The sequence below is a fragment of the Vipera ursinii genome, assembly GCF_947247035.1.
Source record: "Vipera ursinii genome assembly, chromosome: 3".
In the NCBI taxonomy this organism is placed as follows: domain Eukaryota; kingdom Metazoa; phylum Chordata; class Lepidosauria; order Squamata; family Viperidae; genus Vipera; species Vipera ursinii.
The window spans coordinates 42,660,938-42,805,116 of NC_139516.1; the positions used below are offsets into that span (position 1 = coordinate 42,660,938).

The 144,179-nt window shown below is 37.5% G+C and overlaps 2 protein-coding genes across 2 annotated transcripts; one reads left to right on the plus strand and one right to left on the minus strand.

The window, feature by feature from the left end:
* Window positions 1–1,443: 1,443 nt before the first annotated feature.
* On the plus strand, window positions 1,444–9,644 carry IL10 (interleukin 10). Its single transcript, XM_083358564.1, has 5 exons — window positions 1,444–1,706; window positions 2,554–2,616; window positions 3,613–3,762; window positions 6,761–6,826; window positions 9,042–9,644. Exons 1-5 carry the CDS (start codon window positions 1,560–1,562, stop codon window positions 9,132–9,134), a joined length of 519 nt encoding a protein of 172 aa, XP_083214690.1. The 5' UTR covers window positions 1,444–1,559; the 3' UTR covers window positions 9,135–9,644.
* A 16,695-nt stretch (window positions 9,645–26,339) lies between these two features.
* Window positions 26,340–95,284, minus strand: MAPKAPK2 (MAPK activated protein kinase 2). The gene is made up of 10 exons (XM_083358444.1): window positions 94,637–95,284; window positions 43,110–43,249; window positions 41,085–41,149; window positions 36,996–37,075; window positions 36,013–36,139; window positions 33,328–33,403; window positions 30,206–30,330; window positions 28,973–29,058; window positions 28,797–28,877; window positions 26,340–28,254 (listed from the first exon to the last, which is right to left on the minus strand). Exons 1-10 carry the CDS (start codon window positions 94,925–94,927, stop codon window positions 28,111–28,113), a joined length of 1,215 nt encoding a protein of 404 aa, XP_083214570.1. The 5' UTR covers window positions 94,928–95,284; the 3' UTR covers window positions 26,340–28,110.
* Between the last annotated feature and the right edge of the window lie 48,895 nt (window positions 95,285–144,179).

Below are 144,179 nucleotides of genomic sequence, written 5' to 3' on the forward strand. Positions count from 1 at the left end.
AATAGAAGGCATTATGTTTCACCTCCAAAGGAAATAATGAACCAATGTAATAAAACATTATTCTCGATTATACAGAAAACAAACGTGGTCTTGAGAAGGTGAAAGACTATTTAGATATAACACTGATCATGAAATTTACAACTCAACAAAAAGGAAGCCATCAATAAGCCAATCACAGAGAAGAAAAGAAACAAGATAGAAAATGAATTTGAAGGCCCATATTGTTTTTCTGAAACATAAGACTTTTAAAGAAATATTGATGAAATCTTTAACACGGGTAATGAATGAGATACAGTGGTAAAAATGTCAAGAGGTTTGTATTCCTTTTATTTGCAAAGAGGGAAGCATCCATCTTATTATACAAGCCTATCACTGTATTGAATGTAGATTATAAGCATTTTATGGCTATGCTTATAAAGTGGTTGAATGATCTCTTAACTGATCTACAGTTCAACCAAATCAGGCTGCATTTGTTCTGAAGAGATATCAGAGAGATAGCATCAAATATATTCTGAATGCAATGGATAATATGAACAAAAGAAAAAAACAATAATATGGGTCTCCACATGGAGACACAACATTTACAATAAACAAAAAGCCAAGAAAAAGGTAAATTTCTTTTTAATCACAAAAATTCATTACTGTGAAAAGGACATTTATTGGTAGTAGAGCATTGGCAAGGAAGTTATAGCAAGAGAATAAAATTTCAGAAATCAAATTGGCAACTCAAAAGCTAAATTAATTACAATAGAAACTATTTGGCAGGTCTTAACAAGATGACAAATCTACGCTTGCCAAGTGTGAGTATATTTCAGCTTTTTAGGGAAGGTGGTTGAGAAGGTAGTGACACTGCATCTTCAGAGGATCCTGGATGAAACAAGTCTAAAGATCTCTAAGAAAGACTATTACAGACTTGATGCAGGCTTACTGGTCTCAGTTTGAGGGAAGTAATAGTACAGATAGAATACTCAGTTGTTTCCAAGCCCACAAAAGGTACCCATATGCAGTCAATTGCTTTATCATTAACTTATTTTATTCAAATAAAACTTTGTTTATATTTAAATATATTTGGGGATTTTATGATGTTTGGGAAAATATTGGCTTTTTCCCAAAAATGCAGCCTGAGATTGATTTGCTTACCATTACTGGTAGGTTAGTAGGGGGGAAATAATTCACTTAGGTTTATAGAGTTAGCAGAGATTTTTCTCATTACAATGACATTTACCTAAAGGAATAATAACACAACGGAAAGCGTATTTCCACCAAAGCCAAGATAGCATAAGCATTACCACAGATTTACAAGAAGCAAAATATGTTTTTTTTTAAAAGTGGGGGGAGGTGGGAAATTTCTACTCCAATAAGCACTTTTAAAGGGAGTGGGGAAGGCTCAAAAATTTCTGATGGGAAGAAGCTGACATTTGGGGTTTAAGCACCATTATCCTGATGAAATCAGGAAGGAAACTACTGCTGCGCTGAGGTATAAATCAGGGGCCGATCAAGGTGATGGCAATCTAATTTTCAAAATCAAGTGAGTCTAGAAAGGAAGGGTCAGAAGAGAGATGAACTCATTGGTAGCATATATGCTGCTTTTGCTGGTTCTCAAGAATGCACATTCCCAGCTCATCAACTGTGGACACTTTTCAGACAACCTCCCTCTTAGACTCAGAGAGTTAAGAACCATATTTAACAAGATCAAGGATTATTTTGTGAGTATATTCATCTTTTGTTCTAGCTCTTTTCATCTAGAAATTTAGCAAGGGGGAAATGTAAAAGGGCTGGGTTTCTTTGTATAATGCTACAAAGCAAAAGATGGTTGTGTTCTTTGTTGCTAACTACAAGTAATAAGTAGTCTGGCACATAATCCACCAAGAAATTTTATGCAGGCTCCAAGGAAGAAAATGACAAATGGACAACTTTCTAATATGTTTAATTTTTCATAATAAACAAATATGCATAGTATAATTGTATCTCAGATAAAATTGCTGCAATGACTAACAATGTATATTTGAGGACTGGAATTGCTTATTGAAAGTATTGGAATAACATTTATTGTTTAATGTTACATTCATGCCAAAGTATGAAAAACATTTACCTTTGAAAATTAACTTTCAGTGTAGCTAGAAATATAGTACTATTTCTCTATTCTTCAGATGTTCATGAATGAAAATAAATAATAATATTTAATATTGTACTGGTAATATTAAAAAAGGTAAAAACCTTTGAAGGTAACTGAAATATATTAAATATACAAGAATTTTGAGCATCGTCTGTTAAATATCTTGCAATTTTAGCTACTATGCACAAAATGATGCAGTTTTAATGATAGCTTAGAGGAAAACAAAGAGATGAAAGATTGAAAATAGTGCCTAGTGTGTTTTAGCCAAATTTATTGAATAAGCCACATTTTACAATTTGAGGATTGATGGTATATAAATCACAAAATGGGTAAAGAAAAGACTTGGCTGTTAGGTGTTAGTAGCACATTCTTTTCTAAATTAAATTTAAGTTCAGTTTTTCTTCATTAATGTTTTCTTTTATTGCTTATTTTTATAGCAAGATAGAGATTCTGTGCTGGACACCATGCTATTAAAAGAGGATCTGCTAGAAGATTTCAAGGTAAGATTTTAATTGCCTTCACCAGATTACTTGGAAAGAAGTGTAGGGGATCTGAAAAAAAAGTCTGGGATCATTGGAACTATATTCTTGGCAGACTTAATTCTTTTTAGTGCACCTATCAAATGTCATAATGGAGGATTTTATATGAATCCGTAATAAAGTGAATTGAAAATAGTAAATGACATACAAATTGTATTTATTTATTTATTTATTTATTTCCTTATTTCCTTTTTCGCTTATTTATAGTACAGGGAAAAAATCATGCATTTATAAACTATTGTAGAAAAGTCAGTATTCACTCTACAGATGTCTGATAAACAATATTGAATAACATATCCAGAGTAACTCTTCGACACCTTGATACTCAATATGTTTTATTTATTTCATGAATGGTAAAATTTGAAGGGAAGGATGGCCAAGCTTAACTTGTACATTCTTGCTCCTTAAAATCAGAAAAAGGATTGCTGCTGCTTTGGATAATTTGTTCTTAGGAGGTTCACACAATGTAGATCAAAGAAAGATTTTCTCATGAATTATAAAATAAAAGTCTATAATTAAACTTTTAAAATAATTTTATATTTATTGAGATAGGAGAGAGAGAGAGAGAGAGAGAGAGAGAGAGAGAGAGAGAGAGAGAGAGAGAGAGAGAGATGATTTTGTGCCAGTTTGATGATGGAAACTCAATACAAAAAACTAATAAATTACCTGAAGGTTTCTTCAGTCTTTAGGGAGGAGGAGCTGTAAAAAGTTTGCTCCCCTTTTACAAGTCACATGAAAACTTTTTTTTCTGGTATCAGTTTCCAGTTCTGATTTATAAAGTGGCAAAAAAAACCTGTTTAAATATAACTTTAACATTTTCACTTGATCTTTTCCATCCATGGATTAGAGTCAAAGGATAGAGCAGTACGTTATATTGCTAAACTAGAATAGAGTCAACAGGATATATGCAATTTCATCTTCATCTCATACTATTATTGTTCTCTCCGATTCTTTTAGGGTTACTTCGGCTGCCAGTCAGTGGGAGAAATGATCCATTTTTATTTGGAAGATGTCTTACCCAAAGTAACTACAGACAACCCAGTAAAGCAGGATGTAGACTTCCTTGGAAATATGTTGCTAGATCTCAGAAAATTAATCAAACGCTGTGTAAGTATTTGTGGTTTCTTTCCTTGGTCACTCATTGTTTGGTTTGCTTTGTCTGCTTGCAGGGGGAAATCCTTGCAGAGCTAGAAACAAAGAATAAGATAGGTAAAACATGAGGCAGGGACTTGGGTATTAACACCAGTTTTGTGGTAAGCTATGTTTCGTTGTTTGGTTGCAGCTTTTTATACCATAGAGCAAAGATTTGATCTAGTTTCTAAATCAAAGATAACTGCAGAAATCTGGTGACACTGGGACTATGATAAATTTCTGGTCACTTTGAAAGACTACTTCTTCATGCAGAAATAGTGCATTTTATATAATTTTTTAAAAATCTGCACTACATCAGTCCACATTTTGTGCCAAGAAAATCTAAATTAGAGAAATGCCAAAATTATATACCTAAGTCACATTCTGTGAATAGACTGCTTCTACTATTTAAGCAAAAAAATTCTAGAAAGCTTTGATATTTTAGTGGCATTAATCCCAGAGCTCACATTAAAAACATTAAATTTTCTCAGCGCTGTGCCTAGCAATCTCTTCTGTACAGTGTTCTAGGCTACCCAAATTACGCTTGGCTATAGATATTAGGGGGAAGAAGGGATAAGGCTACTTTTAGAATATTTTGTTTAAAGCAGTAGAGACATAAAGCAGAGAAAGTAAATATTATGCTATTATATGTGAAATAATAGCTATTTCGTCATCAGAGAATCTGTGGATTATACAATATTAAGAACTGATATTCCCCTTAAATAACTATATATAAAATGCTTACCTAAAAGCCAGCTGCTTCTACAGATTGTAAATGCAGAACTACATCTGGTGGAAATACTAGAATTGTTTTATGGCACTCTCCTTCCTACTGTGTCATCATGTCACAGAATGACTCAGAATGTAAATGCAATTCTGTAAAGGAAGCCTTTGCTTAGCAGAATAGATGGGAAATACTTCTTTCTAGTCTTCAATTGAGGAAAAGGCATATTCATCAGCTTACACATGACAATAAGTCATTTCTAAGAACACAATGTTACAAATCGCCCTGGAGAGTCTCAGCACTTTCTGAGCTTGGTTGTTCGCTTTTAGATGTTTCATTACCTGACTAGGTAACAACAACCAAGCTCAGAAAGTATCAAGGACTCCACAGTTCAACCCTGAACCACAGTACATATATTCTCTTCTATTAGAACAATAGCCCTGCTGGATCACATGAAGATCAGGATTTTGTTTATCACAATGGCCAGTTGATTGTCTTTGGGGTGCTCAAAGGAGAAAAAAAAAGTATCTTCACTACTGTTCACCTCCAACTGATATTTAAAGGTTGGAGGTAACAGTGGGTCTTCAAGACCAATAGCCCTTAGTAAGCCTTTGCCTGGGATGAAGGAAACAAAAAGGCCAAACAAAGCATTTATCCTATGAAACTAATTTAAGAGAAATGAAGTTAAAAGAGATAAATAATCAGATAAATGTTCATGCAAAATTAGGACATGCTTTGAAGATTGGGTTGCACTGGTAGATGCATGACTTTGGTATTTTGTTGTGTTGCATTATGATGCTATTAAGGTTTTCACACATTTCTATTAAGTTTTTAATGATGTTTCTAATTGTTGCTATCCAGTTAAGCATTCCAAGCCAGCAGCACGCAGATACAGTAAATAAAAAATAATCTATAAGATCCCTTCACATTTATTTATTCGGTAATTCTATCTTCAATGGAGGGTATGTTACTTTGAATATACATACCCCAGGAGTATCTTGAATAAAACAAATACAAAGGAACTAAGATTGTTGGTACATCCAGTGTTCAGTTCATGTAAAATCATATTTACTCAAGTCTTTGCCTGTTGTTTGAATTTACTACATATACTCATGAAGCCCCCGTTCACACATACTTGAAGCAATTTGTATTCTACATAAATTTTATAATACTATGACACATTATTATGGCACATAATGTGTCATCTTTTTCTATGTGACAAGTGCACATACTGCTTTAACAGCTCTGTGGTAACAAGATCTTTTTTCAGTCATAGTGACCCAATTAGTGCTGCCCAATCTATTCTGCAGCATTTATTCTATGATAGGCAAAAAAGAGCCATTGAAATAGAAAAAAATATAAGAGGTGGCCCAAAGCTGGTAAAAAGAATATAAATAATTTTCTTAACTTAAATACTGTATTTAGTGAGAAAGTTCCAAAAAAGACCCATACTCAATGCAATCAAGAAATATATGTTCCTTGACAGGAGAAATAGAGTCTTCTTTTGTTTATCTCTGATTTTAAGGTCTTGAACTGGTTGGTTTTGGCGTTGGGCTACCTATTCGTGAAATAAAAATATTTCAAGGACAAATATGTGTAACATGTAATTAGTCCTTAATCTGATTTAATTCTTATTTCCACTTCCCAGCAATGCTCAGGAAGAACTAGCTCAATTATGCACCAAGATAGAGTTGGCTGGTTCAGACAGTGGAATTAGGCAGAAATTTTTGTTAATGTGTTAAACTAAAACTTTATTATACTTAAAAGTGAAAAGATATTCTTTATATTTAAAGGAGAAAAATAAAAAGGAACAAGCATGGGATTGTAAAAGTGGGTAAAATAGTGAAATATTGTTTATTACTATATTTTAGTATAGTATAACCATACTATGTTATACTATGATACTATAGTATATTATTTCTATAACCTCTGGGTATTAAATGATATAAAGTGCAATTATTAATAACATGAAAAAGGAATGCATATATTTCCATGTTAAATAGTTGTGCATAACTGATTACATATAAATTCTGGAGTTTTACATATAACCTCAGCATCAAAGGAGGCATCTATCCTGGTTTATGGACCCTAGATGAGCACCACAGTGTGTATATGCAATATTCATTAATTATATATTTGTGTTCAAAGAACCTGCTTTCACCTGTACATCTTCCTTGCTCAACTGAGGCATGTAGCTGTGTCCTTTAGAGGTTTTGAAAGCGCTAATATTCATTTCTTTCCTTCTCACAGCACAGGTTTTTCATCTGTGAAAGGAAGAATAAAACAGTAAAGGCTATCAAAGATACATATGAAAAGGTATATTCCTGAATTATTACTTAACTTGCCTTATGAATCTCTGCAGTTCTAAGAAAACTTGTCTCTATCTTTGAGAATCTTTGTTTGATGATGTGGTAAAGCCAAAGAAGAAGCTTGTTTGAACCCAAGTTTTGCATGAGAAGCCATCCTTAATATGGATCCTTTAGACCATTTTGGTGATAAATCAAAGAGAGGAATAAATAAGTTGCGCTCTCTCTCTCTCTCTCTCTCTCTCTCTCTCTCTCTCTCTCTCTCTCTCTCTCTCTCCCTCCCTCCCTCCCTCCCTCCCTCCCACCCCCCCCCCCTCTCTCTCTCTCTCTCTCTCTCTCTCTCACACACACACACACACACACAGTACACATTGTGCTAGTGGTTTCAGAATTAAAATCTGAATCAAATAGCCCAAAGAGAAATTTCAAAACATTTAACAAAATATTCAGTTTATAAAGAATGCAGCTAAAAAGTGTTCTATAACCAGTCCACAAGTTTGAGGTTTAGAATTCTTTTCACCTATTGTATCTCATTCCAGTTCTTTACTGTCTGCTGGACAGAGGCACTATACGCATGATCCTTCTTACTCCAGCAGTTTGTGCTGAATATCTCAAATGATGTGCTCTGAACCCTTTTTCTTTTAATCACTTGTTCACTTTGTACATGCGGTATCTCCCACACTTGTGGGCTGCATAATGGTTGTTGTTTGAGGATCTATTTCTCTCTTTAAAACTTTCTCCTTTTTTAAAAAAAGTTCAAATCAAATATATGCAATTCTTTCCTTGAAAAATTAAAATAAGCTTTGGTCAACATTGCCAGATAATATGAGAAGTAGAAGTAGTGTCTGGTGTTCTTGATGCCACTGCTTTTTGTGTTTCCAGTCTTGTTCCCCTTCTTTACTGCCTTCTTCTCATCCTGTTGCTCATTTTACCAGTAATAGTCAACATTGTTTTCAAAAGCAAATATTCCAAGTATAATAACAGCAATGAACATTTTTACAATATTTATTAATTATATTTATAGACCGCCATTTTCACATTAACTCCAAACTGTTTACAATTATAAAAATGCATAAAATCTAAATTAAAACAATAGTTAACAAATGTCTATGGATTTTTTTCAGTCATCCAGGCCATAGTTGTCCCAAAGGAACATGAGGAAAGTGGACTTTCTTGTCTTCTTTCTTTGAAAACATTTTGCTTCTCAACCAAGCATTCTTCAAAGAAAAACAAGAAAGCCCAGTTGCCTTGTGAAAAAGCATCTTTGGGACAATAGTTAACAAAGTGACATAAAAATGAGAAACCACAAATACAACCCTAGCAGATTCCTAGCTTCAAAGCAACAACAATTAGACCTCAAAAGATCTATGAACGTTCCTGTTCTGTACCAGCCTGCTACCGGCCCTGCAGAAAAGGCAGGGACAACCCCTTTTACAAGAAGGCAAGAGGCTGGAATTACGCCTGCCAAATTTATTGCTACAAAAACAAATAGAACAAGACACAAACCAAGAAACAGGAGCTTTTCAAGTGGTTGCCTTCAGCAAACCAGCCCTCCCACGCATTCCCCCTTAAATACAGTTCAGGGCGTGGCTTCTCTCTGCCTCCTTCCGAGGAGCCCCATTGCCTTCCTCTGTTTACTCCTGATTGACTGCCTCCTGCATCGGGCGTCCTTGAACAGGGCCAGCTGTGGGTCATCTTCATCCACGCTGTCAGGCTCACACAGCTGGGTCTGCGTCGTGACCAGATGAGAGGGGCCTGGCTGAGGACTCTCATCAAGCTCTTCAACACCCCCCTCCTCCTCCTCCTCTGAGTCATCCGACCCAACTGCCGAACCCACAGGCTGACCCTGAATCACAACAATTCCATCTTCACAGCTTTATGATATGATTAAAGAATAGGGCTGAACAAATATCTGTTGGGGTGGACTGTTTCACAAGGGGGAACCAGAAACAACATTTCTCCTAAGCCCCTATTCCCTTTACTTCCATTATCTGGGCTACATAATTATTCTTACCCAGAACAAAAAATGGGGTACATCAGTGCTACATGTAGCAGGTGCTCTTGAAATTATCAGGAACCCAATAATTGTAAGAGTTTAAAGATTAAAACTAGTACATATACTGAATTGTATGCAGAAAGCTAGGCAATGCAACTCCTACAACAAATTATATTAATAATACTATGGTATTAGCAATAATATTGTAATTATTTTTCTTTCTCATCAGCTGCAAGACAAAGGGATCTACAAGGCAATAGGAGAATTTGATATTTTTGTTGACTACATTGAACAATATCTTATCACAAAGTTGAAAAACTGAATATTTTTCATAGCTGGGAAACTTACTTTATAAATGAAAAATGGAAATTTGTCTTTTGCAAACAGTGCTCTGGAAAAATCAATGAAAATGCATGATAGTATACTAAATTTTTAACTTAAAATGTATTTATTAATTCATATACCTCAGTTTTATCTATGTTTTAAATGAAAATTTATCACATAATTTATTGATTGATATGTTTACATAGGACATTATTTGCCTTTTGTTTTCCTTATGGCTAGAATGTTTAAAACTAAATTGTTCTAAAAAAATAAGTAGAAATAAGAACTTCTACTATTTTCTTATACTTTAATTCAGTGTTTTCATTTAAATCTCAGCTTTGTGATCTGCAGCTTAGAAAAAACTGTACAGCTTTAAACATGAGTTGTTTGTCAGACCACTATTTAAAAAAACAAACACAAATGGATATGCTGGCATATCCGTAGGATTGTATCCAACAGTGCCTTCGCCTGCTGGAAGATTTGTATCAGTAGAATGAAGAAAAGGACTATTTACAATTCCCACCTTCTCAGTTGTGCTCCAGAGTTTTGACATACTTTTCAAAAGCATACGAGATATTTCACAGGGGACTACAGAAAGTGGAGCAAGTTAAACAAAATTTGCATTTCCTCCAGTTCTGCTAAAAAGCCTTTATAGAATCAATCAGTTTTGCTTCTTTGATTTCTGAGAGTTCATTGTTCCACTGCTATGCACTGAAATCTGCTTTGCAAACACTTCTGTACCTATCCTTACTAAATGAATTTTAAATTCTACTTACAAAATTATTTTCTCAAGCATAAGATTTGCCTTTAGATTTTGTCAGGCTCTTTCAAGCCTTTTGATTTACTTATAATGCAAAGTTTAACAGATATATTACCTTCACTGTGTAAGAATTGTGAACTGCTTTTTTAATTGAAGGAAAAATAACATTCTTATAAGCCATGAATGAAAATAAAATTCATTATGTTAAAATTCAGGACCTCCAACTAGCTATGCTAAAATTACACATGCAAGTTAGCAGGCTTTAATGAATGGCTGGTTATAGAGAAGGTTATTCCTCCAATATCAGAACATCAGCTCATCATATATTAAGTGTTTCTTGAGGACCATGATTACAGGTAGTTCTCGACTTATGACCACAAGTAAGCCCAGAATTTCTGTTGCTAAGTGAAAAAATAAATGAATCTGGCTTCCCCATTGACTTTGCTTGTCAGAAAGTACAAAAGATGATCACATGAACCTGGGACACTGCAAATGTGATAAATATGAATCAGTTGTCAAATGTGTGAATGTAAATTATGTGATCATGGGAATGCTGCAATGTTCATAAGTGTGAAAAATGGTCATAAGTCATTTTTTTCAGTGCCATTGTAACTTCAAACAGTCACTAAATGAACTGTTGTGAATCGAGGACTGCCTTTACTGTAATTTGGTAATCAAGAGCTTTCTAGCTCTTTTTTGAGAAAAAAAAATCAAATATTCATCCCTCATCACAATACTTCCTTGGTCTTAAATTAGTCATTTAAACATATCACTAACCAAAGTCTTTTTCCCTCCTAAAATAATTCTTATTACCCGTGGCTAAAAGGAAATGTGCACATTTTTGCTTATATTCAAAACATTCTGAAGTGATGAATAGAGAGAAATTGTCTCAGTTCCTGGATCCTACTGGTGCAATTGAGAAAAATGCAAATTGTTATAAAAAAAAATTTGCTAAATAATCTGTGATCTTTGACATGGTATATAAAAGAATACGCACTTTGTATATTTTAGCACAGAAGATACAATATTTGTATCTTGAGTAGATGAATCTTTTACTATTTTTGTCATTTTTTAAAAAAAATAAAATTGCACTGCTCTTATTTCTTTGCCAACTGTTGTATTCATCAGCTACACTACGGGATATTGCCAGGATAAAATAGAGAAATCAAGAAAGATTAAAAAAAAATAGATGTTTAAAAAACTATTGATATGGGTGATTTAACATAAAGGAAAAATTCTTCTCAATATTTTTAAGTTCTGATAGTAAGGACAATTTGATAGTGAAACCAATTATTAGCGAAATTATTTCTTCTATTAGATGTGACCCCATAGAAATTATATTTGTCTGGAATACTTTAGATTGGATTTCTGCATTAAGCAAAGCATGGGACTACATCAGTGGTTCTTAAACTGTTTGACCCAATCACTTTTTCCCATTTCAAATAATGTCACTATCCCAACAGAAACAAAAAAAAATCAAAGACTGTTGTTTTCTGCGTCATCAGCAACCATCTTAGGAAACAAGAGAAGAGGAGAAAAGACATGATCATAGGACCAGAGTGGCTGATAATTGTTGAGTTACCGTAATCAATTATGGAAAAGGGTACCTCTCTGTCAGAAAAAGCTAATCTTCATTTATCATATTTCTAGTGATTTATGATTTATCTAAAAAAAACACACCTTCCCTAGAACATTTCACTATTGGGAAGTAGCCAGTACATAGAAACATTGTGTTTATGATTTGAAAGTTGGGTTATTCTTTCCTTAGTCAGCCTTCCTTGTGTTTGAAAAAAACCTACCTATTGACACTGGGAAGCTTTACAGTGTCCCAGTCTTGAGAGAGATGGCATGACTAAATTTAAAGTAAAATTGATTATATTGTACATCCTACAATTCATAAAAGAATGTGAGTCAAAAACCACAATATAGTGTGAGCTTCAGAAGGGAGGATATAACTATGACTCTGATGATCATAATCAAAATCCAAAATTGCATAACTCAGGAGACTAAAAGTTTGTGATTGTGAACCATGGTGATGCCTAATATGAATCATTTCACTATAATTTGTCAGTGTTTGTGTTATTTCTGGGATAAAATCCAGGCCCAAAGGCCATAGATGAAGCAGACACATTATTCTCTGAAAAGATATACAGCTTTTTCTCTGTTACGTTAAATAGACACAAATTTCTAAATTTTTTCATAAGGAATAAAGACAAATAGTAAGTAATAAGAATCATTTGAGTAGACTGTCAAAGATATCTGAGAAAAAGAACATTGCGTAAGAATATACAAAGATTTCACAGGGCCTATTTTTCCACAGCACAATAATTTTATTTCAATAACTTATTTACAGTATCTGTGAGAAATCTGGTATCCAAATCTTAGATTAATCCAGACTATTCATGGATCTCCTTATTCAGGTTTAGCAGTAGACATGCATATTAGCTGTAAGATGGCATGGAAGGCTATTTTCTTTCATCTTGCTGAATTGGCCACTCCAAAATATGTTTGTTGTTTCTATTATTAGTAGCAGTCTAGCAATGTACTCTTTTTTTACTTCCAGGGAACACAAAAGAATAAATGAAGAAAAAAAAGCACAAAAAGAATGAAAACAATCTCCAGTTTAAAAAAATGAATAAAATAGGTGCTAATAAAACCATCATCAGAATAATATAATCAAATCAGTAAACATGTGTAGATAGATTAGATAGATCGGCAATCCCCAATCTTGCTGGCTCCACAGACTGGCAACTGGGGAGGGCGAGTGGGGGGAGGGGCTCAGGGTGGTAGTGGTTTTGTGCACCCAACCTAGATCCTGTACATGTGCAAATGAAGTTTTGCACGCTCACCCACCGCTTGCATGGCCCAGTTCCCAACAGGCCATGGACCGGTTGGAGATCCCTGAGATACATGATTAGATAGATAGATAGATAGATAGATAGATAGATAGATAGATAGATAGATAGATAGATAGATAGATAGATAGATAGACAGACAGACAGACAGACAGACAGACAGACAGACAGACAGACAGACAGACAGACAGACAGACAGGTCTTAAGTAGAGTAAATGTCTAAGTTAAATATGCATTCCATTATTTAAACAAAACAGGATTTGTGGAGAAATTTCCCTAATTGCAGCCCTGCAACTGAGAATGCTACATTATTTCTGAATAATGGAAATGGCTAGGAAGGGCTGCCGTTTTGTTAGAGCTCAATGAAGCCAAACTTGTATGAACCAATTCAAAGCAATGTTTTTGAAACACAACATTTTGTGACTCTTTGTACCAGACTACACTAGCACTGGGCAAAGGGGATGGAATATTTTCTATTAGGAGGGCTCTGGGCAGACTTCCAATCTTAATGCAATTTCAGTCTGCATTAATAGAAACATATTGTGTCATTGTAAATCCTACTTCAATGTTATTCTGCTTCCATCTATTTTTTTTATCTGAACAGTTTTCAGTTCTGGATTCTGCATTATAAGAAAGAGAATCAGATCAAATGGCTTGATAGGATGGCAGCAAAGAGATAGGAAAACAGGTCTTATGAGGAAAGGCTAAAGAAATGGTATGTTCAATGCTGAGAAACCTGAGCATGGGATAATTAAATACTATTATGAGTTCTAGATATATGTATAAATATTCTATCTACAGATTCAGTTAAAAAAATTGCTGAACTGAGTTGTTCACAACTGAACCATCAATTTGAACTGGATGCCTAGTAATCATGTTGGATAATTTGGATGCAAATATATTTTTTCCAAATGGATTGGGACAATCCAAATCAAATTTCCCTCTTCAATCTAATGTGGTCATATTTTTTAATCAGTTCAAATGCTTAACTAAAAAAAACCAGGTTTTTCAAACCACATTGATTTAAACTGGATTTTGCACAGACCCATAGAATTCAAAGGTCCCACTGTGACACATTTCAAATGCCTGAAATGCTGTCATACATTAAAATTCTATTTTCTGCTGACCTACATGTCCTCTGTTGCTCTTGGTTTACTCAAATTAACCATATTTTCAACTGTGTGGGTTTAAAAGACATGGCCTGATAATGACATGACTGCTCACTGTGAAAAGAGGAGGACAGCTGGTTTCCTACTAAGTGAGAAGAAGCTAGTTCAGATAATCTAGAAGGCAGAAAAAACTCATCATGTTATATATGATCGTGCAGCCTACTTCTAGGCTATTGCAAATGTTTACCAATGCTTTTACAATCCCATTGCTATGGAGAAATTTCAGAGGTTGCCTCTATGTTAGAGGCACCTTCAAGGCTTCAAGATGATTGTGGCTCCCCAAAAGTGTTAGCTCTTGTCTCAAAGCCCTTCCTAAACTTCTTACTGCACTGAAATGTTAACGTGGCAGTTTATGTAATAGACACTTGACATTTGAAAATTACATAAGGAATTGGCACTTTTAAAAATTAATTAACTAATTCATTATGGCTCCTTTGAATCAGTATTGACCCTTTGGTGACTGCCCGGACAAGTCCCTGCAGTTTTCTTGGCAAGTTTTCAGAAGTCATTTTCCACTGTATCTTTTCATGGGCTGAGAGAGATTGACCAGCCCAAGGTCACCCAGCTGGCTTTGTGCCTAAAATGGGACTAGAGCTCACAGTCTCCCAGTTTCCAGCCTGATGCTTTAACCACTACAACAAACAGGCTTCCAAATTAGAATTAGAATTAATTTTAATTAAATTACAGAAAATTAGAAATACTGCTAGCTGTGCCTTCTTGCAGCTCTGCAGCTCTTTTCACTGCTCCAAACTGTGCACTCCTACAGCATGCAGTTGTTTGAGAATTTGTTGAGATGGAGGGAGAGTTTATGCCTCATTCAACCATATTTCTATGCATCGTGTTTCATTTCTTTGCGTTTCTTTGCATACTGCAAATATTATTAGGGATTGGCTCTCAAATCTCTGTAGTGGTATTACAACTGCATGGTAAGACACAAAAGAAAAAAAACCAATAGTACTTCCTTACACAACCATGATTTTGTTAACAAGTATGTTAAATAAAAAGGAGCTGGGTGGGTCAGTGGCTGGCTGGTTTGGAGGTTGTTTGAGGGGGTACTTCATTTGTTGGAACTTCGACTGAGTGACCTGTCATTTGCAAATTTGATGAGTACCCATTCTATCTCCTCATCTAAATCATTTATGAAGATGTTGAATAGTACTGGGCCATGACTGAACCTTGAGGTACCCTGCTACATGCTTCCCTCCATGCACGGAATACAGAATACAGAATAACAAAATTGGAGGTCTTCTATCTAGTCCAATCTCTGCTCAACCATTCTGGACAAATGGCTATCTAGTCTCTTGTTTGGACTAGCCAGTGAGTGTGGTTGATCAGCTAATTGCGAATCAACTGGTGGTGGTACTTACCTATCCCACATTGTTATATCTTACCAAGAAGTAATTTGTACTCTGCTTTGTTAAGTGCCTAATTGAAGTCCAGGTATATTATGTCCACAGTATTTCATTGATCAACTAATTTAGTTACTTTATCAAAAAAAGGCAATAAACTTTGTTTGGCATGATCTGTTTTTAACAAACCCATACTGATAATTACCTTGTTTCTTTCTAGGTGCTCACAAACCATCAGCTTGATTATCTTTTCCAGGATATTCTCAGGTATTGATGCCAAGCTAATTGGCCTATAATTTTCTGGATCCATTTTCCCCCTTTTTGTACACTGAAACCACATCAGTCTTTTCCAGTCCTATTGCTAATGCTTTGCATAGTCTTCCTTAACTTGGTGTCCTCTAGATTCATTGAGTTATAGTTTCCATAACTGCTAATTAACATTACTATTTTGATTGCAGATTGTGTGGGTTGTTAGTTTAGGTAGCTTATTTTCTAATGAGTGTGTAGACAAATCCTTTAGTACTTTCAAGAACATTCCAGTAATCCACCTGGTCCCTTGTCTTTTGCTCCATCTTGCCATGCTTACTCATTTTTTTAAAGCCCATTATCTTTTTGCATGTAATGCTCAAAGTATGTGACTATCTGCTTGATGAGGGTCATCCCAGATTTTTTTTTAATTTGATCCAGGATAGCTTGACTGATCTGTCTTGCTAATGGTATTCTCACTAACCATATCCAAATCTTTAATTTAAAAGTATCTTTTTTCTCTCCCTCTGTCTTCATTATTCAGTTTTCAATGCTGTACATTATCAATACAGTTACATTATTGGAAACAACATTGCTTTAACAGTTCTGATCTGAAAATAACCTTATTCTTTTTTATTTTGTCATTCCCTTTCTCTTTAGAATTAACCTCTTCTTAACTTAACCATATTTAACTTCTCCATCCTTGTGGAGAAACTAACTAAACTTCTCCATCCTTGTGGAGAAACTAAACTAAACTAAAATTAACCTTGAGTTCTTCAGCCCCAACTTTATTAAGCATGAAAGTTGGCATTACTCTTATATATTGCTCAATCTGCAAAGTTATTGTTCTTGGAATTATTGAGCATTTCTACCATATCAAGGCAGCAAACTTTATGATAGTTACAATCTAACAGCTATGAAAGGACTTATAAACACCATATAAAGTAAATAAAATAAAATTAAAGTTTGATTTGTTCAGTTCATGAAACATAGTTTTGGTGGGCAATAATTTGTATTAAAACAAGTGTGAGATAATAAAAAACTTATGTAACTCAGAATGTATTAACTAGATTTAACTAAACATGTTAGATAAATAGGACATGTGCAAACTGCTAACCACAAAATATTTTTATCCGTGTTCCAGGTTTCAAAGCCCTACTGAAAGTCTAAAAAAAGCTTCCAGTCAAGATTCAACCTGGCAAATTGGTTTGATCACACCACCTTGATATAGGTTATCTTATCAGAAATCATGATGAAAGGATGCCTTGGTTTGTGATTGTACAGCTCTGTATTATTGCTTTCTTACTCTCCCCCAAGTTCAGAGTCACCATTTCAACTGATTACAATAAATTAGGACTGCCCAAAATATAGCCAAAATGATGGATTTTTGTTTTATTATTGCAGTGCTAGTCATCAAGGCTTGTAGTTATTGATAAATTTGGTAGAAACAATCTTCAGTTGAATGATAGGTACAAAGTAAAAAATGTTTTCAAAATATATGCCATGGACTGAGACTGGCCCAAAGTCACCCATATAAGCTTTACTGTCTAAGACAAGACTACAACTCACAGTCTCTTGGTTTCAAGCTTTAGCACTAGATCAAACTGGCTCTTGTTACATAAACTCAGATCAAATATTTCTCTTTTCCAAGAGCATATGCAGAGTGCTCAATTCTGACTATGTGCTTCAATACAGGCCTTCCATAACATTTCTAGAGTAATTATGTTTCCCCCCTGGGCAGGCATGACAGCTGGTTTGAAATGTTTTAAGATCTAAGACCTGGCTAGATCCAGCATTCCTACAGGTGCTCAGGGGCACCTACAAGAAAGGAGCATCAAAAAATAATGAAGATGGCAGGTGATATAGCCCTCTTTTAACATGCATTCCATATATATGGGGAAGAAATTCACTTGTGCAGTCAGCCCTGCTTTCACTAGATTCGTGCCCCTTTTTCTCCTTGACCAATATATGCCACCTCACCAACCAGTCACCACTGGTGAGTTTCCCCTTCCCTCTTGCTCCACAACCATGTCAGATTAATGAACAGTAAAGAGTGGAAACACTTAAATTGCAAAAGCCACCAGTCATAAGTTATCCTACGAGCTATCAAGAATGAACAGTTTATTATATATTTTAGATTTTTTTTATTCCGCCTTTATTATTTTATAATTATGTTGGTGGACGTACCTAATATTCCTTCCATCTCCTATTTTCCCCAGAACAATAACCCTGTGAGGTGAATTGGACTGAGAGACAATGACTGGCCCAAAGTCATCCAGACAGCTTTCATGCCCAAGGCAGGATTAGAACTGTCACTAAGGATCAAAAAAAAGGTAATCCAAAAGGAGAAAAGCTGTATTTTGGTCCATAGAAAAAGTTTAGCCATGTTCAAATGTTGTGGATACTAACACATCACAAGGCACTTTTTTCCTGGCAAAATAGTGGATGTATAGTTGGCAAACAAAACAATTCTTAGGAATTGGAGATAGAATTTTCCATTCCTCTTTGCTGCAAGAGAATGTTCCATATCAGTATGCACAACTCATAGAGTCTGTAGGCAAAAGGGGTAAAAATATAATCAGTTTGCATATTGGTAGTAATATTGCAGGAAATCAACTTAAGTGACTGCATATGATAATTCTAATCTTTATGACCTACATTTACAAATACATAAAAGGCTAGAGGAAGCTAGTCACTTGCTTTCAAGCACATTTGATATGACATCTTAACTGATTTGTGGACATGTGTTAGACTTTTCAGCGTTACCACAAGACAAAAGAATTTGCTATCAATAATTTTTCCTCAAAATTCTGTTTGAATATTCCTTAATAATCACGTTTGCTAATATTCACTAAATAATTGTATTACAAATACCTGCTTAAAGACTTAATATTAACATTAGACAAGTGTTTGCTTTGTGTTGAATTAGCCAACATGCTTTCATTCTAGATTGCATCTACAATAAAGTAATATGAAAAATCTTTTGTATTCAACTGCATGTATTTATTGACATAGATGTGTAATGAGAGTGATTTTTGTGACTAAAAAGCAGCAGATGAAATGTCAAAGGATCCAATTTTAATGTTTTTAAATTTAATTATTTATTTTTTTTAAAAAATGCATTTTGAATATAAAGTGACCCATCCCAAAATGTACTGGATGGGTTGAAAATTTACACTCAGACTATTTCACCACTCATTAGACATCAACATTGTCAAAGAAATCAATGTCCAACAAGTTTTTAAAAAGGTGAATATTACTTTGTATAATAATTCTGTGAATCATAACAAATCATAACAAGGTTCAATGTGCTTTAAAATGCCAAATAACCATAGAATCATAGGCAGGATTCTGCAGCCCAAGGCAGAGATTCCTTCTGCCATCTTAGACATTCCATTGATTAACTGTTTTCACTGTCAGGAAATTCTTCATTAGTTCCAGGTTGGAATTCCTTCTGACAAGCTTCCAACCATTGCTATTTGTCCTGTACTCAGGTGCTATGGTGAATAAATCAATTCTTTCTTCCTGTGACAGCCCTTCAAATATTGTCACTCCTAAGCCTTTTCTTTGTTAGGCTCCACGTATCTAGTTCAGTAATGGATAGAACTATATCAAAGAGAGATCCTTAAGGAGAAATTTCCTGACAGAATAGTCAGTGGAATGGTTGGTCTCCAGAAGTTGTGGATGCTCCATCTCTGGAGGTTTTAAATAAGAGATTGGACAGCCATTTGTCTGGAATGGTATGGGGCACAGGTCTGCAACCCGCGGCTCCGGAGCCACATGCGGCTCTTTCAGCCGTCTCCTGCGGCTCCCAGTCCTCTGCCATGTGCAGTCCAAAAAAAAAAAGTGGGACTAAAAAATTTCAACCAATCAATTCAAATATGCAGGGTAGGTGCATATCTCACCTTGGCTCCACTCTTCAGTCAAACCCTGTTCTGCGCATGCGCACATGTACGTGCATGCACACACATTTTTTGCGGCTCCCAGTTTTTCCTTTTGTGAGGGAACCGGTTCCGAGTGGCTCTTTTACTGTTTCAGGTTGCTGACCCCTGGTATAGGGTCTCCTGCATGAACAGGGAGATTGCTAGAAGATCTTCAAATCCCTTCCAATTCTATTACTCTGTTATTTTGTTATTCCTTTAGCTGTTTATTGTATGATTTAGCCTCCAGATCCCTTATCATCTTTGTTGCTCTTCTATGAACTCTTTTTGTATCATGGTGACCAGAACTGGATGCAGTATTCCAAGTATGGCATTGCTAATGCAGTATAGTGTAGAGTGGTTCTATCATCTCCCGTGAACTTAATGCTATCCTTCTATTGATGCAGCCTATAACTTCATTGGCTTTTTTGGCAGCTGCTGCACACTGCTGATTCATACTTAAGCCAGATCCCTCTCTTAGGCATGACTGTTGAGCTAGATATTGCCTGTTCTGTACCTGTGCATTTGGTTTTTCCTGCCTAAGTGCAGGACCTTATTTTTCTTACCACTGAACTGTATCTCATTGGATAGGGCCCAATGCTCGTCTGTCCTTCTGAATCTTGAGTCTACCTTCCAAAGTATGAGCCATTCCCCCCAGCTTGGTGACAGCTGCAAATTTGACAAGTGATCCATCAATAAACTTCATTTAAATCACTGGTGAAAATGTTGAAGAGCACTGGGTCCAAGGCAGAACCCTGAGGTACCTGTAAAATCGTAAAATCAAGTCCATTCATGTAGTGACTTGACTTACAACTGCAACAAGTTATGACCAATATTCCAAATTCAATTGTGGTCATAAGCTGAGAACTACCTATACCTATTTTGGATGTTTCTCTTACAGAAAAGTAATTGATATTAAAATGAATAGATGAAGACCTAGAATCCTCAATATGGTGCCCATCATTCCACTCTTGGACATCTTCCTTCCCTTTCTGACCCTCTTGACTTTTTACCTAGGAAGTGGTTATGCCACCACTGTAGCCATACTGTGAAGAGGCCAGCCTACGCTCTCAAAGTTCCAAATGTATCACTGTCCAAACAGATTAGTGACACTTCTGAATTCTATCAAGTATTTCAATTATACGTTTTTCATTCCTGATTATTTGGTATTAGTCAGAGGCAATGACAATATTTAATTTTACTTCTTGCTGGCAAAAGCCTCAAGATCACATGTTTATCCTAGATTGGAAATCAAAACATAATTTGACCTGAATGAGTCAGCACAATTGCATAAATGAAAATTATGTAACATAATATATAAACAACAATGGAGAAGTTCAGATTTCTCCAGTTACTATTTCTATCTCCTAGTGAAATATTAAAATATCTTCCAGTGCTATTGTTACAATAGGATGAAATGAAGAGGAAGAGGAAGAACTTTCAGTCACAGCCTCAAGCTGTTTGAATTACCCTGCCAGGGTTATTTTAATGTCAAAATGCCTGCACCTTAATCATTTCATAACAGGCACCAATTCAGGAGACAATATCCCAAGTGCCATTTTTCATGATGGGAGAAAATGTGTAAATGTTGAACTTTTATATACTATATTATACAGCACTGAGATTAGTTATATCCTTTGCAATGTTCTTTAAATTACAATCAACAGTCTACAATTAAAAGACAAATGTAATGTACTTAACTGTCACCCTGAATACAACACTGGATTTTAAATATTGGGCAATGGGCAAAATATCTAAACATAGTAAGAAAATGTTGTTCTGTAAAATTATAAATAGTGAGTATGACAATGGAAGATGGAGGTTTTGAAAAGGTGGGAATTCCCTTCTATCCTCCAATTTAACCCAAGTTCCTCTCTCCTGATTTCAAATTACCTCTCTTGCATGCCTGGGTTTTTTGGAAAGCTAGCACAGAACCTGTCATCTAGTTATCTCATAATAGGTCTTATCTTTTAGCCGTGGCTCAGATAAGCAGATAATCAAAAGAGGGTGATGGGAGTGGGAAAACATGAGGCAGGATGAGCTTGGGTGGGAAATAGGAAGTCAATTCATTAGTGAAGGTAGAAGAGGCAGACACGAGATAAGGGGGAGGAGAAAGACTATGGTGCACAACTGAAATTCATCTCCACAATTTGTTGAATTTCAGCAATGTCTTAGGTTTGGCTTATAGCATTTCATTTGCAAGATTTGAGGTGCTTACAAATTCATTTATGGGCCAAAGAACAGAAGTAGTTCATTGAAATAAATATATTATTTAATTTCATATTCCAAAACTGACTCAGAGGAGGGCAACCACAACAGCGAGATGATTGGAAACCATCAGTTATGTATATCCTGGAAACAGAAGCAGAGGGAATGGGGAGGGGGAACAATGACAAGTGTAACCATACAACTGAAGCCCCACTGCTTTCTATATGCAGTGATGTCATGCACATGTACAAAGACACAGGGGTTTGATTGCATCTACCATCTTATCCTTCTCCTCCCACCCCACAGCAGACAATATGCCTGCAGAATAGAAACTGAGGTAGACACATACTTTTACTGTAGAGAGCCAGCCAAGTGAGAATTCCCGTGTTGGGTCAGCCATGGTGGAGTGCCTGAGAAGAAGTGGGTGTGTTAAGGCAGCCATGTTCAATTGTCCTAGACCCAAGCTACAAAAACCTATATGATATAAGATTTGGCTATGTGAGGAAGCGTTTCCAGTGGTATCTAGTTTGATACACAGGGTTTGCACACTCCAGATTCCTTCAATTCCACAGTACCATCTGTTGGGATGCCTAAAGCGTACTTCTGTTTTGTGGCAATTACCTTTTGGAATGAGATTCACCCTGAAATACATGTTGCTTCCACCTTGATGACATTTCGTATGTTCTTAAAAAGCTAACTCTTTTCTCAAGTTCTGACCTAGGGAAGTTGGAGCCCCTTACTGGACTGTTATATATGTTTTGGAGTTGCTGGCCAAATTTATCATCTTGTTTAATATTTTTTATTTTGTGTGTGTGTGTGTGTGTGTGTGTGTGTGTGTGTGTGTGTGTGTGTGTTATAAGTACCTAACCTGGAGTCAAGTAGTACCTAACAATAACCTGCAACACAATTAAATACCACCTGCTTGTCCTTGGGAAGGACTCAATAGGTGGATCAAAATGCCAAATGTGGTCCAAACATCAGACTGACTGTGCAACAAACATAAATAATAATAAGCATTTCCTTATATTTGTCAAACAATAGAGTATGTTACCCTATAAAATGGTGTGCAATTTCTATGCACTGGGATTCTCTAGGCTAGAAGTCAGGAATCTGTGAGCACTAGTCCCACCTTAATCATGAAAGTTAGCTGGGTGTTATCAACCTAAAGGCCTTAAGCATATTGATCTTGAACCAAATGCAAACCAACAGAGTAATCAGAATATCACATTTGTTTCCTCCAGTAAATTCATTAATTACTTTGAAATAGGCAATCCCTATCTACCTGTGCTATTTATGCCTATACACACACACACACACACACACACACACACACGTATGCATGTAGGTATACCATGTGTATGTATGTGGGTATACACAAACACACAGACACCAACTATCTCACAAAGCCTGATATTCAGAAAGGACATCATTTCGACATAAAATTGAATAATTTCCCATTATGTTTCCAAAAACACCTACTTAAGAACTGTATCACACTTAAATCTCTTAGATGGAGCTCTCTTGCACTTATCACCTCCCACTGATTGACAAAAAAATTCCTTTTCACAATGAGGCCTTCAGAGAAATAGATTCTATTTCACATGTATTACATTATCACTTCAGAGCAAAGTGTAAAAAAAAAGGGGTGTGTTACTCTTTCCAATACAAGATCGCAAACCGAACTGTTCTGACTCAGAATTCCCCCTCCAGGCAAACCCATTGTGACATACAGCAGAAGCTAAAAAATCAAGATAACAGAAGTATGGCTTTTGTAGACACAACTGAAATCCTAAGTACTTTGTTTAGTATCTTCTGCCCTAGCTGACTTGGCAAATTTTAGGAGGGTTTTTTTTAAAAAAAATTTGGTAATGGCAAGACAGAATACAAAAAAATAAAAGCAATGGATCACTACTATACAATGAGTATATGGGGGAAAATGTTGGTAGGGAGCACTCAACAGTAGGCTAAATGAGATGACAAAGACCTTATCTTCTAGCAAATTTCTGTTATGTGATTTGATTGACACACTTTAATAACAATTTGTGAACAAAACAGCCTTTCTCCAATAGCAGATATTTTGTATTCTCAATAAACTCTTAAATGTGCTCAGCATCTTAAAAAGTTCACTCACTCTTGCAGTGAACATTGTATATTCATTCTCACTGTAGCTTTGTCTATCTAGAAATCACAAAAATCATGCTGTCTCTTTTTCTTTCTTAAACTTGCATTTTTCCCTTCAGATCTTTAGTTTTATTCTCTCGGATTCCCCAAATAGGAAAACATTTCTTCACCTTCATATTTTGAGGAAAAGTTTTGCAAAAGGATATGTCCCATGGAACCATCATTTAGTGAAAAGTCTGTAAAATGTATTCAAAATTCCAAATGTGCTCATCAGACCCAAATGGTTACAAGATTCCCGCTTGAAGGGTTAAGGGGGGTGGAAACTAGCTATAGTGACATTTAGGTAAGATAGCACTGGGAGACCAGTATGGGATCTCGCTCTACAGATTTTGCAAACAAGTAGTTAAAAAGATAAAGAAGACAAGAACACTATTTCAATATACAGTCATCCATGTATTCTGCAGTCAGAGACTCAATAACCAGTCTGAATAATGCCTAAAGTAATTGCATTTCTTTTATGAAATTGCATTTCATTGAAAAAAAATACTGTCTTCCTATAACAGATAAATATTTTAGCTTCCCTTGGGCAGATTTTTTATTCTAAAATAGAGCATATGTACAGAATCCTTGGGCAGTATTCCCTTTAACTTCTGGATAGAAGGATGACATTTTTCCCAATATAATGAAAAATTGAAATGCCTCTTAACATAAGAACCCAACCATTCAAAAACTATATACTAGAGAACAGAGATGCAAGCAGGAAGGAGCAAAGCCCAGGTGGATGAGATTAAATCTCATCAAACTAGAAAAAAAATCAAAAGCACTGGCCAATTATTTTTTTAAAAAAACAATTCTCAAAAAATACAGGTCATAAATTTGTGTGAATGGATCTGGATTGTTTTTTATGTTCCTTATATTACTATTGTTCCCAACAATGACTATATGAAGTTTTGCACATTCGGCAAACTGCCAAAAGTTTACAAGCATCACTAAGAGGAACAAATGTTTAAAAATGCTCCTATAGTTTTTTGGATCTCACATTTTTCTACAAAGCAAGGAAACCACTAAAACATCTTGCATGACTGAAATAATGAATTTTCTCTGGTTCTCTGGGATATGCTGAGATCCACGTTTTCACATCCTTTTTATTTAACCCAGGGCTTCTTAAATGACAATTCATTCCAAATGTCAAATTCTTATTTGAAACATTGACTCAACAGCAAAGAAGACATGTTGTGTTTCCACCATTGTTAACTTTCACATAATTTTGTGCTCATACAAATAGCAATGTTGCCAAAGCCAACAGTTCAGTTCACAGAACTTAGTCAAAATGAAAGATATCTGACACCTTCCCATTCTGTTTCTCACCCTGCCCCACCACAATCAAAACCTATTAGCCAAAAACACTGGAAATAAAAATGCTGCATGTGATATCACACAGAAACTGCCCAGCCTAACCCAGAAATTAAGATGCTCATTTGAAAAGGTCCAACATTCATTCGCTTCTGAACAGTGATAACTCCAAATTTAAACAATTGGCTCCGTCTAGAGGAAACTAGAAGAAACATATCTCCAGAAATTAAGACACTCATTTGAAAAAGTCCAACATTCATTCGCTTCTGAACAGTGATAACTCCAAATTTAAACAATTGGCTCCGTCTAGAGGAAACTAGAAGAAACATATTTCCAGAAATTAAGACACTCATTTGAAAAAGTCCAACATTCATTCGCTTCTGAACAGTGATAACTCCAAATTTAAACAATTGGCTCCGTCTAGAGGAAACTAGAAGAAACATATTTCCAGAAATTAAGACACTCATTTTAAAAGGTCCAACATTCATTCGCTTTCTGAACAGTAATAGCTCCAAATTTAAACAATTGGCTCCATCTAGAGGAAACATTCAGCCAAACTGAAGAGCTGCTTCCTACAGAGAATTGTATTTCCAATATTTTGTCAAACTCTAGTTATCAGACGTGCTGTTAGGATTCCAGCTGAATATAGCAATCAAATGTTAATATTTCATGTGGGTTACCCCAAAATTAAGTTTCTTAGATACCGTAGGCTAATTTGGAGCACTGTATTGAAATTAGATAAAACTTAAAAACAGGACGTGGATAAGTATCTGTGAAAATGTATTGATAATTGTTCTAACTGACTCTGTTACAACCAGAAATGTATTAATTTGATTTTGATATTATGATTAAGGGAATTGGAGAGGGAATCTTTATTGATCTATCCTGACCTATGTACAAAAAGATTTTGTTATTGTTCAAGCTTTGTGTGTGTGTGTGTATCAGTGTATTACTTGGCAGATTAAGGGATTTTATTTTTTGCATCACCAAAACCAACAATGAATGTGTCTGTGACTACTGAAGGACAGGCCACCAAAATCCTTTCCTATTCTGTCCAATGAGACACAGGCTCTTATCTGGGAAACTCACAAGAGATGATAGGATTTTCTTTTAAATAGGCTTGGCCGGAACTAGAGATACAGGAGCTGTGCTGGAAATTTTTATATGTGCAAAAGCATGCAAATATGTTGATAACAATAAAGCTTCTTCGCAGGTAGCATGTAATTCTCATAGCAGAAACTGTCCAGTCAGTCTGGTGTGCAAGGCAACAATTAACACACATAAACACAAAAGCAAACACTGATGTATTAGGTGTCTTTAATCCAAAATGAGGGAAAGCAGGAAAGCAGACCAAATCCTCTTGTTAGCAATAAGACACCAAAAAAACTGAACATTTTTTTTTACAAATTAAAGTTCCTTACAGTATCTAAAATGTCACTAAAAACTAAAGGTTTCTTTTCAAATGTAAAGGAAAGCAAGTATGTGTGCTTAAAAAATAAAATAAAATACCAATAAAACAAATGTGGTAAAAGATATCCATTCATGGTAGGATATATGGGGGGGGGGACAGAAAAATTGACCATCAGGAAAATGAGGCAAACTTGTATACAAAGATTTTCCCCTCCATGAAATATTCGTAAGAATCAGAAGAACTCTCAATTTTAAATAAATGTGCCCAAGAAAAAAAAAGATAATACCAGATGAAGTTTGCAAACCTTGTAGATATATCCCGTCTTATTCAAAATAAAATTGTGGCCCTTTGGTTTTCTAAACAGAACTCACACCATCATCATCACATATTTGTGCCATGTGGCCAACTACTAACTACAAAAGTTCAGGTATTCATCCAACAAAAAAGCTAATTTTTGTTGTATCTCTCTTTTTACATCATTATGGCAGGGGCAGACTCCACCCTACGTGAACCTATCTGAAGCTTCCATGCGGTCCCTTTCTCAAATGTAAGCAGACAGTCCCAAGAGTTGTGGGTTCCTAGTAATTTTATCTTTTTTGTGTTCCTGAAAAAAGGGACCACCATGAGCAGCTATAAAATGCAACAGCATGAGATCTTTTAAAATAGATTCAGTTGTAACACTGAATGAGATGATGGTGGAAAGTGGGCAACAAGACATATTTTGGTATACGTGCTCCAGGATCAGCTAATGAAAGAGATCAGTTAACCAGCAAGCATCTTCTTTCTGTCATGCCACCTAAATACCCTGAGATCATAATTGATTTCTGAGTGCATCATGGATCCCACCATTATCCCTCAGAAATTCAAGTTAAATTACAAAAAGTGGGGACTTCCTCCTTCTACTAACCATCCTACTACAGCATTATATTTGATCTACTAAATCACAAGCAAAGGGGAAATAATCCTGTGCATACCAGTGAGTGACAGAAAGAGAGAAGGCTTCCAGTTTAAGAGGGTATCTTACACTGGGACATTTGATGAATAACTTTTAAGATTACAAACTGAAGTCTTTACAAGGTGAAAGAACAACAGAACAGTTCTTGTTAAATGAAGACAAAAAATCAACAATGCCTGTTTCAGATGGCATTTCTTCAATGGCCCAGAAGCTCTTTTGAAACAAACCAAAAGCCTTTATCTTTAAACAAAACAAAACACCATAATACTTTGCACAAGACTCTGTTGGGATTTCAACTCTACAGTAATTTTAAATATATATATAAATTTCAGTGTTTCTGGGGGACAGGGGATTACCAGGGCAGATTTTACCAATAAAAATCCAATTATCAGAATATTTTTCCTATTGGACCATAAAAAAATTAAAAATAATAGCAGGTTGCATTCGTACAGCAGCTGTCTCCTGCCTCATCCTAGAAATGTCAGAAACATGAAGGGCAAGTAATTAGTCTGATATAAAGAACTGAATTCCACATGTTTGATAAGACAATCTTGTTTCCAATTTGTTTAAAAAATATATAGGTATCATTATTGCTTTCACAACCATGAGCTTGGCTCTACTGAATTCTCAATGAGGGAGATCCGGAGTTTCAGAAGTGTTTGCTTTCTTCCGCCTCTTCATGAGCAATGGGTTAGAGGAGTCTTCAATTTTCTTTATTTTAATCTGTTCATAATCTACCCTCATAGTGGCCAAGGCACTTGTCATCTCCTCCTAAATTGGGGGTAGACAGGAAACAAAATTGCAGTAGATTAACAACAGATAAATGAAGCCACAGCAAATTTAGAAAAGGTGCTAGAGGTCTCATAAAAATAAATCAGCATGCATTCACCTCTCTAGAAATCCCCACTCTTTATCTTTTGGGGCCACACATGGAAAACTGCAATTTTCAGTGTTGGCTTTTTAGAATATTATTGCCTCTATTTCAAATTAAATATCTTCAAATAACTTTTACCTGCCTTTCCCTGCTATATTTTATTCTAACTGTACAGCAAGACATAGGTTAAATTCTCAATAATAGCTGGTACCAAACATTTATAAAAATGTGGGTCTTCTGCAGATTCAGTCTGGACCTCTTTGATCAATCTTTTAACAGATTATAATTTTTCTAGTATAAGACTGAAATACACGGGGGAGGGAGGTATCCTTCATTTTGTACTTTGTCTATGCATACTCTTTATCATTACAGCATATAGATATAAATAAATTTAATAATAATAAATAAAATATATGACATGTAGAATGTAGGAACTTACCTTGACATCCTCCCAAAGGTCTTTCTCTTCTTTCAAAACTCTACTAGTATGCAGAGGTGTCTGTGGCACTTGCATTGATTGCTATGGAGAGAAAAGAAAGAGAAAATTAGTATATTCTCAAATGTTCCTAGATTAGACAGCAAATATCTACCTCTAATAAACAACTGAGCCCTTACCATGATCCATGGATGATTCATGAATTCTGTTATAGTCATCCGCTGGGTAGGATCTGTTTTCAGCAAATTTCGAATCAATTGTTTAACTGAAGGAAGAGAACACCAGATATATCAACACAATGTGCATTATGTTTTCTCATACGCATGATGTGATGATGGTGAGGGCAAAATTTTCTCCTTTAGTCCAAGAGATATAGTGCTGCAACTTCATCTTCCACTGCTCTCAAGCTGGTCTAACTATCTAAGCATATCAGCACAGTAAATCTAGTACAAGCCAATTCCCCCAAGTGTGGCACCTTCCAGATATGATGGATTTGAACTTCCGTTATCTTTTCCAAATCGCTGGCCAAAAATAATGAGAAGTACAATCTAATACATCTGGAAAGGCCATGACAGTATATTTCGTCAACATGTGAAATGACTTTCATTAAAGAAAGTATTGGAAACACTATAGTGAGTGCTGAAAATTACAGATACATGAAAAAAAGATAGTGAAACTTTTAAAGTCTGCTTTCTTAAAAACTCATACTCCTTATGAACTCTCATTCAAAATGCTTCTAGTAATACGTTCTTCTTCAGATGATTCTACATAGCAGAAGCTGAAGAGAAATCTACCAACATCTCTTCTTCATTTAAGAACAGAGTATAAGAATGAATACAAAACTCACAAAACAGTTCTCTGGCCAGGTTGTGGAATAACTTTTAAGTTTTCAAACATAGAAAACTATACAATTTCTCCTAAGACCCTTTATTCTTGTCTTATTCATATTTAAGCATGGGTTTGAAACCCATTAGGGACGCGGTGGCTAAGTGGGTTAGGACACTGAGCTAGTCGATCAGAAGGTCGGCAGTTTGGTGGGTCGAATCCCAAGTGCCGTGTAACAGAGTGAGCACCTGTTACTCATCCCAGTTTCTGCCACCCTAGCAGTTCAAAAGCACGTAGAAATGCAAGTAGAAAAATAGGGACCACTACGGTAGGAAGGTAACAGCGTTCCATGTGCCTTTGGCGTCTAGTCATGCCGGCCACATGACCACGGAGACGTCCTCGGACAAGTGCTGGCTCTTCGGCTTTGAAACGGAGATGAGCACCGGCCACTAGAGTCAGACATGACTAGCACGCATGTGCAGGGGAACCTTTACCTTTTTTACCTTGAAACCCATTAATCTCACTCATTTCTTTTTCTGTTTGTTTTCCAAAACCAAACAATAGTTGAAGTTCATAATAACATTTACCTTCTTCTGATACTTCAGACCATTCTGGGTTTGGAAATTCATATTGACCCATCCTGATCCTTTTCTTCATCCCTGGAGAAATTGCCAAACCATGGTTCGAATAAAAAGGAGGGTAGCCACACAGTCTACACAAAATTGAGAAAGAAATTATTTTGCATTAGTCACTTTCTAAGGCAGTCCCACATAATATCTGTGAAATCAGTAGAGTGTGAATTACTATTGTCCAGTCATCCCTTCCAAGGGTTACTCATATAATGTTTGATGATAGAAGGTGTATACACTGAGTTCTCATGAAAGAAAAGAGTAAAGTGTCCTACCCCTCATGACCTCAAGACTACACTTAGAATGAGAGAGGCAGTGATATTAATCACTAGAGGAGCAGGAATAAGCTTTAATAATATACCGCTCCTTAATTTAGTAATCCTAATAAAGATTGTGCTGGGAAGATTAAATTCAAGAATAAATTCCCATAGGCACTCTCTTTACCAGCACTATCATGTTTCCAGTAGCTTGACAGTGTTTTTTCAGTTACCTCCCTTCTGAGACTGGACTCTCAACTGTTAACCAAACAGTGGATTAGTGAGCCAGAAGTAGCCTAATTGACCGTAATGGCAGCTATTTGCTATGGTAGGCTGCAGACAGTAGCCATCACTTCCTATTATCATTTTTTTAAGTATTCACAGGAATATGTGTGTCCTTACCTGCCATACTGGCCCTTTACTTTTGTTTTGTTTGGGAAATACATTAATTCTGGAAAATTTACATGATGAGAAGGGATACCCATTCTGGAATGAATGGCTTAGGTTGTTGAAAGAAAGGGTCTTTTTTCGGGGGGGGGAGGAGAAAAAATAGTTAAATAATCTTGAGTTCTCATAGCATGTCCCCAGATTTATTTGTCCAGATGTGTGGCACAAGAAAGCAATAATTTGTATGACAGCATTAGCAATAACATGGTTTAGCAATAACCTGGTTTAGATATTTTCAGTGTCCAAATAATCCCTTATATTCTAATGAATTATGGGGCAGAATTTTATCACAGTCCTTGGCTATTAGAGTCAAGGGTCCATCAATATTGGCTCATCTATCAAACGTAGAGACACCAGGACCCAATATCTCTTTCTTTGTTTTTGATCTTCTGTTCCTCAAAATCCAAGGGCAATTAACTGCTCTTTGCTCCTGCTATATTTCTAGCTCTTAAGGAGAAAGTATGGATTGTCCTCATTGCTCTCAGTTATAGAAACTTGGCACAACTGGGAAAGAATTCCTGCCCCCCTCTCTGGCCCCAAAGGTGAATTATGTTTTTTATAATAGTAATACTCAAATGACAAGACAAGGTATCTCTCTTCAGAGCTGACAGAGAAGTTTATGCTGGCTATTGGTTGCTAAGATATTTAGAAAACCTTTACAGCCCAGTATGGAAATCGTAAACTCTACCTCCACTTCCTCTTCACTTATTTGAAACTGGAGAGTAAAGCTGTATTTATTTTTATCTGTCTGTCTATAGGTAGTCCTTGAGTTACGAGTGTAATGGAACCCGCCATTCCACTCGTAACTCGAAAACTCATAGAGTGAATCTTGTATCTCAAACAAGATCACTTCCTTGCTCATTAAAACGCATACGGCTCGTTAAGTGAACATGAGGTATCTCAGGATGGGGAAGGCCATGGAGGGCCTAGTGATGGAACAGGTCCCCAAGGCCTCCCTGACCCAGTAATATACTGCATGCTTCCCCCTCCTTTCCTGCCACTCCAGACTCACCTGGAAAAGATCCGTCTCCTCTCTACCGTGGTTCCTGCTGCCACCCGGATCTGAGGCCGGGGAAGCTTATGCGCCCTCCCCCCCGGTGGCCTGATCCAGGCTCCGGAGGCCTTTTCCAGCCGCTGCCACTCAGATTTGAAGCCAGCAGCAGCCTGAAAAAGGCCTCTACAGCCCGGATTGGGCCAAGGGGGGGGCGCGGAAGCGTTCCCCAGCCTCAGATCTGGGGGCAGCGGCCTGGAAAAGGCCTCTGGAACCTGGATCGGGCTGAGGGGGGTGCAGAAGCATTCCTCAGCCTTAGATCCAGGAGGCTGCAGCCTGGAAAAGGCCTCTGGAGCCTGGATCGGGCCATGGGGGGTGTGCAGAAGCATTCCCTGGCCTCGGATCTGGGGCCAGTGGCCTGGAAAATGCCTCCAGAGCCCCAATCCAGCCTCCAGAGGCACGTGGAAGCATCCCCCAGCTTCAGTTCTGTTCTCTGTTGTAGAGAATAGAGGCCTAAACTACTATGAGATCATGTAACATGAGATCTCACCCCACTGATCTTGCGTGATCTTGTATTACTTTAGGCCTCTATTCCCTGTGAACACACTGAAGGCTTGGAGCAGCCAAGAAAGTGAAGAATCTCAATCTTTGCAGGGTGAGTATTGAAGGCCTGATGCCTAGGGAGACCCAGGGTGGGAGTGGGGAGGGAGGGAATAACCAGGGTGAATATTGCAGAACCACTACGGTTGCTCATAAGGGCGAACAACTACCGTGGTGCTGCAATATTCGTAACTTTGGGACTTGCTCGTAAGCACTAGGGGGTGCTCATCATGTAACTTTGAACAAGCATTAAGTGAATGCTCATAACTCTGGGATTACCTATATTTTAGCATTTTCATATATGAACAAGTCCCAAAGTTACGAATATTGCAGCACCACGGTGCCTTGGTGACTAGGGGTAAAATATCAACTAATATGATATAAAACTGCTTAGAGATTTAAATGTCAAGATTAGCTTTTGGAATAAAGCTTATAAACATTGCTGATACCCTTGTACCCATGAATCACTGTTTTCGAGAATGGAACGTATAAGCAACAATACCAAGACATGCAATCTTTCCATTCTATCTTATAATTAGGCTCTATCACTATTTCCATTTTGACAGCCTGCTCACCCTCTTCCCGCCCGCAGATAAGCTGAACTTGTAAGCATATTCTGTGCATCACCTTTAGTGCTTACTGAAAATTATCTTGAACCGTATAACCGATTTTAAAAAGTTGATATACTGAAGGGCCTGTTTATAGATTCAATAAAATCAAGAATATGGAGAACAGAAAATTCAAAGTAATTCCCAAGCAGAGTGCAAACAAGCCAAGCTACTTACAAGATATACATGATGACACCAAGGGACCACATATCACAGGATTTGTCATATTTCTCTGGACCTAGTACTTCTGGAGCTAAAGGGGAAGAGAAACAGAGATTTAACTGAATGTGAGTCTCTATTCTGCTGTGCCTCCAAGCTCTGAGGCAACATATGAGAAGCAGAGAAGACAAAGATCAGAGAGATTATCACAAGGAAGCAGCCGCTATACTGCATGGGTGGTAATTATTTTTTCATCTACCAAATGTGAACAAGCATTTCTGCTTTGGTAGCTTAAAACAGTTCCCTGGCATGATGAGTAAATTCCTCCTCACAATCGAGAAGAGGGATGAGGTAGAAAGTCAAATACCAAAGGAGAAGGGATGGAAGGCTTGCAAGAACTTCTATAACCAGAGTTTCTGAGTATCTTTCACCATCTTACTATAGCTGACGCTAAAGAATAAGAAAGGAGGTGGGAATATTGGAGAAAGGAATGTGTCAGTCCTTTACTTCCTCATGTGAGAAGATTTTTTTCCCTTGCCATCCATAGCTCTGAAAACTAGACACAAGCTCAAAACATCCATATTGTTGAGACAATCAATGGTCAGCAGAAAATTACTACTTAACACAGCAATAGAGAACCAGGCTATGTTTTAAGAAGAAAAGGAGTATGCTAATTCTGAAGAAAAGGCTGATGTTATTAGGCCATTATGGCAGGTAAAAAGAGCAAAGTATGACATGGCAGGAAACTTAATGAAAGACATCTTTTATTTTAACAAGAGTATAGTATTCAGGCTATTACAAAAGAACAAATTGTCCCTTCATTTAGGAACTTATTACCCCTGGCACTGTGCCTGGAAAACCCTTGCTTCAGTATTTGCAATTTGGACACAATTTATCGGCACAAACTATGGTATCTGTTCAGTTCTCAGTTCCTGGGAAAGCTGACCTCACTGAGAGTGACTGATAAATACAATTTTAAAGTGTGACAGCAAAAGATCATTAAGGTCACAAAAAAGATTTAAAAGTTGCATAAGTCATTTTGAAACTGAGTTGGATGTCACTTTGCATACATTGTTTTAAAACTAAATCAACAAGATGATTAAGATATTTCACATAATTTGTATATACAGGCATTGTCGGGTTTTTTTATATAGATTTAGAAACTTAACTCTTTTTTTTCCTTAAGAAAGCAAGCTTGTTTTAATTGGAGATTGTGAAGTAGGATTTCTACATACTACTCTTATTGGGAGGCAAAAATTTAAAAAATAATTAAATAGTCTTCCTAGGTGGAATAAATCTTTTGGATATGCCAGCAAATCTGCTTCAAATCTGCACAAACAATTCATGTTGAAAACAGAAATGCAAACATCATAAGTATACTTGTTCACCCAATCAACTATCGGCAAAACTAAATAGATTAAATCTACTGATGGATTGTTTTTCCCATTTTTGCAGGAAAAAGGAAATATTTGGGTTTTGATTAGCACACTGGCAATCTCATTCCAAAATTAAGATGTACCCAGAATAAATAAGTAAGTGAAACATGGCAATAGTCAGATTTGATTTCATTCTGCTCACATTTAGATATGCTGAAATTAAAACTAAAGAGTATTACTTAACTTTTACTAATATTAATACATTCCATATATTTAATATGTTTATGTTTATAATGCCCTGGCAACTTTTGAAGCAACTACTTCCACAATTTTCAAGGCATGCAGAGATTTCTCACTGCCACCCAATGATTGTCTGGAGATTTACAATCCCAAATTTAGTAACCTCAGAAATAATGCATCAGATCCTATGAAGTGCTGCCTACCATTCTTGAACATTTTGATTCTTGTTCCATCCCAGCTATTTTCAGCATTCAAGAGCAATGTGCATGTCCTTCACTTGAACTTTACCATCATTTTCTCTCTAAAGCTACAAGATAGTCCTCGACTTCTAACCATTCATTTAGTGAATGACCCTCTTATGACCCTCTTTTATCGGTCTACTATAGAGAGCGTCCTCTCGTATGGTATTGTGGTTTGGTATGCTGGTCTGACAGCCGCGGACAGGAAAGTATTACAGAGGGTAGTGAGCATAGCACAAGACATTTTGGGCTGTCCCCTGACACCACTGGATAACATCGCCAGGGCTCGTTGCCTTGGAAGAGTGAGGAAGATTCTCAGGGATGACTCACACCCTGGACGGTATCTGTTTACTTTCCTACCATCCGGTAGGAGATATAGGAGTATAGCCAGCCGTACCAACAGGCTAAAAAATAGTTTATCCGTAGGCTGTTAGGCTTTTAAATGGGATATAATCTCTGTGAACTTATGCAGAATTGACTTGGGAGGCCGGTGTGTGGTGTAGTTGGTTCACATGGTGTGGTAGGATGGAGGGTTTGTTGTCACTGTGTGTTGGGGGCATAGAGCAAAGGGGGAGGCTCAGCTAATCTCAATGTACACATGTTGTACTTTGACAATAAAGGTTTATTTATTTTATTTACCTTCCCACTGTAGTGGTCCCTATTTTTCTACTTGCATTTTTTACGTGCTTTCGAACTGCTAGCTTGGCAGAAGCTGGGACAAGTAACAGGTGCTCACTCTGTTACACGGCACTCAGGATTCGACCCGCCAGACTGCCGACCATTTGATCAACAAGCTCAGCGTCCAAACCCACTGAGCCACCGCGTCCCTATATAGTACGGTTACTTACCTACATAGTATGGTGTGTAGCATGGTGTAGCTAGAGAGTTATGTGTTGTGGTTTCTTTAGCAAAACCAAAGTCTGTAAGTTTTAATACAGCATTAGGCCTTTTTGAGGTATATAGAAGGTTTTCTGGCTACAAGACATAAAAAGATAAAGTCCTTAATCAAAAGCTATCTTCTATATCAACTTCTAAAACTTGCTCCAATCCTAGATTAAAAAAAGCCCACCACATAAAAACATGCAATGCTATTTTCCTCTGTAATTTCATTCAAAATAATACCTATGATTTATTTATGTAATAATTTTATAGATCACCTCATATGCATGACTAAATCTGTAGTTGATTTCAGATCCTCTAAATCAACCCTTAAATTGTTCTTACTGTTTTACTCTGTTTATAACTGTTAGCCAACCTGCTAACATTATAAATAGAGTAAAATAAAGAACAACCATTTTTAAAAGAAACTAGAACATTAATTGCTTGACTTCATTTATATACTGTACACTCACAGTGAAGTGTACACTTCATCAGCTATCTAGCCACAACTAAAAAACCATTTAAATTAAAAAAATAAGAACAATCAGTAAATGAAAACAGCAAGATTATAAATGAAAAACAGAAGACTATAACACAATAGCAAGCAAAAATATTGGGAGCAAGCTAAAATAGTTCAATGGATATGTTAAGAAAGGATTTTGCCTGATCCTACAAAGACATGAAATTAAATTAAATATGTCTTTCAAAAGACAATGCTGTATAAGCAAAATGTCGCTGATAAAAAAAGCCCCAACCATGGTTGTAACCTGTTCATCATGCAAAGAGCCCCTTATCAGATGCCACTAATTATTCAGTTTAAAACAAAAAAAAATCACACAGTTGAAGCATACTGCATTAGATAAAGCCTCCTTTTGCTTGTGGGGATAAATAAATTTAAGAAAAAGCTTTCGAAATTATCAGTTATATTGCATATGTCCAAGATAATACATACCTTAACATCCCGGTGTGCAATGTTGATAGAGTGTAAATACTGGATGGCTTCTCCAATACTTTTCATTATTTCAGAAGCCTCTGAAGGAGATGAAAGAGAGGGAGGGGAGGGGAGGGAGGGAGGGAGGGAGAGAGAGACGGACCATTATTCTCAGGAACTAAACATGCAAAAAATTCATATCCCAATTAAAGATCACAAGGACATTACATTTCTGTATTAGGTTAAGATTTAGAGCATAATCAAATGTAACAAGGCTACAACTTGCAAACTGTGCATTTATATTATATTTCTCTCTTCCCTTTTATAACATGGTTCTTCTTTCCTAATATTTTAAAATTACTTGTTTCCTAACTGTTGTTCACATCATAGGGTAGGATAGACTGCTTCTACCCAGTCTATGGGATTTGACCATGTCAAATTTAAACGGACTAATTTAGAGGATCTGAAATCAACTAGACATTTATATCTCATATAATACCATCCCACAGCTTATGTCTTCAATTCTATTTTAGGATACAAACCATGGTGTTCAGGCTAGAAAACTACTGTATGTTCAGCATTTGTCCAGAATCTCAATAATAATAGTAATTTTTTAAAAATCTAGTTTGAAATTGTTAAGCTGAAAGCTCTTCCATCCCATAGGTGAAGATGATGTTAAGGGAGACTTTGATGGACATTACTGGAGGAATGGAGCTGTTTTTTAAAAAGTCACTGCTATCTGTAAATAAAAAGGTAAGGTAAAGGTTCCCCCGCACATGTGTGCTAGTTGTTTCCAACTCTAGGGGCCGGTGCTCATCTCCGTTTCAAAGCTGAAGAGCCAGCGCTTGTCCAAGGACGTCTCCGTGGTCATGTGGCCAGCATGACTAGATGCCAAAGGCGCAGGGAACACTGTTACCTTCCCACCGTAGTGGTGCCTATTTTTCTACTTGCATTTTTACGTGCTTTCGAATTGCTAGGTTGGCAGAAGCTGGGACAAGTAACAGGCGCTCACTGTTATGTGGCACTCAGGATTCGAGCCGCCAAACTGCCAACCTTCTGATCGACAAGCTCAGCGTCCTAACCCACTGAGCCACCGCATCCCTATCTGTAAATAGGAGGGCACAATTCAAGACTAATGAAGGAGGGAATCCGAGGGAAATGGACTTTTAAGAAATATGAAGAAATATGTAATATAAATATAAATACAGTTCTGTAAGGAAAGTGCTGGCATAGTAATTAGAATGCAGTATTGCAGGCTAATTCTGCTGACTGCCAGAGTTCGATTCTCACCGACTCAAAGTTGATCCAGCCTTCCATCCTTCCAAGGACCCAGATTGTTGGGGGCAATATGCTGACTCTGTAAACTGCTTAGAAAGGGCTGTAAAGCACTGAAAAGCGGTATATAAGTCTAAGTCCTATTGGTATTGCTATTGCTATTCAAGCAACAGAATGACAAACTTTACCTCAAGCACCACCAAAAAGACTACATCAAATATATTATATAACAGGAAATCTAGATACAGATTATCAAAAAGACCACTGATTACTGATGTAATTATTGATGTAGATAGCTGCCCTGGTAAGATGTCACCTGAAGAATATACAAGACAATATTTATATAAGAAGCAGGTACTTAACTAATACGAAAAAATATCTGAGGAAATGTAAGAATAGATAAAAGATATAGTACTGTAAAAAAAATCTGAAAAATATTCATACAATTTCAAAGAGAAAATAATCTAAGTAGCTTTTAGATCAACAGATCAAGACAGAAGATTAAAGCCAGAAACCAAAGGAACACACAATAGTTGAAAGCAGAACTTTAACATCAAGCAAGAAAAGCCAAGCAAAAAAAATCCACTTATGAATGTCAAAATAAATAAATATATATATTTCTTAATGGGAAGTATATATACTTAAAGTAGGATTTTCAAGACTGATGACAGATGAGAAGCCAGAGAAAAAGACTATAGGGAAATATTTTGTGGATGAGATTATAGAATAACAAAAATGAGCCTCTCTCTGAGGGAGATGGGTGGTTAAGAAATATGAAATTAAGAAAGAAAGAAAGAAAGAAAGAAAGAAAGAAAGAAAGAAAGAAAGAAAGAAAGAAAGAAAGAAAGAAAGAAAGAAAGAAAGACTTATGGAGAGAGGAGATTTCAGTACACTCCCAACCAGAAAACAATGAATGGACTGTCAAATATGAAAACATCAGGTGCAAATGAAACCTACTGGAAAAATAACAGTTAAACTCTATGCCAATAAATGTGGAACAAAATTGTGTGGCCCTGAGATTGGGAAAAAAGTGTTTGTGTGTGTGTCTGTGTAGAGAGAGAAAGAGAGAGAGAAAGAGAGAGAGAGAGAGAAAGAGAACAGAGACAAGTCAAATGAAGAGAAGTTTCACACAAGGCAATGGGAAAGATAATTTAAAATAATTGATAATGAAAAATAATTTGAAGAGATTTCCTTCTTCTTTAATGATGCAACCTTTGGTTGTCTTTATCATGCCAGAATGTGGAATATACTAAAGCTGCTGGGTGAGTCCAAACACCTGATTATTACAATAAATGGAAAGCTGATTACAGGAACTGAATCTGTACTTCAGAGTAAAAACGATATGAAACAAGGATCTATATTGTCACCATGTATTTTTAAGTTCTACACTTTGGGAAAGGGTAATTGCTGGAATCAAACTGGAGGCTAAAACTCTAACAGTCTGAGATGTGCAGAAAATATTTTATTAGCAGAAATTTAAAGACCAAAAAGACCTCATTATGAAAGTAAAAGTGTACAGTAAAAACAGATCAATGTTAAGTATTTAAAAATGCTGTCAACAGGCATGCTCAATGAACTTACAGTTGGTGGTCAAGAAGTGAAGTAGATAGTTTTGTTTTCTTGGACTTAGATAAAGATGGGCAGAGCACTGGAGAGGTAAAGAGGAGATTAGTGCTATGGAGGAGGGACATAATAAACAGACAAAAACATGAAGGATTAGAATATGTCCATGATAATAAAGATCAGAATAATTAATGTTCCAATGATAATGGAAACCTGGGACACTGAAAAAGAGCAAGAAAAAGAAGATTGTGAAATTAGGAAAGTTACAAAAGAGTGCCATGGACAGCAGAAAGAATCAATCAACCAACCAACCTAGAACAGTTACAGACTGACCACGCCTTTGAAAAGGTTATTATTATTATTAGTAGTAGTAGTATATGGATGGCATTGTTACATTAGCCAGGAGATTACAATGCTAATGCGGAATAGTAGTTTGGCTGCCAATTTACTAACTCTGCTGGGGTACATGCTTATGCGCTTCCCAAGATGCGCCACAGGAGGGCTTTGCACCCGAAAGAAAGACAAGCGGCTCTTCCTGCAATGTCATGCAAATCTCCTTCCCTCCATAAAGGCCGTCGCAACCAGGAAGGTTCAGAGCTGGCAAGAATCTGAATCCCTTTACAAAGCACCATCTCATTTCCTCAGCCAAGTGGTTCCTATTTATCTATTCACTCTGAACATGCTTTCGAACTACAGGTAGGCAGAAGTTGAGGCAAGTGATGGGAGTTCAACCCGGCACACAGTGCTAAGTCTCGAACCCCTTGAGCAAAGACCAACTCCAGGATCATTAAGCCACTGAGCCACTGTGCCTCCTTTGAAAAGATGATTAGCGACCAAAAAGTCTTATATTTTAGGCTAGAAAAAGCAACTAGGCTGGCAAAGTTTAGGGAACTAGAAAAAGGGAAAGACTATGGGTAAGGTGGATAGACAGGATCAAAGACATTGCGGGAAAGTTACTGGAAAAGCTATGGTGTTATCTCTGGAGACAAACTGAAATAGTGGACATTTGTCATCCTATCACCTAGACTCTGGGCTGGATTCAGTAGCTAGCTAGCTATTGATGCATTACAAGATTGAGAAAAATAAAGAACCCAGTAGATTTAGTTTAACCAAGCCTTTTTGAGATAATTGTTTAGAAACCCCTTAAAAGAATTAGATTAGGTACATTTTGCAAGAAGTCTTAGGACCTTTTCAATAGTAACCTATGCTAAAGGGTAGCAGAGTATGAACATTTCTATTAAGCTTGAAGAAATCTACTCTATCCCTTCATACCTCTTTCTGTGAAAGCTTGGTCTCCTCTATCTTGAATTCGACTGAAGAGTTCCCCTCCATCCAAGCTGAAATTCATAAACAAATGTAGTTATAATAACAATTGCTATCTCAACCCAAAACTATAAACACATTTCTATCAACTCTGGGCCTCAAGTACTCAGATCTTCAGAGTATTGTCCTTTCTAAGTAAATTAGGGGTTATAGTAGATTGGCTGAGTACACTGATGCACTGATGCACTAAACCAGCAATGTCCAATGTGGCAAATTTAAGACTTATGGACTTCAACTTCCAGAATTCTCCAGCCACAATGTGAATCAGCCACAAATATGAATAGTAAAATATACTTATCAAACTATAGTGGCTGAAATCAGGCATTCCTACTAAGCAAAATCAAACTATAAAATCTTGCAGTTACATAAATATGTGAACTCAGTTACTGTCTCAATATTCAGATAATTGTGTTCATTAGTTAAAGAAAAAACAACAGTTATATATCAAGTTAGACTAACATATCACCCAGCAGGTGTGTTGCAGTCCACCGAAAAAAATAAAAAATAAAAAAATAACACCCCACTATAATAAATAGGGGGTATTAAAGGTGGCACAAGACCATTATTGTCTCAACAGTAAATATGTTAATTTTCCTGAACAAATCAAAGCATATATAATAAGGAATGGATCAGATTAAAACATGTAACACCTATTTGCAGGTTGACAATTCCCTAAAAATCTCCCACACCCGTGCACAGAAATTATTATTTTTTTTTACAAAAAAACTTTCACTGAAATGGATGGATGCTTTAAAACCTAACTGCCCTTCAAGAGAGATATTTGAGAAATTATAGTGGTATAGAAAAAAGGGAGTAAAAGACTACTTTCCCAACTGTGATTTCCCTGCTCAAAAGTGATTACTAGCCCTTTAAAAAAAAGCTACACTGGAAGCACATTTTTTTGCTGTGTATTTTAAAGTCTAACTGACGCAGGGTGGGCAAGAAAAGTGATGGGGGGCCACAATTTCTCCTTGTACCAAACCTTCCCCACTTTTGCTTTAGAGAAAAATTCCTGGGAAAAAAATCCTATAGCTCTCTCTACAAAGTCTGCATATTTCAGTGATGCACTTGTGTCAACCATTCCATTTGCATGGAGGGACTTAAGTCTCTCTTCCATTGCTTAAAAACTGGGCAGAAGCATTTCTCACCAACTGAGAGGGGATGGCGGTCAAAATTCTCTCTCTCTCTCTCTTCAGCCCACACTTGCTCTCATACTCTCTTGCACAAACCTGTCTGCCTTCCCCGCTTTGCCCAATGACCAGATGAGGCTAGGCACAGAGGAAAAGATACAAGACCCACAATCTGGGTGGAGCTATGTAGAACAGAGTTAGCACTTCACTGCAGCCAGCACGAGCAAGTAGAAAACGAAAGAAGAAAATCCTACTAAATCATTCCACATCCTCTTACCCCTGTCCTCCTCTTCTAGGTCTTACTATACCACCCATTCCCTCTTCCTCTTTCAGCTACAGGCTGCTTATTTGCCTGAACTACAATATGCTGAAGTTTAAAATAACATGGCCTGTTTCAAAAAATAATTCTTACTTTTAGATTTCAGTAATGAGTTAAATTAGATTGGATCATTTATTTTACCTTGAGTATGAGATGGAACGACCTTTAGAAATTGCCCAAAAAATTCAACTGGTCCAAAAAGTTGCAAAAGTGCTAACATGGTCACTTAGCAATGAATATGTTATCTGGCCCTCGAAAGATAGAATTTGACTTCTGTTATCTTTATGAGCCTGATTCAACAAGTTGAGTTTGGCTGTGTAGCCCTGAATAGTCAAGGCTAAATAATAAGAAAAAAAACATATTCTTCCTATTGAGCCATGCTGTTTACAAAGCCATTATCTTACATGCTTTGTTTTGGCATAAGGCAAATGGAATTAAAAAGAAGAACATCTCCATGGGGGGAGGGGGCAGCACTATGACTCTAGATTTCCACTCCCACCACCACCACTAATAAATGACACTCACCATTCCATAACTATCAGGAGACATTTTCGACCCTGGTAAAGATTTTCATAGACATCCATGATCTTCACAATATGGGAGCACTGAGATGCTCTCCAGTGGAGTTCAACTTCTCTTCGAGCTTTTGGACAGTCTTGCAACATCTAGAAAGGACAACAGAAGAAAGAATGATTTCTCCCTTAATTTGGGAAACACACTTGAGAGCATCTTTGGTCAACATTGATCACTAGCCATAGGATACTGCAGATTAGAATCTCAATTCCTTTACCCATTGGGAGCTAGATTTCACATAGTCTACCCATAATAACACATTCGTTAAAAATGAATGATTTACTATTTTATATATCTGCCACTTCCAAGTACTTCCTTTGGACTCCTGGGATAGCGTGATTATTTTTTTTAGTTTGTTCTTTGGTTTGGGGGTATTACAGATTTTAAGGACCTTTCCTAAATCCATATCCTGGATAGATATTTCTCATTTTGTGGTAAATTGACACAAACCCTTCAAAATCACTTTAAGGGCTTCACAAAAAGAAACTAACTTAGGAAACATTTTGAGCCCTTTAAAAACCTCTCAGTTCAAAATAAAGCAATCACATGTGCCCTCTAGTGGTAGACAATTATAGCCTATAGACTCTGGGTATGTTGTAATAGTAAAGAAACGATTGTGTTAAGATTTCCTAGTTGGCAGCAAAGAGCTGGAGTATTCTGAACGTCTTTGCTGCCATCTAGTGTTGCCCAGATTTCTGCAGTTCATGCCATTTTCATAACTAAAACAACAGAAAATAAAATCCGCTTAACAAGAATAAACATGGCCAGATATGGAAAGAGGTCAGGCTCCTGCAGCTTTGTCATAGAAATTAATCCTGGTGAAATTCCTAATGGTAATTCTAAATCAGAGTCTTCTGTGATTAGTTTAATTTGTACCAAGCACAGAAAAATTAAGGCTCTCTCTGCATGCATTCCTCTAAGACAGGCATGTCAAACATGCGATGTCACATGACGTTGCATAATATATCGTGGCTTTTTCCCCATTGCCAGTAATTGGGTGGGCGCAGTTTCACATCCAGCCCACGGGGCAGCAGTTTGACATGCCTGCTCTAAGAAGAAAGTGGGGAGGAGGAAACCAGAGTGCAAGGGATGACTTTATAGCTTGATACTAGATCATCAGTGTGAGTTTGGTGTAGTGACTAAAACATCAGCCTAGAGGTCAGCTAGGTGACCTTGGGCCAATCACTTTCTCTCAGCTCTACGAAAGAAGCAAAGACAAACCATTTCCGAAAAACCTTGCCAAGAAAACTGCAGGGACTTGTCCAGGCAGTCTCTGAGAATCAGACCACAATTGATCAGAAGGGGGTGGTGGAAATCAGCAGTAACTAAATATTGGAAGAGAGATTCCACTTTTCAGATTTCACTTGTTATGCCATTAGTAAATATTGCTTCCAGAATTTTAAAATAAAAGCCTTCTGCTCTACAGAGAAATGAAGAATCTTGTAACCTCAAAAGATACACATGTAAACAAAGGGAAGCTGTAATGGTTTCATTTAATCATAAGTGAAAAACTTCTTTAATTGGCCCAATTGTTCCCATGTAGTGCTACTTCTTTAAAATTAGCCATCAGTATTTAAAGGGAAGTTGTGGATAGTTCCAACTCTTTACACGTTGCTTTTAAAAGTTATCAAATGCATATCACAAGAGTAGGCTTAAAGTGGAGAAAACTGGATGCAGGCTTCATAATCTTCCTCCGTAAATTTAAATATGGTTACACTGCTTGTTGCAGGCAATGAAACCTGTACAATTCTCTCTGCCCATTTGCTCAGAAATCAAGTATGCAAAGCATGAAAAGAATAATCCTGACTGAACCAATACAATAATTCAGATCCTGGACATTTATAATCAATCTCTTACAAAGCTCTCTGTGCATACTTCAAAAATGATTTGGAAGAACTACTTTAGACCTTTTTCTGGTTTTTAAATGAGCATATTCCTTGAAGCAATAGTATCTTTTTTCATGCTTGTGAGGAAGACTGAAAAATTGTGTGGGATACTTTCTTTAATAAACACTGGAGAGATGTTGTGCTCATACTGACATAAGCTCCACAGAACTTCTGAATTTGTTTGAAGCATGCATAGCTACACATTTACAAACTCCTTCCTAAATATAACACAGAGACAGAGCAAATAAAAATGAATGATAAAATGATGCAAAACTTTAATGATGCAAAATAGAAACAGTCACAACACAACAATGGGAAGAATTATGGACCAAATCCATAACATTCACTCCAAGCCTAAAGAAAATTGATACATAATATTTTACTGATAGTCTACAGCAGGGGTGTCAAACTCAATTTCATTGAGGGCTGTACCAGCATTGCGGTTGCCCTCAAGGGGCTGGGTGGGTGTGGCCAGGGTGGGCGTGGCCTACTGGGTGGGCATGGCTAGAGTGCTATGGCCTACTGGGTGGGCGTGGCCAGCTCTACATCGTTCGCATCAAGGGTACCTATGGGGGCCTGGGCAGGAGTGGGACAGATCTGAGGGTCTCTGGCAGAAGGAGGGTCTCTGGGCCAGGACCAAGGCAGTGGGGGCCGTTCCCTCACTGTTTCCAGGATGGCTTCACGGGCCGCATGAAACCACTTCACGGGCCGGATCTGGCCCCCGGGCCTTGTGTTTGACATGTCTGGTCTACAGCTCCAAGATAGATGAATCATACAATAATAATGTTGAAAATGTCATGGAGCAGAAGAAACATTTTATCACATGTAATAGACACATATCCAAATTCAAGCAACAATGGTTACTATATATACAATATATTATACATAAAGCAAATACAAACATTTACAATGTGGTTTCTAAGGGGGGGCTACGTGTTTATAAATACCATAAACTGATCAAGATACAAAAAACAACAAAATACTTATCTATTTTTTATCAACTTTTTTGAATGGCTTCTTTTTGTTTATATTTTTTTCTCTTTTAATATGCATAAACAACAAGAAGTAACTATAGAGTGGAGACCTTAAATATTAAGTGTTAAATATTAAGCTTAAGACAAAAACCTTTATTAAATAACAAAAAATTAATGGGTTTTGCAGCTGTTTTTCAATATCACACTAGTTGTGGGTATACAATTTTTAAAACCTCATATTTATTAATATTAGCATTTTAGAAATCATAATAATGATTCATTTTCCTTATCTTTAAAGATTTATATTACATAAATTGCCATAGTACTAATCTCTATTTAATACTGTACAAATGCCACTGTACAATACCCTAATATGTGCTGCTTGCCTTTCATAACAATACTTACATTTAAACATTTAACTCAAGAAAATCACACACACTCTTAGATTGTAATGAATATAATTGACAAGCAGGAAATCACCGCAATACAAAGCCAATTGTGCCACCTGGTGGCAAAAGTTCATCCAATCTTAATTATCCCACTTTTCTTATATAAGTAGCAAATCTCCTCTTCAAAATGGTATCACTGAAGGAGTCCAGACTAAATAGCTTTCCCAAGATTCATTTGGTAATCCTGAGTTTCCATTATTTCTCAAGTCTGAGTGATCATTAATTTAAAAAGCAATTAAATGTGAAAACTGCCATGAGTCACTCAGGGATAAAGAAAAGATTTATTTTAAAAAACCAATTGTCAAAAAAAAACTATATTCAAAATTAAAACTTTAGTTTGTAGTTTCTATAGAAAAATGATAATGAAAATTCTTGCTGGATCAGACAAAAATCCTACTCAGTGTAGCATCCTTTTTCTATGCTGGCCATTTCACTGATAAGAGCACATGAGGGCAACTTCAGCCTCCTGAACCTGTTCTCCAACCAAATGCTTCCCTGGTAAGTGGCCCCTGGGAGTTTTAGTTATCATAACCTTGCCTAGCCCCATAATCCCCATATACAGGCAACCAAATTGGCAGCCATCATGACATCTGGTGGGTACAAAAGCTGTAATTCCAACTAGATCCTGCCCAGGGTATTTTTCTTGGTCCCAAATCTTCTAACTTTCTATAATGGTATGTGGGAATGACTTTGGAAAACAAAAAGATGAGCTGCAAACTATGCGCCCATACTGTGAGCTGACAGAAGAAAAGGGGCATGGGAAGGCACTATTGAAGGGACCATCCCTAGTTTCCTGGAAAGTACGGTAATTCAAACTTGGAAGATTGTCTTATTGTAACCCTACAATAAAGTTGGTGCTATTACTCATGGTTTGTGCTTCTTATCTGGACTACCTTGAAGTGGCTTCACTTCACACTTTCAGCATCTTTGACTGATGCTCAGTTGTTGCTATGAGAGGAGAATGTTTTCTCCTCATATCTTCTCTTCCTAGCTAAATCATTCTATAAACCTGGAGCATATTCCTTGCTGGTCACTCAATCCCTTCCCCCAGATTATAACTTTTCCTCAAAAAGGGATTCTTCTATCCCCCTGAAATCTTTTAGCTAATTTTTTCATTGGGATTCTTTTGGCCATCGTGGAATGCAAGTGCCCAAAGAGCACAAAAGCCACATTCCGTCTGTGAACATTTCACTTGAAAGAAATAACCTCTCCTCAGACTATGATGAGAATTGTAATCCTATATAACTGGGGTGGCACCAGATGACAAAAATTAAACGTTAAATATATGCCTCTTTGTGACACAGACCTTTTCATATTGTTTACAAGAAATATCCTACTGCTTGATTCTAAACTGTGGCTTTTCTTTTTTTCCTAAGGAATGTTTATCAACCTAGCAAATCCTCCACCATTTATCTATGTGCAGCTAACAGTTACCACCTTTGGGAATAAAACTGTAAATTTTTAATTTACTTACTGTAAACTGTGCCTGCTTGTAAATACATAACTTTGGGATGTTTGATGGAAGCTAGATTAGATGACAACTATAATTTGGAATCAAAATTTCGCTTTTTTTCCTAATCCCATTTATATCCCGCCCTTCTCCAAAGACTCAGGGCGGCTTACAATCTAAGAAGCACAAATCAATGTGCTTAGCAATAGCCTTCATTCTATGTATATGCCTGTTTATTAGGGCTTTCGGGGGGGCCCAAGCGGCTTTCCCCCCCAGTTTTTTAGCAGAAATTAAGGCACAACACATTCTACCCCACCCCTTCAGAAAATATAAGCCAATACATGCTTGTATTGCTGGCTAAATCTAATGTATTCCTGGATGACTGTTTTCAAGAGGAACTTTCAATCATGTGATAGTTTCTCCTTCTGCATGGAATTTGTGTTATATTCAGGCAGGCAGCTATGGTTTAGTGCTACAATGCATCCCTGGCAAAGAAAAACCACTATGTTAACTTAGAAAACTACTGCCTTCTAGACTCTGGGGTATCTGGGGTCTAATTCATTTAATTATATGTGAAGTATACATTCTTTTTAGATTTTGATGTTAACAAGAATAAACTTCTCTAACAAGGAACAACAGCTTAAATGAGAAGAGAGAGGAGAGAGACAGAAAGAGAAATAAGGCCTTACAGAGAAACATGATAGCCAGCATTTGACTTAGGTTCTCAGGTCACACAGATAGTTCTCAAAGTAAGTCCTGTCTTTCAAGTTGTTGTTGTTGTTAGCTGCGAAGTCGTGTCCGACCCATCGCGACCCTATGGACAACATTCCTCCAGGCCTTCCTGTCCTCTACCATCTTCTGGAGTCCATTTAAGCTCACGCCTACTGCTTCAGTGACTCCATCCAGCCACCTCATTCTCTGTCGTCCCCTTCTTCTCTTGCCCTCGATCTTTCCCAGCATTAGGCTCTTCTCCAGTGAGTCCTTCCTTCTCATTAGGTGGCCAAAGTACTTGAGTTTTAGCTTCAGGATCTGGCCTTCTAAAGAGCAGTCAGGATTGATCTCCTCTAGGACTGACCGGTTTGATCGCCTTGCGGTCCAAGGGACTCGCAGGAGTCTTCTCCAGCACCACAGTTCAAAGGCCTCAATTCTTTGGCGCTCAGCCTTTCTTATGGTCCAACTTTCACTGCCATACGTTGCAACTGGGAAGACCATAGCCTTGACTATACGCACTTTTGTTGACAGGGTGATGTCTCTGCTTTTTAGTGTGCTGTCTAGATTTGCCATGGCTTTCCTCCCCAGGAGCAAGCGTCTTTTAATTTCTTGGCTACAGTCCCCATCTGCAGTGATCTTGGAGCCCAGGAAAATAAAATCTGTCACTACCTCCATTTCTTCCCCATCTATTTGCCAGGAATTGAGAGGGCCAGATGCCATGATCTTGGTCTTCTTAATGTTAAGTTTCAACCCAAGTTTTGCACTCTCCTTCTTCACCTGCAACAAGAGGCTCTTTAGTTCTTCTTCACTTTCTGCCATTAGAGTGGTATCATCTGCGTATCTTAGGTTGTTGATATTTCTTCCGGCAATCTTAATTCCAACTTTTGATTCATCTAGCCCTGCCTTTCTCATGATGTGCTCTGCATATAAGTTAAATAGGCAGGGCGACAGTATACAGCCTTGCCGGACTCCTTTCCCAATTTTGAACCAATCAGTGGTTCCGTGTCCAGTTCTCACTGTTGCTTCTTGACCCGCATATAGGTTTCTCAAGAGACAAATAAGATGGTCTGGTACTCCCATCTCTTTAAGAACTTGCCACAGTTTGTTATGATCCACACAATCAAAGGCTTTAGCATAGTCAATGAAGCAGAAGTAGATGTTTTTCTGGAACTCCCTAGCTTTCTCCATGATCCAGCGTATGTTGGCAATTTGATCTCTAGTTCCTCTGCCTCTTCGAAATCCTGCCTGCACTTCTGGTAGTTCTCGATCCACATACTGCTGAAGTCTAGCTTGTAGGATTTTAAGCATGACTTTACTAGCATGAGAAATGAGTGCAATGGTGCGATAGTTTGAACATTCTTTGGCACTGCCTTTCTTTGGAATTGGAATGTAAACTGATCTTTTCCAATCCTGTGGCCATTGTTGAGTTTTCCAAATTTGCTGGCAAATTGAGTGTAGCACTTTTACTGCATTGTCTTTTAAGATTTTGAATAGCTCAGCTGGAATACTGTCACTTCCACTAGCTTTGTTGTTGCTCAGCTTTTCTAAGGCCCACTTCACTTCACATTCTAGGATGTCTGGCTCGAGGTCAGTGACCACCTCATTGTGATTATCAGGGACGTTAAGCTCATTCTTGTATAGTTCTTCTGTGTAATTTTGCCACCTCTTCTTAATCTCTTCTGCCTCTGTTAGGTCCCTGCCATTTTGGTCCTTTATCATGCCCATTTTTGCATTAAACGTTCCCTTCATTTCTCCAATTTTCTTGAAAAGATCTCTGGTCCTCCCTATTCTATTATTTTCTTCTATTTCTTTGCACTGTTCATTGAAGAAGGCATTCTTATCTCTTCTAGCTATTCTCTGGAATTCTGCATTCAATTGGGTGTATCTTTCTTTTTCTCCCTTGCCTTTCGCTTCCCTCCTTTCCTCAGCTATTTGCAAAGCTTCCTCAGACAGCCATTTTGCTTTCTTGCATTTCTTTTTCTTTGGGATGGTTTTGGTTGCTACCTGTTGTACAATGTCGCGAACCTCTGTCCATAGTTCTTCAGGCACTCTGTCTATCAGATCTAATTCCTTAAATCTATTTGTCACCTCTACTGTATATTCAACAGGGATATGATTTAATTCATACCTGAGTGGCCTAGTGCTTTTCCCTACTTTCTTCAGTTTAAGCCTAAACTTTGCAAGGAGAAGCTCATGGTCTGAGCCACAGTCAGCTCCTGGTCTTGTTTTTACTGACTGTATAGAGCTTCTCCATCTTTGGCTGCAGAGCATATAGTCAATCTGATTTCTGTGTTGACCATCTGGTGATGTCCATGTGTAGAGCCGTCTCTTGGGTTGTTGGAAAAGAGTGTTTGCTATGACCATTGTATTCTCTTGACAGAATTCTATCAGCCTGTGCCCTGCTTCATTTTGCACTCCAAGGCCAAACTTGCCTGTTATTCCAGTTATCTTTTGGCTTCCTACTTTAGCATTCCAATCCCCCATGATGATAAGAACATCATTTTTTGGTGTTAGTTCTATAAGGTGCTGTAGTGCTTCATAGAACTGGTCAATTTCATCCTCTTCAGCACTGGTGGTTGGGGCATAGACCTGGACTACTGTGATATTGAATGGTTTGCCTTGGATTCGAACTGAGATCATTCTGTCATTTTGAGGATTGTATCCCAGTATTGCTTTTCCTACTCTTTTATTGACTATGAAGGCTACTCCATTTCTTCTGAAGGATTCTTGCCCACAGTAGTATACCTGATGGTCATCTGAATTAAATTCACCCATTCCTGTCCATTTTAGTTCGCTGATACCTAAGATGTCAATGTTCAGTCTTGTCATCTCTTGTTTGACCACGTCCAGTTTTCCTTGATTCATGGATCTTACATTCCAGGTTCCTATGGAGAAAAAATCTTTACAGCATCGGACTTTCCTTTCACCACCAGACATATCCACAGCTGAGCGTCCTTTCGGCTTTGGCCCAGTCGCTTCATTCTTTCTGGCGCTACTAGTACTAGCCCTCTGCTCTTCCCCAGTAGCATATTGGACACCTTTCAAGTAGACAACATCAAAAGAACTACATAACCTCAAACTTGAAGGGGAGGATCAGCTTAACATTACCGCAACATTTGTCACAAGCCCACATGGATAGTTAAAAAATCTATCATACATGCAGCTTCTTTCGACGGTCAGAGGTATTTTCAGGGAATTTCATCTTCTCTAGCACCTGGACTTACGGTAAGTATTTTCTATTAATGTCAACCTTTCCTGACCCTTAGCCAGAAAACTGTCAAGGAGTATTACAGTGTAAAGTTCAAGATAGAGTAAAGATTTCCTTCTACTTAGGTAAAAAATGTGTTTCTGGCTTGTATCGTTGCAAACTATAATGGGCTCACGACTGACTTGAATGTACTTCCATACAGAAAACATTCTCCATATTAAAAAAAGAGCATGTCAAAGAAAAGAGTTCTAGATAAACCTAATAATCCGGAATATTTTTTTAAAAAAATGTAGAAGCATTTAATCATTTAAATTCTCTCCTACATTTTGACATAATAAACTCAAGTAAAAAACAAGATAAAACCTTCATCCTCTTTAACATTCTCCTCAGGGACATATTCTTCAAAGTATGTGAAGTACAACTAGTGTTGCCACCTAGAGTTGACCCATGGCAAGATGGGCAGCAAATAAGTTTAACAAATAGTATTACCGTTCATGGTTGTATTTGGGAGGTAAACAATAGAAATATTTTTACAATAAACTTTACTTGTAGGATGCATATGGAGAAAATAATACGCAGGGGAAGAACTGTGGCATGGTAGATCTTCCAAAGCATGTGACAGATTGCGGGAGTTCTTATCCTAGGTCAGATTTTCCCTGACAGCTTTAACGCCTCCCAACAAGGGAAGTATTCAATCTACTCTGTCAGCTGCTCTACCTTAATTCCATCCAAAACAAGCTTGAAACTCCTTTACCTTATTCATCCCTGGAAGCCTTTCCAGCCAGACAAGATAATTAAATGAAACTACACTTTGAGTATTTCTAATATTAGAAGAAAAGGACAAATACCAGGGTACTACTTTTATCTGATGTCTTCTTTGTAAAGTTCAATGGAGCATCACAGAAGCATGGATTAGGTCAGCATTTCCCAACCTAATGCCCTCCAGTATGTTGGATTCCCACAATGGCTTACAATTCTAATTGCAATTTCAATATACATTTGGAGAAAATGATGAACCTAATAGTGAAAGCCACATAAAAGACCTAATCATTAAATAAACCACTCCCTTCATCCTGCTCATTTACTACTGCATTTTTTATTTTGCAGTAAGTCAAGCTAATGATTTACCAATGTTTTAATCAATTAGAGAATTGGGCAAATGCAGTCTCAACACCCAAATCAACCATTCCAATGCTCTTTTAATCCATGGAACTCCTTCTCTTGAATCTTCCACTTCAAACATTATTATTTTCTTTTCTTATCTATTCCTTATCTATTTATTATTTATATTGTCTTATCTATCGTTTCTTTTTATTGGGCTTCATCAACATTAGTTTAAAGCCTGATGAAGAATATCTCTGCTCTCCAGTTCAGGGCAAAATATATACAGACATTAAAAGGAAATAACAGACCCCAGAAACAGTTATCTAACTAATAATGTGTGAATGGCTAACAGGTCAGTCAGACTATCTTTTTTCACTCAGCCCTTCTTTGCTGGTTGACATAGCAGCTGTCAGTACAGGCACAGGTGTGCATCAAGATTCTCCAAGCCCCCTGGTCCATAATGTAAGAATTTGGGGGAGGGGAAGAGGAGAGATATAGACAGAGAACATAACATTGCTGCCCTTGAGTGTTAAACTCTCAAACTTTCAGTTAAAGAAATCATTTTGCTGAAGGCAGATAAAAGGGCTTCCCTGGAGGCCAGCCTGCCACCAGTGATGCCAGACCCACAAATCAATGACAGTGTATGGAAAGAATGCAGCACTTGGCAAGTGCAGAATGTCTAGGATCAAGTCAGCTACTAGAGCAATCAAGAGAGAAAATGGAGAACTGTGGTTGAGGCAAGGCACACTCCAGAAATTTTAAAAACAGAGGACAGGAGGGACTCTCATGCCAATGAACTCACTTGAATTTCAAAGTTCTTCTGGGCCAAACAGGCAGAAGTCTTGGCTACATGTTACAAAGTGGGGAAGAAAAAAAAAGTCTTCAGAATCAAGAGCATATCAAATAGTCAAAAAAAAGCAATAATGTGTGCAACAGGATCACAAGGCCCTATTTAGAAATACCAGATACTAAAGGGTATGTGCCCTGCACTATGATCAAACAACAGCATCATACAATACAAATGTCATATTGTATTTAAAAATGATGAAGTGCACATATTCTTGTAGAATTTTTTAAGCAAACTAATTTGATTTTACTTATCGTACAGCACTACACATAGCTGCAAAAGTCACAACTTTTTAAAAATCTAATTTACACATGGCATTAATTACTAAATTCACAGCCATTCAAACAACACTGGCATGGAGACTTCTAAAGGTCTAATGCCATCTTAAAGTATATATATTCACCAGGTGTTTAATTGTGTCTGGAAGATAAGGTACTATTTTCAGGGTTTTGAGGAATTGTGGTTTTAAATTTTTATAGATTTTCTTACAGTTTTTTTATAGTTAATGGTATGTAACTACTTTTACCTTAACTGTTTGTAATCAAGTGGGTTAAATATTTTAACTGCATTTTAAACTTTGGGATTGCTTTAAAAATAATAATTTCACATAACTATTATAAATAAATATGATTTGAAATCTAAAATAAAGAGAAAAATCTTTAAACATCTGAATTACAAATGAATTTAAATAGGCAATAAACCATTCCATATCCGACATCACACATTAACTGTATTTTCAGCACATGATTGTATTATGCATTGAGTTGGCATTCTGGAGATGCCTCCCTTAGGTTTAAAACCACACATTCTATGTAACAATTGACACATTTAATTGATTGCATGCGAAAAAAATGCTAGCATTACTGAAAGGATTAAATGCTCTTGTAAAACAAATTAGTCTACTAAAAAAAGGAAGGAAAAGCAGTAAAATCAGAGGACATTTTATAAATATCTATGCCATATTAAGTCAGGGAATGAATTAAATAATATTTTAGGTAAAGGACAGTAACACAAAATCTAACAGATATATATTTGCTGTTCTACGGTATGTGGTGCCACACCATGGGTGATAGCAATTGCCCACAGATAAGCTGATCTTAACTTCCATAATATGAAGTACGTTATTTGAGCCAGACAACACCACCACCAAAGCACTTTGGCAGCTTTATTCAAGATGGTGGTGGTGCCGATGCTGGTGCTGGTGTTGTTATTAACAGTACTAAGACTACTATGTTGACAGTGCTTCTTCCTATTGAAAAAAAACATAGCAGAAGTGCAGGTGGCCTCTGGGCAGAATAGTAGGACACAAATCAAAATGAATAAGCAAGCAAATAAATAAACAAGGGGGGGCACTGTCTGTCAGCTTCCCACTGTCAGATAGGAAACATGACAAAGTGATTTTATTGTAAGGCTACATTAACAGAATCTTGCAAGACTGAAAGTACAAATCTGCCACTGTCTCTTTTTATCACTTGATAAGCAGGGGCAGATCTTTTCTAAATGTCTTTCTCTACCCATCATTCAGGTGCGGGCCCACACACCCCTCCACACACACACACACTTTTTGTTATCGTTCCCTAGGCAGCATTCTCTTCCCCTTGCCTCCCAAGTTCCTTCTCATATACCATTACACTGTCCTTGGAAGCTACATTTCCCCCCACCCACCCCCAAAACTAGCTGTCGTGATTCTGCAGTGTCCATTCAAGAAGATCCTGGATGATCAGAAGAGAAAGCAGACAAATGGTCACAATCAAGTAAATATATCTATAAGGAGGAAGTAATATGCAGTGTAATGATTGGAAAACAAAACAGAAGGTTAAAGTCAATTATTTTTAGCTTTCCTTTCCTTTCCCATTATGATTATAGGTGTCTTAGTCACTAACTGTATTTAAAACCTCTTTTAAAAATAATTGCTCTCAGGCAGCCTTGTCTATATGATAAACATTCTGTTCCATCAAAAGAGTTCTAAATACGATACGGAAACAGGAAACATCAGCACTATAAAAAGCAAAGGACATAATAGTCAGAAGAGGCTAGAGGAAGTTCCTGCATACCCTCCCTCCCATGAACTGACTGTGAAACTGGGAGATCCCCAAGCCACCCCACCCCCAAAGTATGGCCTTTGAGTTTCAAGGCCATGTGATTGGAAAAATATCTACCTCTATTAATAGCAGGCATGCTTAACCTTAATATTTGGCCTTCCAAGCTTTTGAAAATTGGATGAGGTTTCTCAAAGGAGCCACTTTCTGCTACATATATTTACTTCAGAAATTAGTAACTCTATTCAAATTTCAGTCTTTAATATCTTTTTTTATAATGGTATATAGGAATGACCTTGGGAGACCGGAGGGAGACCTGCAGCTTAGGCAATAGATAGCCTGATGAGGCAGCTGAGTTTGCAGGTCAGGGAAAAGCAAAACAGTTTAGAAGAGATGCTCTCTAGTTTTCCAGGGACTAAAAAGAGAGGAAGGGAAAAATATTTATACATGGCATTTTTTGAAAATAAAAAATGTAGATGACTACAGAGGTTTGCTTCAAGTTGTGTTCATCTGCCTATGCAAGGGATGAAGATGAAAAGACCACAGCAATAGGTTGTGTGTGTTAGCATGAGGTCACATCCATTATGGTTACTATTATGAAAGCAAGCAGAAATCCCATGGTAGTCCAATGTGATCACCAGCTCTAAAGGTTGTTGCCTACTAATAAAGAGGTAGAGGTAATAGTTCATTAACTAGATTTTCTAATGGAGGGTTGTTTGAATTCTGATATGACCTACAAGAGATCTCTTTGATCCCATAGGAAAAATACATCAATTAAAATAGAAACACAATGCAAATTGTTTTATTGCAACCAGATTCAGTACAAAGATAGTTTCACAATACCATCACTAGCTAGCTTGATTTTCAGGGAACTCACTTTCAAAATAACAGTATATCAAAATAACTAACAGGCTGATTAAGTCTTGTTAATCCCTTATGTAACAATGGTCACCTTTAGAGGTTTTATTTCATTACATCGGAACTTTGATAATGCCAAGGGTCACAGGGCATGTTAAGGCTATAAGTCTAAACATTGTTTGGTGGCAAGCAGGCATCACTCCTGGTCCATCATTTTTGTTTACATTTCTTTCCAGCTTTTCTAAATAGTTCAGGAATATGTTATGCAAGATTTCATTGAATTAATACTGCCCAAGCAATCTGCAATAATTTTCCTCAACTTTAACCAAATTATTAAGGGTCAGTTTAATACAAGTTCAATCTTACTTGGTCTAGTAAACCAGTATAAATTGTGAACTATGTAACCAAGGATAAGGCCAATGGAAATTCACAGGACATTAGTGGCACTTTTCTGCCATAGATTAAAAAAAAACTTGCTGCCAGGAGGTTATTAAAGTACATATTCCAAATATTACACCCCTGTGCAAACATATACTACACCTGAACTTTTTGATCAGATAAATTGGACCATGAGAATAAACTTTAGTAACTGTATTTGTTTCTTGCATAATTCTATGATCTGTTAGGAGTTTAATACACAGTAAATTAAAGTAGGGGAAAAATCCTAGAACCATAAATACACTGATAGAACTCTTCTCACAATTAACCAGCAGCTCTGAACCTCTTCCCCATTTATCAGCCACCAAGGCCCCAAGTAATTTTCCTCCCTACTTCCAAATTTTTGTCCTTTAAGAAATACAAATAGCAAGGGAAAGTTGTGCTTGAAACTTCTTTCCTTCCCATTCCTCTAGTAAGAAAGAGAAAGGAAGCCTATATTGTGTTACTTTCAGCCTTAAAGAATAAACCATAGCTGATTTCTAAGCAGTGGTGATAATAAAGAAGGCCTACCAAATCCATCAGCCATCTTAAACACATTGTCAGCTACCAGAAGAAAATAAGTCAGACCAGTTCAAGGAGTAAAGTCACAAGAATTCTTCTAAATATTCATAGCAAGTTAATGATGAGCCACCGCTCTCTTTCAAGACAAATATTCAAAAACAGCTTCAGAAGTGGGTTAATGTTTTGTTACCAGAAAGTACAAACCATAGAAGGTAAGAATTCAGCTTCAATGTAATCTTTCTTTAAAAATCAACAATTGTTTAGCACTGGTTCTGAAGAATTGTTTCATTTCCACAAAACAAAAACATACAACTTTCCCTATTTCCAGTGTGGTTTTTTTTGTAAAAGAAAAAGGTGCTGGAACTCACACATGTGATACAACCTGCCTTGCCTACCCTACAAGGTTCCATCCAAAAAAGGTGCCGGAACTCCATTCTGAGCATTCTATGAGAAAAAAAGCCCTGCCTATTTCCTTTCTGGCCACAGGAATAAGGAACAGCTCCCATCCCAAAATAGGAGTGGAATGAAGAATAATCATCAATGGCAATGCTGCATTTGGCATTTTAAAGAATATGGCCTCAGTCCAAAATTCCAGCTACAGGTTTTAAAATTCCAAGCATATTTTTCCACTAAATGTTTTTTGAAGGGAATGGCAACCCAATGGTAGAAAAGTCTTGAAAATGAATGGGAAAGGCTCTTATTTTGAGATTTCAAAAACTTGATTGGCTCTGCAGCACTGGGTAAATACATTTCTTAAAAATGTTAGAATAGCTATGAACAAGCCACAACAGGTAAGAATGGAGTGTGAGCATAAGAACATTTTTTTAAATGCACTAGGTAGCCAACATCCATTAAGTGGTCACTGCTGGAATCTGTGCAGTTAAACCAGGTTAAATGTCAAGACTTCCTTCATAATAAAATCCATTATTGTAGCTTAATAAAGATTCTCAGAAACCTGCTACAATGGAGCTCCTCTTTAATAGCACTGCATATCCCAGAGTTCTTTGGAGAAGAAATCATGATTAAGCTAGGTTTAAACAGGAAATTCACTTATGGCCCATTTTCCTTTCTCATATTTTATTTGATAGTGTTGCATTAACACTTTGAATTAAAACCAGAAATGGTTCTGCATTACTTAGGTTTTAAGTAAGGTTTGAAGGAGCCAGCATATTACCAATGCATTACCTCACTTGATTTCAATAGAACATTTATCTCATAGGCCTCCAGATATAACTGAACTCTACAAGACAGCAATCTTGCATTAGAGATTTTCCTGCTATTCCTCTTCCTATTCTTAAGACTCTGATTGATGCCACTGCCACTGCCACAGGTCAGCCATCTCCTTACCAAACCCCAAATATTCTTGTTGCACCAAGTCATTTAACAGCAAAATCAGGTAGGGATATTCATCAAGAAGTAATAGGGAGATTGCCTTCACGGAAACATTAAACCACATCCTTGACAACAAATTTGCCTCAATATTTCATGCTCCAAATGTCTCCTTCCTGAACCTTTACACTGTTTCCAAAGTCTTCCAAAGTCTGTTAGACTCCAAACCCCTTACTAAGAGACAGAATTGTACAGGATAATGCAACTTATTTGCTACTTCCTCATAAAATGATACTGACCATCCTTTCTCCCCTATTTTCTAGCTAAAGGGATATTCCCCATAGGTTTTGTACTATGGTTTCTACAATCTCTGGATGTGGAAACTTCAAACCCCTCAAGGTCATCAGCACTCTTATCCCTGCTCTGAAGCGTGGAGGTCTTTCTACAGAGGATAAGTTAATGAGGCTGAAAATAATGACATGTTCATACATTATTCACATATAGAATATTATTATAAAAACAAGTAGACCAGGGATTTAGTCCACCTCAGTCTCACTTTTCTAACACAGATATTCACACCTTGAGTGTAGTTGTTTACAAAGCAGTCCTAATGTAACTACAGCAAAATTATATGTTGGGATCCGAACAGCTGGAGTGGATTTTTCAATAGTTCTTTTCAAATAGTTCTTTAACTGTTTGTTTTGTTTTTCATCATTGTGTGTGATTGCTTTTAATATCTCTGATTTTTATTTTATGTTAAATGCCAAGATTCCAGTAGTTCTTAAGGTATATATTTGGAAACAAATAAAAGCTCCAAAGATGTAACATGCTTCAAGGATGACAGGTGACATCAGGACCAAAAAATAACAAAACAATTTCACTCCCACTTCCAAACAGTAAGAACCTACCCACGACTAACATAGGCATAGGTCTTAAGGCAAAAGGAAGTGTCTGAGCCATGCACTCCTTCAGGAAACTCACTGTTCATGGCTTTCTCCTGGATCAGATTGGTGTTTGTAGTGGAGAGAGAAGCCAAGGAGCTCAAAGCTTGTTGTAACTCCTTAACAGTACAATTTAACCTGGATCCATAAGCTACAGAGGAGGCAATGAATGAAACCAGCTTCACTACATTCATATGACACAATTGCACCAGTACCCTTCCCATTTCATATGGTACTTAAGATTCACCATCAGAATAGAATATCAAAACATGAGTATAAAAATAGAGAAGCAGCAGACAGGATAAAAACTAATAAACTTGCTTTGCTTAAAAGATGCAACAAAGAAAGCTATGTACATTAAAAAAAATCCACTCCAGCTGTTCTAATCCCAACATATAATTCTGCTTCAGTTATATTCCAGGTGTTTTACTGATAAAGCCAGATAAACAGCTGGCAAGAAAAACAAACACTCAGATGCAAGACAAATGCATAGATGTTGGTGTTAAACTCCTGAGACAATGTGTAAACTCTCACATAGGCCAAGGACATCACTTTTGGAACATCTGAACAGACATTTGGAGAGAAACCTGGTTTCCAGTTTCCCCAGCTGCTACATACACCAGGTGCTATGTATTTTCCAGTGTATTCCTGATTCTAGCCTTTCAGTAATCAATTTGCCCTTTCTAGTCTAACAGAGCATTTGTGGTATTGTTTGCTTTCCTCCTAATAAAATGCTGTAATTTAATTAATGAAGCTACAAAACACACGCCCACACATTTCACAAAAAGACACTGCATCTCAGAACAAAGAAAGATGTTACCATCCAACTGTCCATGTCACAGAAGCAGCTTCCCTTCATTAGAACAAAATACTCAGATTGCAGAAACAATATGGAATACCATACACTGAATATTTGAAAAGTGCTATATTAATGACATTCCCTGTGATACACTATGGAACTGAAAATTGGTCTTTGAAGAAGGATAGGAAGTGTCTTTATGCATTTGAACTTTGCTGTTGAGAAGCCAAAACACAAATAAATGGATCATCCAAAAAATCAGAGGCACAAGTGACAAAGTTTAAATTATCCTACCTCAGACACATTATGCAAAAGACTTAGCTCTCTGGAGAAGGCTCTATGCTGGGAAAAGTGGAAAGAAAAAGAAGAGAATTACCAGCAATAAAGTAGATGGATACAGTGGCAAGGGGTACACTGTTCAATCACCCGAAGGACCAAATTAAGCACAGATTGTCATGGAGAAAATGTATCTGATTGCTAACAGTCAATATGACTTAATCAATACAAACTATTACAAAACGTAATGAAATATGCATTCATATTTCATTCATATTCATAATATGTAAACTGCTCCTAGTGTGAAAGAAGACTCAAGTATAGCCTTGATTGTTTCTCTTGCAGGAAGTCCCCAACTTACAACCAATCACTTATTGACTGTTTGAAGTTATGATGGACCCGCAAAAGCTACTTAGGACCTGATTTTGTTATGATTGCCAAAATCCCTTCCCCCATTGTAATGTGATCGCATTTTGGGCTCCTGGCAACCAGCTCACCTTTACAACTGTTTGCAGATCCTGCAGTCATGTGAGTGCAATCTCCATTGAAATAGCCAACAAAACTTTTTCACAGAATCAGAAGAATGAATCTATTTGGTAGATATAGTAACAGCATAATTTTTCATCATTCTTATTACAGTTGTCAACCCTAAATGATTGACCAGAGAAAGAAACAGGGTCCAATGCTTCTCAGAATAGCCAAGAGAAAAGTAATCCTGAGTTACAACCACAACTGAGTCCAAAGTTTACATTGCTAAGCAAGGCAGTTGTTAAGTGAGTTGTGTCCAATTTTACAACATTTTTGCCATAATTGTTAAGTGAATCACTGCAGTTGTTAAATGAATCATGTGGTCATTAAGCACATCTAGCTTCCCCCATTGACTTTGTTTGTTGGAATCTGGTTGGGAAGGTTACAAATGGTGATCACATGACTCCAGGACAGTGCAACTGACATAAGTACATGCCAGTTGCCAACATTTGAATTTTTAATCATGTGATTATGGGGATCCTGACTATGGGGATGCTGTTTTCAGTGCCATTGTAACTTTGAATGGTCACTAAACGAATGGTAGTAAGTCAAGGACTACATGTAACAGAATTTTGTAAGCCTGGACGTGCTTTTCCTCTTCTCTTTTTAATCTCCATGTGAAAAGAGAGGGGAAGGTTCTCTTGTTCATTTTCATGAATTTAATTCTTTGTATGGACTCAGGCCACTTTTATCCGATTATTGCCTAGGTCAGGGGTAGGCCACCTTGGCTCTTTTATGACTCGTGGACTTCAACTCCCAGCTGGCTCAGGAATCCTGAGAGTTGAAGTCCACGAGTCATAAAAGAGCCAAGGTGGCCTACCCCTGGCCTAGGTAATGGATCTTCATCTACCTGGCATGCCATCCTTACATTCTCTACTTCAGCTGAAACAGGATGATGCTGCCACCTATTTATCTTTCTACTTGATCCATTTTTGCATTGAGGTCTCTGTTGGATCTATATAGTGACATTACAACCAAATCTAATAATTCCAGGAGATAAACCTCACCGCCTATGCTGGCTGTGGCTGAGGATATATTTAGTACACCAAAAGTTGGAGAAGGCTATAACAGAAATTCCCATGAGATTTTTCACTGGTTTAATCAAGACACCACCACCACCCCACACACAATAACCCATCCAATAGCCTTACAGAAAGCACCCTACTGAAGCAATTTCAGCCAATAAAGGCCACTAAGATTTTAAAGTTCAAGTGACATAATGTTAAAAGTCAACATCCTGAAAACTAATTTTTATCTTTGTGTATGTGCCTGTATGTGATTTTTGCTTGAAATGTAAAGATCGCTCGTCTGAAGTTGAAATCTCATGAGACTAGGTAATCTGTGAGGCTTCAACCATTTTTCTTTTTTCTTGAATGCATGTTTACATTGGAGGTTTCAGAGAGACTCCTAAGCTAAAGTGCAGCTTCCTAGAATCAAATGCAAAGTAAGTCAATGAAAAAAATAAGACCCTACACGACAGCATAAATGGCACGTAAGAATGGTTAGGGACAGACATTTATCAGCTGAAGTATTCTAGAGATTCAGGGAAAGGGCAAGAGATTGATACATAATATTAGTTGCCTAAAATAGCCTTGTAGGGGAGATGGGTGGCATAAAAAATAATAAATAAAAAATAACAATACTGAGAAGAGATTTGGTGCACCTGCATCCTGCAACCAGCTATAAATACATACTCCTCAAGGTGTATGTGGACCACAGGCAATTTGAGGCCCTCAGGCAAATAGGGCATCTGCTGAGTATTTTATTCAAACAGACACAAATGGTCACTCTTCCAGAATGACAGATGTGGCAGCTATTCAGGCTTTATAGATGGAACAAAAGCTTTCTCCAAAAGGACAAAGGGAGAAAAATGAGTTGTACTTAAATAGGAGCCACCTGCCAGGGAAGCCCCCTTCATTTAGCAAAACCTGCATCCTGCCTTGAAAACAGCCTGTGTAAACAGGAATGTTCCTCTCCAAGCTGTGCTACTGCATTGTAAAACTCTTAGTCATTTAAAAAAATAATCTAAGATCAAAGTTTAATGCCATTCTCTACCTCTTCAATCTTGTTAAAAGCTGCTATATACTGTATCTCCCGATACAAAAATTAACAAAATCTTGGGAAGACGAAAGACAGAACCCCCTCTGAAGACAGATTATAATCCATTCTAATGTAACAGAGAAATTGATAGTATTGATAATTATAATGACAAATGACAAGACTAAGCAATCAACAACCTCCATTCCTGCAATACTTCTTCATATCTGGGAAATTAAAGCCAAGAAGTATACTAACAAAGATGTGGAAAAGATTCTATAACAATCTGGACTTTATGTCTATTTTCCAGATAGACTCATTACAGAATTACAGAATATACTTGTACAGTCCTAAGTACACTTATGACAATTAAATCTCACTGAGATCATGGCACTAAAAAGTTTCTGACTTTAAACATTGTTGAGTCATCTGTTCTATGATCAACAATTTACACTCAAGAGAAATGACAATAGTCCAAAAGCTAGTTTCTGATCGTTATAACATCACATATTATAACATACATTGCCTTACATTTATATCTGCTCCATCAAATAAAAGTTACTATTAAAAGCTGCCGGTATTTTGGTTTTGCTAGAATTTGTTTTCTTCCATATCCACAATATGGGGGAAGAATACCATACACTGTTCAATTGTTTTTGTGCAATAGAAAATGTTTTAATATCAAGATGCTATTATAGCTACTGCCCAAGAATATTTATGCCACAATGGAAAAGGTCATAATACTGTATCACTTTTAGCAACTGATTTCCTGCTGTCTGACCCACTTTCCTCTGAGAATTGCTAATAGGTAAACAGTTGATGTAGTTTCTTTTCCACACTGCAAAATACAATTGCAGTGTTTTAATTAAAAAAAACACCCTAAAATTGCAATATTAAAATGCTTTATTGAAAAACAAGGCATTGTTCCAAGACACTGCTCAAATGATTCTGAAGATATGGGGAAACCTCTCATCCTCTAGGGCAGGGGTAGGCAACCTCGGCTCTTTTATGACTCATGGACTTCAACTCCCAGAATTCCTGAGCCAGCATAGCTGACTCAGGAATTCTGGGAGTTGAAGTCCATAAATCATAAAAAAGCCGAGGTTGCCTACCCCTGTTTTAGGGCATCAGAAACAGCTATCACTGAAGAGGCAGCAGAGGGCACAGCTCCACTCAGTTTGTGCTGCTTTCAGGTAAAACTATTTCTGAAACTTGAGCTGCACATCACAAAATTCCACCTCTTTTAGTCCCTCTCCTTTTCCCCACCCTAACGTTTCCTTTTGATTAGGAAAAACTAAATCAATCTCAGGAAACACCCCTCCAGTCTAAATTCATTTCTGGGTTTGGGGCTATTTGAAGAACCTTTTGCTTGTTTGGGATAAAGTTCCAAATTGTCAAACCGTGAATTGGAGTTAGGCTCCAATTCAGAATTGTGAGTCCAATTCACACCTCAAATATAATCCTGCTCCCTGCATGCTTGTAAAGCCCAACATTCCCAGAACTAAATTACTTTTTCTCATACATTTATTTTCAGTTTTGCTTCTGTCAATTATTTTCAAAGTGCATCCATTTTTCAGTGCTTCCATTTTTTTATTGCTATATAAGTGTTTCATGCGCATCTCTTTATCCTTCCTGTTCCATTAGTAATGGAAACTCCCTTCCCACCCATTGTAAACACAAAAGGGGAAGGCCTAGGATGCAAACAAAATGACAGTTAGTAGAATAGAAATAAATACAAAACATGCACTATCAAATCCTGCCAAAATATGATAAAATATCCTCCAATATTTGACAATTAAAAAAAACAACTTCCCAAATCCAAGATCATACTTATTAATTACAAGTTAATGCGTCTGCATATAGCTTAAAAAGTACATTGCCACTCTGATTTTCTTCCTGGCTATTTTCACTAGGAATAAAATGCTTCTCATAATTACTTCATGCCATGGTACATGTATGACAAAACTTTAAGGCACAAGCTAAAGTTTGCCTTAGAAGTAAGGATAACATATTTATTCTGAATTAAATTTAATATTCATGATTGTTCAATTTAAATTGGAGTGGTGAGGTTTGCAACTATTGCTTTCAGATTGCTTAATTGATTGCATGTTAAGCAAAGCATTCTAACAAATACCCAGATTTACAGTTATGAAATTTTAGCCACTGAGCTTAATAATATATTTGGCAATAATTTATTTTGAAGTGTTTCACAGTTATACATTTGATTATAATGAAGTTAAGTGCTTCTCTTGGATTTTTTTATTTGCAAAGAAATGTGTTGCCTTTTTCACCTAGTTAGCATAGCCTGGCAAAATTTACTACTAATAAAAAACATCCAATATTTTAAAAATACACCATTCAGCAACATATCAAATTATAGCCACTCCTCAGTTAACGACTGTCTAAGTTAGCAACCATTCACAAATAGGATGGTAATAAAAATACCTTTTCTGACTAATGCATGCATTTATAAATAAATTTCATACATGTCATAACAAGGCAACCCAAAATGAGAGTAACACAGGCATAGCTGTATGGGTACTTCACCAGAGTGAGACAGCAACAACCTGGGATCTTAGAAAAATCCCTCTACCAAAGGCTTAAACAACATAAAGTTAGATGCTTAAACTTCATGCTTAAGTTTATATATATTTTTATGCATTCAGAACTGGGATAAAAGTTATTGCAACCAGGCAGGTCTTTTTAATACAACATCAGAGTCATAATCTATAATCACCAAAAGTGCCCTTCCTTCCTTCCTGTTTCTTGCATGCTACCCTATCCAAAAATAATTTAGTAAATTAAAATCAATAGATAGATATTATTATGTTCAAACATCTGGTATATGTATTTGATTTAACCTAGCTTTCTCCAACCTAGTGCCTTCCCAATGTGTAAGATCACAATTCCATTTTGACTATCAGGTTGAAGAAGACTGATTTAACTAATCAGAATTAAACCCAAAATAGGATAAGGATTTCAATGCTACATTTTAGCCACATGACCAACTAGTCCTTCTTAATCTTCCCATGTATCAAAAAACCTTTTCATTCTCAGCCTTACAGATTTAAATGTGTCTATATGTCTTTCAACCCAGAATGTTAAATGCTTTATATTACAAAAATAAGGATTACCTCAAATCAAATTTGACATTTAGTGACTATAGGAACATAATTTTCTTGGAACAATATGGAAGCTGTTATTCATTGTTTTCTTCTGAGATGTTTTAATGGATTCTAGGAGACAAAATACAACAGTTTTACAGGATACCAAGTCAGGAAAGGCTGAGGCAATGTTGGATAAAATCGAAAAGGCAGCCACAATGTTAAAAGCTTGAGTTAAGAGGGGGCAGAACAGATGAAAACAAAGCCGTTATGACTCAAGCATTTTCAGAGAAATGGTACAGGACATGGACAGCAGTAGGAAGAAATAAATGAGAGAAAATTGATGCCATTAAAAAAAGGAAGAGACCATTCAAATCAAGGCAGAAAAATTTAAATACTGAAAACAACCTGTTATGTCAACTGGTTATTTAGTGAACTGTAACTGAAAATGTAAACCACCTGACACATTAAAGGAACACATGATCTGAACAAAGGAAAATTTATGCCAACATGTATTAAAAGATGTTTCACAGCAATATTATTTATTGTTGTTGTTATATCTGAAGTTGAGTTCTGGCCAGATATAAATATCCATACATCCAAATCCTGTTTTGTTATACCTTTTCAGTAGCTGTAACTGCTGGGAAATAAGACAAGTTGAGTAAAATAGAGTTGTCCCAGATAAACTGAAGATTGGAAAGCAATTTTGTTTGCTGCAAAATCCTCCTTCTTGATTTCCCATTATGTTGTCTAAATCATATCATTCCTGTTCCTATAAGTTTCATTTGGAGGTTGAAAGTATTAGAAAACACAACTCAAGAATCTAGTCATGGCATCTTTGAATGAAATAAAGAAATTTGAACTAAGGATCAAGAAAGACAGCTTTTATCTAAAAAGAATAATAGAGAATATTATTCGTACCTTGCATAGAATGAAGAAATAAAACCAGAAAAGAATCCATTGACTTTTTCCAACAGACAAATAAACACTGCTCCCTATTCCCTAATAGGGTTAACAGATCACATCAGTTACAATTATAAAGAACCAGGCAGCTTAGCAAAAAGTATGGACCAAGTCATTATGGTTATCTATCTATTTATTTATTTATTTATTTATTTATTTAGAGCGCTTTTATAAATATTCCTGTTACAATGGCCCCGGAAAGAGTGCTTTACAGCTTATAAAGCACATCGGTGCTTTACAGCTTATAAAGCACATCTGCCACATCCCTGCAATCATGTGATGCAAGGTAGATGCATGGCAATCAACATTTATGACCTGTTGCCACACACTCCATAGTCATGTAATCACCATTTGCAATCTTCTCCACTGTAGCTTCTCTGGAAAGTCAATGGGGAAACCAGCAGAGAAGGTTGCAAGCAGTAGGGACAGAGGGAAACTGGAAACCTTCAACAGGTTGAATGGAGGGAAAAGGAAATCCTTCAGCAAGCTGCAGGAATGCAGCTGAAATTTTGAAGATTTCAACTCCATTCCTGCAGCCCCACAAAGGATTTCCATTCTGTATACAAAAGGGAACAGAAATCCACCCAGCAAGCAATTCTTTCACTCCATCTGCTTAATAACCTGGGAGATTGCTTAAAGACGGAAACCAGGAGTACCAAGTTTGCAGTCATTGAATGAAGCAGTCACATGGGCATCTTGCTTAAAGATCACTTTGCTCAACAATCAAGATTGTGGTCCCATTTGTGATTGTAAATTGAGGACTATCTGTCATGTAATTCAATAGTCTGTCAGGCTCCAAAAACCAAGAAAGATACTGAGATTTTCTTTTAAGCAATTTCATTTACTGTTCCTCACCAATAGACAGAAAGCAGTCTACTTGAAAGCAGACTACTTGAACCATAAAACATACTCTGGGAACTACTAGGGAGGAGTCACCTTAACTATTTCCCACACAAACTACAGGTAGTCCTTGACTTGTGAGTGATCACTTAGCGATTGTTGCAAGTTACAATCAACTTATGACTCAAATTTGAAGTTCTGATGGTCGGGCCCTCTCCACAGTCACATGACCGAAGTTCAGGTACTCAGCAACATGGCCACATTTATGGCCTTTTGCAGCATTCTGCAGTAATGTGACTACATTTTATAGTGGTTTTGTCAAAAACCAGCACTTCCTGTTTTCAACAAAACTGCTTCTGTAGTGAACCATTGATTGACTTGATGACCATGATAGTTCTTTCTTCTTATTGTATAGTTCTTTTAAAAATTATAAACAATCCAGAGTTGGGACCTGTAAATTGATTGTTCAAATAAATAAAAATATAAATAATCCATTAAACACTTATCCATTTCCACAATTGGCTAGTTCTCCTTTAATCTGCCAATATTGATAGAGACCTTCAAACTTCCAGATGTTGAGGAAAGAAAAAAGAATAGAAAAAGTTTTTCATCTACTGAAACTAAAGTTTTATCTGGCAGAAGAGAAGTCCTTTAAAGTTAATAGCTATTTTTTTATTCACTGCTTGAAGCTTTGTAGCTAATGATAAATTTTTATGTCTGCAAGGTAAACATGCTTTCTTCCGGAAATATGAATTTATATTTTTCTATCTAGTTTAAGTGGCACATATGCAAGATTGAAAGTAATCACTAATTAATGTAATAAGATTAAAAACAAAAATAGGACTCAGCATCAGATTTGGGTGAAATCTGGTATTAAGATTGATCACAAAAGCTCAGAATAGATTTCTTTTTATTAACATAGAACAGATGGGTCTATTCCATTCTGTTTCAATGTAGTTCTGTTCTCAATCTTTTTTTTTCAGTTCAACTGCTTTAAGTCATTATATCCTTTTTTGATTTTGTAAAACTGTTTATATAAATAGTTATATAAAACTATATTTTTGTAAAAGTATTTATCAAATTTATATAGCCTGCTCATCTCGAAGTGATTCTGAGTGGTATACAATATAGTCAGTCCCAGTGTGATGTGTTAGTTCAACATGCTCTACTTCTAAGAAAGCAATTGCAATTGAAATGGCTCCATCCACATCAGTTTTGCTATGCTAAAATATACAAACAATTACAGAGAAGAGCTTCATTTGGGAGGTTCAGTAGTAATCATCACCAACTTAATATAAAGTCACACATGCAAGTAGCTTGTCCACTGCTTGGAGAAGTGGGGAGATTGCACTGACAAGGGGCAGCAGTTACTGTACATATTTAACAAAAGAAAAGATCTTTGAAATATAACAATTGCAGGAAGATAGAAAGAAGATTGTAAGAATAAGCTTGTCTATGAGCCAATCTAGATCCAGAATTATGCTACAAGTTCCAATTGCAAAGCATTTAATCAAAGCCAATTAAATATTCAGATCAAATGAACAATTGAAGAAGGGGGACTTGCAACTGCTGGCTACATTTCCAGGGCTTTAATACACACACACACACACACACACACACACACACACACACACACACACAAAGGAAAGTATTTGGAGCAAAGTCTGTATCTTTATCTGACTCAACAAGCTAGCCTTGCCGCTCCCATGGCAACCTTTTCAACAAAAACATTTTTATATACATTACAGTAAAGCACATTTTCCATCTGCCTCCAAACACCTGGTTACCTTTCGGTCAATTGCTCACTCACCGCACCACTGGACTGGATCATGAGCTAGTTTCAAAATTTGAGACTAGCTCCTCTCTGATAAAAATATCAGAATCACAGATGTTTGACATACTATCTTATAAAAGCCATACTGTCAGTGCATAGCAAACATTAAAATATCTAAGATATAATCTATAAAAACTCAGCTTCTGTGGCATTTTCTAACTTTTATAATACTGTATGCAAATTCATACAATCTTCATATATGGACTTATCAAGGATGCAAAAAACTAATTTAAGCAACACATAAGAGAATACAATAAACAAAAAGGACAATTGATGTCAAAATAAGAGAACTGGAACAAAATCATAAAACCAACCCAAATAAACAATTAATGAAACAACTGTAGAAACCAAATAGGAATTAAACTTATTAGAAACAGAACATCAGCAGAAGAAAACAAAATTCACTAAACAGAAAAACTTGGACTATGCAAGTGAGCCAGGAAAATTGCTAGCTACTCTATCAACTTAGAATAAAGATAGAAATATATAATATATAATACTACCACACACTTCTCCCAGAAGAACGAAGCTGAAGCCTGAAGATGATGGATGAGATTTCGTCGAAACGTTGACCTGATACCTCCAATTCTAATATATATATATAGTTAGTTAGTTAGTTAGTTAGTTAGTTAGTTATAATACTGATAAGATTAAAATGCTTGTTCAAAAACCACCAATAGTACAAAGATTGAAATTTGCTCCAAATCAAGGTACAATCTTTCTCTTCAACAGAAGATAAAAACTGAAAAACTCTGTAAAATATTTTTCCTATTGTTCATGATTGTTGTATTTAATCTATTTGGGCTTCCACTCATTCTTTGCTCTTCTGTTTTTTATAAAGATGGCACTGCCATGAAATGTGTTAAGATATAGGAAAAATGAACTAGAACATTATTTTTTAAATTATGTAAATTGCATTTAATTGCCCTGTAATTAAACAAAATTCTCCCACCACACTTTCTGAAACTAATGAAAAACAATGCTCTCAAATTTGATAGTATTTTTAAAAAACAGCATTCTTCTGATTTTTCTGATTTTATTTGCAACATTTGAAAAAACAAGTTTCCAATATTACAGGAAAGCAGATGTATCTGCTGGGGTACTTAATTTGTTTGGCTCCCAACCAAACCATAAAAAGGAACAAATGACACACACCCCAGACATGTTGTTATCAAAGATGGTAAAATGCAGGAGCAACATCAGTTATAATGTCTGTAGGAGAGGGATAGAAATCTATTGTGCGACTAATGGATTGCTCATCACCAGTACATATCCCTTGTCCTCTGAGTTAGTCATACTTGAAGCTAGTCAAGCATACAGAGAAAAGAAATCTGCTTTGTCATCTTCTGACTCTTTAAACTGCATGACAAGCTCTCTATCTATAATATAAATATTTTTGGGATGACCAGAAAGTATGTTTGCCCCAAATGTTTTATACTTTATGTTCCAGGAAGCTGTATGTGTGTGTGTGTGTATGTATATGTATGTGTATATATATGTGTATATATACACACATATATATACACATACATATATATATATATATATATATATATATATATATACATACACACATATATATACATACATACACACACACACACACACACACATATATATATAACATACAGACAATGTATGGAACAGAGAGAATGCACTAAACCAGTGGTTCTCAACCTCTTCTTCACCAGGGATCTTTAAATACCTTTTGTGGCCACGGGCCATGGCCACAGACCACTTAACTCAAGATTTAAATCATAACATTTTTTCAAGCCTTTGCAGACCCCTGTGATGACATCACGGCCCCCCAGGGATCTGTGGACCAGGTCGAGAAGCACTGCACTAAACCATGGAATCCAAAGGCTTCATATCCAGTAAATCCATAACTAAATAGGTCTTAAAGGATATCTCCACAAATGGAACAAAACTAGAAATGTACAATATTCAGGATGTATCAAGTAAAGAGGACAGCAACACTGCTAGTAATTTTTAAACCATATTTTTCTTCCCTCTATGGATTTTAATATAAAGTAAAGGCTTAATAAACATTTAAAATGCTAGGATTTCAAAACCAAATGTATTATTTCTCAGTCCCCAAGGTCCTCTCAAGATCAGTTGCTGCCTACAGTTTTATTATTTAACTATCTGTAGTTTTTTGTGTGATTTGAAATACAGTAGAAAAGAATGAGAGCGCAGGTCAAACTGTATGAATGCAGGGAGTGCTTTTTCAAAAAGCAGAGTGCTCTGAACACTTCTGTGATAATTTTTAACCAACATAAAAGAATAGTTAGTACCAGTATTAACTCTCAGTTATCCATTCACACAGACACGCTGTCTTTAAATCCCTTTATATCAAATGAACAATCTGGAGCCCTGTCCCTATACCCCCACCTCAATTTCAACATCTTCCAAGTAGTTTGTAAAACACAGAAGATAAGAGTACAAAAAAAAAGGAATGTCAAACAGAGCATGGATATTCATACCAATTTTGGTTTTGGTCCCTACCCATCACGTAGCTCCCAACAAAATACCTTGAAGGAATGTGGGTCTGGCTTCCGATTCCAGAATTTCGGTGCTCCCAGACGTACAAAGGAGTCGCTCCTCATGTCGCCTGGATTTCTTCATTGAGGGGTCAAAAGTTGACCTGGAGGGGCAATGAGCGGGGGAGAGGTCTCTCCAATCGGCAGTAGAAGGGTGGCGGCCCTCCCATTGGCTTGGAGCTACTCTCCGAACCGAAGAAGAAAGGACTGGCCACTGCCATGGCCCATCATTTAGCCGAAGCCAAAAGCACAACAAAGCACTTGAAAGCACTTGAAAACTGGGTGAGAATTGCCTTCTTGTTTTCCTAATTGTCTACTTTCCCTGTCAAAAGCTTCTTGAACTTGCTTCCCCCTGCGAGGAGAGAGGGAAGGGTTTGTTTTTTTCCCCACCCTCCTCAAAAGCGGCCTTTGTCTACATTGGGAGAGAAAATAAACAGCCTTCTACTAAATTATACTGATTTATTGGACTTACTGCATTTCTACTTTTGGCCAAAAGTTCCTATATCTACAGAAATGGACTATTCTACCTATTAGTCTAAAAAAGGGGACAAAAAATAAATAAATAAAAATATACTGTCTTTTGAAGTTCTCTGAGGATTTCTAGTGAATACTATTGGCAAACAAGCTTGCTTACATTTTGGACTGACCTTGGCATTAAGATAAAAACCTGAAACAGCTGGAGATGAATTTGGCTTAGACTTGTGGAAGTAGACTCTTACTGATTTTTGTTTGAAAAATAGCCTCCACCAGGGTCTATTTATAATTATTACAAAATGGAGAAGGATCAGCCACAAACCTTGCTTGATTATAACCTCATACTTGAAACAATCTACAGAGTCACTGAGATATCTATCTCCAGATTTAATAATTTACATGCCAACCTTAAGTCACAAATTGAAACCCAGACTGCAACTAAAGAATTTACACTTCAGAATATAATAAAATTGGAAGATATTACTATTGAGACAAAGGAATATAAGCAACAACTATCCAAAAAACCGACAACTTTAAAAGTACAAGGAACTATCACTATGGCAAATAACCTTAAGGACCAACAACATACTATGGGAAAACTTAATGTGAAAGATAGTGATGTTAACATAGAGGACGTGGAAGATCAACAAAGACAGTTTCCTGAAAGCCTGGATAGCCAAGCATTAATTACAAAATTGGATAAGACTCTCTATTTAAAGCAGATGAACCCAGACGGAAGAGGAATCCAGACCAAACTGAAGATAAAGTTTTTAGAGCAAATACAGAGAGTAGAACTAACAAGGCAACAACATAATGATTACAAATGGTTTGGTTTTTGTGGACCACTGATGGCTAGATGGCCTCCTTCAACTCAAATAATATGTATTGGAGTGAAGGGAGACCTATCTGGCAATTCAAAGGCCTTGGTCTGGAAACCTGATTGGCAAAAGAAGAAAGCCCGAGTTAGATTTAAAAAGTGAGTTCTTAGAGAAACATTAAAGGTTATCCTTTTAGTAATCAGTGATCTATCAGGATCTAAAATAGAAAACGTCTATGAGATAGAACTAGAATGTGTTTGTGTATTTATTAGGCCTATTTTAGACATTATAATTTGTGCACTGACCTAATGGAAACTTGGTTTATATAGTTCCCACGTTTGATGTTAAAAGACGTTTGATTATTCTATTCAAGAATTAAGAATTAGCTAAAATTTAAAACAAAATCTGGTTGTGTATAAATAGTTGTAGATTGATAAACATAGGCTGTGGTCCTGTCAGTAACATGTGATGTATTAGGATGTGAAACACGATGTTTATTAGGTAAAACATAGCTACTCAGCCACTGTGTACATGTTAGATGCTATAGTTTTTGCTGTAATGAAATAAGGGAAATTTGTGTTGTGAATATTATTTGGGATGTTAAAGGCTAAATTTGAATAATATAATTAAAACTAAAATTAGGTAAATTTTAATAACAGGACATAGATATATCTCAATGAAATTGAATTGACAATTTTTTCAACTGACCATGCTATTTCTAGAAATTTATTAGTTTAAACTGGTTGTATGAAATGTTAAGGGAAATTGAGAAGGATGTTTTGATAATGTAACCTGAATTATGTACTGAAAACTCTGTTACTGAATCTCTGATTACCCAGTCATCATGATGCTTTCTAAATATGCAGATTTTAACTGAAAAACCAATAAAAGTTGTTTTTTAAAAAAAGGAATGTGGGTCTCAGCAGGAAAAAACACAACTGCCCTATTACTGTACAGAAGATTCCTGGTTGGCTTTAAATTGGTACAACTAATTGAAAGGCATTATTGTGTTTGTCGCATTTTACCAAATCATCCTAAATCTATTAGAATAACACACAAAATTCTACTAAATGGTTTGTGATCCTTTGTCTTGAAGACTGTTGATTTACCAAGTATGTAATGCTAACTAACCTAAATGAAAGGCAAAATATCTGGCCCCAGTACCAAGATATAAATGTTCAAATATCTTTGATAATAAGGAAATAGCATTTTTATTCTTTGTGCATATAATTTTAGTTTCACACTATTTCACTATTTAGTTCAAACTATTTAGTATCATACTATTAAGAGTTATCACAATTCATGCAGTTTTCTCTGTTTTTGATGCATTGATTTTTGTAATTTATGAATTGCTAGGAAAGCCTATTTCTAGCAGTTCTGAAAGAAAACAATACTTTAAAAAGATTTTAAAACTGGCAAGGCTAAAATCAAGGTTGTTATGTTTATTTTGTTCATAGGCAACCATAAGGCATGTACCAGAGCTACATAATATTTACAGAGCGATCACTAAAAATCAGCTGTCCCTCCATTTACATGATAACAAAGAAAACAACTTCCAGTGTTTCTTTCTATACTTGGGGATATAAGGGTACCTGGTATAGATTTATGAAAATATTACTATCTTAGTTAAAGCCACTTATCTAGGAACTCTGCTAGGAAAATATCCAAACTCTGCTAAGAATATGCTGCAAATTAAAATTGCCATCCTATTTCAGAGGGAAAGATGGCAAAAATATTCCCCCTACAATAGGGGTCCATGCCACAGCCATAACATTTAAGACTATTTATAACCTAGCTGTTGTCATTGTCACTGAATGCATTCAGATATAAATTGAAGAACCCAACAAACCAATTATCACACCCCCACACCTACTTGCCCTCATTGACCACTCTGAGCAGCTCAGTTTGCTTGTCCAAGGCTTGAGAACAGTTAAGTACCGTATTTATCGGCGTATAACACGCACTTTTTCTTCCTGAAAATAGGGGGCAAATGATGTGTGCGTGTTATACGCCGATATAATGTTAATGACCCATAGTTAATGACCCATTATCCGAAGCTGCAGCTGAAATTTCCTTTTTAAAATGAGGTGCGTGTTATACGCCGGTGCGTGTCATATGCCGATAAATACGGTATGTTAAAGGCAAGATTGGGAATTTTTATAGCAATATACTGTATTTTGATGGCTGAACACTGTAGCTACAGCACATTTTTACAATTATCTGAAGTCATAAATAGCTTCCTAAAAGAATCAGAATGATAATTCTATTGATAGTCACACTTACCGCCATGCACTTGACCATCTCATATTGTGTGTTCTACAAACAATCTATAGTTAGTTATTCTTACATTTTATTTTGCAATCAGCATTGTAAATCCTTTAGTTTTACAGGAAGTTCTAAAACACTGAGCATTATCAATTTCTTTTAGTTAATTTATTTATTTGTTAAATTTATTTGACATCCATCTCACTTTGAAGCTGCTTGAAAACTGTTTTCAAGTAATCAAATGATGTCTTTCTGAAAATACTATTTTTCTGTTTTTTAAAAAATAATACTTCTATTCCAACCCTTCAAATAACCCACATGTATAATATAATACTGCTTGACCTAATGTATGTTTATGTGCATATATAAATGGTATTTCCCAAAATAATTGCCTTGCTATTCTTAATTCTACTTATACCATGATGTTAACTTAGCATATTGTTTTGTTCATAAGGTTCACTACTCCATTTTGTGGTTCTTTTGGTAGACTATTGTTTTGTATGTTTATATTTATTGACCTACCATCATGCAGTCAATGAAACCCTTTGTACGTAATGGCCTATTGCTATTTTGGCCAGCCCACCTAGCCCAGTGGATATAGGAGATATTTTGACAGCTGCTGTGAGCATGTGTGCCATTCTGGACTATGCCCTTATTTTTTCCAAAATGGCAAAAACAAGAAAGGCATCTGCCTCTCAAAGAGCTTGCAGATTGATATCAAAATTAAAACAGATAAAACATTATTGTCATAAATAATGTTTTAACCAAAATTCTAAATATTAAAATTGAAGAAAAACCCATGTTAAAACAGTTGCATTTTAAATCTCTACTCAAACATTTCATAGAATTAAAAAGAGAGTTGCCTAAAATAAAACTAAGAGGAACAACCTGAACTCTTTGAAGAGGTTTCCACAATCAGGATATTGCCCCATGTAAGTTAGATGATGGGGGGATATATCAATGCCTCCAAAACTGGTTGAAACAGTGAAGAGATGCTTGCAAATTCAGGTTTTATTGATACAACCAAAACATGATTTAATGGTGTGAGTTGGGAAAAGGGACATCTATTTTTCTTAATAATATGTTAAATCAGGGAGTATATCATTACAGCAATGGTGAATGATTAGCAAAGCTAATGAAGCATTAACGAGTTACCGGTAGCAGTCAAGAATGTGATGATGTCAGCATACACTCCCAAAATAAAGTTGTAAGAACGTCACTAAAATATAAGATTACTGTCAGCACAAGCAAGTAGTAAAATGCAACTGTATTTGTTGAATTCACATCTCTGCACAGCTTCAGCGTTTCCCAACCTTAGGAACTTGAAGATGCGTGGACTTCAACTCCCAGAATTCCCCAGCCAGCATAGCTGGCTGGGGAATTCTGGGAGTTGAAGTCCACGCATCTTCAAGTTCCTAAGGTTGGGAAACGCTGCCCTAAGCATTATAGACTGAATGCAGGTGTAGCCATCAGAGTCAACATTAAGCTTGTCATATGCAACTACTGGATCTAAATCCTACCAATGACTGTTCTTATACAGAGAGATGTTTCATTAAAATGTGAGACAGAAATTACCAAAGAGGTCCAAAGAGATCGTGTGATCTATGTCTCTTCATTCTGCTGTTCCTCAACCATACTGCATAAAGAAGGAAACAGAAGATTCTGATGCCCCTGTTCTATGGATCAAACTTCCTGCATTTCTGTCACACTCAGATTATTCAATGAGCCTAGCACCTAGGAGCTAGCAAAAGCCTGAATTTCAAAAGGGAGCGCTGATGATGGAAAAGCAGTGGAGGATGGGAGGCAATATTCTAAGTGCACCAGTGTAACAGAAGCGTTTGCTCAATAAAAAAGAATCAATAAAAAAGAAACAGGTATCTGGACATGCAGTACTTAGAGAAGGTCTACAAAACTAAACTCCCTCAGGCTTTTCACCTGGCTTATTTGCAGCTACTGATTCTCTGCTTAAACTGAACATTGGAATTATTTTCTTCTAAAGCAAGATGAGTCCAGCTGCAGACTGTTCCTGGCTAAGGATCCTGACCTGTTTTTCTTTTCCAAATGCAATTAAAATTAAACTACCATCAGCATTTTTTTTAAAAGCAGAATGTTATGTTCCTCAAATAATTTCCTTTTTTTTAAAAAAAGTATTGCTTATACTTTTCCCCCCACATTCCCTCCTTCTACAATGGCAAGTTGAAGAACTATTTGCTTCAAAACTAAGTTTAAAGCCACATTTTATCATTTAAGCTTTATAGAAGCTGTATTTTCACATTAGTCCTCTTGCAGTTCTTACAAGCCCTATAATAATTTCTATTCCCTTTATCATTACCCATTTTCAAATCTCCTATTGATAAAGAGAGCCAGTCTTCAATGTGTCACAACTAAAATAAATGTGTCTACTTGACAAAGTTTGCATCGCAGAGTTAGTAGACGCTGACCCTACACTTACAGTTCTTCCTTCAATGCAGTTTTGCAATAGCCTGAATAAGGAAGTGAAGTAATAGTCATCTACATTCAAAAAGCACCTTCAGAGCATGCAGCCAACAACTCTCTAGTAAGAAGATGGCAAAAGTTCCTTTTTTTATGTTAGCACTGTAAAGCATGACGATCCCATTACAAGTACATTCTTCCCTTCCAAGCACACTCCTGAATAATATAGTGTACTGTAAACTTTGGACCCAAAATCATACACACCGTCATAACTCTTGTGATGACCTTGAACCTCTTCTAAATTAAATACAATTATTTATGAAACATTGGTTCTCAAGAAATATGTAATATATAAAATTATATATGAAAAACAGCTACTGCAACAGTTCTTTTAACATAGTGTCTTCCAAATTCCTTAGACTAAAATAGTCATTATTCTTCACAAACATGCACGTTAATGATTATAGGGGGGTTTATTAAACATATTGGGGGGAGGGAATTACCAGAATGGAAATAGCTGGTCACCTGCATGCCAAAGAGACTGTTTTGTTCTTGAATTAGCTATAGCTATCACTATGCATTTTCATTTGGAAAGTTAAGCACAAGGTTTTTAAAAAAATAAAAACACGAAATTATATATCTTGGTAGTTAAGAGGGTTTTTTCCAAAAGCACTTACCGTACATAGAATGCAAACTAAAGAACTGCAGTCAAGGTTAGCAGTATCCCTGATCATCTGGCAGGAGCCTGAACCAAAGCATCTCATCAAAACTCACTGCTGAAACAAATTGGATAATCTCCACACAAGGCCTTTGACCTTCATTCTGTGGCACTGGGGATAAGCAACCTAATTTGCTGATTACTGACAGTACCCAACACTGTCCAACCTCAGTAGATAAAACATAGTGGGGAGACAGCATGCAAAAAGGGATTGAACAGAGGGAAATCTACCTTGGTGACAGGGCAACTCTGAAGTTATTCTTAACCACAGATGCCACATACTTTAGTACAGCTGAAATTCAGATTTAACATTTACTTTGCTTTATGGGTTAATAACATTCTAGCTTTGAACAGGTGAAGATAACTTAAATGGCCACAAGAATTCAAATTTATTAAAATCATTCCTTTTATCAAAATACTGGGATTAATGTATTTATTTCTAAAATATACAAAGAAGTATGAGGTCATACAAGGATCTCTACATCCATCCAAGAAAAGTTGTTGAAGAGAAGCATTTGTTCAGACCCATAGTACTGGATGTTTCATTGTTGTCTGAATGGAAGAATGGAATACTCTAATTAAATCAGCAGAAGCAAAGACATTTTTAAATTACTGAACCGCAAGCATTTTACTGCAAATGAAAACAGGAAATAGTTTGTACTCTACAGCCCAAATCTAGGAAAGCCACAAAGACAACCTCTTTAATGTCCTGTACCACAATGTGTTGTCCCTCAAAGTGAACTTTATTAAACCAGTTGGCAATTAGCCAGTCACTCCAGATCATCTACCAGTCATTCTGATTTTCCTTGTTTTATTTTGAAAGGAAGGTATACAGGCTATCCAATATCATATTAGAAGATCCTAAAATAGAATCAAAGCTGGCCCAGTCTCAGATTCCACAGCTTTAACTGATCAAAGTACTGCTACGTCATGGAATGTACCAGACAACAGACAAAGCAAGTCCTTCTAAAGGAAATCCAGCTGTATGTTACTATTGCATAGCATGTGTATATATGCTAATGGCTCTACAAAGCCAGTCCAATATTCTGGATTCTTTAAGCATGATTATAGCAGGCATGCCATCAGTAAAAGTTGCTGAGTCATAAATTCACTCTAATAATGTCATCTACATAATTATACAACTGCTAATGTTGGCAAGCATTGCTGGAAAGCCACAAGGCTCTAGATTGGCTTCGTCATATGCTTTACTCATCTCAAAAGCTGGTTTCAGTGTCCTGATAACTTCAATTTGCTGATTACTGGCAGGGCTGTTTTCCATGAAAAGTGAATGCCAGCAAAATGCAGCAGAGACTGATTTATGAAACCAGTGTTTTATCAAAGAACAGGAAGAGATACAGGTAATCCTAACTTAATGTCCACTCATCCAGTATCCCCTCATGATTGAGGTGCTTGGCAACCAGCTCACAATTAAGATGGACACACTGTCCTGTGGTCACTTGATCACCATTTGCGACCTTCACTGCCAGCTTCAACAAAGCAAAGTCAATGAGGAAGTGACCATATGACCACGGGACACTGTGATCATGCAAGAATTGTCTATTGACAGCAACTGGGGACACCAGAATTGATGTAATAAGACAATGTGGTCACGTGACATTTCTTCTTACAATGACATTGATCAGCAGAAGAGTTCTTGGCCCCAATTACCATTGGTAAGAGAGGACTTAAATTGAGGGAAGCAAACATTTGCCACTATATGTTTTGGAGAGTCTTCTAAATTGAGGTAGAGGCCATCACCCAATTCCTCACTAAAACAACTGCATGGATATGTATAAAGAAAACTGCTTCTTTATCAAACAATACAATGAGAGAGAGAGAGAGAGAGAGAGAGAGAGAGAGAGAGAGAGAGAGCTCATTCCAGGGAGATAACATTTAAGGCTGTGAGAAATCTGCTAGATTTCTGTCTGAAATCAATAGAAGGGAAATTAGAGCATATTCTTTTAAGTCTTGTCCTCTTCTTTGACTTGCCTGGGTAGACGGCCTCTCACTAGCAGCATGTATCAGCCTCTGACATTCCAGCATGCACATACATCAAGGGTCCTCTGGATGCCCAATAGAACAAATGTTCAGATTTAGAAAGAGCCCATGGGAAATTCATAAATCTCATTCAAAAATCTGCGATAAGCACCTCTGCATCCATTGAAGGAGAAATCCACTAGAGCAGGGTTCCCCAACCCCCGGTCTGTGGACCAGTACCGGACCGCAGCAGGCCAGCAACCAGTCCACACAAACAAGCAAAGCCCCATCCGCGAGATGCAGTCAGCACACAAAACCACGCACCCTCCAGTCTGCAGAAAAACCTGGTCCCTGGTGCCCAAAAGGTTGGGGACCTCTGCATTAAAGAAAATTCCTCCTTCCCTCCCCAGCCACTAAGATTAAGCATAGTATTGAAGTATATATTGACAATTTTTTTTTCAGTTGAAGTAAACATCAGCTCATATTTGGCTAAATTATCTGGAAACTACTTGCCAATTTCAAAAACAGCCTTACCAAACAGCAAATAGAGATACAGACTTCAACAGAATAGATCCTAGAAAAAGAAGCTAAAGATATACTACATATCCACAATGAAGTTTCTATTTTGCCTTGCACTAAAATCACATTTAGCCAGGATTTTATCTACTACTACAGTTGTTGCTCCTATACAGAAGATCTTCCCTACACTTTTGTTACTCATCTTCTCTTAATCACAGTTCACCAATATTTTGGATTTATTCTCCTTGATAGATATGTATGCATATTGAGTTTCTTCAAAAGTTGGATCCTTTTAGGAAATGAATCTGGGAGAAACCGTCAACTGTACTTTAAACTGGATGATCACAAAGCAGAAGAGGGAAATACTGTTTGGGGGGGGAAAAATCACTGAACCAGATCTGTTTCATTTACAAACCAGTCTTACAGTGTGAAATTGCCATGAAAAAAATTGCTCATTTCTATTTGTTTACATAAAGGACACACCAGGAGGTTCTGCGCCTACCCTTCAATCCTTTCCGTTCTGTCTACCTTACATGATTAGCATGTAAGTTATGTATTGTGCAATATTGGCAAAATCTAATTACAATAGTTTTCAAGCATGTGCAAAGTTTCATAGATTTTGGTAGCCCAAAACCTACATTTCCTGGGAATTGAAGACTATGATCTAGTCAAGTATTTCTGAACCTTGGCAACTTTAAGATGTGTGGACTTCAGTTCTTTGAATTCCGTAAGCAGCACATCCCTGGGCATAACAATTATTTCCAGCAGTTTAAAACAGATTTGCAGGAAGGGTCAACAGTTATTGTATCAAATATTATATTACGGTACATTATAAAATGGGAGGAAAAATTAATTCTCGGAGGCATTAGAAGGGAAGTTAATGAGTCTATTTAATATAACAAAACTCACTGATAACAGAAAGCATTTTCTTTTTCCAAATAACTGCTTTTACCAGACATCATGTATTTGCCCAGAAGATATTACCCAGGAATTTTTCAGTTCTCAGAATAGTGATTTCTTAGTAATCAGATTTCAAAAGGGTGAAGTGTTGCAAAACAGAATAATGCAAAGAAAACCCAATATTTTTTTACCATTGAGAATGAGTACTTTATGTGGTTTATTATTTGGAGTACTAGTGCAACACTACAGTCACATGGACATGGTTTAATTATCTTCTACTAGGCAAATGTATCAGCTGTGCCCTTACCTATGTTTGTGGTTCTGAAATACTAAGTCTTGTCCTTTGCCCCTCTATGTATGGGAGAACAATAATATGTCACTGCAGTAAGTCCTCAGTTTTAGACTGTGCGATCACCATATAAAATCTCAGGCTCCAAACACCAAGAAAGACACACTGAGATTCTTCTAAGCAGATTTATATATTGTTCTTCATCTATAGGCAGAAATCTTAGCAAAGTTAAAGCAGACTTACTTGCTCCATAAAGCATATATTCAGGAAAAATATTAGGAAGAAGTCTTCTTCACCCTTTCTCTCACACAAACTATGCAAACTGCATTGTCTCTCACTCCTCTGGAATGCATTCCGTCCCTCCTAGGAATCCGGACAATGTTCCATCACATAAAGTAAGACTTTATGTTCTAAAGGTTTTTCAGATTACTATCAACGCTGGCTTATATCACCTTTTAGGATTTAAAACAATCAAAACAACTGTGTCATATCCAACTTATAAATAGGATTAATTCAGATAATTAAGTCAATTAATTAATTAGAAATAATCAAGATTAGAATAGTGAATTCAAACTTTAGATTACTTATGGATTGGCCATTACATTGCACTACACAAAGCAGCACAGGAGGAAGCAGTTATATGATCTGAAGTAAAGACTCCCAGAAATTGACTCCTGGTCCATAGTCTTGGCAACAATATGGAAGTGGTTTCTCACTGCCTGCTCTAGGATTTTTTTTAATTTCTGTTTACCATAAATTGATTGCATTTTCTGGTGGTCTTCCATCCAAGAACTACACAGATTCAATTCTGCTTGATTTTTTCTGAAATCAAATCAGGTCAATTAGCTGCCACAATGCTTAATCACCACTTTCAAATCCCTAGAATCATTCCCAAATGTGCTAAAACTCATTCCCATTATTCTCCTTCCAGCATTTACAGTCCAATGTATCTGGAGTACCCCAAATTTAGGAAGGCCTTACTTAATTAAATACCTTTATCTAGCTGATTTTGCATTTTATATGCCAATAGCAATAACTGGATAGGACAGCATTAGTCAAGGCTAGTTTATCAACAAAACGTTTACTTTACTTATGAGACATTATCATGTATTTAAACTTACCATGGGTATTTTCATATTTTTATAATATTAGCTACTGAGAATTTTCAATATAAACAACAAATCTATCAAATTAGGTAGCTGATCCTTTAAAAAAAAGGTTAAATACCGGTAGTTTCTGGTTCTTTCATGATTTCCAATCTGTCCTGTGCTAGAAAATTCCAGAGCTCCTTGCTACCCAAACCCACTATTCTTCTATTTGCATGCTTATGCTATCATAGGATAACTTTCCACTCTTAGATGGCTATGGCAGCATTTATGCAAGCTTTCCAAATCAAACAGAGTAAGTCCTCTGGTGTCACTGTAAATCATTACTGCTGCCTGTAAATAATAAATAATAAAGATAAATAAATAGAGTCACTGTGGTGCCAAGGAAAGGAGATCTTGCAAGAGGCTATCTTTAGAATCACAGCTGTAGACATGTAGCAAGAAAGTGATTGAAATCCAAATTATCAAGTATAACTCTTTTTCATATGAGTTATTCTGCCACTAGAAATATTATGGACAGTGTGGAAATCAAGAATATCATTTTCCAATTAGATCTTTTCCTATTTCTCCTTCTGTCTTTCCTGGAAATCCATTTTTCCCATTCAGCTTTTCCCAGTTCATTACTGGCTTCTCATTCTGCTAGATCAGCAAAATCTTTCTTTCTCAGAATTTCTTTATGTATCTACTGTGGGATCACAGTGGAAAGGAAGACAATATCACTGAGTCAACAGCTCCCGGGGGTTTAACTTTAGCAAAGGAGACAGCCACAAGGCTAAGTCTGCCTCCATAATTCAGGGCTTTTCATATTATTCTAAGTATTTGTTCCTATGCCACTAAAATGAGGTCTATATCACACATATAGCTTAATTTCACTGAATTTAAATGATTTACTTCTGAATAAAAAGATGTTGATTGAGCTGTGAGAACTTTAGGGATCAGAGAATCTTTACCATGCATTTCTGCTGAGGAAGACTCATTACTGAGGGTGCCTGAAATGTTATTTCTATAGAATAGAAATAGCAAATATAGATTAAATGCTTTTGGCAAAGCAGTTAGAAATCTACATGCAGAAAGCCTTATACACAATCATTTCATGAATATCCAAAAACAGGCAAATTAGAAATATTAGTAAATGTAATATTCTTGATTCAGCCCAGAAGTCTTTTTTAAAAACCTGGTTGATGCATGCTGAAAATGAAGACATATTCATTAATAAAGGTTCCAGATGTTTACAATTATTAATGAGAATTTTGAATCCAATCTTGGGAGATTTGGAGGCAAGATGAATACAGGTTAACCTTTTGCTTTGGGTTTTTAACAGCGAACCACGTAGTTTAGATTATTAAAGTAACATATAAGTATCCAAAACAAATATATAAATTTCCTTCAATATTATCAGGATAAATAATGGTTGGAAACAATGTAAACAGTTTGTGAAACTATTTTCCACACATATGTGACTCATACTGAATATGTATTTCAAAATTGGTGGATTGTTAAGAAAAAGGAGGAAAAAATGATATGAAGCTGGGTAGATATATCAATATGAAATGCAGAAGTAATTCAAAGGAGCTAGACAAAAATTTCTGAACTAATCAAATGTTTGATAGTCATTTGAGGTTTATTATTCTGGATTATCAAAAAGGAATACCTGATCAGCAAAGCTATAAAGAAAGTGTCCAAAGGTAAACAAATGATATTTTATGGCTACGATATGGTACAATTTTCAAAAACAGAGAAATTACATGGTGCTTTATAAGAAAGATTTACCACTTATTAAAACCTAAATGTGAACAAAAAAAAATGTCATCACTGAACAGCACTTTTTTTCTCAGGTGAAAGGCACTATTTTTAAAAAATGACGGGACTAGGAAAAAGAACCAGGAGGCCATGTAAACAATCCATCTTGCATTGCTTCACAATTTATTCATTCATTCATTCATTCATTCATTCATATTCTATAGAAACCCATCTCAGTCAATGACTCTGGGTAATTTACAATTGAAAAAATATAGTAATTATTAAGACATTTTTTAAAAAAATAAAAACATCCAAAATTTTATACATAGTAGCTGAGATACTTAACAAGTTAGCAATACAAACAGAAAACAGAGTCTTTAATAATTACTTTTCTTCTTCCAAAAATATTGTTCTCCATAAAGGTCTCTGAAATTCTAAACAGCAAAACTTAAAATTCTTCCTTCACTGTATGAATAACAACTAGGAGAGGTAGAAAATGCTGGTGCTTCATCAGATAAAACCAAATACAAAGATAAAACAAAATTAAAATCATACCAAAATCCAAAATAGGAAGGTTAGCAAAAACCCACCAACCAAACTTCAAATCTGGAGAAATATATAAAGAGCATGAGAAGATATATGTGGGTAAATGAATTATTTTTTATTCCTATCATGCAGGGATTGAATTCATAGATTCAAAATAATTTTTTAAAACTGATTCCATATGCAAAGTTCTGCAGTACTTTAACTAGAACATCTTGAATGCTGTGTTTCCACAGGAAAACAGGAGGTAAAAGACAGGTATTAAAACTATATATTCACATTAAATTTAAGCTTCCGATAAATGTAAGCAATATTTTCAAGGAACTTGACTGGTATTAATACTTTTCATAGACTTAATGTTTGTGGAAAGTTAACAGCTTTTTGTCACTTTATATACTTTCTAGAGCAGGGTGTGTGGGGGGGTGGTCCTCAACCTTGGCAACTTTAAGACTTTAAGCCAGCTGGCTGAGGAATTCTGGGAGTTGAAGTCCACAAGTCTTAAAGTTGCCAAGGTTGAGGACTCCTGTTCTATAGGAAAAGTGTCTGGATCTGAAACATTATAGAAACAGAATGTGCTCATGTACTGTGGTAACCAGTAGCCAGCTGACTTAAAAAGAAAGGTATATCCAACATGTTATCATCCTGCCAGTTTCACTTCACTTAAAAGGAAGACAGTCCCCTCTACCATGATTTCTTAAATGCAGCACTTACGTGAGAGGTACCCTACATTGATAATGACTCATTAGAAGCGCTTTTTTAACATTATAATAAAATGTGCAGCCCCTTGCTATAAGTAAAACTAATGGTTTTACTGGAGAGGATTGAGCTAAAAATATACTGTAACTATCACTTTATTATTTTAATCTTTTTCTTACAAGGATATTCTAATTCTGGAATATCACAACTGCCCACTGTAGACTTTAATGGATAAAGCAAGGAACAACAAAATGAGAAGCAAGCCCAAGTAAGTTTTGACCGTTTTCTTAGTTTCTATTAGCAAAGCTGAGGGTTGTTGGGGTTTTTTTTAAGTGTTATCCCTCTCAAGTTCTTCATAATGTTCTGTGGAGTCAGAACTCATATATGAGAACCTCTACCTTAACACAAACAAGTCAGATTTTGATTGTACAGTGATATGCAAAAATATGAGGGTGGAAAAATAAAAATTTCTTTAATATTTCTCATATTTCATACAATTCCTCCGGAAATGGGCATATTCCTATCAGGGCACATTTCCCCAGTTGAGTTTTCCAAATCTCTTCAATTTCAGTTCCTTTATATAACATTAGTTAGACAGTAACAGCTGTGAGATTATGGGAGCTGAGGATAGCATATTGGGGACAATTGTATTGAGAAGATAATAAAATTTAAACATGACATTTCAGGGAAAATTACAGTTTTAGCTCCTGTCAACAGTTAGTTCCTTCTCAACCTTTATGGCATCAACAGAAAAATAGCAAATCCTGTTGCAACAATTTCCTGGTATCTGATTTGTTCAGTTCTTTTGTGTTGACACTGCCAAATTACTTCCTTTTGTCATAGGCAAATAATGACTGCATGAAAGCAGTGTATTTCTATATTCGCCTACATGGCCCCTTCATCCATCACCAGTAAAATGAAATTTAAACATAAAAGGTAAACTATCAAGTAGTTCCAAAGAGTAAAACTGTTCTTTAACTTGACCATTTTGAATAATCCAGAAGTGATAACTTACAGCTGTACTCAAGTTTGAATTAACTTTGACTCATTCAAAAGTTTACTTAAATTCATTCCTCAGGGCATTAAAACAAACAGTAACTAAGCAATTATGGAGAGAGATGCCAATGAAATATTAAGTTTAGGAGTAGCAACTGCAAAGATTTTACAAAATAGTTCTCCAAGGGAAAGTCAGAATGTTTGTGGTTGGCATACCATAATGAAATATAAAGCCCAAGTGAAGTCTCACCTTAGAACAACTATGAACATTAGAATAGCGATCATAGGTTGGCAAGCCACTATCTCTCAATTCTCCAGTCCAGTATTACGTGTATACATAGACCTCGCTCACTGCCTCATGCAGCAACTATCTGAAGTTGTGAGGGTGTTGAAAAAATAACTGTGACCAAGGTGCACATATATGACACTCTCTCTCTTCTTTCCTCCTTCCTTCCTTCCTTCCATCCTCCCTCCCTCCCTCCCTCCCTCCCTTCCTTCCTTCCTTCCACCATTGCAGTCAGTATGTGATGCCCTGTGTCTGATCTGGTTTCCTCCGACCCCCACGCCTTGCAGACTGGAGAGATTACCTATACAAACAGTTATTTAGTGACCAAGATGCCAGTCCCTATTGTGGTCACTAAACAAAGAACTTCCTGTAAGAAAAAAAAGCAACTGGCTTAGAATTATCTGTAAGCATGACTGAAACATATGCATGGAAATACCCTTGAAGACAATTCAATAATTTTATTATTAACATGCATGTACCCTTGTTGATAAATTTTAGAAATAAGTAACAATATAGGTGAAACTCTTTGAATATTCCAAACATAATAAAAATACTAATATTTTTATTTGCCCATAAAAATATATGAGTGTTAAAGATAAAATGTCTAGATTGTGTTTGGAAGGATGTAACAGAGATGTGAAACTCAAATACTCTGGCCACCTAATGAGAAGGAAGGACTCACTGGAGAAGAGCCTAATGCTGGGAAAGGTTGAGGGCAAAAGAATGGGACGACAGAGAATGAGGTGGATGGATGGAGTCACTGAAGCAGAAGGTGTGAACTTAAATGGACTCCAGAAGATGGTAGAGGACAGGAAGGCCTGGCGGAACATTGTCCATGGGGTCACGATGGGTCGGACACGACTTCGCAGCTAACAACAACAATAACAGAGACAGTTCCACTGCATTTCTGCTTCCACTAATTGGCACATTTGGCCAGAATAATTACAAATATATGATGTTTCATGTTAACACAGGCATTTGGTACAAACATTATGTACATTACGATGTTTATTTCTCCAGTGCAACTGTATGCATCATGGCATCACTGCACATGTGATATAATTTGCATTGTTTGTGCCATATTATGATGCATATGATGTCACATGCCCTCGAGAGATCCATTCATATCAATAATACTCCCTCAAAAAGCACTTCATTTTAACAATAAAGAAACATCCTGCAATTTTCCATTCACACCTAGTGTGTTATTCCTGGGTTACAAATGTCACTTTAATTGGCTTCAACTGATTAAAGAGCCAAAGCTGGATTCCACCCATGCCTGTAGCTTTGTGATCTGCTGTTGACAAGATGAAAGAACCTTGGACACCAGGACCCTTATCTAACCTCATTCTTGAATGCAGGATGGCCATGGTGATGAAGGGGCAGCATTCCCTTCAGCAGGTATCCTTATTCTTTGGATTATTTCACCCAAAGGAGTATTGGAAACATACAATTTAGAGAGTTGAGGCAACTGCCAAATTGATTAATGCTGTGCTGTCAAAGCAGTGGTTGAGCCTGCTCATTTACAGCTTAAGAAGGAAAATAAGCATTAGAGTGTGTCAGACATAATAACAGTGATAGATGTGCGTGTTCTCAAGCAAAAGGCAAGAATCTGCCATTCAGCTGGTTGAGAGTGTTTTTCACCCTCTCTTTATGGCTTCAACATTTATACTACAGACATACTGTGATGGAGGAACCTAGCAGTTCTGTCTTTATAGGAGAAATGGCCATGGATTTTTTTCAGTTGCTTTTAAAACAGATGTTTATAAAAAAAGAGAAGTAAGATTTAATTGCAACAGAAGGGAGACTTCTTGTTTTTTAGCGCTGCAATTAACAGAATAATCTATATAATATGTGGGAGCAAATTTATGGCTTAAATACAGACTGTTCTACTCTTCTGAAACAGGCATCCATCTTACCTAAGAACTTAAACTGCATTCCTAAAGCCATTTCAAAACAAGTGAGTTTTTCCAAAAGGGTTTCTAGAGTGCTGCTTAACAAAATTGAAAACCAAGTTAATGTAGTAAAGAATGCATTACAGATAAGTAGGTGCCTTAAGATGAGAGGAATACCTAGAAATCACAATCATTTTCAGTAAATACCATTCCACAGGTTTATCAACAGGGGTGTCTGCAAGGGTAAAAAAAATATCAAAATCATAGGTGCAGTGGAAGCCCTGCTGTGCATGCGCAAGCCGTTAAAATGAAGTGAAACTTTGACCACATAGTCACAGCCACCACCTTGATTTGACACACACAAACCTGCCAAATGGTCTTCTCCCAAACTGAGGATTTTATCTTTTTAAAAAGTTAATATGATCTTGTTTCTCAGTACTTGTTATTATATGAGACATAACATGAAGGATCCTCAATGAATTTTAACTCAATTTTGCATTGACATTTTGTGATTCAAGTTATGGCAAATGTTCTTGTTGGTAGATCCCGAAGAAGGCTCACAAAGACACATGCAGTAATAGTTAATAATCATTCAAACCAGCACCTTTCTCTCACTAGTATGTGATACAAATATCTCACACTTTTAAATTGAAAAAAAAATCAAAGATAATTGATGAAGAAACATGAAACAAAAGGCAGGCAGTGTAAAGCAGGTCCATATAATATACATATGTAAAATAGTATAAAATTATGCACACCTATGTAAAAATTGTGAGTACTTAAAAGTTTCTACTGGAAATTAGTAATGCTGCATAGGAATAATTCAAACCAATATCAGGAGATGACAATTATTTAGTAACCATTCATTTGGTAATACATAATCTTATTTTATACTCCTGCCTGTAAAATAGTTTTGGCTTGTACTTTACGGAAGGAAATATCATGGCTGTGATACCTTCTTCACAAACTCTTTAAAATATAGTAAATCTATGCAGAAAAAGACAGAATTTGAAATAAAATATTTTAATATTGATTATATTTGTATCTGAAACTCTTAGCTGCCTACCTATTGAGATCCTGGGCACAAAGGCAGCTGAGTGACTTTGGACAGTCACTCTGGCAAGGGCAAACCACTTCCAAGAAACCTTTGCCAAGAAAAGTGCAGGGACTTGTCCTGGCAGTTGCCAGGAATCAACACTGATTCAAAGGCACCAAAAAAAGGGGGGGGAGGGAAAGGTTCGTAATACTTCTATCTACATCAGGGGTGTCAAACTCAATTTCATTGAGGGCCGCATCAGCATTGCGGTTGCCCTCAGGGGGCCGGGTGGGTGTGGCCTGGGTGGGTGTGGTCTACTGGGTGGGCGTGGCTAGAGTCCGTATGGCCTACTGGGTGGGCATGGCCAGCTCTACATGGTTCGCATCAAGGGTGCCTATGAGGGCCTGGGCAGGAGTGGGACAGATCTGAGGGTCTCTGGCAGAAGGAGGGTCTCTGGGCCAGGGCCAAGGCAGTGGGGGCCGTTCCTTCACTGTTTCCAGGATGGCTTCGTGGGCCGCATGAAACCACTTCGCGGGCCGGATCTGGCCCCCCGGGCCTTGTGTTTGACATATCTGATCTACATGATATTTCTAGCTACTTCTTTAAGACATTATCAGTCATCCCTACTTCATTCTGTCAGGCCTCTGTTTACAAAAATAACAATCATTTGCCTTTTAATTTTATTGTGCAGCAGTAACTCCAAGATTTCACAAAACTGTTTAGCAAGCTAAGGTGGGAAGGGCAAGCTGGCCAAAAGGTCATTAGTTAGTTTCAGTACCGAATGAAGATTAAAATACCAACATAGTAAGAACCATTGGCAGACTTGTGTTATAAATGATTGACTATAGTTCTGGGAGCACCAAATCGCAGGTTCAGCCCACTTATCTTCCAGGCAATTCCCTTTCCTCTTTCACTTCCATCTATACAATATACCTGTTTAAACTCAACCCAAAATATATAAGAATTTCACAAATGAATGCAAACAAAAACAAATACAAATTGAACATGTTTTCACACAAATTACTTTGCTTTGAAATTAATCAGAATGCCAGTGTGTTTCTTCAAAAACACTTGAAATTCTTATATAGCACAAATGCAAAAGTGTTGCACATTGCCATTTTAACTTAAGGCAGGATTTTATACTCATTTTGTAAGAAATAACCCTCCAAATGTGTTTAACGATGTGTGCGTAAATATCCTCATTATCACACGCCATTCCAGCCAAGGCAGGATTTTTATGCTTTTTTTTCCTATTTCGAAGTGATAAATGGTTCTGGTGCTTAGAAACAATGCAACAGATGGTCCCAAACTTGTACCTTCCAGATGTGCTGGCCTTGCGCCTCGCAGGATTGCTGCCTTCAAGGTAGGAGTTACAGTCCTAGCACATCTGGAGAGCATCAGAGTGTCATTTTACTGTCCTTACATGAAACTGTCTTCAAAAGCATCTACCTTAGAGGAAGCGGCAGGCAATTCAAGAGCCCTTAAAATCGACTTCCATTGTCCAAATCCCGAAACACGTGATCCGTCCAGACCACATTCAGACGACAGGTTAAGCGTCTCCATTTTTTTTTCTTTACCCAGCCTCATTTTGCTTTGTTGTTCTTCTAAGACCCGCCTCTTTGGGGCACCGACGTCCAGCCCCTGGAGAACAATCCCCGGGCAAAAAAGCGCTTCCCACTGCGCTCTTCGCATTCCTTTCCAGACCGCAAAAAACTGTTGCTGGTGAATTGGCTTTCATTCCCCGCCCGCCCCCCCCCCCCGCGGTTGAAACCAGGGACTTTTCAGTCAACGGGACTTTTCCCTGAAGGGAAGGAGGCGGGGTGGAAGGAGAAAAACGAGGCCCGGCTGCGCCAGAAGGAGCCGCCAAGGCCTGGGGGTCCAAATCTCAAAGGAATTACGTTTCCTAATCGGGCACGCCAAACCCTCGATTCCGCACTGGTTTTCTCAAGGGGCCTGGCGGGATTTATCAGCCCTCGACAGCAGCTGCTATGCACGCAAAGCTTTCTCCTATTATTATTATTATTATTATTATTATTATTATTATTATTATTATTATTATTATTATTATTATTATTACTATTATTACTATTATTACTATTATTACTATTATTATTATTATTATTATTATTATTATTAATTATTATTAATTATTATTATTATTTTTCCTACGATCTGCCTCCCGCTCTCCTCCCCAACCCTCCACGGTAGGGCAATCTAGACTCGAGGCCGAACCAAACGAGATTCAAGCAGGTTTTTTTTTCCCTCTGTTAAGTAAAGGATCGGGGAGTCTTCGGCTACTAGGCAACTGCTGGTCACCAAATAAGTTAAGGCAGGGGTCTTCAAACTTGGCCCTTTTATGACTTGTGGACTTCAACTCCCAGAATTCCTCAGCCAGCAAAGCTGGCTGAGGAATTCTGGGAGTTGAAGTCCACAAGTCATAAAAGGGCCAAGTTTGAAGACCCCTGAGTTAAGGTGTCTTGGAGGTGACTTAATGCCAAGGCTGCAATGTTACGCGTGCCAGACCCCTGAAAGGACGCGAGTCTGCAGTTTGTACCTGGGGGATTTGTTTGTACACCGGGGATTCCTCCTTCCTGGGGAATTCCTATTCGAGCAAATACTGAAGTAGCCCAAATGGGGAAGTATCGGTTAGAAGGGACAGGAAACCCGATTACATCTCGAAGCAGTCCTTCACCTAAATAAAGGCAAGACAAAACTTTCCGCTGGCGACTAGAGTCAAGTGTGGAACTCCTCCTAAAAGCCCAAAGCACCGCCTCCGATCACACTCTTCGCCGAACGGGGGTTCAAACCACAACACCACGACGACCAACCTCCCCAACAGACGTCACGCACTAACACGGAACAACTTTTGTGGTTCTGAATCAACCGATCGAGAATATTCAAGTCCGGATAAAAGCTTTCCCCACACACACACACACACGGCGTGGCCGAGCAGCCTGAGAGTCGCGCATCAGAACCTTGTACGGTTTATTTCAGTTGAGTTAAAAAAAAAAGAAAGTTAAATGTACATAAAACTCCCGATTCTTGCCAAAATAACAGTATAACGCCGCCAAGGCGAAGAGCATCTACAAAGCAGCGGGCGCCGTGAATTTCAAATCTCTGACCGAACCTTACCTTCAAGGCGAATTTGTCGCCGGTTTTCCTGTTTAAGATTTCCAAAACTTTTCCATTAATCCCCAGCCCCAGGACTTGCGTGGTGACCCTGTAATCATCCGTGATGGCATTTTTCTTTATCGGGAGGAGAGACTTCAGGTGGAACTGGGGGAACTGTTGTTGTTGTTGTTGTTGGGCCAGCTGCTGCTGCTGCTGCGGAGGCTGGTGTGAGGGCGGAGGAGGAGGCGGCGGCGGCGGTGGCGGATTGGGGAAAAGTACTTGCGGGTTCTGATTCTGAGAGTTAGACAGCATCGTACTGTCCGAAGCGGACGCAACCAAACTGCGGTTTCCACCCTGCCCGCCTCGCCCTGCCTCTCCTCCCGCTTCCTCTCCTCCGTCCCTACAACTCGTAGGAAGTTTGCGCGAAACAGCCGGATCGAAACTCAATTTCTTCCCGCGTCGCTGCTTCTTTCAAGGCACGGTTTCTTCTGCCCTATTCCTCTCCTCCGGTCTGATCGTACACGCTTGTCTCTCGGCCTTCCCCTGGGTCTCTTCGGAACCAGCCGCCGCTCCTTCGGGTCTGTCCCGATCCCAGGGGCCGGCGCGCTGCCTCTTTGCGAGCGCGGAGACAGGAAAAGGAATCGCTACGATGTTTCACTCTCGTTACTTCCCCGGGTCGGCTTCCCTGCGCTGACGTCATAGCCTTGCGTTGATTGGCTGCGTCGTATTCGGGGGCGGGGCCTAGGGCGGGTGTTATGCCAGGCAGCCGTAGCTCATTCAAAGGTACGGAGTGCTGGGGAGGGGTGAGAGAGAGAGAGATTTGTTCTGTACCGACTCGAGAGGACTAAGGTATTTAAAACCCATTTCTTTTAGAGAATTTGTTCCAGTGCTATTCTTATTTGTCAGCTTCTCCTACCTAGACATTAGGTTGGCTATAGCAGCGTTTCCCAACCTTAGGAACTTGAAGATGCGTGGACTTCAACTCCCAGAATTCCCCAGCCAGCTATGCTGGCTGGGGAATTCTGGGAGTTGAAGTCCACGCATCTTCAAGTTCCTAAGGTTGGGAAACGCTGGGCTATAGAATGCTGGTCTAGCTAAAAAAAAAAAAAAGCTGAATCACAGCAAAGGTTTATGGGAAAAAATGGATTATTTCATTAACCACTGTGAGACGAGAAGTATTTAAAGTAACTGAAACTTCGCCCTCATTTCTTATTCGTGGCCGAGAACCCTGAAAGTTTGAAGATTTGATATACTGTTGGCTTTGACTGATTATTAGTTTTACAGTCACATAAAAGGCAACACAATAAATACAAAGTAGAAATCCTGACCGATAGGTTTCAAATACCCAGTAGGATTCTGTTTCTAAACACTATGAAGGTAGACATAGCCCAAATCTTTAGAAAGAAAAAGATGATTTTCGGGGTCTCCTCTATATTTTGTGGCACTTGAATATCCCTGGATTTACCTTTTTGGTGCAAGTTCATAAATGAACTTTTTTAGAGAAATGCGTATGCAGCATATGAGACCTTGATCTCTAAAGTGTCCTTGTTTTTAACTTATCAATGTTTGGCTTATTCAGTAAAAGTTCTTTATTCCTACTGTAGGAATAAATTAATAAAACTTAAACATAATGTAACCCCCCCTTTTTTTTAGGAATCAGCATTCCATAGAAAAAAGCATGAACATTTCACCATGTGCATACAGGCCAGTGTAGGATCAGTGCAAGATGGACAGGTTACAGAAAAATGGGAAAGATGATTGCTATCGAAGAATAAAGCCACTGATTTCAGTGATCAGAGCTTTCTGTACTAGAAATAATAATAATAATAATAATAATAATAATAATAATAATAATAATAATAATAATAATAATAATGTCTTGTAAAATGCTTGAAGCCAGAGAATATCACACTTTCAAGTACAAAGAGCATATATAAATTTGCAAGAAAAAAAATAAGAAGAAAAAAATTCAGTAGGCAATATTATGAAAACTCCAGATTGAAATAAGCCAATAATTATACTTTTCCAGTTCTATTAACAATTTATATTGTTATTAACATCCTGCAACATCATAAATCTTCTTTGTGGTTTAACAGAGCTAAGTAATTAATTTTGCATCAGGTATTTATGCAACAATTCTTAGGGTCACTATTCTTCTATCAGTATCAATTGCTTGTGTAGAGATTGGTCAATACTGAGCCAAAAATTCATAAACTCTAAGTGCATATTTAATATTGTTTTTTACTAGCTTTTCTCATGAAAATTTACAAATGCTACTTTTATATTTTAAAAGAAGGTGCCTGTCCTATTGAATCTTGTTCCAGCATTAATATCTGGACTCTTCTGAAAAAAACTCCTATTACCAAGAACTTGTTTTCCTGGCCCATAGAAGACGGCCTTCTCCTGCCTAGGATGGAAGATGTGGAACTCTTACAAGTTGCATTTGGCCTTCACTTGCTTTGCCTCTAGAAAAGCAGGTAACATTTTGTATGTGGTCAGGCTTTGAATTGCTATTTGATATATAAAATAGTTTTTATTCACGTTTTTGAATTTTGCTTTTTGTATTTCACATTTTGTTGTACTCAAACTGAGAATTTGCATTTACGTAAATAAGCATAGGGTTTTTTAAATAAGTTGTTGAGATTTTGATTTCCTACACATATTGTAATTAATTTAATTTGCACCTATAAAGGGAAGAGATGGCTGAATCAAAACAAATTATGGCTATCTTTACAATATGAGGCACAGTATGGACAAAAACATACTGATATTTGGGGCAGAAAATGCCAACTGTGAGTAACTGCGGTCCTTCTGTTCCCACAAAGAAAACAGAAGATAATTATTCGAGCCAACGACAAGCCAACCTTTCACATTTCTAAAATGTCATTTTCAGTTTTGATTTTATCTATAGTAAACGGTGGACTAAAAACTGTTTCTCAGTGGTACAGGTAGCTAGCTGTCCATTTAGCACAGCCACTACTAACAGTGCTCTGCAACATTGTGATTGCTATTAGGCATGCAGAAGAACATATTACAGTACTAGTCATGATCTCTTATGCTGCACAGAAATACAGAATCAGGAAAATATTCTCTGAGATGTACTAATGGATACCTTTCAATAATGATAATAATAATGATGATGATGATGATGATGATGATGATGAAGTTGGAAGGGACTTTGGAGGTCTTCTAGTCCAACCCCCAGCTCAGGCAGGAAACCCTATACCATTTCAGAGAAATGGCTCTCCAGTCTCTTCTTTAAAACTGCCAGTGTTGGAGCATGCAGAGCTTCTGGAGGCAGGTTGTTCCACTGATTAATTGTTCTGTCAGGAAATTTCTCCTTAGTTCTAGGTTGCTTCTCTCTTAGTTTCCATCCATTGCTTCTTGTCCTGCCTTCAGGTGCTTTGGAGAATAGCTTGACTCCCTCTTCTTTGTGCCAACTCCTGAGATATTGGAACACTGCTATCATGTCATCCCTCGTCCTTCTCTTCATTAGACTAGACATACCCAATTCCAGCAACCGTTCCTTATATGTTTTAGCCTCCAGTCCCCTGATCATCTTTGTTGTTCTTCTCTGTACACTTTCTAGAGTCTCAACATATTTTTTACATCGTGGTGACCAAAACTGGATGCAGTATTCCAAGTGTGGCCTTACCAAGGCATTGTAAAGTGATATTAACACTTCACATGATCTTGATTCTATCCCTCTCTTAATGCAGCCTAGCACTGTGTTGGCTTTTTTAGCAGCTGCAGCACTCTGCTGGCTCATATTTAAGTGATTTTCCACTAGGACTCCAAGCCACATCAACCTGGCATGTGCCCTCAACAGATCCAACCACAAATATTATATGCTAACATACATACATACATCTTCTGTTAACAAATAAAAACAACTGCTGATGTTTAAGCCCTTGAAATTCTTCTTTCAATATCAAATATTTTAACTCAACTAATCTAAAAGTGTCAGATCCACTCTGAACTGAATACTGAATGTAGCAAATTGATGGTTGCTTCAGGGAAGCAGAAAAAGCTAAATGGATAATGCATAAATAAATGAAATTCCAGTGATTTTTAAAAAATGTTTATATGTAAATCTGTGTTAGGTAAAAATAATAACCTGCATGTTAGTTGCTATTTGCCAACCCTATAAGGTCAATTGCTTCTAATCACTCATATCTGTGTTTCTTTCAGTCCCCCAAAATATTCTTTTGTTTGTTTATAGCATCTTTAGCATCCTCATCCCAAAAGTGATATCCAAATGAAAAAGGATCCCTAACCAAGATAGAATGCCAAAAAAAGAATATCTGGAAACAGGAAAGAAAATAATCTATTTACTAGCTAGCAAGTCTGAAACCCAATTCAAGGAATGCTAAAGTGAAAAAATCCATATCTTTAAGCCTGAAGGATAGACACAAATCTCTTTTCTCCTACTGATAGAATGGCTGTTGACATTTGATAGAATGGAGAACATGGTTTATCTGAAATGCTCACTGTGTCCCAATTTCCACTGTTGCAGCATGCTTCTATTTCTTAGATTGGCTTTTAGTGAACAAAAACAAACAAAAGAAAAGAAAAAAAAGCCTTCCAGATAAATACATACTTAGAAACACAGAAGTGAAAAAAAGAAGACAAATGCAGTATTAAAAGGAAATTGGGGTTATATGTATACCAGAGCATGTGAAATCTTAAGGAGAAACTGATGGTTTATATTGGTGTCAGCTGTTAACAACTACTCAGATTTTCTTAATTCATAGGAAGTATTAATACTGCTTTATATACTGCTTTGGTAAAACTACACTTGGGATACTGTGTCCAGTATTTTTTTTTCTTGCTCCTTTTATATGCACTGCATCAAGTTGTTTACTTTAAAAGAAAGTAGAAATTGTTATTCATGTCCATATTTAATATTTTTCCCATAAAGACATTTGTACAAATGAAGAAAATATATTAAAAATCTATGAAATGGTGGCCAAATGGGAATAAAGCTATCCTTAATTGTAAAATATTTTTCTTCTGATCTTCTTGCATCCAAAGTATCCTATGTTTTCAGTTCCCCCACCCCACCCCAGTAGATTTTGTATCTTTTTCTCCTGTAAATGTAGAAAGGCAGATCTGGATTCTGTTGCTCATTTTTACCAGGCACTGTATAGGTGTTACACAATTTTACCCACTGGCTGGGTTGGTATAATACAAAAACTATTATTTTAGCCAACATCATTTTAGCTTATCATGTGATACAAACATAGAGTATAACATTTATCAAATGGAGTAAACTATATAAATGTCGTTTTACTGCTCAGTCATAAATCATGTGGATGTTCAAAATAAGATTAGGGATCATGGCAGTCCAAGACTACAGAGCATACAGCTAAATAAGTTAACTGATTTTTTTTTCATTTTGGAAAAAAAAATTGTAAGGTTGAAGTGATAAACTTGAAAGCTGGCGTCTGTAATTTGAAGGCACTGAAGCTGAAGGGCTAAATAGGGGGGAAAAGAAAGGTCTTTGTATCTCTGACCTTTCCATGAGAAGCTGATTAATCGTAGGTACCAACATCACCTAAGTATACTGGCAGATAGAAAGTACCACAAAGCTAGCTTTAGGAAGACAAAATCATTTCCCTGGGAGAGATTTAAAGCTTTTTCTTGTGTTATCCAATCACCACAGTGGCTATATAAAAATATAACAGCATGGAAAAAGAAGCATGTATGTAATAGGGTGACTAGAAGACACCATAAATCTTTAATAAGGTTCTGCCAAAGTGGGCATTGCTGTGAACAGGCAAGGAATCTAATAAAATGGCAAGCTAGTAAGTATCTCAGGAAAGAAACAGCCTGGGTGTTTGGTAGCAGCTTGGCCATTAATCTAGAGCAGTGTTTTTCAACGTTGGCCACTTTGAGATGTGAGGACTTCAGTTTCCAGAATTCCCTAGCCAGCCATGCTAGGCAAGAAACGCTGATCTAGAGCAGAGGTCCCCGACCTTTTGGGCACCAGGGACCAGTGCCACAGAGAAAAGTTTTCCTGTGGATCAGAGAGGGTGTGATTTTGAATACTGCCTGCATCCTGAGGATGGAGCTTTGGTTGTTTGTGTGGCCCTGATTGCTGGCATGCTGCGGACCTGTGCCAGTCCACGGACTGGGAATTGGGGACCCCTGATCTAGAGAGAAGCTGTTAGGGCAGAATAAGATCCATATGGATAGTCAACAGATTTTTTTTTCCAGCAAAGCTGCATCCACTATTTTTAGTACCTTCTTCTGTAGAATGCTGGAATCTGTTCAGGTTGGAAATAAGGACCTGTATTGATGCTAAACCATGTACATAGATTTTGTAGCCACGATATACATCATTTGCCAACACTGTTTCTTTTGGGTTTTTTCCTTTGAATAATTCATTGAAATAGTTGATATTTCTCACTATATCACATGTCTTCAATAAATAATCCAATTAATTTTCCTGATGATATTCACAATCTCTATATCCACTCTTTGGAAGCTTAGTAAGTTACTCATAATTGGCTAAAAAGTGGCAGGTGCATAGTGAATATTCACTTTCTACTCTTCTGTTGCAGTTCAAGGCCATTTTCTCCCAATGAGATTCCAGTTGCTAGTTGACATTTAGAGAGGGGAAAAAGCAGCCAAAGCAGTTTATGCAGTAGTAGCACAAGAGAGAGAGAAAAGGTAAGGAAAAAAACCTTTCCTTGTCCTGCTTTTCTGCTACAGATTATTCCTTCCAAAATTCCATTGACTTAAAGAAACAGATGAGTATATATGTACGCTGTAATACTACCCACAAGCTTTTGTTATCATTATTGTTGTTATTACAGCTGCACCCACTTCCAAAAAAATGATGTCAAAGCTTTGGATCTTACACAAGCACAGCTCCTCTCTGTTATTCTTGAAAACAACCTGACCTTTTTCAAGCTTTCATATGAGCCTAGATAAAGAGCACTAAGGAGTCCACTTGTTAAAGTTAATAGAATTCTTAAAGCAGCAGTATTTTTTCAAGATTTATTTATTTATTTGTTTTGATTTATATACCACACTTTTCCCTAGGGACTCAGGGCGGTTTACAGGGCAGATTAAAACAGTGCAATGTACAAATTAAAATAAAATAAAATTAATAGCCCCAAAAGAGTTTAAAATTTAAAATTTTAAACCTTAAAACCCCTCAGTCCAGGCCGGCTAACTCAAATAGCCAAATTTTTAGGTCCCGGCGAAACGAGCGAAGGTCGGGGGTGATCCGGAGTTCCACAGGCAGTTGATTCCATAGGGCAGGCATGCCCACCAAGAACGCTCTCCCCCTGGGGATCGCCCGCCGGCACTCCCTGACTGGTGGGACCCTGAGGAGGCCCTCCCTGTGGGAGCGCACAGGACGATGGGAAGCTGATGCTGGCAGCAGGTGCTCCCTAAGATAATCCGGACCCATGCCATTTAGGGCTTTATAGGTCATCACCAGCACCTTGACTCTCACCCGGAGGGCAACTGGAAGCCAATGCAGCTCGTGGAGAAGAGGCATTACATGGGAGTATCAGGAGACCCCCCATCACAACTTGTGCGGCTACATTCTGCACCAGCTGAAGCCTCCGAGTGGTCCTCAAGGGCAGCCCCATGTAGAGAGCATTGCAGTAGTCAAAGATTGCACAATAGACTGAAAAAATGGTGCTGCTTTCATAAATAGCAGAGGGATTCTCCTCATTCCAGGTCTAGACTCTAGAGTATTGGTTTGAAATCAGTTCCAAAGACTACACAGTACAAATTGTAAGATGCTACTATTGTATCTGCATAAGATTATTCCTTCAAAGCTCAGAGCAGAAGAAAGAACAGTTTTCATGATAAACACTTCAATAAAACAATGAAAATGAATGTAATAAATATGATGATGATAAAAGTGAAGCATTACAATAAAATTAATTTCAAAAGACAGTATAGTATTGGGGTAGTTATTTGCAAACATCCAAGTTATGTGACATATTATATCCTGTTAACTTTGTATGTCATTTGATTACCAGTAATTCAATGCTAGAATTCACACATTGTATAAGGCTGTCATGTGATTTGGTTTGTTTTGATGTATTTTGCATTAATTCACTTCTAATGGTTTCTAGAAGCTTGGCTTAAGGATTGAAGAATATATAAGTCTATGAATCATTCCATAAATTATGGTTAAATCAAAGTGTATGATGTATAGATTCAGTCCCAAAGTTTCTCTATCACCCATCAGATGTGTGAAAGGCACAAATGCAATGCAGTGCTGATAACACAAGTTTCTGGGAAAGATGCTTTTAATCAGGCAAGTTGGTGAGAGAGTTACTTTATGTTGTCTTCTGTCCCAAGAATTCTAAGCATCTATATGTGTAAGAAGAAGGAAGAGAAACCAAGACATTGCTTAATCACAATTGGCTCCATTTACTATCTCAATCAAAACCCAGAAATCATTGTTTAGTACTAGATTCATGGTGCCACCCACTCATATGGGGACTCCTGAAGGAGAGTGGTAAGTTTTGCAAGCCCAGAAAGGCTGCCCAATCTACCACAAAGATATTAGCATTCCTATTCCATTTAGAGAGGCACATTAGCTTAAACAAAATAGTCCAGACATTTTAACTTCACTAACTGCTGGATTATTCTAAGCTTAGTTGGCCCTCAATTCTTTCCTAAGTATCAAAGGGGTTTGTTGTGTATCTTACTTCCTATGATAATAATAAAATGATATACATAATTATAGCGATATCTTCCTTATTCTTCACTCTTTTTTCACACTACATCATACTCCCTACCTTTCTAAGAATGATGATTGGGTTACAATTATTCTAAAGAGAAAAAAAAATTTTTTATCATGTTTCTCAATATAGTCGCTTTCTGCCTAAACCTAAAGGGTACTTCCACTTCAGTATTTTACAAGACCTAGCATTGGCTAGGTATCTGATGAATCTTACACTTTTCCCTGTTTTAGGGAGCTGAGTCAATGTAGTTTTGACTGTGTTTAGTTTACCGGAAGCTGCTGCAAAGCTAGCATTGTCCTCTGATTGGCTGTAGTTTTACATATTCAGTAAGCAGTCTGTTTTTCCCATTAGCAGAAGTTCTTGTCTCACCCTGAGTGCCTGCCGTACTCTCCATGCTTCATAGATCCTGGGTCTTGTCCCTGGAGTTTGTCCTTTCTTATATGTTTAAAACTGACCTCCTCTCTCATCCAGCTGCCATAGCAACATGCAATTATGGTCACTGTTATGAGAAGAAGCACCTGATGACAAAATTACTAACATGCTAATGGCATTTTGGAGTCACAGCTCTTTGGGGCTTTTAAATGCAAGTTGGCAACCCTTAGGGAGTATGTCAGTGTGCTTTGCTTTTCGTATTTTACTGTTTAATAATCAACCTTTCATTTCAAAGCTTGCTTTTATAAAAAGTTTTTGCCGCCCATAAGATTCACAAACACATGTTCTAAAAACATGGATACTGGTGATATTAACAATGTATTGCATTTCTTTTTGAATGGAGGGTAATGAGTGGGTTTTTGCTACTCCAATAGGTAATGTAAATTTAGGATTACTGTACATTCTTTAGACTGTACTAGTTAACTGCATTGACTTACAGAATTCCATGCTTGTTATCTGTATTTCGAGACTGCTTAAGTGATGATGGTATTAACAATGAGCCAGATTCACACTGCTATCTGATAAATGCAGAGAGGGGCATGGAAATGCCATATTTTGGTGACAAGAACTATGATAGTTGGTACTACCTTTATTATTTTCTTATAATGATAAGGCTTGGATGTAAATGTGACTTTCCCACTCTTGTCCAAAGCAAGATTTGCAAGGAAATGTCTACTACATAAAAAAGAAGTGATTCTGATTTCAGTTAATAAGCTTGAATCTACTTTAGCCCTTTGTTTCAGATGTCTCTAATGTCAAAAGTGAACATATTGTTGAGTTAATAACTGTACTGAGCAAAGCAGCCTGTTCTCTGTCAAGTGTCTATCTGTAATCAATGCCCAGGAAGAGAAGAAACATGAACAACAGAGCAAGCAGGGTGAGTGTCAAAGAAAGGCCAAGAGGTGAGAATGAATTCTGCAAGGAACAAAGCACATCCCAAAGGCAGCAAATTAGCCTGCTCAGCCATGTGTAACTGTGAATTTTTTTAAAAAAAGAGCCTCAGAACTGAACTTCAGAGATAAAAGACAATTAATCAGACCCCATTTATCTTTTAGCAACCTGACATCTGCTAGGGATCGTTTGAAAAACTGTGGATTCCAGCCTTAAGAGAATTGGAAGGTGAGTTTTGTTTTTATAAGGTCAACATGGAATATAGAATAAATCCGAATTCATAAAGACCATCGAAGAAAATTAAAAAATAATGAAAATCTACATATTAGAGCAGTGTTCTTCACAAAGCTGGCTGGGGAATTCTGGGAGTTGGAATTTGAGAAACACTGTATTGGAGTAACGGCCCCAGAATATGCAATGTAATGTTTACAGTATATGGTAATACACATGTTTATTACCAAGCCCAGATGCCTGATTCCATTATTTCAGAGAAACAAACCCTCCAGTGAGCAATAAGTCTTGGGGATCTCTGTGGTGCCTCCATGGCTTATTCTGCCCTGCATAACAAAGGGAGAGAAGCAACTGCATGTTTTTATTCCACACCCCAGAGATAGAATGAAGTAGGAAGACATTGGGGATGGGGGGGGCGTGTTAATTACTCCTGTTTCCTTTTCACATATGCTGCAACCATCATATATGGTGTCCACACTACAGAAGCAGAGGTCACTGCTATCCTTAACCATGTAATGTCTTATGTCTTTTATACTTTTTTTTTTCCAAATTGCAACTTTGTGCCATTTGCTTTTCTTCTTGGACTAATTATATTGCCTCTGGAAAATATTTATTTTTCAAATCAGTAGCAGAATATTTATTTTAACTTTACACTATATGAAATATCATTTGAGCTGCTAACATCATTAAGGGAATACAACAGCATTGAGATGTGCACAATGTTCTGTGTACAGACTGGTCCATGCACAAAAAACGCTGATTTGGTGCATGATTCATGAACTTAAATCTGTGTTTAGGATGCTTTTTCCCATAAGTAAACAGGAGTAAACAGGACTTTTTTTGGGGGGAGGGTACAGATTAAAATGTAATAATTCCAGTCAAAAATTATTTGGAAAGGTAGGGGAAAAGCCAAGAATATTAGTCATGATAGGGTAAACAAAGGCTTATTCCATGTTAGATATAGGAGGGAGGGGCTGACATGCACCACTCAGGCCATATTTGGGATGCACCTTGACTTTCTTTAATGCCAAATGTACAACAACCAAAACATTCTAGGTTTTGTTTCTGCTAATCTACAGTGATCCAAAATAGTTTGATTGAATTTCTAATACCTAATGATCTTGTTCCAACTGTGAAACATGATATGTATGTATGTGTATATGTGTGTGTGCACACATACAAATATGCATGCATGCAGGGAAATTGTGTGTGTGTGTTTGTGTATACACACACAAACAAACACACACACATACACCATTTCCTGCCCATCTTTGACAACACTCAAGTGTCATTAGAAATTCTTTACATGAGATTTGCTCCCAGTGCAATGTAGTAGTTAAGAGAGAAGTTCACGATCTTAAAACAAAATAAATTATTGTATGGAAAGAAATTTCATGTTGTCTTAAGTTAGCCAGTATAAATACTTCATGGCCAGTGAGTCACACACATGTCAAAGATATCAGATAAAGAAGTTACATCTCAACAGCAGTGGCATCCATCAAATACCAAAGTGATTCTCAGTTGTCAGAAAGCATTACATATACCTTACAAAACTTTTCCAGGAATTCAGTATCTTCTGTCTTGAAGGTTATGAAATCTGGAGAATAGGAAGAGTTTGCAAGAATGTATTAGTATGGCTACCCTATTTGGGATGCAGAAATTAATAATAATAATAATAATAATAATAATAATAATAATAAGAAGAAGAAGAAGAAGAAGAAGAAGAAGAAGAAGAAGAAGAAGAAGAAGAAGAAGAAGAAGAAGAAGAAGAAGAAGAAGAAGAAGAAGAAGAAGTTGGAAGGGACCTTGGAGGTCATCTAGTCCAACCCCCTGCTCAGGCAGGAAACCCTATACCATTTCTAGCAAATAGCTGTCCAGTCTCTTCTTAAAAACTTCCAGTGTTGGAGCATTCACCACTTCTGGAGGCAGGTTGTTCCACTGGTTAATTGTTCTAACTGTCTGGAAGTTTCTCCTTACTTCTAGGTTGCTTCTCTCCTTGACTAAAAACCAATGGCTTCAAGAAAATACAGAAAGCTAACCTTTTGCTGCCATGAATGGTCATCCAGATTTTTATAGCCAAGATATCAATGCTGACATTTAGTAGATAGGTAGATTTTCTCTCCTTCACAGTCCAGAAAGAACAGCCTTAATTTCTCTTACCAAGAACTTTTCCCTACTTGTTCCTACTTAACGTATAAACTTGTCCTGTTCTTTTAATTTTGTTGAAATTCCATGACATTGCCCATAAGCATCTTTAGCTGCTCCAGTTTTAAAGCAATATTTTACCATTTAAGCTGACAGCAACCCACTTCAATGTATAACAGTCACTGTTGGCCACTTCAGACTGGTATGAACATATTCTGCCTCTGCCTGCTGTTGTTCCTCCCTCCCCGCATTTTTTTGGCCCTCACAGTACCAGGCAGCTTTATGTAGCCCACCAAAAAGTTGATTAGAGCTGGAGGGACAATACAGATATCTGGCTATGACTGAGAGAGCATAATAAGTTATGACAATAACCTCAAGGAAGTGGAGCAAAAGCCAAGGCAACAATGCAATAAGAGCAATCTGAGTCCAAAGCAGGAATGGAATTTGAGACTTGACCCTCCCTAGTTCTTTTTGGGATAAAGGAGGGTGGAGGTACATTCAGAGTTGCAAGATTCTATTATTATAACCCTATTTTAAAAGTAGTTTTCTGTTCGTGACTTTGGTATTCAAGTCTGGTCTGCCTAGAAAGACTGACAGAAAACCAGCTTTCCCCTTCTGTTATACTGCTCCCCCAGCCTCTCCATCAACTGATTAACAAGTTGTGTTTGTCAGCAGCTTCTTTGAACTTTCCAAACTACAAAGTCATGAAGCAGCACTAAACCCACTGTCAAAAGAAACTTTCTAAACAGCAAGTCGTGGCAGGGGAAACTGTGCTTTGAAGCAATGGCTGCTATATCTGGCTGGAAAAATATGGGTAGACACTAAATGGCAGCAAAGAAGTCTGGGGTTTTAGCCCAGCAACTTCTGTTTCTTCTTGGTGAAAATGAAACAAAAGCAGCTTATCTGTGTATGTTGGAGACAGGAAGCTGCCAAGGAGGAGAGAGCACTTCAAGAGGAACTGCAAACATTTTGTGAATGACTGTGTGTGCATGCTTTAGTGCAAAATCAGGAAAGAAACATTGCAGTGCCTTATTTAACAATAAAGAAGTAGATCCATGTTTTCTCTCCTTCTCTTGTGGCTGAAAAGGCCCAACTGGAGAAGGAAGCTTGCTTTATTCCTTGGCCAAGCCACTAGTAGTAAAAAGAAAAGTGAAAAGGCTGGAAAGCTTTTCCAAAATTTATTTCTATAAATGCGGGAAAGAGTCAGTTTGGTATAATGGTTAAAGCATACAGCTAGAAACTGAAAGACCTGGTTTTTAGGTCCCTCCATAGCAGGGGTGTCAAACTCAATTTCATTGAGGGCCGCATCAGCATTGCGGTTGCCCTCAAGGGGCCGGGTGGGTATGGCCAGGGTGGGCGTGGCCTACTGGGTGGGCATGGCTAGAGTGCATATGGCCTACTGGGTGGGTGTGGCCAGCTCTACATCGTTTGCATCAAAGGTGTTTATGGGGGTCTGGGCAGGAGTGGGACAGATCTGAGGGTCTCTGGCAGAAGGAGGGTCTCTGGGCCAGGGCCAAGGCAGCGGGGGCCGTTCCCTCACTGTTTCCAGGATGGCTTCGTGGGCCACATGAAACCACTTTGCGGGCCGGATCCGGCCCCCGGGCCTTGTGTTTGACATGTCTGCTCCATAGTCTCAAAGCCAACTGGGGGACCTTGGGCCACAAGGCTGAGATCACAGTTCAAATAGATCACATCTAGAAGCAATTCCAGCTGTTAGATTTTATGAATAAACATTTCATTCAAAATTGAATTCAACTTCAAAAGTTTTGTGATGATAACACTGCAGATATGATACGTGCCTTATTTTTATTTCAAAGCCATTTCCCCAATGTACCATAAAATCAGTACTCCGGGCATAATTGGACCACTCCCATTCCCCCAAAGCTATGTGGAGAAATCATAATGACATTAAGAGTCAGTGTGATGTTGTGGTTAAGATGTTGGGCTGACACTTAGAAGACCCAAGGACAAGTCCATTCTTAGCCAAAAATTCACTGGATGAAGTGAGCCCGGTCGTGCTCTGTCAGCCCAATTTATCAATTTATTTGCTGTTGGATGGAAATAGGAGTAATGGCTACCACACTGAGCTCCTAAACAAAGGCAGGATAGAAATCTAACAAGTACCTAAATATAAATCACACATTGAATTTTGTCTATTTTTTGTATGATAATGATAAGCATAAGTCAGATATCTTCCATATATGGGGTCTTAATGCTAAAAAGTCTTCAGCCACTAGAAAGATTGTTGAGAATTCTGTGAGCTGATGCCAATTCATCCCTTAAAACATGGCTATATGAGCAGGCTTGAGGATCTCAGGGAAATGGAAAACTGATGAGATATCTGCACTGTACATAATTTCAAGATGTTCTTTCCTGGTCTTTTAATTAATAAAAAAATAAACTCTTTTATATGAGTTCTTACGCAGATGGCATGGCTATTTGTGGTACTACAAAGCTAAGGTTAACACAGATTTTAAAAATCATTTTATTACTTAGTCTTACGTCATACCAAGAATATGGAATAGAGAAAAACTCACATTGCACATCAAGATTATTATACACATAAGGATAGAAAGATTTGTCATCTGCAATGGAGAAATGGATGGTGAAGTTGATGGAACGTACTGAGATGGCTGAATTGACATGTTTGCTCAGAGAAAAGAATAAATTTAATGTTGACTGGAGCCCCCCTAATGTATGATTTATAGCCTTGATGACTAGAAAAAATAGATTATAAAAACAAAAGTCATGCTGTAACCATAGAGTAAAAAGCTAGTTTATATCTATATTTGTAACTGCTGTAAAGAACATCGAAGCTACTTCTTTATATTTTCAATCTTTTTTTGCACTTTTCTCTTTGTCTTTTTTTCTTTTTTCTTTATTCCACATATTAGTTTCTGCTACTCTTTTTATGTTTACAATTTTAATAAAGCTGTATTTAAATATATAAATATAGTTACCCAAATTAGAAAAGACTGGTATTATATAACTTTCAAAGCAGGTCACAGATCCAACGAGGATTGAGTCAAGTCTCCTGCTGACCATATGCTGCTGTTCCTCGGATTATAAATTCCACATTATCCCAGTTCTAGTTGTGAGTATTTAACTGATCGAGAAATCCCTTGTTCAAGCCGTGAGTGTTGTTGCCGATGGCTGCATTCCACTGTGTTAGATTTCCTTGTCAGTTGTTTGTGATAATGAGGAGATATAGGCCTCACCCCACTTCCAAGTTCCTGATATGTTGATGTCATGATTGAACTTCATGACTGGATCCAAAGACATACAGCTATATGACAGCAGAAGTCTTTTATAAAGCAAGGTTTTTCATATTGACAAGCACAGAAATGCCAACAATGTAGATTGCTTATTTTTTTTATAGAAGAAGTGATTTTTATTTCAACATAAACTTGGTTTGCGTTCTTTACTGGTTGACAAGTGTACACTCCGTATGCAACTCTTGACAGGGAAGGACAACTACTTACTTGCTGCCTGTTCTCTGTAAGAGTGTTATAAATTTGCAATCAAATACACATACTTGTCACTACCGTTCCCTTGTATGTTTACAGATCTAGAAATTTTCTGAATAGCCCATTTAACTCTTGCTGCTTTCTAATTGAGGAATGAGAAGCATTAGGCAACAAAAAAAGGCAATTTTCTGGAAATAACCAAAATACTCGTCCCATTCACAGAGAATTGAGTGAACAATCTCACTAGGGGGCACCAAACAGTAAAGAAAAAGCAGCAGATCTTAATCAGAATTGATAAAGAACTGGATTATGTTTTTTCACAAGACAGTGTTTACCTCTCCATATATTTGCAACAGAGACTGCAGCTAATCCGTTACTGTAAAGTTTGCTGGGACAATGTGCAAAATGAAGTCATAAGAGAAAGAAAAAGGTAAAATGTATATTACTTGTCAATATAATTGATAATAAGTGAGTTTCTATGTGTGTGTTTAATATATTAAACAAATATCTAAAAGAATAAAAACTGTAAATTTTGAAACGAAAAGTAAAATAATAAGTAAAAAAGGTGCAAAGAAAAATTAGAAAAGAGAAAGAAAGGAAAGAAGCAGCTTCCAATCTTCTTCATAGTAGTTACAAATAAATTTATTTTTATATCCTCTGTAAGATTATAATTTCCTTCTTTCCATAATTTACCCTTTATAACCATCTAATCATTAAACCCATAAATCACAACTTCATTTTTTTTCTTTTTTCAGCAAAAACTACATAGGGGGTTTTCAGTTACTAATAAATGTGGCTATCGTTTTTCTAATCAGACAAGCCAATTTTTTCATCTCTGCAAACTTTGTCATCTTCATCAGCCATTCTCTATTGTGGATATTTCAGGGTCTTTCCGTTATTACATTATATATTGATAATCTCAGAGCATTTGTCATATATAAAACAAGACACTATATGAGCTTCCAAAGGCTGCTGCCCTGCAGTGCTGTATTAGAGTCTCCCAGAATTTGTTGCTGATGGTAGATTTAAACTCATCAGGAGTCCTAGTTAAAAGATGTGCTTTTGAGCATATGGAAAAACATACTTAATAGTCCTCAACGTATGGCTACAAGTGGGACAATAATTCCCAATGCTAAGCAAGGTGTTGTTAATGAGTCATACTTGATTTTATGACCAGATTAAGCAAATCACTGCAGTTGTTAAGTGAATCACACAGTTCTTAAGGAGCTCCAGCTTCTCCCACTGATTGTGAAAGTTGGATAGGAGAGAATAGATGAATAACAGGAATGAAAATGGATGTTTCATTCCCATTTGTTGTTTGGCCTTGCTCCGCAGCCCTAGCCTGCAGTCCCTGACTACTTTGGCCTTGGCTTTAATAAATTTGACACCTGCTAGTTTGAAGTAGTCAATTTTTCCCAGAGAATGGGGATCTTGTTGCAAATGAGAAGAGTCTAGTCTCCTTGAAGGCATTAAAAAAAGGGAAAGAGTAGCAAAATGTACTTACTGACTTTATAGATATACAGATCCATAGATTAGGATTTTTGGTAAGTGGGGTATTTACATAAGATGTATAGAGTAGGAAATCCAATAAAATAAACTAACATTTGTACTCCTGCAAAAGAAAAATAGTTAATCATTCATTGTCATGCTTATATCTTGTTTCCCCGAAAATTAGACTGGGTCTCTTTTTTTGTTTGTTTGCCTCCAAAAGAGGCACCAGGTCTTATTTTCAGGGGATGTCTTACTCACCTCCAGCACCGACAGCCCCACCCAGCTGATCCACTTCTTCTGGGGCTGAAGGAGCAGCTGCATTCTGTAGCTGCATTCCAGCCTGCATTTTGCAGTCAGGTTTTTTCAGAAGGCCTATGCTGCTGAGTACTGAGCTATGGATTCAATCCATAGCTCAGTCCTCGGCTGCATAGGTCTTGCAGAACCGAGCTTTGGATTGAATCCATAGCTTGGTTCTTGGCTTCACAGGCCTTCTGGAAAGACCTGTGACTGAAAAATGTAGGCCTGGCTGCAGAAGACACCTCAGAAGAAAGTGAGCCGGTAAAGAGAGGCCTGCTGCAAGGTAAGTGGAGGTGAGGGGCAGCTGCCCCACCCTCACCCTCACCCTGGCTAGATTTTTAAGTTCCTCGCCCCAAAACTAGGGCTTATTTTTGGGGTAGAGCTTATATTAGGCCCATCCCCCAAAATCAAGCTAGGGCTTATTTTCAGGGTAGGCCTTACTCTTGGGGAAATACGGTATTTCAAACACAAAGTCATCACTGAGGAGCTACATTTGATCAGTCCTAGATTCACATAGGCTGTAAGGCTTGCTGATCAAATTACTAATCTGGCCTTTTGTTGGGCTAGAATCTCAAACTGAGCATTTTCTGCATCTTTTAGAACAGTTAACTAAGCTCAGTCACCATAGACTTCTTTGGATGCTGACTGGATGTATTGATAATTCAGGGACATAAAATCCCTTATATATCTGGAGGGGGCCAGGTTAGGAAAGGCAAATACAGAACCATCCAGAAAATCATACAAATTTATTCATCAAGCTAAATAATAGCAAGATTTTCTCTCTTTAATTCTCAATGGGCTGTAATTCTGCACTTCAACCCCAGAGAGCAATATTGTTTCAGTTGGTTATTCCATTATGCTTCAGTAATACAATAATGAGAATTCACAATATAGCATCATGAAATCACCAGAAAAATATAAATAGTTGTAAGTATGCATTTCAGAATTTGACCTAAGAGCTAATTTGAAAGTCTTGGATAGGTGATCTACACAGATAAAATCATGATTATACCATTTTATGGAATCTTTTTCCATGTGGAACTTTGAATTCAGTTTCTTCTTTGCAATGACAGGTATTATTGTAGATTCTGCCAGCTTCTAACATTGCCAGCCTGTGACAGGTTTCATCCACTACATTAAGTTATATAGTAAACCCCCAGTTTAACTGAGTTCAGTTTACCTGTCTGTGGATGACCTAGACCAGCGGTGTCAAACTGCTGGCCCGCAGGCCAGACGCGTCATCAGGAAACTGCACCCACCCCATTGCTGGCAATGGAGAAAAAGCTCCGATGCATCGCGTGACATCACATGACGTCGCGAGTTTGACATGTCTGCCATAGACAAAATCTAACCTGAAAATGTGGCAAAAAAAGCAGCCCATCTGCTCAACTTGGTACAAAAGCTAAATATTCTGCATTTGCATATTGCTGTTCTGGAAAGGCTTGCAACACCCTTTTCACTACTTGCTGTCATTATCTGTATTATTTATATCTACTAGACCAGCTGCCTGTGACAATGATAGATCTTATTTGCCTCAGTTGTAATACTCAGGCCCAAGATGAGAAACTTTTTCTTCAGATTTAACGGGCCCCTGGCTTTAGCAAATATTCTTCCCTTCGTTGTTCCATTAAGTAGAAACTTTATTATGATATAATCTGCTTGGTATGGCTTTGGCTTAGCATGCTGAGTAACACTAATAATGTGTTCAGTATTAATGATGTTGTCATGGTTCCGATAGATGAGACTAGTAAAAAGAACTGCCAAGGCAAAAAAGTTTTCTTAAAGAATATATTTATTTGGCTCTATAGTATTGGCATGATCAAAGGTGAACCCAAGACTGTTTTTCCTCCAAAGGTTACAATGTTACAAAATGGAACTTCCCACCCCAGTAATGTGTCATAAAACACAATCCCCAATTAACAGAAGTTTTAGCCCGCAAAAATGCAACTAGCAATGACCTTGGTTCCCACAGAACAATTTATTGTTTTGACTAAGCTAAAAAACACTCATCCCCCCTCCCAATTCTGTGGCAACTGAAAACGAAGGGGAAATGGCTTCAGCCAAATTCGTTTGTAGAGTTGACGGATGTTGTATGAAAACAGCCATTTTTTATTTACTATAAATGATAGTTAAACAAACCATGGCTTAGTGTGATATGCAAGTCCAGTTAGTAAATCCCTAGAATGTACACAATTTTTAATATACCGGTGGTGTGTATAGTTCAACATTTGTGTTTCCCAGTATTCAGTTACATGAATTCATGCATTTTTAATATACACTAAGGCATATACTTGTATGGCACAATGGCTGCTTGTTGGCTGGAAAGGTGACAGACCAGGTTCGAAACCCAAGCATTGTGGAATGGGGTAAACTATCGTCTTTGCCTATTTCTTGCCCACCTAGCAGTTTGAAAACATGCAAATGCGAGTAGATAAATAGGTACCACTTCCGTGGGGAGGAAACAGTGCTCTGCGATGTCATGCTGGCCATATAACCACAGAATTGTTTTAGACAGTGTTGGCTCATGGCCTTGAAATGGAGATGAGTGTCACCCCCTGTAGCTGGCAATGACTCGTGGAGTAAAATCCACAGGGACTCCTTTTATTCCTTTAATATACACAGCTGAATTCCTCAACACCTCACTGCAATGTGCCCTGAAAAAAATAATTGCAATAATAATTTGATGCAAAAACTGGCTGCACCACCTTATCTGCAATAACTGCAATCAAAGATTTCCTCAAATTGATGATTAATCTCTCACATCACTTTACTGGATTTCTTCATAGAAAACTGCTTCAGATCAATATCATTTGACAGTTTTCTATAGCTTCTACCCATTTCTATTAGGTCTGAACTTTGATGTGGACACACAAGGACATAACAATCAATTTTGACACATCAGTCTGTATCCTACTAGCCGGGAGGTATATATAGCATATACTGACAGTCAGGATGCAAGGAAAAATGTACTAATCTCCCAAATTCTTTCTATTTCAGACTATGTCTCTGGCTGTAAATAAACAGAGCACCATAACTTTAGAAGTAATTTTGGAACCTTTCCCAGACTGATAAGCATCAGTTACTTTTTAAAAAAAAACACCAAGTTTTATTGGTTTTCCAGTTTAAGATCTGTATATTTAGAATGCATCATGATAACTGGGTAATCAAAGATTCAGTAACAGAGTTTTCAGTAAATAATTCAGGTTACATTATCAAAACATCCTTCTCTATTTCCCTTAACATTTAATACAACATGTTTAAACTAATAAATTTCTAAGAATGACATAGTCAGTTAAAAGATTTATCAATCCAATTTCAGTGAAATATATCCATGTCCTGTTATTAAATTTTGCCTAATTTATTCACAACCCAAATTTCCCTTATTTCATTACACCAAAAACTGTAACATCTAACATACACATAATAGCTGAATGGCTAAGCTCTACCTGATAAACATTGTCTATTTCACATCCTAATACATCACACATTGCTGATAGGACAGCCTATATTTATCAATCTACATCTACTTATGCATAACCAAATTCTGTTTTAAATTTTTGCTAATCTTAGTTAAAATATTCAAACATCCTTTAACATCAAACATAGGATTCATAGGCCAAATTTCCATTATGTTAGTGTCACTTTTTTATGAAGGTCTTCAGAAATGTGTTTGACTGGAGCATGACAAACCTTTGGAATCTGCATGGAGAACATAACTGTGAGGAAAGAAACAAATTTTGTGAGATTGATGCAGGGCAGATTTGCTTGAATGAAGTCATCACCGAACTGGCTATAATTATCCATGTAATTGAATAACAAAGACTGTTTCCCTTTTGGGTCTGTTTCTTTGTTTGTTTCCCTACTTTGGTACATGACATGTTGGATGACTTTATTTATGAAATACAGGAGACAAGCATCAAACTTTAGTGTTATATGTTCACTCACGCTCCCTTTATATTCCAGTAGGACAACATGAAATTCCTTTCCTTCTTTAAAATGGCATAAAGAAGATGGTAATATCAGTAGCATTCATTCACAAGGGGGAAAATTCTCACAATCAGCACTGTTGCTGATTAGGCCTGAATGATATGTTTTAGCAATTTGATTATTGATATGGAGTGAGATATGGGAAGAATATTTTTTTTAGTCAAAGTGCTATAGATTATAGAAGGTATCCAAAAATTATCCAAATGCTTTACACTTGTCTGGAGGGAAGGGGGAGTCATCTTTTATACTATATTTTTCTTTACTTTTTATATTTTCTTTAGTTTTTGTTAGTTTTTTGTATTTGTAAACTTTAATAAAAGTATTGTGAAAATATTAGGGTAAAACAAATAGAGGACCACAGGTTCCTTGAATCCAGTTTTAAAAAATGTGATTAGAGAAAATCACTCAATGAATTTCCAGACTAACTAGTCTATGCATAAATATATCATCTGGAAATTTTAGGGAATTATCTAATAATGCTAAACAGGTACACATAATCTCTAGTCTCATTCAGTAAATATACATGATGCTTAATTGTCAAATTACCCTTTAATCCATTTTTAAATGCCCACAGGAAATCATATTACCTAAGTGTTGACATACTGTTTAGTTTGAAGAAGCCTGACAGAATAGGCATGCAATACTAGCCTCCAGTCTAGGAAACTTTGTCAGTGCTTTAGGGCAATTTCAAAACCAAAATCTGCCATCTCCAATCCACAATAATGAAAAGAAAAGGAAATAATTTTATTTTTAGTCTTCTCAGACTTAGGATACCTTCTTAGTCTCTCTTGCTCTTTTTGTTTCATGTTTACTTCCATGAATGCAGTTATTAAAGTGAGAGCCTTTCCTTCAAAGGCACCTTTAAAAATATGTAATCAAATTGAATTTGAAAACATTTAATAAACACAGGTCCAGGTTCATTCATCATAACATAATCATTTCCATCCTTGTAACAATGAAATCATTTTTCTTTTGCAACCCCCTCCCCCAAACCCTTTTAGTAATGGGATTCAAAAGTCAACTAAGACACTATTTCCACTTTTTTCTTTCACCACAGCCTTGTTTTTTTTGTTTTGTTTTTCTTCTATGGCCTCCCTGTCCAGGTTTCATTACTGGATACAGATGTGGAGCAGTAACTGGTGTGTTTTCTGGCGTGAACAATATTTGCAGTATAACATACTTGGCTTTTCTGTGGCCCCTTCAGCATATGCTGTAGTCCCCCATTTCATATTTTTCATATGTGGTTCTCTTAAAATATCTTAGAGACCCCAAGAGGCCATATGGCCCCTTTTTGACAAACACTGAGCTAAGGCATATTAAAGTACTGATAGAAGAGAATATTTGTAGCTCAGGCTTGAACTGTAGAGTTCTTGTTGCTCTGAGTTTGGTGATTTTCTTCCAGACATTTCATTACCAAACTAGGTAACATCAGTGCTGCAGAGAGCACCAAGGACCCATATATTAACGTGTCAAGGGGAAGTATCTAAAGACTGGCAGTAACTGCTTTGTGATTTTATCTCTGTCCTCAGAACCTTATTCTTATATATTGTTATATAAAAATATGTGAAAATTATTTGAAGAAAATCTCTTGTATAAAACAGAATATTATTTATACTATAAATATGGAAAATGGATTGGGTGGTTTTTTGTTATTGTTAAGCTGGCAGCTGATCTCAAACTTTTATTTTTGAACTCCAGTGTATATAATTCATGTACACCTACACATATTTTATTTAATATTTAATATTTTAAACATAATATAACAACTGGGCTGATCCAAGAATGAATAAATGTAGGCTCTACCCACCAGGGAAGCTCAAATTAAATTACTGTAATTGACAACGCAGATTTGCATTAAACATTCCACCTGGAAACAACTCAAAATACTTTCAAAATGTACGGGGGGGGGGCAGGGGGGAGGCAAGGTAAATTATTTGGGCAGAATCTCCTGTGTGGGGAGGAAACTCATTGAATTCTTCTCTTTGGAGATCTAGGGTATTATTGTGGTGCATACTAGGGTATTATCTATATACTAGGGTATTATCCTGAGGCAAAGGGAGAGACCATAAATGAGCACACTCCAATTCTTTGTTAACATAATTCATTCATCATTCCTCCAATGCTTTTGTCCCTGAACTGGACAGAGAGAAAAAATGAAACAGAAAACTTTTCATTTTGGATTATAAGCAGTTACATATAGTACCATGGACTGCATGAAAAATCTGTTAGACCTGGCCCAAACGAAGGTGTTCCCTTGAGATGAAAACCAGTAGACAGACATAATATAATCTGCAAATCTGAGGGATAGAAAAAATGAAGAAGAAAAATGGATGGAATAAAAGATGGGTGGGGTATACTTGAAAGGACTATTTAAGTCAAGATGATGTATTCATGTATGTAGTCACCAGAAACTGAGCTAAACTCAGTGGCACCCAGCTAATGATCAAGTTACGAGTTGACCTTAGTGATTAGCAGGGCTCCAGAAATTTCCATCCCTCAGCTGCTTCCAATATAGGCTTTTACTTTCTTTAAAATAGTTTTTTTTCTTCTACAGTTGACAGCCTGATAGAAATGTTGCAGATAAACCCTTTTTGAGGTCTGCATTACTGCAAGGACAAGCTGAACAGTTGAATTTTTATCTGCTAGGTAACTTGCAAAGCAAACACTTTTCCAGGGGAAAAAAGTAGTAATGCAGGACAGCCAGCATTTAGCTATTTGGCAAGCTATAATGAGAATAATCTTAGCCTTGGGCCTATTTCCAGAATTATCCCATTAGGAATTTAATGATACTTCTTTATATCCATTACTACCTCCTGGAGAACATAATTGCAAAATATGCTTACAGCTTTCTCGTCTATCAATCTCTACTAATAACTGCACAAAATTGAACACTGCTGTCATATTTAATGGCTTTGTGTGGAAAGAGGCCACCCGCTAAAGAACCATCAGTCATTTGTTCAAAGTAATTCAGGGTTAGAAACATCACTGAGGACAGGTTAGTTCTGCAGAATCACTACTTATGATTGAAAGTTATTGAAAATTCCCTAAATGAGAATCATCAACTTTATTTCAAACTTCATAGTAAACACCAGAGCAGGATCATTTGGGCATAAATCTAGCAACATACAGTGATTCTGACTACATGAAAAACTGTTCCCCTCTGCTGAACTGAAGTGCTATAAACTCATATTTGGGCCAACTGAAAATAACTCCAAACAAAATTCACTGTGCCCATTTCGGGTCCTTATTCTTCCTACATTATATCTGTTCTGATTTTGTCTTCATGAGGTCTGAGAAGCAAAGTGTTTGATTCTTCCAGTTTTGCTGATCTCTCTATTTAATACAATACTAAGCGACAGGAGATACCTCTATCAGACTCACTGCTGTAGTAGTTGTGTGTTGTCTGGCTTCAGGACTCTCTCATCTCTTAGTTCTTTCATGGGTCTCTGACCTACATCCCACTCTGTCATAACATGAATTGAATAAACATTTTGAAAAACAGATTGGAATCTTGAAGGGGGGAAGTGAATTACAAGTAGCACTGTTATTCAAGATTTCCCTTCCTTTCTTTTCTTTCTATAGGCAATATATTCTGACTTCCAGATGCTTCCACGTTCTTCTCAGAAACTGATGGAGATTAGGGTTAGTCCCATTTTTCTACTGTTTCACTAATTCCACTTTTGCCATGAATTAGAAAGGACAACTGAGTTAAAGCATTTTCAGGATTGCTGCCTAGGCAGTTTGATGCTATTGTACAATTCTAACAGATCACGAGCACAGCTCTGTTATATCTAGCTCTTTGGGGAGATGACAGCAAAATATATAGAGTTCTATATCTATATATATTTACTCTATATCATCTCTACGTATCATCTGTCTATGTCTGTGTCTATTATCTATCTATCTATCTATCTATCTATCTATCTATCTATCTATCTATCTATCTATCTATCTTCTATCTATCTAATCTCATAACAGCAAGAGATATGCCTAGCAAGTTTTGCTTAACTTGTTGTTGTTGTTAGTTGCGAAGTCGTGTCCGACCCATCACGACCCTATGGACAATGTTCCTCCAGGCCTTCCTGTCCTCTCCCTCTGCTTATCTTAATGCAGGCCAAATTATTTAGCCTATAGAAATTTATTGGCATGTTCTTCAGAATGCAGCTGAATATAAGTTTTTTTAAAAAAATATAATAAGGAGATTGCCTGAATATTTAAATTAAATTATATCCGCCCCGAGGCCTCTCGTTTATGGAGTTCCTCAGCGGTCGGTTCTCTCTCCCCTCCTGTTCAACATCTATATGAAGCCTCTGGGCGAGATCATTCGTGGTTTCGGGGTATGCTGATGATACCCAACTTTTTTTCTCCACCCCGAACCAACCTAGTGATGCCCTCGCCGTGATGTCCCGTTGCCTGGAGGCGGTCCAGGTCTGGATGGGGAGAAACAAGCTTTGTCTCAATCCTGCCAAGACTGAGTGGCTATGCATATCGGCATCTCGGATTAACCAGACTATTCCATCTTTAACGATGGGGAGTGAGGTGTTACCCCCCATTGATAGGGCTCGCAACTTGGGCGTCCTCCTGGATTCACAGCTCAATTTTGAAGATCACATAGGATCCGTGACCAGAGGGGCTTTTGCCCAGGTTCGCCTGGTGCACGAGTTGCGACCCTATCTGGACCGAGATTCCCTACGCACAGTCACCCATGCACTCATGACCTCCCGGTTGGACTACTGTAACACTCTCTATATGGGGCTGCCCTCGAGGACCACTCGGAGGCTTCAGCTGGTGCAGAATGCTGCTGCGCGAGTTGTGATGGGGGTTTCCCGATACTCCCATGTAGCACCTCTACTCCGTGAGCTACATTGGCTTCTGGTTGCCCTCCGGGTGAGATTCAAGGTGCTGGTGATGACCTATAAAGCCCTAAATGGCTTGGGTCCGGGATATTTGAGGGAACACCTACTGCCGGCATCAAGTTCCCTTCGTCCTGTGCGCTCCCACTTGGAGGGCCTTCTCAGGGTGCCGCCTGTAAAAGACTGCCAGCAGATAACACCCAGGGGGAGGGCCTTCTCAGTGGGTGCGCCTGCCCTGTGGAACCAGCTGCCTGTGGAGCTTAGGACTGCCCCCGACCTTCAGTCATTCCGCCGGGACCTGAAGACCTGGCTCTTTGAGCTTTTCGGCCTAGGCTGAGAGGTTGTTTTTTTTTTCCCTTCAGGGATCAAATTTAATTATTTTAACTGTTTTTAACTATTGTATTGTATTGATGTTTTTAAATACTTTGTAAACCGCCCTGAGTCCTACGGGAAAAGGGCGGTATATAAATTCAATAAACGTAAACTTACCATGTTAATCAGGAACTATTAATCCCTCTATCTTTGATGCAAGTTTTCAGATGTGTGCATCGTTTTTAACGAGGGCTGGATCACTTCTTCAGCCTCATGGAAAGTGCTGTCAATGCCATAGGCCCACACAGCCCAATCCTTGAATGGGTCCTATATTTTGAAAAAAAACTGTGGCTTTCTTGTCTGTATTACTGTAGACATTATTAATTGAATTGGATTATGGCTATTTCATATTTTGTTTATGTTTCAATCTGGAGTCAAGTATACAGATTCACATAGTCTTGCGTGATAATTTTTATTTTAAAATGACAGAAATTTAGTTTAGTTTCAGTATAATATAGCTTAATTTAGTATAATTCATTGATTGAAAATGGGAAAATTACTTTTAATTAGTATGTAATAATAGTTTTAAAACTTTCTGAAAAATTACAAATGGAATACACTTTACTTCAAACTATGGATAGCAATATAATCCATTCAATCAATTGTTATAATCCTTGTTTGAGCCTTCTCCTTTAGCAACCTTTTAAACTTGGAAAACTGGAGAAATTTTTTTACAAAGGCTAAACTAATAATTTGATATTATCAAAAAATAACAAATGCTACTAAAATAAACTTGGATAATTTCAAGTGATTTGATATACAGAATTGAACATCCTATGTCACAAAACCAATGTCTTCCAAGTTTTAGGAAATATAAACCATGTTTCTTATGATTTAAAAACTCAATTAGATCATCAAACATTTTTTTTGAGGGATATTGGAATGCTCAGTGGCTGTTTATGAAAAAGTTGGTTGTCATCTTTCTACATGCAATAATATTAGTATGTATATTTTAGACATGTCCATTGGCATTTCCTAATTGGTTAGAGATTAATACTATATGTAACAAGAAGAAGGTTAAGTCCAAAACTATGCTTTTGATGTTGAGTTATATTAATTGTAAGTTGTGGATGTATGACGTTATTTGGACATATCATTCCTAGCTGGTAGAAAAATTTTGTATTCTTTTTTCTTTTATAAATATCCTTTTAACTTATCAAAGTATAAAATACAAATGAAAATGAAAACAGTAAGAAAATAGGGAAAAGGAAAGAGGGGGAAAAAGAAGAGTAAAGGGGAAAAAAGAAAGAAAAACAACCTGAACATTTTACTCTTACGTATTCAATATGTACTAGCCATTTCTATAAAAAAAAACTTATGTAATCAGTATAACCCCAAATCAGAGTTTAATTTTTTTTTCCATCTCAAGCACCAAATCAGAAGTGGTAACCAAGTAGAAACAAAGTTGAATATATTCTTTTTAATTGTTTAAAGCAGTTAATTTAGCTGTCTTGGCTAATTCCATCAGTTTTTCCAGCCATTCATCCATTATGAGAGATATTTTGTATTCTTGATCTGTTTTATGTATCAGATTTTAAAGTTTGGTTTTATGAAATATGGTTGCTCTCAGCCTTTAACATGCTCTTGAATCAGCAGAAAAACAAGAATGCACAATATCACTCTGTATGATCTAAGGTAGACATGTCAAACTCGCAACGTCACGTGACGTTGCACGACATATTGGGACTATTTTACCATTACCGGCAATAGGGTGGGTGTGGCTTCTGCATGATGCATCCAGCCTGTGGGCCAGCAGTTTGACACCCCTGATCTAAGGCTTCACTCACTATTTAAAAACTGAAGGGTAAAGGTAGTCTTTGACTTACAGCCAGAATTGGGCCTGGAAATCCCATTGCTAAACAAAAAGGTCATTAAGTGAATCATCATATGACCCAATTTTACAACCTTTTTGATGCAGACATTATGCAAATTTTGCTTTCTCCATTGACTTTGTTGGTTGGAAGTTTACTGGAGGGTTACAAATGGAGATCATGTGGCCCCAGGACACTGTAATCAATGACCATGAGAACATTGTGGTAGTTGTGTGAGGCGCAGTTATAATTTCCCTTTTTTTAGCCCTGTCAATAACTGAACAGTTGCTAAGCACACAAAAGCAAGCACACTCCGGTCCATGGAAAAACCTTTCTCCATGGAACCGGTCCCTGGTGTCCAAAAGGTTGGGGACCTCTGTTCTAGGATGTTTGTTTGACTTCATAATTTAAGGATAAGAAAGAGTGACTAGCTCAATGTCACTCAGCTGGCTTCCATGCCTTGGGAAGATTAGAGTTTCTCCCTTCTCCTAGTCCAGAACTTTAAGAACCACTTCACACTATCACTCATGAGGTACATCATTCCAATGCAAAATAAAATATGTAACCTAGTGATGATATGGAGACAATTATAAAATCTACCATTTGTTCTCATTCCCATACTTCAGTAACAGCAGTTTTCTTGACTTCTGAAACACTATAGTTCTCTTTTTAAAGAAGGTAGTGCAGAAGGTGGAGGAGAAGAAACATCAAAGAGGCCCAGATGAAGGAGACTATGTGGGTCCCTTTCAGTATGAGTTCAAGCTCAAAGGGGACGGGACAGAAACCATACTGGCTGCTATTCTGGATAATGTACAGTAGGACTTGGAGTACAAATGAGCCTCGCTTATTTTGCTTTATCTCTTAGTGGCATTTGATACCATCAATCATAGCAGGAACAGGTGCACAATCAACAGGTTTTCAAGAACTTACACCTTCTGCTAGATAGGAAAGACACTATAGCCAGAAGAGTATTTGACTAGCTTTGGTTTTGGCAAGTATGCCTGTTGTGATTTATCTGGATCAAAAGGCTCTAGCTCCAGGGACTCATGTCATTATTGTCTTATGTTTGAACTGCTGTACTCTTTTCTATATTGTGCTTCTCTTGTAGATGTTGAGGCTACAGTTGGTACAAAATGCAACTCCTCCTTGCTGATAAGTGAGAATCATTACCACAAAGAATTGTATTGGCTCAATTCAAGGTGCTGCTGATTATCTAAAAAAAAAAAAACTTTATGGATCAGGTCCTTGTTATCTGCATGACCATTTGTTCCAAGTAGAATCCAAAGTAGAATGCCAAAGAGGTTGGAGCCCAGAAGCAGGCATTCTTGGTCATAGTGTCTCACTCTAGGTCAGACATGTCAAACACAAGGCCCGGGGGCCGGATCCGGCCTGCGAAGTGGTTTCATGCGGCCCGTGAAGCCATCCTGGAAACAGTGAAGGAACGGCCGCCACTGCCTTGGCCCTGGCCCAGGGACCCTCCTTCTGCCAGAGACCCCCAGATCTGTCCCACTCCTGCCCAGGCTCCCATAGGCACCCTTGATGCCAACGATGTAGAGCTGGCCACGCCCACCCAGTAGGCCATACGTACTCTAGCCACGCCCACCCAGTAGGCCACACCCACCCTGGCCACACCCACCCGGCCCCCTGAGGGCAACCACAATGCTGATGTGGCCCTCAATGAAATTGAGTTTGACACCCCTGCTCTAGGTCTTTTCTCCCCTAGGAGCAGGATGACTTCCTCTCTCCTAACCTTGAGGAAGGCCATCAAGATTGTCTTTATCCATAAAAAGCAAAGGACGCTGTATAATAGAGGGCAGCTGTCAAGGAGGTGTCATTACATGATTGGTTGTGTTTGACATCTTAGGTATAAGTTTATATCTCTAGATACTTATAGTGCTTTGTTTTATTGCTCTAATTAAATGAAGGTGGTCTAGAGTCTTTGATGTGGTATTGTCAAAATGTTGTAATAAACTAGCCAACCAACATGTTGTCTTGATCATCAACCTCTTTAGGAATTGAAGTCCAATGTATTTGGGATGGAAGCCAAACTTTATCCAATTGGAAGTCTGTTGGTACTGTACCACATTTTCAGCAGTAGAAAAATCCAAATTAGATCCAGGTACCCTTATGACATTGCATGTATCTAGGTGCAATCTGTTTTTTTTACACATGTATATAAAATACAGTGCTTTAAAATGGTCTTTTTGTGCGTGATTCATTGCTAAAATAGGATCACTGTAGCTTTCTGAGTCCAGACCTCACGCTTCTTCACACAGAAACAATTTGGTCAAGTTCCTGGCAATCTACAAACACAGAGTGGTCTTGTGTCACTCTGATCTGTCATCACCTCCTCTTAGCAACATTCCTGGGCAGGTGGCAGCTATTTCAGCTCAAAGAGGTGGAGGGATGGAGAAAGACCATCTATTTTTTCGTTAGTAATTACAAGCCCTTAGACTGGGGAAAGACCTTACAGGGAATTGCCATTTTGGGGCCAGAACAGCTGCTGTCACATAATACTAAAGAAACTTTAATCAAAACTTGAGGAAAGCCATAACAGGCCTAGGCCAATGAGGCCAGCTGATACAGCATTGACTTACAACCTGATATGTGATGTGAGCCAGAAATAAACCTGTTTATATAGTAACCAACATAATAGCAACAGTTAGCTAGGTGAGACTCTTCTCTCTTCCCCACCCCAACTCATAAGCACTTTACTCTGTTTCTCACTAGATAGCTTTGCGGGTTTTGTTTGTTTGAAAGAAATCCATAGAGACCAAACAAGTTTTTATACTCTGCTAGAGTTTGCATCTGCAGACATTTCTCCACTGTTAACCTTGTTTTTCTTTTTCTTTGCTAAAACAGTCAGTATATTCAACTCAAATATGTGTTATTTGGTCTAGATGCCACTGGTTAAAGGAATTAATTGAGGCTCCTAAGCCTGTTAAACCTGTTTTTATAGGAAGTTGATGAAGCTGAAAATAGTTATTTTTGTGACCGCTGGCATAATGATATTGAAAGTCTTCTTATGGAATACTAATAGAAGGTTGCTTAAGATAATATGCAGTTAGTTTCCTATGATATTCGGATTCTAATTAAAGGTTAATTAAAGAGAATGCTTCTTGTATTTAGGCACTTAAAGAGAATGCTTAATAGGTCATGGTTGTATTTGCTTTGATATTAAAGATGCAACCCAGGAGCTGGAACATAAACTCATATAATTTGGACATATCCTTTTATTTCCATATTTTGGAGTGAAATCAATAGCACCATAATTTGAATTGTGGTCATAAGTTGAGAAATACCTGTATGTTCTTCTTGTAATGACTTAAATGTATAGGGATATCAAGAAATGTGGGCTTTTATGATGTGAGCAATAGCTAAAGAAATATTACAGAACACCAGAAGACGAAAATTGCACCTGGCTTGTAGCAGTGGAACTTTTGCCAATATCTGAATTATTTTTTTCTGGCAAAGGAGAAAGGACATAGACATCTGCAAAATGTAATCCTCCTCCTCCTCCTCAACATCTTGTTGTTTTTGTCAGAATGATGAACAGTGTCACAGCATCGTGCCATGAGCACATCTCCTTCATATGTGTGAGAAGGAGATTATGTTGTATTACTGTGAGCTGTGCTCATCATTCTATTCCCCTTTCCTCTCCCAACAGATAAATTTGATCAAAGAAGGAGACTTTTAAACAACACTAAAGCCATTCCTGCTATAGTAGAATAAGACATATGTATCTTTTAATTTGTAATTCAGTGTATGATCACATGTCTCTCAAGGCTCAGCCTGTTTTTTGTGTGTCATAGGTGTAACAGATATAAAAATGTATGGAGCTTGGAAGAAGCTTTATGAAAAATAATCTGAAGGAGACCACATACAGCAAGTTCTGAACTTGATCCATTTCAGGCAGGAATACATCTGGGTCAATAGTAGGTTAAAGCCTTGCTCCATTTTCTTTGCAATTGTTTCTGAAAACTCATACAACTCATACAGATCTATGCAGATTTCAAGTAGAGTAACACTGTACTGTAACTAAAAACTAATATTTATCAAATTAAATTTAACAATTAAAGAAACAGTGTAGTGTTGTATATAAAATTCATTAACCTGATTTAACTAATTCAGAGAATAAAACAATGTAGCTTTATTCCCTTGGAAATTATGTACCCACGTTTTTCTTTTCTCTTCACACCATGGTTACTCTTGAAACTTTCTATCATATGGAATTGTGTCGATAGCTCATGCTTCAAACTGGCTCTTCTATAGGTGCTAGAAATAAACAGAAGAGATGGAGACAATTGTGATTAAACATGCTGTCAGAGAAAACGGAAACGATCACTGTACACACACGCTTGTCCATTCGGTGCTACGCTCCTTGGTGCACTGGTCCATGAATTTCACAAAGAGATGAAATGAAAAACAGCAACTAGCAAGTGGAGGAATGAAGCACAGCTTGTACTGGAACATGCTCAGTCACATTCAGTTGGATCCCCATCGCAGCTTAGCTCTCCACAGTTGTCACTCCAAAAGAATGTCATTTCCTACAGCCAAGCTGGTCCAGAGATGAAAGATGCCAATAGGCATTCCTCCTCCTTTCTACTTCTCCTAATTTGTAGCGTTTGCCTCAATTCTCCTACAAGCTAGAATCTGAAGGAAATCAAACCTGAGTCATCATCTACACAGTTATAGTGCACTCTTTTTCGCGATGGCTATTTTTATAAATCATGTTGAAATGGTATACACGGAAAGGAACAAAAAATAGCCTACTCCACAAAATCTGGAAAATATTATTTGCTTTAAATTAGTGTGAGCGGGCAAGATCACTGGCAGAGTGAAGCCTCCCAACCACCAGAGAGTGAGGAGTTCCCAGGCCCCAGAGTTTCCCCATCCTAGCATTGCCTTGTTTCTAATTAACTGGGCACACTTCCAAACTAGGTTTTTGGCAATTCACCATTCTCTATTTTCTAAGAATCTCTTCCTGGGATATTCTTGACGTAATGTGGGAGACTAGCACTTTGCAGCAAGCCAGAATCCCTTTTTTTAAAAAAAGTAAAACGATCTTGGTTTTTTTGGCTTTTAATTTGCTGAGATGAAAGAGAACGTTTGGCAAGGCTCAGTGGGTTAGGACGCTGAGCTTGTCGATCAGAAGGTCGGCAGTTTGGCGGGTCGAATCCCGAGTGCCGCGTAACAGAGTGAGCGCCTGTTACTCGTCCCAGCTTCTGCCAACCTAGCAGTTCGAAAGCACGTAAAAATGTAAGTAGAAAAATAGGGACCACTACGGTGGGAAGGTAACAGCGTTCCGTGTGCCTTTGGCGTCTAGTCATGCCGGCCACATGACCACGGAGACGTCCTCGGACAAACGCTGGCTCTTCGGCTTTGAAACGGAGATGAGCACCGGCCCCTAGAGTTGGAAACGACTAGCACGCATGTGCGGGGGAACCTTTACCTTTACCTTTAAGGAAATTTCCCACTGTTCATTTGTGCCTGTGGTTGCTACATAAAAGACAAGAGTTTAAATAAATAATTAATAAGTTGGCATAAAGAATGTATCTTCGGTACTGCATGCACTGGATCAACAAGTGATATTTGGATTCATTGTGTAAGTGTGAGTGTGGGTGGGCATGCAACATGCATATGTATGGCAGCAGAGCAGGAAAAAAAAGTAAGTTAACTCATCTCAAAAACTATTCAACTTTTACAACTATGGTTCAGTAAAACTGCAAGCAGTCACTCTGCTGATTGTAGAATTCTTTGCCTTTACTGTACTACGCCCAGAAGCAACCACTGGAGAGTCATATTCTGATTCTCAACATTTTATCCATCTCATGTTCCACTGAGTTTGGATATTTCGCCAGCCACTGGTAAACATATTTCCAAAAAAGTTCTAGCATGGCCAGTCACAAACATAAAAAGAGGCAATTCTCAAACAATGGAATCCTTTCCCATTTCTAAATAGGAAGATAGTGTATGAGCTTGTGCAGAATTCCAGGCATACTTCTTAACAGCAAGAAAACATGTTATGGTTTATGGAGATTCTCAGGCACCCAGGTCTTGGTTGTCCCAAAGGTGCTTTTTCAAAAGGCACCTGGAGTTTTTGTTTTCCTTGAAGATGTTTTGCTTCTTGTTCAAAAATCTTCTTTAGCTCTGATAGGGTCAGGTCAGAGTTGAAGAAGCTTCTTGGATGAGAAGCAAAATATCTTCAAGGAAGAAAAAATGTCCAGCTGCCTTTGGAAAAAGCACCTTTGGGACAAAATATGTTGTGATTGTGATTGCTTATCTCTCTGATGGATGACAACTGAGAGACTTAAAGGATTTTGGAACTTTTCGAGATCAATACAAAACTGCAGTTGTGAAGAACTCTTTTACAGGTAGTCCTCGACTTAACTACAGTTCATTTAGTAACCGTTTGAAGTTACAATGCCACTGAAAATGAGACTATGATCGTTTTTCACACTTGTGACCGTTGCAGCATTCCCATGGTCACATGATCAAAATTCAGGCACTTGGTAACTGACTCATATTTATAGAATAGTTGCAGTAGGCCAGAGTCATGTGAACACCTTTTGTGACCTTCCTACAGGCAAAATCAATGGGGAAGCCAGATTCACTTAACAACTGGGTTGCTAACTTAACAACTGCAGTGATTCACTTAACTGTGGCAAGAAAGGTCATAAAATGGGGCAAAATTCACTTAACAACTGTCTTGCTTAGCAAAGAATGCTTATAAAAGGCAGTGCTTTGTGAAAGGCTCTGGGGTGGGAAAGCTTGTTGGGGTGATTTATTATTTTTATTTTATTTATTAAATTTATATGCCATCCATCTCACGTTGAAGTGACTCCAGGAGGCTTACAAAGTGATAAAGCCATTAAAATTAACAGAGACTAAATAGAGACTAAAATCCAAAAAGATAGGTGATGGGGGGGGGAGGTTTCTGCCTACCTCATCAGCCACCCCCAGCATAGAGCACCCCCATCAAGGCCCCAGGCCAGCCAGCAGAGCCAGGTGTTAAGTCCCTTCTGGAAGGCCAAGAGCACGGAGGCGGACCTCATCAACAGAGGGGATGTTTTCGTTGAATCAAAATCAGAATGGAGCTGGAAGGGACCTTGGAGGTCTTCTAGTCCAGCCCCCTGCTCAAGCAGGAGACCCTATACCATCTTAGACAAGTGACTGTATAGTCTCTTCTTAAAAACCTGCAGTGATGAAGCACCCACAATGTCTGAAGGCAAGCTGTTCCACTGGTTAATTGTCCTCACTGTTAGGAAGTTTCTGCTTAATTCCAGGTTGTTTCTCTCCTTGATTAGTTTCCATCCATTGTTACTTGTCTTTCCTTCTGGTGTTTTGGAAAATAAATTGACCCCCTCCTCCTTGCGGCAGCGTCTCAAATACTGGAATACTGCTATCATGTCTCCCCTAGTCCTTCTTTTCTCTAGACTGGCCATACCCAAATCCTGCAACTTCATATGTTTTAGTCTGATTTTAGTTTATTGAAAGGTTGGTTGATTTGTGTTGATTTGTAGTGAAAGAAAGCAGTGAAAGGGTTAAACACAAAATCCTTGGGTTGATTCTCTTCCAACTTTAGGAAAATTTGGAGGAAAGAGTTTTTAGATGTGTTGATAGCATCTGCCTTGCAGATGTTGGGTTTGGCCGCTGATCAGTAGGAGAAATCTGCTTTTAATTCTCTCTCACTCTCAAAATTCTATCGGTAGATATTTTGGAGAGCAGATCTGCACTTTCTCCTTGGCCCATTGCCACTTTGATCCACTCAGCACTTCCTGAGTGCTGAAACAGATAACGTCATCTTCCTCCCACTTCCAGCCCATTACAAATGTATTCCATGCCTGTGTTTTCTAGCTTCATTGGAAAATTGTTTTCTGATCTAAGCCATCCAAATCCATTCACAACAGATAGTCTCCAGCACTTCATTTCATCCTAGCAGCCCCACCTCTGACTGGCTGCAGTGCCTGGCATGCCCGCTTCCCTCCAGGATCCCTACCCTGTGGAGCCATTTTATCCTGAGCTGAGGATGGCTATGTTCTCTGCTGGTCAGCAGAGAGATTGCCACAGTGATCTGTTAAATAAATGTAGTACAGTATTGTTGGCCCTAAAAGCTGATGGTCCATTTAACCCTTATATCTTCCAGTGAGCATCTTTCCAATGTTTTCTTAGGCTAGGTCAGGGGTCAGCAACCCAAAACAGCACAAGAGCCACTCAGAACCGGTTCCGTCATACACACAAAAAAGTGGGAGCCGCAAAATGTGCGCGTGCATGTGGGCACGCACACGCATACACAGAACAAGCAAAAAAATACACCAACCCCTACGCCCGCACCGCATCCTGAGCTGCACGCACCTGTTGCTGCCCAGTGCTGCCAGCTTACGCATGGGGGAAGAGAGACGGATTTGCAGGCGATGGGCACTGGGTTGCGGCGGCGCCTTCAGCCCGGGCACCGCCGGAGCCACCCGAGCGCCCTCCCCCTCTCCCAAGACCTCCAAAGCTCTGCGTTTGATGAATGCAGCAGCTCTTCAAATGTGGAGGCGGAGGTTTGGGGAGCTGCGCAGCTCTCTAAACCGCCGCTGCCCCGTTTGCAGAGCTGCTGCATTCCTCCACGTTTGAAAGAAACACGGACGAACGCAGCAGCTGTGCAAAGAGGACGGTAGCAGTTAAGAGAGTGCGTGTGCACCTCTCCAAACCGACGCCGTCCCGTTCAGAGACCTGCCGCGCTCGTCAAACATGGACGAACGCGGCAGCTGTGCAAATGGAACGGTGGGAGTTTGGAGAGGTGCGCGTGCACTCTCCAAACCGCCACCATCCCGTTTGGAGACCTGCTGCGTTCGTTCATGTTTGATGAGCGCCTCAGACCTCCAAACGGGACGGCGGCGGTTTGGAGAGGTGCACGCGCACCACTGCCCGTTCAAAGAGGTGCGTGCGCACCGGGCGACTGGGAGCCGCAGGAGACAGCTCAAAGAGCTGCATGCGGCTCCGGAGCTGCGGGTTGCCGACCCGTGGGCTAGGTGAAACATGTTCCCTTTGCTGCTTAAGCCCTGCCCCACCATACTGCAAAATGTCCCCCTTTCCTTTCCTTTCCTTTCCTTTCCTTTCCTTTCCTTTCCTTTCCTTTCCTTTCCTTTTAGCTATTTTATTCCTTTGAACCTAAACAGTCAATTCTTCTTTACTGGAAGATAGAAACAAAATAACAACTCCTATTATTTGTTAGGAAATAGCAAATAAATAATTTTGTTATGGTTCCTATTACTGTCATCACTGTAGATCAGAGCTACATTTATATCAAAGCATTCATCTCAAAGCAAATAATTTTGGATCGGGGAGGAGGGAAAGCCTCTGAGCATATTTGTATGCAAATATTTGGGAAAGAACAAGAAAAACAGAGGGACTAATAAGAATAAAACTATCTTTGAGAGGGAAAGTCCAGGATTGGTACATCAACCCACTACAGATTTTCTGAAGTTGACTTAATATATACACAGGAGTCACTTAGAAGCCAAGCAGCTTGGGTTACATTGTGTTGTTGCCTTAAGACAATTCAAGATGTCTTGCTGCTCTGTCTATGATTTAATAAAAGATGCATACTAATATATAAATGGAAGACTGAATACAACACGGGTTTTCAAACTTGGCCCTTTTATGACTTGTGGAGTTCAACTCCCAGAATTCCTCAGCCAGCGTGCCTGGCTGAGGAATTCTGGGAGTTGAAATCTACAAGTCATAAAAGGACCAAGTTTGAAGACCCCTGGAATACAACTTTGTTTTTAGTTTTCTCAATGGTTTCTCAGCAACTCACACGTCAAACACAATTATTAAAAGCCTGAATGTAATTTATTTTATTTTATTTTATTTTATTTTAATTCCATTTATATCCCACCCTTCTCCGAAGACTCAGGGCGGCTTACAAACTTAGCAGTAGCCTTCATTCTATGTATATGCCTGCTTATTAGGGCTTTCACACACACCCCAAGCGGCATTATTACAAAGTCAGCTTAATTGCCCCCAACAATCTGGGTCCTCATTTTATCTACCTCGGAAGGATGGAAGGCTGAGTCAACCTTGAGCCTGGTGTGATGCGAACCTGCACTAATTGCAGGCAGCTGGTGTTACTTAAGGAGGCATTAGCCCACTGCTCCACCAAAGGCTGTCTTCCATAGAATGATTTTTGTTAGTGCAAATCATCACAATGTGAAATAAACTCAGGTTTTCTTGATCCACTTCAGATTTGGACAGGCAGCACCCCACATGGGAATGGGTGCAAGTGAGAAAATGCCTTGACTTGACCACATGTTAACTGCTTAGTTGAGCTAGTTATAATAGCAGAAATATAAAATACACAAAGCTCTAATGAACGTTTTATCTATAGAACTGAGCACCTGTACCTACTACTTTGAGCAAGTTCAAAATCAGGTCCAGGCATGTCTGATGACACTGGCTCCTTTCGAAAGAGATAGCTTTTTTCTCACTCTATGTTGGTTTATTTGAAACCAGAATAAGTGTTTTCTTTATGCAATGTGAAAACATGTGAGCCATCCAGTTAGGAGACTGTCCAGCTGTCCATATCTTCTTGTACTGTTGCAGTGTTATGGAATGCACATCCTCTGAAGAGTTTAGACTTTCTGAGAATTTATAAACCAGTCAAAACATCTCTTTTGCCACATGTTTAAGTTAAATGCTAATAATACCTATTTAAAAGCTTTTTTTAATTTGAAGCTTTAAATTGTTTATATTCTGTTGCTGTTTGAAAATGTCATTCATTGCATTGCATTCACTGCAGTATTTATGAAAAGAAAGGAAAGGAAGTGATAAATTGTCAAAACAGTAGGAGTCAATCTTGGCTGAATTTTAAAATAGAATTCTTGAACCTCTCTGCTTTGTTTATGGACTTATCCTAAACCCTACTCAAGCTACTATAGCAGCCTGTAAACATGCTTCAAGACACTGGGGAAAAACTGGGGACAGAACTCATGATGCCTCAGAACTCATGATGCTGACTTATGACCATTTTTCAAACTTAACGACTGTTACAGTATTCCTGGGGTCATGTGATCAAAATTCAGATGTTTGACAATTGGCATGTATTTATGATGATTGCAGTGCCCTGGGGTCATGTGATCACCTTTTGCAACCTTCTGACAAGCAAAATCAATGGGGAAGCCAGGTTCACTTAACTAATGTAACAATTGCAGATTCACTTAACAACTATGGCAAGGAAGGTCATTAAAAAGACTCAAAATTCAAAAACTATCTTGCTTACAAAAGAAATGTTGGGTTCAATTATGGTTGTAAGTCAAGGATTACCTTAAGTTGCTTTTTTATGTGGTACAGTGATGACAGAAAGCTGACTTAATTTTTTTTATTGTTTTAAAACAAGCTGCTCTCCTTTTCATAATATCTGATCTTATCAGAAGTTATGGTGTGTTAATGAAGGTGGGTATAGACTAGCAATTAATTCTCCCCCCACACTTTACTTTTTTTTCATAGAATAAGAGTGTGGGAGGACAGCACACACACACACACACACACACACACACACACAGAAAGAAATATTTTGTTTGGGGAATATTATAAAGGCAGAATATTATATTTCCCCAAAGGATCTTAAAGGCAGAAAAGCAGGCCCAGTTTTTCTTAATAGCCCCAGGTAGAGGCCAGGTCTGTAGAAATGCAGATTTGATAATCCCATTTAGAAAGTCTGAGGCCCCATTCATGAACAAATAGTACCAGGCAGAAGCCAATTCAAAACAGGATCTTTTGAAAACTTTTGAAAGCAAAACATAGCTAACAATAACAGAGTGGTAGAATTAGAACCAGCAACCCCTCACCCAAGAAATCCAACACAGTAAGCCATCAGCCCCAGCTCCAGAGAAACAGGATATGATCTTTGGGGCATAATAGGATTAACCCACCACCATCAGGATACCAAAAGGACACACTCAGACTCAGGTCAAAGTACATGACACAGGAAATACAAAGCCTCAAACAGGAACAACTCCAAACACAAAAGCCTAAGAAGGTATAAAAACCCACCACTCCCAGCAACGTGTGGTCAGCTTTCACAGAGTCACATTTCTGTCTGGCTCTGCTCTTCAATAAACTACAACCTTCTTTCTAAAGCAGTCTACATTTTGTTTATTCCCGGCTTAGTTTCTGTATCTCTTTGACCCATGAAAGCACAAAGCCCAGGGCATCAATTGAACTAATGTTTTGTATTTCCCAGTAGGGGGGAAAACAGTAGTAATTAGCTCATGACTCATTGGCAGCATTTCAGTGTTGGCAACATGAAGACAATTGGAAATCCATTTCAAACTGCTTTGGGAGGATTGGGGTATGAAAATAGTGCTAATATAGAAGTGCCCATACCATTTGAGCTGAATTTATTTATTTATTTTAATTCCACTTATATCCCGCCCTTCTCCGAAGACTCAGGGCGGCTTACAAACTTAGCAGTAGCCTTCATTCTATGTATATGCCTGCTTATTAGCGCTTTCACAACACACCCCAAGCGGCATTATTACAAAGTCAGCTTAATTGCCCCCAACAATCTGGGTCCTCATTTTACCTACCTCGGAAGGATGGAAGGCTGAGTCAACCTTGAGCCTGGTGGGATGCGAACCTGCCTAATTGCAGGCAGCTGGTGTTACTTAAGGAGGCATTAGCCCACTGCTCCACCAAGGCTGAATTTTATATTTATATTTAATTTATATTCTATTTAATTCTTCTTTCAAATAATGTGAATGTCAACTTAAAACTGATGACAAAGCAACTTCAGCCTGCAAAGATTCCAGGAAATATATAGGATTTCTTTGAGACAGACTAGCTGGAGCCCTTCAGACAAGCCCTTCAGATTGTAACTCCCTGAAATCTTAGCTCTTCTGCTTTTCAACCATGTTGGGTAGAAATGTGGAGAATACCAGTCTGGGGAGAGTATCCAACTAAATAAGAAATGCAGACATGGCAGACACAGGACTTTCCCAGCAGCAAAGGAAACTTTTAAATAAAAAGCCAAATATCTGAACACAGGCACATCCACTTCTGTTCAATAACAGAACTTGTGATATGAAAAGAACTCAAAAGCTGCAATGTGAAAATACATCCACTAATAGCAATGAAGCAATTTAGCAGTATTTTTTTTTACAAATATCAAATGATCTATTTGTGCAAAATGGAGTGTATGGGAAAACAAAGAGCTCGAATGACTTCTTGAAGGAAGAAAAGCAACCAGACATACTAAGGGAATCTTTGTTTTAGAGAACAGCCTTGATAACAGATGAGAGATTGCCTGACACTCACTCTCTAGAAAAGATTGTATAGATTGGAATGACTGAAGCTGGTTTCAGATGGATGCAAGAGTGCCTAAAAACGCTTTTGAATGGCCATAATAACAGCTCTGGTAGGAGATAATTCTAGTCACCATATATGGTAACACTGCAAGCAAGCATCCATGTTTCCAAATCTGGAATTGGCACTTAGCAAGATCTTAATGGATGGTATAATGCACTTAGTATATTGCTTCTACTGACCCTGTTGTCATGAAAGATGAACACTTATGAAGCTGCGGTGCTGTTAGAAAGGATTACATGTTCACATGCAAAATAAACAGATCTAAAAATTAGTGCAAGGGCTAAAAGTTTGTTCCAAATTAATAATCTGTTCTGATTATTTCCTCTCCTTTCATAGTTGGAAGTTGTGGTGATTCATCAGCTAAATTTTTATAGAAAAATTCTGGCGTCAGTAACTACCACTATCCTGAGTAAATAGTCTGTTCTTGAGTTCAGGTATTAGTTTTACAAATTTTGTTCATTGTTTCGACTTAGTAAAAGCAAGTAACAATCTGGGAACAGTATAGAGTTTATTTTCAAAGAGAAAATGCGCTGAAAGACTAAAGGTGGTTAGGGAGTACTTTATATTTAATATTTAGCTCAAAGCATGTAAAGGACAAATTATACAGTGGTATCTTGGTACTGAACTGCTTTAAAACTCATCAAATTTGGTACTCAACAAATTTTGATGTGAAAATTTTGTCCCGGTATTCATTTGTTTGGTATTCATGCACAAGCTAGAATTTAACAATGTCAGCTGTCTTGTGACTCACTACATTATTCCTTATGGGAAAATTTTGTTTGGTAGTCATCATTTTTGGTACTCATTGCACCTCCGGGAACCAATTAAGGATGAGCATCAAGGTACCACTGTATTAGGTTAAAGCAATGTTTTTCCAACTTGGCAAGTTTAAGCTGTATGGACTTTTAACTCCCAGAATTCCCCATCATAGGGAATTCTGGGAATTTGGGAATTTAAAGTTCAAACAACTTAAAATGTTGCTAAGGTTGAGAAACACTGGATTAAAGGATAGTTATTTGTTTAGCAGCCTCTGCTGTTAGTCTTATGTGGTAAAGTTTCTTGTGAAAGTTCACTGCAGCGATCTTTAAACAACTGAGCAATGGTTTGAGATTTACACAATAGCTTTTAACATTTAGTAGTGAAAGCCATGCATATGCTCATAAACGAAAAAAGAAAATATGGAGAGCCATTGGGAAGTTGCCAAACATAGCTGAAGCCAGAGGATGGACATAAAAATGCTTATTAGGAATATCTGTTGAAATGCTATGACACATTTGAAAACAATCCTCCTTTCCTCTCCATTCACTACAGAAACTAAAATACAATCTTCCAAGATTGTCTGACCTGACCATATGCCTACTAGCAAGAGCCTGCCCTAGACTGTATTTAGGCTGAGTGATAATCCACACAACTAATTATAATAAGCACGAAAGGGCAAACTGACACAAGGTTATTTCCAAGTGGGGAATGAAGTTAGGAGTGTAAAGGAGGAAGTATCAGCTGTTTTAAACAGCTCAGTAACAGAAAAAAACACCTGTTGGCAATATATATATATATATATATATATATATATATATATATATATATATATATATATATATATATATATATATATATATATACACACACACACACACACACACACACACACACACACACACACATATATATATACTGAATAAATGAAGAGATATTTTTATTTATTTACCTCAAGGTTTCTATTGGATTCTCTTTAAATGAAGATCAGGATTAATTGCTTTAAGTCCAATTTGCACCTTGGCTTCTTTGTTATGTTTACCTTTCCAAACATTTACTTAATATTAATCATTATTTGTTTACTTAATAAGGCTGATTTGCAATTAGATATTAAAACACAAAGCAACTCCAACTGGACCCACCATTCTTGATAGTTCTGCTGTCATTGCTTTAATGTTTAGTAGTCTTTCACCACATCTGTATACAGATCAAATGGGCACACAGCAAAATTCTGAAGAATATCAGATTTGTCAAAACAACTTGGTAAACACTTTTTGTAACTAAAAAAAATAATATTCAAATTAAATAGATAAACTCAGAGAGCCAGTTTAGTCTAGCAATTAAGGTACCAGACTAGAAACCAGGAGACCATGAGCTTAGTCTTGCCTTAAGCAAGAAACCAGCTTGGTAACCATGGGCCAGCCGCTCATTCTCATTCCCTAGAAAGGGAATAATGGCAAAACCTTGCCAAGAAAACTGCAGAGATTTGTCCAGACAGATTCCAGGAGTCAATGCTGGCTCAAAGGTGTATTTATGTATAAATGGTTATCAAAACCAATATTTGCGGGTTTCAGTTCCAAGATACTACACAAATGTCTTGGAAAATCATGTTGTGAAGCAATTCATTCTTCACCAAACCTTCTGACTTTTTTTTCCAAATTCACGCTTTAACTGATGTACATTAATTTATTTAATTATTAGCAGGCCTCACCCATTCAACAATAAGGAAATTTCCCTAAACAATGTGCTAGAAGAGAACACTGAATATAAAGAAAGGATTCAGCACCATACCTCCATCAAATCAATGACTTTAAAGGATAAAATGATGAACCTATTTATTTTAGATAATAATAAAGGGAGTGCATAACAATGCATTAGATCTGCTTTGGAGATTGCTACAAAGATCAAGAACAATGAAGGGAAATTGCATGATATGCCTATGACACTCTGAAATGTTTCCACCAGAACCCCTTTATTATTCCATTGCTTGAGTGCCATTTAGAAGCAGGCTAATATACAGACCACCTTTTGGTTTCATGACTTCCTAGATCAGTGGCTCCTAAACTTTTCTATAGCCCATACCCCTAGACCACTTCTGATATATTCTCGCACCCCTTACAAAAGTTCAAAATAACGGCAACGAATTATGCAAATACACTATAATTTTGAAAACCCAAATTTTCACACCCCTTGGAATAACATCTCACATCCCGTTAGGAACCCCTGTCCTGGACGGACACCAGTTCAAATATCATGTTATTTACATTACTGATCAACACACTATGGTGAATCAGGATGATTTTTAAGATACAAAAATTTAAAACCACAGGTTTCTCTTAGCAGTGAACTTTCTGCATCATTCCTGATATCAGCTATTAAACAATGACGCCTTCCAGTCCCACCACCCCACCCCACTGCAAATTATAGTCTCATCCGTCCTATAATGGCTATGAGCCAGCGCTCACTTGTACAAACTGGATAGTTATTTAATAGATTTGAAATGATAGAAAGTACATCAATCACTTGTGTTATTCATCCAAACGTCAATCCAGATGCCTCTTCCCCATCTGTTTTGCACTGATAGCAAATGGATTCCTCTATGCAATAGGTGCAAAAGATTTTTCTACATGAAAAACTGACAAATACATCATAGTCAGGCACATTGGACAATAACCAAGGCCATGTAATGGAAACCCATAACTCCCAATAATGACTTGCAATATACAAGAAAGCTCAATTGATCCTCTATACAGTCAAATTGTGAACTTCATTTAATAAAAATTGTTCACAGAACTTGGCATTCTAGCACCAAAATCCCCCAAGTTGCTACTTTACACATGCCCAACATTAGATTGCCTCACTTTTCTGCAACATCAAATAAAGCACAATTATCATTCAAGGTATTACCAAGTTCAAAAGCTAAGAATCAGAAGATGCTTAAAAGAGAAGGAACTATTAAATAATTATAATTTCATTTGAATTCTGCAATCCTAAATGTGTTTAAGAGGTTGTTGCAGTAGTCAATTCCTTCAGAAGCTGCTGTAAAATGTTCCCCTATACAATATATATTGACTTGGGAGTGTCCTACTGAGGAAAATGAAGAGAAACATAAATGATTGCATTGTTATTATTATTAAATTTATATGCCGCCCTTCTCCCTAAGGACTCAGGGCGGCTCACAACAATACAAAATTAAAAAACATAGAATACAAAGATTAAAAAAGAATTAAACATAAATAAATAAAGGACAATTTAAGCCGATAAAAACCAAATTTAAAAAACCATGATCAGTCCAGGCCCGCTTGTTGGAACAACCATGTCTTCAGGTCGCGGCGGAAGGATCGAAGGTCAGGGGCCGTCCGCAGCTCAAGGCAATTCATTCCAGAGGGTCGGCGCACCCACAGAGAAGGCTTTCCCCTGGGGGTTGCCAGCCGGCATTGCCTGGCCGACGGCACCCTGAGGAGGCCAACTTTGTGGGAGCGAACCGGGTGATGGGAGGTTGACATTGGCAGCAGGTGGTCTCGCAAGTACCCCGGGCCTAAGCCATGTAGGGCTTTAAAGGTAATTACCAGCACCTTGAATCGCACCCAGAGGGCAACCAGAAGCTAATGAAGCTCGCGCAGGAGTGGTGTAACATGGGAGTATCGAGATATTCACATAAGCACCCGCGTGGCCGCATTTTACACCAGTTGAAGCCTTACGATTGTAAGAAATTTAATCTACTGTAAATCAGGAAACTAGAGTGGCATGTAAATTTGCTGATCTTGATGTGGAACTTTCTTAAAAGTTGACTGCAGATTGTCAGGGCTGTCAAAAGTTCAATTTGTGCTTTGTAGCCCTAAAGCTTAGCATGTGCTAAATATTGACTGAGAAAAAGGAGAGAATTTGTCCAAAATAGGCAAGGTCACAATTTTCAACAGGAGTACAGGTTTAATCATAGTCTATATTGTATCTGATAGGCTTTAGTGTGGTTAGTGACAAGGAGTTTGGTTCTCATCTGCTGTTCCGTTTCCTTTGCAATCCACTTCTTCCATTGACCTTTGTGTTCCTTAGCAAGTTCCACATAATTACATCTTCACAGAATTTGTCCAACATCACATATGAATATTTATTTCTCTATAAAAACTTCCTCCAGTAATAGCTTGAAGCTGTTCTACAAAGATGGGGAAATGTTACACTAGAGTCAAGTCTAACAGGAAAATCTGTTTGCCTCCAGAACAAGAACCTTCACTTTTCTCACTCAACACTCACAAAAAAATCCAATGTGTAAAGAAACCTCCCTGATGCTTCTTCCAGATTGGACTCATTCTGCTACTTCTGAAACAAAAAAGGACCTACTAATTCAAGAAAAAACACAGCTAGTGCCACAGCGGAGCTTTAGCACTAGAGGAGAGATATTCCAATTGTATCTATTGCCAGATACACAAATGTCATGTTTCCTATTTTCATCCAGAATGCATTAATGTCCCAAAGGGTTGCATTAATTGCTTATTGGCAGTCACTGATTTCAAGGACAATGATTAAATGTTTCTCTACAAATCTTTTGAATATCTGGTATTTCAGACATGAAGGCTTTCATTACTGCATGCAACTTTAGCTTCAAACTATGCAACTGTCTTCACTGAGTAAGCTACTGTACCAAGACATGGGCTTTGATAGAGAAAATTAGTTTTCATTGATTCATACCAAGTTTCCCTTTCCAAGGCTGTGATTTTTTTTAAAAAAAAAAGCATTCCAGGTTTCTGCAACTTAAAGAACGCCAGTAAAGAATGCTATGTAAGATGTCCAATTCAACAGCTTTGAAAAACTCACATTTATCTGCCATAAACTGAAACTATAGCATGGCTTTTTTTAAAAAAAATTATATGAAGCCATCTGTAGATATTAATACAGTAAAATAAAAAGTGGCTGGGAAGGGAGGAGGGTCATTTTTAGTGGCATCAGAGATACACAATTCTAATATGGGATCAGAAATCAAACTCATTGTCTATTAACATTATTTGTTTCAATGATATTCTTAGCACATTGTGGAATGTGAATAGCCATAAAATTATGGCTGATTCATTTTTGTTCTGGGCAATTTACTGTACATGCATTTCAATTTTCTTAATTTCTTTACATGCACATTCATCTTGTACTGCACTGAGTATTTCTTTTAAAAACTGTACCTATACGTTATCCATAAATAATGTCTGTGTATTTAATACAGTATTCATTCTGCTACTTTACTGTTAAAATATTGGTAGAAACTTACTGAGTTCAGAGCATCAAAGCTTCACTCCAAATCTTTGTAATTTACTGGGTTTTAATGTTTTGTTAACGTTTCAGGATTGATTATATTGTAATTAAGTTCAAGGAATAGATAGGGAACTCATCAAATTTGCAGACACCAAGCTGGCAGGAATCGCCAACACTCCAGTCCAGAAGATAGGCTTAAGATACAGAAGGATCTTGACAGACTTGAACATTGGGAGTTAATAAAATGAAATTCAATGGTGAAAAAAATAAGGTTCTACATTTAGGCAAGAAAAACCAAATGCACAGGTACAGTATAGGTGATTCCTTGCTCAATAGTATAACTGCGAGAGGGATCGCGGTGTCCTAGTAGACAATCACTTAAATATTATACAGCAGTATGCTGCAGCTGCCAAAAAAAGCCAACACAGTGCTAAGCTGCATTAACAGAGGTATAGAATCAAGATCACGTGATCTTCATGTGAGTACAGAGAAGAGTATAGAGTAGGGGATGGAGGCTAAAACATATAAGGAATAGTTGCTGGAATTGGTATGTCTAGTTTAATGAAGAGAAGGACGAAGGGTGACATGATAGCAGTGTTCCAATATCTCAGGGGCTGCCACAAGGAAAAGGGAATCAATCTATTCTCCAGAGCACCTGAAGGCAGGACAAGAAGCAACGGATGGAAACTAACCAAAGAGAGAAGCAACCTAGACTAAGGAGAAATTTCCTGACAATTAGAACAATTAGTGGAACCTGCCTCCAGAAGCTGTGAATGCTCCAACCCTGGAAGTTTTTAAGAGACTGGACAGCCATTTGTCTGAAATGTTATAGGGTTTCCTGCCTTAGCAGGGGGTTGGACTAGATGACCTCCAAGGTCCCTTCTATTATATTATTATTATTATTATTATCATTATTATTATTATTATTAGCCAATTTTAAAACAAACCTGTGGGCTCTTATTTTGTATCATATTAGAACTTGGATCCATCAGCAAAAAGCAGAGTCAAAGTAATGGTTCAGGTTAATAAATAATAAGGAAAATGTCTATGTACAGTTTATCAGTTCCACAGACAAGTTTACAATCCCTTCCCATCAGAACTTACTTCTGGTTTTCTCACAATCAGCAAGAAAATTCTGCTATCTAATAACTACATTATTATTCCAAAATATCATTCTTATCTTTAGTCCACTCTCGGCACACATACTAAAGCCTGGCTTTACAAATTAATCTCAAAATGCTGAATCTCAATGCTCACTTCACTTCTTACACTGTGACATTAAAACAATTGCTTTCAATTGAACATTTTGCTATTATGTTCTTCAATGAACATTTAAGAAAGGTTTTTTTTAAATAAACAAATTTTAATTTCTCATAATTTTATGTGTTCCTTTATACCTGAATGCTAAACAGTAGGCAATTTTTTTAAAGAAGTATACAGTTTGAATCTGATAAAGAAAACAGTTTATTTTTAAAGAAAGTTATCTTATGTTGGAGCACTTTTTCCATTGAATTTATATA

Bases quoted from the DNA above. Each gene is read 5' to 3' on its own strand.
- MAPKAPK2 (XM_083358444.1), bottom strand. From the start codon at position 94,927: ATGCTGTCTAACTCTCAGAATCAGAACCCGCAAGTACTTTTCCCCAAT. The intron at 33,404-36,012 runs GTAAGTAACCGT...CTTCCCCTTTAG, and splicing joins CTACACACCATACTATGTAG to CTCCAGAAGTACTAGGTCCA. The intron at 28,255-28,796 runs GTAAGTTCCTAC...CCCCCAATTTAG, and splicing joins ACCTTTGGGAGGATGTCAAG to GAGGAGATGACAAGTGCCTT.
- IL10 (XM_083358564.1), top strand. From the start codon at position 1,560: ATGAACTCATTGGTAGCATATATGCTGCTTTTGCTGGTTCTCAAGAAT. The intron at 2,617-3,612 runs GTAAGATTTTAA...CGATTCTTTTAG, and splicing joins ATCTGCTAGAAGATTTCAAG to GGTTACTTCGGCTGCCAGTC. The intron at 6,827-9,041 runs GTATATTCCTGA...CTTTCTCATCAG, and splicing joins TCAAAGATACATATGAAAAG to CTGCAAGACAAAGGGATCTA.